Source organism: Chanos chanos, chromosome 2 (genome assembly GCF_902362185.1).
Source record: "Chanos chanos chromosome 2, fChaCha1.1, whole genome shotgun sequence".
Classification (NCBI taxonomy): domain Eukaryota; kingdom Metazoa; phylum Chordata; class Actinopteri; order Gonorynchiformes; family Chanidae; genus Chanos; species Chanos chanos.
In genome coordinates, this window is record NC_044496.1 from 21,296,550 (window position 1) to 21,418,771 (window position 122,222).

General features: G+C 40.3%; 11 protein-coding genes and 1 non-coding gene across 15 annotated transcripts; 7 read left to right on the forward strand and 5 right to left on the reverse strand.

The window, feature by feature from the left end:
• The first annotated feature begins 2,151 nt into the window (after positions 1-2,151).
• Positions 2,152-2,241, forward strand: trnai-uau (transfer RNA isoleucine (anticodon UAU)). Its single transcript is given in 2 exon segments — positions 2,152-2,189; positions 2,206-2,241. It is a non-coding gene; the product is annotated as a tRNA-Ile (tRNA).
• A 16,037-nt stretch (positions 2,242-18,278) lies between these two features.
• drd4b (dopamine receptor D4b) lies at positions 18,279-24,098 on the forward strand. The gene is made up of 4 exons (XM_030766380.1): positions 18,279-18,521; positions 19,919-20,031; positions 20,483-21,075; positions 23,896-24,098. Exons 1-4 carry the CDS (start codon positions 18,279-18,281, stop codon positions 24,096-24,098), a joined length of 1,152 nt encoding a protein of 383 aa, XP_030622240.1.
• Positions 24,099-25,971: 1,873 nt separating this feature from the next.
• On the reverse strand, positions 25,972-28,413 carry sirt3 (sirtuin 3). Its single transcript, XM_030766131.1, has 7 exons — positions 28,329-28,413; positions 28,056-28,229; positions 27,709-27,941; positions 27,525-27,625; positions 27,136-27,297; positions 26,551-26,763; positions 25,972-26,251 (listed from the first exon to the last, which is right to left on the reverse strand). The coding sequence occupies exons 2-7, from the start codon at positions 28,100-28,102 to the stop codon at positions 26,228-26,230; spliced, it is 780 nt and encodes a 259-aa protein (XP_030621991.1). The 5' UTR covers positions 28,103-28,229; positions 28,329-28,413; the 3' UTR covers positions 25,972-26,227.
• Positions 28,414-32,447: 4,034 nt separating this feature from the next.
• jph3a (junctophilin 3a) lies at positions 32,448-37,173 on the forward strand. 2 transcript variants are annotated; one of them, XM_030766297.1, is made up of 7 exons: positions 32,448-32,829; positions 34,044-34,806; positions 35,171-35,295; positions 35,541-35,946; positions 36,247-36,302; positions 36,447-36,859; positions 37,093-37,173. In XM_030766297.1, exons 1-7 carry the CDS (start codon positions 32,448-32,450, stop codon positions 37,171-37,173), a joined length of 2,226 nt encoding a protein of 741 aa, XP_030622157.1. The 2 variants fall into 2 exon arrangements, with proteins under 2 accessions (XP_030622157.1, XP_030622155.1); XM_030766295.1 differs by having other exon boundaries at positions 35,541-36,859.
• Positions 37,174-40,977: 3,804 nt separating this feature from the next.
• Positions 40,978-42,781, forward strand: znf319a (zinc finger protein 319a). Its single transcript, XM_030766624.1, has one exon. It carries the CDS (start codon positions 40,981-40,983, stop codon positions 42,730-42,732), a length of 1,752 nt encoding a protein of 583 aa, XP_030622484.1. The 5' UTR covers positions 40,978-40,980; the 3' UTR covers positions 42,733-42,781.
• Positions 42,782-47,980: 5,199 nt separating this feature from the next.
• csnk2a2a (casein kinase 2, alpha prime polypeptide a) lies at positions 47,981-52,558 on the forward strand. 2 transcript variants are annotated; one of them, XM_030766290.1, is made up of 12 exons: positions 47,981-48,352; positions 48,440-48,551; positions 48,641-48,742; positions 48,932-48,982; positions 49,721-49,780; positions 49,881-49,964; positions 50,527-50,637; positions 50,830-50,931; positions 51,028-51,128; positions 51,328-51,476; positions 51,889-51,973; positions 52,094-52,558. In XM_030766290.1, the coding sequence occupies exons 1-11, from the start codon at positions 48,249-48,251 to the stop codon at positions 51,960-51,962; spliced, it is 1,050 nt and encodes a 349-aa protein (XP_030622150.1). In that variant the 5' UTR covers positions 47,981-48,248; the 3' UTR covers positions 51,963-51,973; positions 52,094-52,558. The 2 variants fall into 2 exon arrangements, with proteins under 2 accessions (XP_030622150.1, XP_030622149.1); XM_030766289.1 differs by lacking the exon at positions 52,094-52,558 and having other exon boundaries at positions 48,170-48,352; positions 51,889-51,974.
• Positions 52,559-54,531: 1,973 nt separating this feature from the next.
• Positions 54,532-57,947, reverse strand: kiaa0895l. Its single transcript, XM_030765161.1, has 7 exons — positions 57,844-57,947; positions 56,434-57,215; positions 56,174-56,317; positions 55,956-56,088; positions 54,998-55,303; positions 54,808-54,905; positions 54,532-54,705 (listed from the first exon to the last, which is right to left on the reverse strand). The coding sequence occupies exons 2-7, from the start codon at positions 57,175-57,177 to the stop codon at positions 54,532-54,534; spliced, it is 1,599 nt and encodes a 532-aa protein (XP_030621021.1). The 5' UTR covers positions 57,178-57,215; positions 57,844-57,947.
• A 1,316-nt stretch (positions 57,948-59,263) lies between these two features.
• On the reverse strand, positions 59,264-62,064 carry nqo1 (NAD(P)H dehydrogenase, quinone 1). Its single transcript, XM_030766335.1, has 6 exons — positions 62,042-62,064; positions 60,535-60,702; positions 60,319-60,449; positions 60,106-60,219; positions 59,771-59,872; positions 59,264-59,587 (listed from the first exon to the last, which is right to left on the reverse strand). The coding sequence occupies exons 1-6, from the start codon at positions 62,043-62,045 to the stop codon at positions 59,273-59,275; spliced, it is 834 nt and encodes a 277-aa protein (XP_030622195.1). The 5' UTR covers positions 62,046-62,064; the 3' UTR covers positions 59,264-59,272.
• A 3,197-nt stretch (positions 62,065-65,261) lies between these two features.
• Positions 65,262-66,733, reverse strand: LOC115804653 (beta-1,3-galactosyltransferase 1). The gene is made up of 2 exons (XM_030765162.1): positions 66,696-66,733; positions 65,262-66,414 (listed from the first exon to the last, which is right to left on the reverse strand). Exons 1-2 carry the CDS (start codon positions 66,731-66,733, stop codon positions 65,262-65,264), a joined length of 1,191 nt encoding a protein of 396 aa, XP_030621022.1.
• A 1,828-nt stretch (positions 66,734-68,561) lies between these two features.
• On the reverse strand, positions 68,562-71,824 carry kcng4b (potassium voltage-gated channel, subfamily G, member 4b). The gene is made up of 2 exons (XM_030765163.1): positions 71,066-71,824; positions 68,562-69,419 (listed from the first exon to the last, which is right to left on the reverse strand). The coding sequence occupies exons 1-2, from the start codon at positions 71,822-71,824 to the stop codon at positions 68,562-68,564; spliced, it is 1,617 nt and encodes a 538-aa protein (XP_030621023.1).
• An 11,523-nt stretch (positions 71,825-83,347) lies between these two features.
• On the forward strand, positions 83,348-88,876 carry ist1 (IST1 factor associated with ESCRT-III). Of its 2 annotated transcripts, none has more exons than XM_030766342.1 (10): positions 83,348-83,412; positions 84,595-84,695; positions 84,823-85,003; positions 85,113-85,200; positions 85,393-85,476; positions 85,571-85,681; positions 85,779-85,955; positions 86,118-86,228; positions 86,953-87,013; positions 87,131-88,876. In XM_030766342.1, exons 2-10 carry the CDS (start codon positions 84,608-84,610, stop codon positions 87,295-87,297), a joined length of 1,068 nt encoding a protein of 355 aa, XP_030622202.1. In that variant the 5' UTR covers positions 83,348-83,412; positions 84,595-84,607; the 3' UTR covers positions 87,298-88,876. The 2 variants fall into 2 exon arrangements, with proteins under 2 accessions (XP_030622202.1, XP_030622203.1); XM_030766343.1 differs by having other exon boundaries at positions 86,992-87,013.
• Positions 88,877-107,496: 18,620 nt separating this feature from the next.
• dhodh (dihydroorotate dehydrogenase) lies at positions 107,497-114,239 on the forward strand. Its single transcript, XM_030766478.1, has 9 exons — positions 107,497-107,525; positions 108,291-108,503; positions 108,819-109,018; positions 110,489-110,571; positions 110,793-110,980; positions 112,235-112,345; positions 112,493-112,646; positions 113,072-113,231; positions 113,347-114,239. Exons 1-9 carry the CDS (start codon positions 107,508-107,510, stop codon positions 113,480-113,482), a joined length of 1,263 nt encoding a protein of 420 aa, XP_030622338.1. The 5' UTR covers positions 107,497-107,507; the 3' UTR covers positions 113,483-114,239.
• Positions 114,240-122,222: the final 7,983 nt, after the last annotated feature.

Genomic DNA, 122,222 nt, shown 5'->3' on the forward strand with positions numbered 1-122,222 from the left:
ACACACACACACATACACACACACACACACACACACATATTTTTTCAGTTTCATCCCAGAGGACAGCAATTATGAGATTTTTTAAACCACTGTTCGCTCCTGTATTTGGTGATTAAATAACCACTTACTGTAAATAATAAGCGCTTTAGCAACCAATTATTGCAAATTGTGGGAATTAATAACGTGTTGCTTGTTCATGCGCGCGCAGTAACACACACAGGAACAGTTTCGCATCCTCCAGTAGAATTCCAAACACACAGAACCTGCTACTCTAAAGATGACCTAAAGCCAAATTACGACTCCAAAAAGTTAAATAGTAATAACAATACATTCTTGTATATCACATTAAAGTACTAATTTGTGTGCAAGATATCCCAGTTTAACGTTTTACAAAGATTACAGGTGCATTATTTTCACATTACAGAGCAAGTTCACGACAACACTCGTCAAACTGCCAAAGTGTTACCACCACTGTCACAGGTACAGTGGGTGTGACGGCAGGGGAGGGGTGAAAACCCGTCATAATATTCCAGCAATTTCACATGGGCTCCCTCTCGCGACACCACGACAGGTTGTCTTTTCTTATCCGATATAGTGTATGTATGGCATGCAATATGCAGCATTGAGGGCCTAGTCAGACTTAAATGGGATTTTTTGTCATTCGGCAAGGCATGCGTTTTGTAGATGAGATAAAAAAAAAATCTAATATGCACGGCTGGCTATAAGCGGAATTAATGTTCAGTAATAATAAAACAATTTAGTAGCTACTTGCCGAGGGTAACACTAGGATCAGAGCCAGCAACCCTGTTATTGGGGCGTAAAGTACTGTGTATCTACCTAAAGAGATATGTGTTTGTTTGGAAAAGGCACCACCATACGTGTAATTTTTCGCTGATGACATTAAAAAATAATCATTATGATTTCGGGTGTAAGGGCCTTAGCTGTGCTTTCCAGCTGTTTCAATGCTGTAGCGCAAGCATTTGTTACAAAACTTCTCAAAATACTGTGCTTTGGTAGACAGCTGCTGCCATTAACTATAAGGAATGGGTGAAATCCATGTTCTCTGTCCAGTGGAAGTTCAGATGAGGCAAATTATGAACTCTCAGATAACAGGCCAGTATTCACGATTTTACGGAGTATTTTTATAGTACAGTAAACCTCTGCATTTAACCCATCCTATAGCCTACACCAGTGGGCACACACACACTGGGAGCTAGGAACAGTGATCAGCCCGGGACCAACTTCAGGTCTTTTTGCCAGTTCCTCGGTCAAGGTCACTGATAGAAGTATTAATCCTAGCATACATGTTTGATATTGGGAGGAAACACGCAGACACGGGGAGAACATGCAAAGTCCACACAGAGAGTAGCTACTTGCCGAGGCCTTCTCGCTGCGAGGCAACAGTGCTAACCACTGAGCACAATAAATAAGGATTTAACGTGAAAAAAGATGGCAGGTTTAAAGTGCAATAGAAAATATGAAAAGATTAGGCCTGCTTTCCAGCAGTATGCAGTGAAACGTAATATGCAAGCACCATATTATTACGTGAAATAAACAGCAAGTGCTGCATATCAAAACACTTGAAAGTTTATACGATTGTATCGGGGTAATTGTTTCAGCCATGATCTTTGCCAGCTCCAGCCATCGACTTTATACGTCATGTCGTATGACTATATTCCATAGACACATAGCTTGTGTCACTCCCTGTTGATGACTCAAGGGCAGAGGAAGCATTTCTCTCCAGATTTACCTACAGTCTCGATGACGCCTCCTCCACTCTAGTTCTCTTGTAATTCTGTTTGCCCCAGTTGACGCATTTGACGCTGGTTGTCAGGAACAGCCGCTGTCACAATAATGTAAAATGCAGCCAGCATGTTCAGTCTGAGGACAGTATTCTCTCTGGAATTCAACTGAAAGAACGGTGTTCCAGTGCATTCTCCTCTTGTGCGTTTTTCCATTCCCTTGGACGCGAATCAGAGAAAATGAAATTTCTGAAACCATATTTCCATTGGACACAATGAATCGCTGCGACGAAGGCTACTGGCAGTAGTTTGAGCTCACATATTTAAGATGTTTTGGAAATTAGAAATATACTGAGGCCATAAACTGTGACCTGTATCATTTTGTTGATGAAAAATCCAGCAGTAACAGGCTCCAGTGGCGCAATCGGTCAGCGCGCGGTACTTATACAGCAGTACTTAAGTGATGCCGAGGTTGTGAGTTCGAGCCTCACCTGGAGCAAAGCTTTTAAGGAATGTGAAGTATAATCTCAAAAACATTGATTAAATGCTGAGTTTCGACGCAATCCACCCCAAATTGTGGAACAGTCAGGTTCTATTGTCTGCTTTGAATGAAAAAGGTCGTCAGACCTAAGTGTTAATGCTTCTTTTATGGGGCAGTGCCTATACCTAATCATTAGTGAAAGGATGCTGAATACATCTGGACTTGACCTGGAACAGTGATAGAATAAAATCTCTCTGGATTAGACTATCACATACATAGCCTGACTTACAAAAACTAACATGTGGAGTCACAGCCTATTTGGCACCACTTGACAGTTTTATATGCTTCTCCTGAGTTGTTCAGAAGTCATGACGAAGTGTTAAAGAAATGGTGTATTTTAACAGATTTAGCGCATTAGGGAGAAGGACACTTGAATAGCTACTCATATAAAAACCTGAGTCATTGGGTTATAAATCAAAGTGTTTTCATCTTTACAAACGTTCAAATGCAACTGTGACTCAACGTGTAAAACAAGCAAAACAGTAACATATCAGCTACTATCATTATCACGTAGCTCATATTACATGCCAGGTCATTGCTGAGTTAGATTTGGTTGGAGATGGATGGAGGAGAAACAAACAGAAACACCCTGTACTCAGGTCTTCTCAGATGTTATGTCCTATGGACACAAGGCTTAAGTAGTGTTGGTTGAAGCACATGCTTTTGTGTACCTTCATCCATTTTGTAACAAAATGCGTTGTTTTGTTAGACATGCTTCAGTTACAGTGGCTTTATGCCCACTTCTTATGGGCATATACTCTTAACACCATCTGAGGTGTCAGACCCACTAGCCCTCTGGTTCAAAGTCAGACATATGTACCCTGCTTGGGATTCAAAAAACAAAAACTTTCTGCTTGCTAATGTGAAGCTCTAAGTTGCTGAGCAGATGCCACTTGTTACTTTGGCAAAGTCTTAGATTATAAATTTTGTAATAAGACATGAGAGGCTGGCACAGGTGAGAATACGCTTAACTTTTCCTTCTATCAGATTCTGTAGACGACAGAACTGGTTAGCTGATCTAACTGAGAACAACACATATTGTCTACAATCCCATCTATTTCATTACCATGCTTTTTGGCTCTTATTAGGTGAAAGAGGTGAAAATAATGTGTCTTGCCAATGCCCTCAGTTTGTACCATCAACCTCGCTTTGAGTTTCTGATTGTAAAAGATCAAGCAGTTAGACCAGCACAGGCAGGAAACCACATGGCTCACTTGAATCACAGAGCAGTTTATTGTTTCTCCTCAGGCAGTACCTGTCAGCTCCAAATCAGAGTTTTCCTTCAAGCAGAATATCACTTTCCTTTTGAATTTAGCTCACTTGACTTAAGTTAGCATTCACTTGGCTTTGATAAAGAAATTTAGGATTGTTACAAAGTCCACAATATTTCTGCTATGATTCCTGAATTATAAATCTAGCATTTTATACAAAGACTTCAGCGGCTCAGTCAAATATAGCTTTTTTTTTTCTCTCTTATCTTTTTTCCTGCTGAGTGTGTAACGTTAAACAGCATAGTAGGATTCAAAGCAGAAGACAAGCAGCAAAATGATGTGGTGGAACCCAGAGTAACATTATGCTTCCTGACCCATATAATACCTTGTAATCAAGCACAGTATTTTTCATAAACACTTGACTTTTCACCCAAAAGCTGTTGGCGTAAGGCAAACCAAAGCCAAAAGGCATACTTCGGCTGGCAACGAATGGGTTTGGGCCAACAGCTTCTTGGTTACAGGCTACGCATACTTTTAAAGAACCACTACATTTCATGTAACTTCTGAGTAAAGCTTCATTTAATGTAAAACAAATTGTACTATTTGTAAAAGGTAAGAACATCTTGCTGGTTTATGTCTAAGAAGTGGTGCTGATAACCCATTCTTAAGCTCAGCAAAAGTGTTGTCTCTGTACACTTCCACATGATGGAAAGGAGACATGAGCCAGGTAATCATGTCAGCCCTGGAACAGAAACTACAACCAAATGCGCCAAAAGGTGTTGGGGCAATGGGAACAGATGCCAGTGTGTGGGGGTTGCAAATATGGAGGTACTCCATGCAGGCGGTTTTTGCAACAGGCTGGGGAACTGAGACTTGTACCCAGAGCTGTCATCTGCACTCTCCCTCTTCTGGTCCTCTTGGCTGGTGGTGGCTCAGTAGAGTCTGGAGAACAGGGTGTAGATGTTTTCCCAGTACTGCCACATCAAACCTTCTGTTCCTCCACTCCTGCTTTTACAATGTGCCTGAGGGGCTTCTGTGAGCTGCAGGTGCCACTCGCCAATGTGCGGCCAGCCACATCTCCTTGGTGTTTCCATTGGAGGCTTCTCCTCATGCACCTTTAATCTTGGCACGGCGTTTATCTTCCAGGAGGCCAGGCTGTAACTACACATATATGTGAGTAAAGGCTCTGTAGGTTGCGCTTGCTTTAAATCAACATAATAAAATATGTTATAATAGTTTTGTTCAGAATGAACTGAAAGAGGAAAAGAGCACTATACAGAAAGACTACAGTAGGTATACTTTCTTCCTGTGCAGTGATCACGACATCATCTTTGCTCAGACATGATCTGAACTGATGACAGCATCTTTAGAAAAGTTGTGGAGCTCATAGAAAGTTCCGATTTTTTGTATTCCAGTGGAATGACAAAATTTTGTCATTGTCGATGTCAGAGTTTTGCTTTATTCCAATTTATGTTTTCTGAAAACATTCATTCATACATATGAAATATTCCTTGTTAAGCATAAACAAGACATATAAAACAGGGTTATTTTTCCTATTTTTAGATACATATAAAATATAAGAAAAAACACTGAAAGACAGTTAATATGTGTTTAGTTTTCTCCTTTTACATATCAGTGCCGTACTCTTAGAACAAAATAGATAAATTATGTCTTTTCATTAGTGTAATGTTTTAATATATACCATGATGGAATCATCATCTAGATGACTTGTTTGACGACCATGAAAAACAGTTATTCTAAGAAATACACATTTTATCACCAAGTATATTTGCTGTAGTGGGTCATAATTATGCTCTATTAAATAATTAGAACATCAGAAAATTGGAGCATAACAAAGTCTCTTTCAGGGCCACACTACAAGCATAAAGAATATGTCCTTAACTTTATGTCCTTGTCTCTCATAAGTTTATGTGTAGTCTCTTCAGGATGGTTTTCAGCTTGTATGTTGAGGGGGAGAGGTAATGACTGAGCCTTACAGGTCTGCATTATCTGTATTCAGTTCATCTTTGCCATTAGAGACAGTCTCTCCTTGTTCATTCAGGTCCAGGGTGTGCTCCGCTGAAATACTTCCCAACTGTCCATCACTGGGTTTTGGTGCAGAGGTCGTGGAATCCTCCTCCTCTTCCTCCATGTCCTCTTCAGGCTTAAGCCCAATGTTGTCAGGTATGATATCCACTTGGACTCCAGATGAATCTTCGTTCTCTTTAAACCAAACCGTTTTGTGTTTGTCATCTCTCTTCCTCTCTTTAGTGAGGATGGATTTCACTTGCCCTGTGCCAGTCCAGGTTTTTGGCCGCCAAGCAGGGCTGCTGTTGGGTACATGGTTAGCATGTACCCGTAGACCACATGATGCACAGTGTCTGGGCCTTTCACGGAGCATCACCCTCGCTCTTCCAGCTTGAACTGCATTAGGTCTTGTGTCTGCCACTTGAGGACGTCTAGACCCCAGTCTGCCCATGTCTCCTTCATTCTGGAAGCCATCATTGGTGAACTGCATACTATCCCTTGGTCTGTTAGAGGGCCGAGTGAACTGCAGACATGGGCCTAAACACTAATAGATAATGAGTGAGAAATTTCATCTGTCTTATACCGAGATGCAAAGAATTTTACTTCACACTGTCGATTTAGTATATGCTGAGTCTGAGCTGGCCATTTGTTAATATTTGTAACTGTAAAATTTTCATTTTTTAGAGACATTTTGGAGCTTAACTCACAGAGCTCTGGTGAGAAGATGCTGACCTCAGATAACTTGAATACATTGGCATTTCCCTTCTTCAAGCGGGCGATTAGATATCCTATCACAATGAGGCAGAGCACCAGTATAGCTGCCATAACAAAGCCAAGCAAGGCCATGTCTCCAGCACGGTATCCCTCAGAGGGCGACTGAACTCCCACAGCTTTAATTGACAGCAGACATAGATCAAACATGTAAAAAAAGGAAATAGCTGTCAGAAATAACAGGAACCCAATGTTATTTGAATTGTATGTTTACTAGGACATTACAAACGTCAACTCTCACCTGGTACAACAATAACAGAGAGTGCTGCTGTGCCTGACTCACCAGTGGACGCATCCACAGCACGGAGCTGTACACAAACAAGACTGATTCAGTTATCTGTCTCTAACACACACCTCAAAAACATCAAATTGTTGTTACATTTACACACCGTTTAAATTCAGAAAATGATTGTTTACATAATCAGGAATTAACAAGAATTTTGTTCTTCTTGTTCTACGAGTTATATTCTATGCTAGATTGGATTGTCAGTAAGTTTCATAATGAAATAGCGTCTACTTGCCTGTAAAGCAAAAGACTCTGTGCGCACGGCTTTTTTCAGAATTACAAAACCCTCTGCCGTTACGTTCACGTAGCTGCTGTACTGTACTTCATACCTTATGTCAGGATTTATACCCTGTCAACAAAAATGTTTCAAAATTTAAAATATTAGTTAATTCAACATTCCTTTGTTAGTACAACAGTGTTTTTTGATGGTAATGACACAGAGTGTCGCTGCAACTATACATCACTGGCAGCCCTGAAGAAATGATGGATGACTTACATTCGCAAAGTCTTCATCTCTTGCCCTGACTCTGAAAGGTCTGTTGGAGGTTCTGTCCCTCAGGACCATGTTGTCTGGGCCTGAGCTGCTATAGACGTACCCCTCATAGCGTTCCCTCTCAAAGCGCGGAGGGTTTCGACTCTTTTTCATCACCTCGATGGTAACTGAAGTGATGGAAAACTGGTCCCTGTTTGATACCTGCAAAGCCTAGACAGAATCAAAGTTTTATAATCATAACTGTGGTTTCGGATGCATCAGCACAAGCTTTCTGAAAACTCAATATCGCAACTTCATACAGTCCAAAGAGAAAAAATGTAAATGTTTGCTCAGATATTCCAAATTCATATCATCAGAGAATTCCAAAAAGCAAAGAGCTGTACAGGAAGCTCCTAAAGCTCAGCAATCCAATACTAAAGCTTCTTTTTTTTTCCTTTACCAGAACTGTGAGGGATATAGGGCCTGCAATATCCGCTGCCTTCAGCATGGTTATGTTTCCTGTGTTCTCATCTATCTGAAATATATTGTCTTCATTTCCTGGACAAAACAACCAAAAATGACATTATTGTTGCAGTTTTATTAGCAAGTGCACTGGCAGTCAGTTGAATTAAAAATCTAGTATTTGGAGCCCACTGTTTTACAACTACAGAGAAACTAGAAGAGGAGTCAGGGCTAAAAATATGCTTAGTTACCTTTGACAATTTTATAGCTGATATCTTCATTCCTGCTCTTATCACCATCTCTGGCATAGACTGGACCAGGCTGCAGTATTAAAGGCCCATCCTTGAAGTCAAGGTCAAACAGTAATGATTTCATTCAATACCAATTTAAGTCGCATGCTACTATGAATGATACAGGTGATTAATGTACCTGTCGCTCTGTCAAGGTGACCCTGCCTTTGTAGCCCACGCTGAAGCAGATTTTGGTGGTGCCGACAGTTGTTCTTGTACATGGCTGGAACCAAGGTGGACGGTTGTCAATGTCCTTTATGTTGATTCTTATGGTTGCTGTGGCTGTGAAGGACAGCTCACCAGGTTCTGTTGGCATTGGAGTGTCCTGTCAAAAATAGCTCATGTTAGGATAATGTAAACTTAAGTCTTGGCCCAAGTAATGCAGTAAATAAATAAATAAATAAAATTGCACTTACTTGAACATACAAAGTGAGCGTCACTTGTTGGACGACATCATAGTCTATAATCTTGTTCACAAGGATGTTTGGACTGTTTATTGTCTCCAATCTGAAAAACTTGTTCTGTAATTAAGTGCATAAATGTCATTACATTTTTGATTATTTCACATATTTGTTTAAGAACCTGAATTATTACATGGATAATTGGATTCCTACCGTTTCTGGACCTAGGGAATAATAAAGAATGTCCGAATCCTCATCTGTTGCTTGGATAAAGCCAATACTAGTATTAACTGGTGTCAGCTGTGAAATAAAGTTTGACGTAAAGTTTCAAGAAAACATTTAAAGGGAACACATCTTTTTTTTAAAGAATTTTAGCGTATTATGAAAGATAATACATAGTTTCTTACCTCATTCACATCTATAGTGTATTCACTTTGGGGGAATGATGGAGGATTGTCATTGATATTCTCAACTAGAACGACCACGGTCAATGTAACCTTTCAGAGAAAAGAGAAACTAATGTAAAACTAATTTAAATGAAAAAATCAAAGTTAATTTAATATTACACATGTGATATTAACATTAGTATTTACACAGATCTACATCAGTGCTGTTAGGATGTATGACTGTTGGGAACTCGATGAACAGGCCTAACACAGTATGGAAACCAGTCCAATATAGTGTACAGGCTATACAGACTACCAGTGTATCATATCTGAAGTTACCTTCTGTGATGTTTCAACTTACATTATCATAGCCATCTTTTTCACATTGAATCTGAACAGTGAGCTGATCAGGACTTGCTAGAGACTGAAAAGAGACATAGTTTTATAAACACTATGCATATTATTACATCTTTGAAATTATTAAAACATGTTTTTTTTCCCAAATAAATGGTTTTCTCATCAGAAAAAGACACAAGTAAGCACACCTCAAAGTCTAATCCTTTCTTCAACATAAGATCTAGACCCCGTAGATCAAATGCCTGCTCTGGGTTCACTGTAAGAGTCAGTGTGACGTCCTTTGTTGTGTTTATTTGGGCGACCAGAATGTCGACTGTGTTGTTCTCTTTTATTATGACAGGCTCTGAGGGAACTGTACAAACTAAAGAAAGGAGAAAACATGAAAGAAAGGAAGAGAGACAGATGTTCTGAGACTGTTACTGATGCTTAGGATTGCTTTTTACACATTGTCCAAAAGCATACCTTGTCCAAGAGCATAACAGTGTATTCACAGATGGATTATTGTAGGATGTTTGTCTAACCAGTCAAATGTCAAGATTTGGATTTTTTTTTTTTTTTTACCTGTGATAACATATTGTGTTATTAAACAGCAAATACTTCCCATGTTTACCAAGGAAACTGCAATGCCTCTTCAGAGGAGCGCATTATCTGTCTGACAAACTTTGAAAAAATATTTTAAGTGGTACTTACGACTCTCAGCATGGCTGTTTTTGAAAGGCAAAAATGTAAGCGAGAAGCAGATGATGATATTTAAATAATTCCATTTATTTTTCTTTTCCATGTCCTTATTTCTGATGCACACAGCTGAAGTATGGAGGACTAGGAGACCGTGGCACCAGCTGGTACTTCTCCACATAAAGCACTGACTGTGTTGCCCGATGAGTGGGAGTTGACTCCAGTCGCAATGTTTGTGACTTCATCTTACGCTCATATATTGCCTTAGAGCTTGCCAGCAGTGTACTGCTTCCTCCTACAAACATACTTGCATCTTTTTCTGAGGGGTCTCTCTGTATTTGTGCCCATGTTCCACTTACAAAGGAATATGAGAGGAATGTGCCTGCTGAGATTAAAGGACTCAGAGTTCCTTTGTGGTGTATAAAATGTGCACTTTTTCCACTGTGTTCTGACCAAATAACTTTGCAGCAAAATGGTGACATCCATCCAGTGTAAAGATACCGCTAATGTTCTTACCCGAGAACCAGTAATTACAGCGTGAATCACAAAGTACAGTCATTCTGTAATGGAAGCAGTGGAGTAAAAGTCTCCTGTTTTCAATCCTAGCTGTAGAGATTTTGTAATATTGAAGCTAATGAAAATGAACTGTGTCAGATACAATTTGCATGCTTTTTTGAACAAAGAACAAAATGCTCAGGGCAAATGTTCCTCAAAAATATATTTATAAGGGAAAAATGCTAAGTAATGTTGAACAAAATTACATTACATGGGGCTGATATGACGGTATTTACAGTGCCTCCATGTGTCACAAGGTGTTTTTTACACACTAGACTCTTTGTAATCTTCTCATGTTTGTGGTTGTTCTCTCACTCTCTGCCTGCCCATCAGAGCTCTCAAACACATAACTCTGACATCCACTGGTACTAAACATGTTTGGAGACAAGCACGGCTTCACGAGCCAATGCCCCCCCCCTTCTTTCTATGCGGCATCCCCCAACCCAACCCACCACCCCACTCTATTGCACTGTGTGGGAACAACAGGCACATAGTGTCACATGAAGCAGACACATTGTGCAGCCATGTAGATGTCTGTTAATGTCATGCATCTGGAGGAGCAGCGGAAGAGCCCTGAGCAGCTGGGTTGTCTTGTTTTCTGAGGTTACTGAGAGGAGGAGATTCTGTCCGTAATGACAGTCTTCATCTTCAGTAGAAGTCAACTGAGTAATAAATGTAATTGCAAAGTGCCAGGAAAGTATTGGAGGTATTCATTTTGGTCCTACAATGCTCATGTGTGGTTTTTCAATGCTGAGACCAAAATTTGTTATAATAAACAGCATATAAATGCCATTAAAACTGTTTGTCGCAGAACAAAGAGAGTATGACAAAGTTACTATGAAAAAGTGAATTGTCATGCTAAATAAAACTTATGACCTGTGGTCTGTATGTTGTGTTGCTGAAGGGAAAGGACCCGAGTTGCAATATGCTTTTTTAACAGCAGAGGGCAGTGTTGCATTATGGCAGAGGATATCATATAACTTCTGTCTCAGATGAGACTGAGCAAGTTAACCATTTTCCTCTTCTTCTTTATGTGTAAGTTCATTTTAGACTTTCAACACATTGTGTGCACCTTTCCTGTTAAATAAATTAATAAAAAAATAGATAGATAGATAGATAGATAGATAGATAGATAGATAGATAGATAGATAGATAGATAGATTTAGTAGTTTAATTAGATTTATTTTTGTCTAAATCATGCATTAATTATATGATATTATTCAACAGCTGCCAACGGATCTTTGATTGCGTGTCTAAGTCTGTGAGATTGAAGTTACCAGAGCTGCTGTCCTGAGTTAAACCATGTTTGGCTGAAATGACAGAGACCCTATTTACCCAGGAGCAGCTCTTCAAAGCAATGCAGGCCTATATAGTGTGATTTAATGTCGTGGTCTCATACTAAGAGGAATCAGATTCAATATGCCCTCTTATGAAATGTAGTAGTTTTTCTTTTAACTGATAGTCAGTTACACAGAACAGCTATACACAAACATTAGTTCACAGGCCTAACAGTCTATTAAGAATAGGACATAGAAAACAGCAGTTATGCCTGACGTCAAGAGCTATGAATGAGGTGGTACACCATATTTCAGTAAAGGAGCTGCTCTTTGGAGTCTTAATACTTCTTACTGTGCTTAATCCCAAGCTGCTTAAAGTTCACTTGAGTCCCGCCTATGTATTTGCACAATGACAAGCCTCAATGAGATATCTTTTACTGTTGTCTGACACCATGGCCTGATACTTACAGTTGCCTGATGAAGTCAGGAAGAGCTCATACAGAAATAGCAAATGGGCCAGTAAGTTTAATATCTATGGTCTTACATACACCCCCTTATAATGGACAATACATTATTGCCTTAGAGCTTGCTAAGAGGTTCTTGAAAACAGAGCAGGACGCCCCTGCGCTGATCGCAGTTGGTAGCTTGTTCCACCATCGAGGAACCATAAACGAAAACAGTCTGGACTGAGACTTTGTGTGTAGGGATGGCAATGCCAGACGACGTTCCTTGGAGGAGCGCAGCGGGCGAGAGAGACCATAAGCCTGTGTTAGCGAGTTGAGGTAGATTGGTGCAGGCCCAGAAGTCACTCTGTGAGCGAGCACTGGTGATTTGAATTTGATTCGGGCGGCCATGGGTAGCCAGCGGAGGCCAGTGAGTAGCGGTGGGGACATTATTACTCTGATTTGCAATCGACACAAAAGTGTGTTTTACACAAAGGTGACATGACTATCGCTAATTACTTGATGGGAAGGTCCATTAAGCTGCACGAACATAAAGAACATAATTCTCCACCTTCAGATCCTATGGTTTATCCTCCAAGAAATATGAAGTCACAGTCAACAAAGCTGCTTTCTGTACACTAGCTTAGTGATGTATTTTCCTCACGCTTCTCAATACATTTTCATCAGGGTCAAGGGGAATGTGAAAAGTCGGCCCAGTAGCATTTCCTATATTTAGGCAAAGCTGTGACTATTTCCAAAGGAATTTCTGAGAGATTAGAATAAAAAGAATGTGTGTAATTCAGTGTTGGCATTAAGATTAAAACTCAGATTTTATGATTAACCTTGTTAGGTTGCTTGTATTACCTACTCTAGCAGGAAATCTTCTTTTTTTTTTTTTTTGCTCAAGAGTTGGGAAAATGTTTGTATATTTACGAAATGAAATACAGTTATATGATTTGATGCAAAATAATATCTTGCAGCTGCTTATAGGAATTGTGTCACCCTCATGTAAGTTTGTTTTAAGCACATTTAACATTTTGGTGAATGTAGCCCAAGGTGGAATTAATGGAAAAGTCTTTTCTATACGTCCCATTCAATATCAGGTATGAAACTGGATGGAGGGGGAGGAGTCACGTTATCAAAGGTCATAGTCTTATGTTCTTACATTTGACTCGTTTGCAATTGCATTAGTTTGACAATAAGATTAAATGAAAAGGGAGTGATCCTTGCAAAACAAAAATCCATCTGCTGAAAGCAGCCTCATTCTGTCTTTTTCATTCCCACAATACTCTTTCAGATTAAACAAGTGAGTTTTACCATTCTGGTGAAAAAAAAGTGCCATTCACACCTGACAGGACATAAATATCTTAAAGGGTATTTGTCAAAGAACCTGTTTCAAAAGTCATAATTGGGGGTATATGAGAGGAGGTATCTAATTAGCACCCAGTTGCATGCAACAGTTTTGTTTTGCTTTAAACAAATTTCTGTGTTTTTATAGTTTGAAACTTAGATAGATGATGTCACCTCTTCACTTTTAAAAATATCACTGTACTGCACTTGAGTCTGTTGACTTGAGAGTTGTGTGAAGTGAAATTCATTCAGATGTGTTCCTGCTGGTGTGAGGCAGCAAAGATCGGTAATGACACCAAGGGGGCTGACGTAAGTGTAATTCACAGAGAACGGGGAGAGGTGTTGTTCTTCTCCTGAAGTCTGGTGATGATCTCAAGGAAGGTATCTGTATTGATTTTACCCACCTGAAATCTTAAATTGGTAAGTAACTTTCAATGCAGTCTGGAGATGTATTTGCTCTGTGTGTGCACAGAACATTATCAGGACTTCAGGATTTGAGATAACTACAGACATAAGAATGAACACTAGATACAATTCAAGCATCCAAGCACAAATTGCTTTGTGGGTATAGTATCACTGAAAGCAAAAGAAAACAGTACTCTTTCATTGTCCTGAAAGTCAACAACGCAATAGTGGATAACATTTCTTGAAGAAGGAATAGAAAGGGCGGCACGGTGGTGCAGTGGGTAGTGCTGTCGCCTCACAGCAAGAAGGTCTTGGGTTTGATTCCTGGCTGGGCGGCCGGGTTCCTTTCTGTGTGGAGTTTGTACATTGTCTGCGTGGGTTTCCTCTGGGGACATGCAGGTTAGGTGAATTGGAAGCACTAAATTGCCCCTAGGTATGAGTGTGTGTCTGCCCTGTGATAGACTGGTGACCTGTCCAGGGTGTTTCCCTGCCTTTTGCCCTATGAGCGCTGGTAGTGAGTGAGGAATAGAAAACTTTACCTTGTGAAAATTTAAAAAAAAAAAAAAAAAAGTGCGGATGGTCATACAAACAGAAATGTGAAAAAAGACGCCTGATGCTCTTGAATCTGTTGACATAATACAACTATAACTTTGGACAAGTAGTTAATTGTGTTGGAAATTTTCTATATATCAGTTACAGAACTCCAGGTTGGCTAATCTAGCGTCAGTGTCATGAAAACATGATCTGTCATTCTGTGTGAAATATAATCAGACAAGGCAGGAAATTTACCAGTCCACATGACGCTGTGCCTACATCGTTCAGAAAGCTCCTTTCTTGGAATAATGAAAGATGAGAGAGAAAATGATAGAGTGAGAAAGAGAGAGAGAGAGAGGACGTGGGAATGCCTTGAGGGTTGTCTGGCTTTTCAGTAAACACATGTAATATCCTTTGTGAAACATACCTGTGTAGCCTGGTGATTACAAAATTTAAATTACTCTAAAATGTCAATATCAAAATCAAGACACAACTGTAGAATTCTTGTTTCACCACTGTGTATAATGATAAAATATAGTAAGCAGAGAGAAGTCATATTTATCTTAATTAGTGGTCATTATCTTGAGGCCAACAGGAGAATTGTTTACACAATCTTACATATATTGCCTCAGTTTTTATAAAGGCATTCATATATGATTAAAAATAATGATTATTTTCTCACTACAGGGACATAACTCTGTGTTGCAGGCAGTTTAATGCTGTGGCAAGGTATGCAAGAGAGATTTTTTTCCCCAGTATTTATTGTGCGTTATTTATTGTTTTATGTGACACTGTGGTCCTTGTGTAATGCAATCTCGTTCCCCTGTATGTATGAGTCATGCATATGTGGAAATGACAATAAAAGCAGTCTAAGTCTAAGAAATGCGTCTTTTAGTTTAGTTCCAAAGTTCAAAAGTTCAATTGTTTTATTTATTTTTTGTATATATATATTTTCTTATATTGATAACTTGGGGTATTTTAAACTTTTACTGAAACCCTAGATCAGCAAGTTACTGAAAGACACAACTTTCTGAAAACCATTAAGCTGACACAACAGTATTTTATTAGTTTTTAAGACTTAAATCCGAAGACAAGCACAGTATAATCATACAATGACCATTCTCCAGGTATTGACAGTTATGATTTTAAATTCACAATTGAAGAAAACTTTAAATCTCTTTACTTTAATTCTCAGTGATGTCAAGACGTTAAAGGTTCTTCTCTAAGATAAGTTCAAAAGTTCATTAGTTTTTCCAGTTTATTGGTGAATCTCCTGGTGAACAAATACTTATCCATGCTAAAGCCCTGTTCAATAACAATACATCACCAATAAGAATAATACAAAGAAGAGTGCTGAAGATTCTCCAAACTGATGTGTAACATTAATGATTACTGTTGAAAGTAACTGGGGATGAACCTAGGACTGTCTTTATGTCCTTAAATGCACTCTGGTATCAAAAAGAACCCATTAAAGACAACTTTGAACTTGAAACAAAATTTCTTTAGATTGTTATCTTAACTTTAAAGAAAGCATATACATGGCAGTTCGCAATTCACATATGTGTTGACTTTGGAGGTTTGACCTCTCTGCAGTTTGCCTACTTTTGCAGAATAATCATACCACATCTAGACCAGTGATGTACTGGACTCACAAAGGAAACATTGAAAACAGAGAAATACAGTGCTGCTAATTCAGAGATTAAGTTTGAGATTAGTGCATAAACTAGTTTAAGAAAAATAAAGTACACTCATAAGCCTCCCTCCTTCTCTATTGTCAAGATGTTCATGCACTCTGTTTCTGCACCCCTGGCATGCATATGATTACAATAATATTAGCACCAATTAGCTTCTGACACATATCTGGCATGGGCCTGAGGCAGGACGGTTGGAGGGGAGCATCTGCTGGGTCCTGAAGCAGCTTGAAGACAACTACAAATGCAAATGAAAAATGACACAGATGTTCAGTCAGCAGTGTTCCCAGAAAGTAAAACAGACTTAAGATATAATGATTGGAATAAAACTGATAAAGGATTTTACGTTTCAGACTAGTATCAACTTCATACATCATTACTGAAGTATCATATGAAAATAATGAGGGGCGCCTCACAATCCAGGTGTTCCTTTAATATTTTCAGTATTGTATTATAGGTGTTTCTGTGATCATTTATCCTGTGTTCAGTTGCTTCAGTGCATTTATTCACAGGGTCAACCATGTCTGTTTTACCTAATTATCACGTAGTGCTTGTTGTTGTTGTTGTTGGTGTTGCTGTTGTTGTGCTAAACAGACTACCTGAACAACAATGAGTTTGAGCAACTCAAGCTAAAACGTTTTGTTTAATTTAATGTATTGAAAACTGAAGGGCATTATGATGGGGGGGGGGGGGGGGGGGGGGGGGGATTTACAACACTTTTGCAACACATCAACAAGCACACCTATCAAACTTCTGTAGCAACAACTTTGAGTTGAACAACTATGTATGGCATTTAAGTCTATCATAACCATCAGTATCTCAATAGCCTCGCAGCTAAGGCCAGATTTTGACCTAATTTCTCCTTGTTCTTTGTAAATGTAGACAGGGACTTAAACAAGGAAGCAAGCATGAATACCTTAGGTAAGCTTGTGAGAAGCATATAAAGCATCATCAATCACTGAACAATTATGAGAGAAAGAGAGAAAGAGAGAGAGAGACTTACAGACAGACAGGGAGAATGAATTGTAATTTTACAATCTGCTACTAGAACAAAAAGGAGAATCTTGTGACCAAGCAAAATTCTACTTGGATTCTTACGTTAATGCATCTTGCCATGTGAACACCCAAAATGTTTATAACTTTGTTCATCACTACACTGGTCACAGAGTATGTCGCAATTGTGGGATAGTGACTGCGACAATTCAGCAGTATGTTTGCATGATTTTAAATGGACATTGGTCCTGTGATAGTAAAGTAAATGTAGGTCCTCAGACATTTACAACAGTCAGCCTTTGATACATCTCCCCATAAGTAGAGAACCATGACTTTTCTGATCAGTCAGTAAACCCATTCTGAAGAATACCAACAGAAACATAAGATATTATAAGTAGCCTAATGTTAAGCATAAGATCGTGATAAATTTTAGTAGACTGTATGATGGCGCCAGTGCAGAGGATGACCAGGGGCATTTGGATGCTTTGTTGAACCGTGTACTAGAAAGACTGATTGAAATGGCCAATCATGTGAAAATAAACAGCTGGGATCGGTGCATACAGAAACTGTGGACTGAAATGTGTTTCCCACATTCTTTCAGATTGTTTGCATTATGTAGCATATTGTGCAAACAGTGGTGCACACTCTCACTAGTACCATATACAAATAAAAATATAATTAATGTAATCTCTGTAAAAATAAATAAATAAATAAAATAAAATGAAATAAAATCAAATGGTGACAAAGCAATTACTCTGAGAAGCTACTGGTCATTTTTATTCAAAGTACACAATAACTGAAAACAGCTTTAAATTAACTCTCCATCAGTTATTTGCTTTCTAATATGTATCTAACGACATCTTAGCAAGAAAAAAGCTTTGGTAGTCCTCCTACACCAAACAACCAAATCTTTCACTTAAGCAGGCTTCGTGCCTTCCAGATAAAAGGATGTCACGTAGTTTGTCTGACCACGGTGATCCTCCTGAGAAAATCAGCGCACCTCATGTATGCACACGCCATCCTCGCGCGCTTAGACGTGTAGACGTTTTGGGTTTTAAGTGTCAGAAATATACGTTTTGATACAAATTTTGTATTAAATGTGGCGACCTGCATTTAAGTTTTCATCCACAATGCGCGAGGAAAGGTAATCTTTCTGTGACGACACTGAAACTGTTCGAGTGGTTATTTTGGAGCTTTGCTGTACCCGTCGCCAGTGCGGGGAAACTAAGGGCAGCAGTTTGTTTTTCTTTTTATCGGGAAAGAATAATATGCTTTCGGCACTATGATAGACCACAGAGGGCATGCCAAAACAAAACATACTTAAAACTTTCGAAGAACCCACGCTTCCCAGGAGCGGGCGTTGTAAAGTTGTCGGTCTCTGGTCCAAGCGAGGAAGGCTGAAGGAACCATGTCAACTAACGTCAGTAACTTCAACAGTACCCTGCTGCCGTCGGTCACAGACTACTATTTTTCTGCGCTTGTATTCGGAATATTGTTGATTATTGTCATAATTTGTGGAAATGTACTTGTGTGCCTTAGTGTATACATGGAAAAGGCTTTAAAGACTACAACAAATTATTTCATCGTCAGTTTGGCAGTTGCGGATCTTTTGTTGGCTGTGTTGGTTTTGCCACTTTTTGTGTACACAGAGGTAAGACACAATTTGCGATTGCAAAATTAATATCGAACGATGTTTGCACCTTCAGGCGAAATAATTAAATCGTCATTAGTCAAAAGGGAAGAGCATTAATTCCTGGTTTAACACTTTTCTTTAACTTTTTTTTCTGCATGTTTGGTTTTGTTTAACGTGTCAGTCCAATTAAGATTACTGTGTTTTCCTGTAAAGGAAAGCAGTCTGAATATGAGCTCATTACACGAATGAACTGCGAGTCAGATGTCACTGATTTTAGAAAAAATATGAAAGCAACTGTGAAAAATGACTGCTGTGTTATTCTGCAATATGCAAATATTTTCTAGTTAGTTAAACTCATCTGAGTTAACGAAGTGGTAGGTCTGTATTTTCCAGTATACCTTTTTCATCGCTTAAGTTTTGTGAAGAGACATTTTTTTCAAATCCGCTTCCACACCGTAGCTCAGTTACATGAAAAGTAAAGCCTACTCAGAGAACACAACATTACCGTAAGCATAAGATTTGCGTGCATCAAATTGATTTTGGGGTTCATTTGTCCACTCAAAGTCCACTGTGACATGATTTAAAGTTTAAATTAAACATTTAATAAAAGTACAGTATATTTTCTATTTATGAATGGTTCAACAAAGGGGCCTCCTAATTACCCATAAAAGGAATGGTGCCTCCAGAGTATGCATGACTAACATGGTAAAATAAGCATGACTGAAAACCTAATTGAATCCCCTCTCAGTAATCAGGCTTCCTGATTTAGGCAACTTATCCAATCTTGTTAGCCTCAAGGTTCCATCACCAGTTTAATCTGTCAAGCTTGTTTCCTAACGGTTTATTCTTGTGAAGCTAGAACAGTTGTACAGTAGCCAGGAGGATCAAGGGTGATTTGAAAGTCAACATTGTTCAACTGTGTTAGAACATATATATAGATTCTAGGCCTACTGCTAATTGGCCCAGTCTGCTCTGTTCAGTGCTGTAAATATGTAGTCAGCAGTTTTATACAGGCAGTGTAACACTTATGTCATAGTGTAATCCAACTGAAAAAAATCACCATTATTTTTGTGAAACAAGACCTTCTGAGATCCTGTTGCATGATGACATGATTCAGTTGATAAATCTGTGCTGACAGTTTGTGCTGGGAGTCCAATCAATTACAATGGTGGTCCAAAATATGGAGATCAGGGCAAATGGTTCTTCCTGTTTTGCAAAGGAAAGACTCTCTTATTTGAACTTATATGGTCATTGCTGGAGGATGTTACTGTCGTTACTCATGCTTACAATTCTCAGAATATTCCTAATTTTTGTTTGCATGTTTTTACTTCTCTTTTGTTCACTTATATTTCACCAGTGAGTCCACTGAATGTCTGACCTAAACACGTCTCTAACCTCTCTTTGGCTCTGACCAGTTTCAGGGTGGCATCTGGTCCTTAAATATGGTCGTCTGTGATGGACTAATGACCATGGATGTAATGCTCTGTACGGCCTCCATATTCAACCTGTGTGCAATCAGCGTCGACAGGTTTGCCCTCCTTGGTCGTGTTTTGTCTTCATCGGTAGTAGTTGCATTTACATTAGTTGGTGACACAGAGTTCTTGATTGACAAAATGACCCTTTCAGGGCTAGAGGATAAATTGCATTTTTAGTACACTGCTTTCTAGGACACAACCTTTCCAGTTTGGTAAGAGCATATATTTACGATATGTAGTTGCTTTACGCATTAAATGAATATTTTATGGGACACAGATCATTCATGTTAACATTATTTGTATCTGAATGCTTTAGCATCCAGTATGATCATTGGATTATTTGTCAATAATGAGTTTCATTATTGCGCCAAAAACAAAAGGAAATTACATATCCCACTCAAAAACTGCAGCGCACACACACATATACGCACATGCACACAAACATTCTGTCGTTACTTGTATACCAGTATTGTTTTGCAATCCTGTGTATTTCTTTATCTGCAGATTCATTGCCGTTTCTATCCCTCTCAATTACAACCGGAAGTATGTTGACCAGCGGCAGATCATTCTGCTCTCCGCCACTTGGCTTCTGGCCTTGGCAGTGTCATCCCCCGTCATCTTTGGAATCAATAATGTCCCTCATAGAGACCCCAGTGAGTGTAAGCTTGAGGATGACAATTATGTGGTATACTCCTCTGTTTGTTCTTTCTTCATTCCCTGTCCCATCATGCTGCTGCTTTACTGTGGAATGTTCCGTGGCTTGCGTAAGTGGGAAGAAGCTCGCAAGGCTAAACTTCGGAATAGCATCCAGGCCTGCCGAAAGCTTCAGCACGCCACAGCTGCCGCTGCCCTGCCGCCCCTGTCGGGTCTCCCTCCCTCTTTGCCCCGGGTCATTGAACGAGACCTGGCCCAGACTAGTTTTGAGGAAATGGATGACTACCCCCCACCAGCCTGCCATTTTCCCTCAGAGTATAAGAACACTCCCATCCAGACTGTTGCCTATGCAGACATGCAGTATGTCCAGACGCCTCAGAGAAAGAGAGCCAAGATAAATGGTAGGGAGAGAAAGGCCATGAGGGTACTACCTGTTGTTGTTGGTGAGTATTAAAATTAAAACTGATATAATTCACTTTATTTCATTTGACTTAATCTGCTGTTGTGGATGGAAATACATTTACAAATTTACAATATTTACATTGTCAGTATTTTCACAACTCAAAAACTTTCAAATTAAAATAACAGGCTTTACAAAAGAGAATTCCATCTTGGGAGTTTTCACATTTGTGGAATTTACCTTGGGCCACAGCATAGCCTTCTATAAATAATTTGAGGTGGTTGAGTCATTTTCTCTGTGTCAGCCAGATACACTTCATTTTTTATGAACACTGTTCATCTGCTGCGTCTTTCCTCTTTTCAGTGTTTTTTCCATATACCCACATCAGAATGACAGCTTGGTCATTTTCTTTTTCACAGAACTAGAACATTCACCACATGTTAATGGCTTCTCAATAACAGGCAAATGGTAGCACACACTAGTGCAAAACAAATGGAAATGCTCATTCTTTTCAGTGAGGTGTTTGCTTTTTAAAATAACTGTGATTTTACATTTTTGAAATAACATATTACATTCATTACTTCTTGACTGCCTGGAATTGTCTTTATGATCAAAATTCAAAACTTTTCATGAAATAGAATGCTACTAATAGATACATATCTAACAATAAATACATGTATTGATAAATAAATTGCTATCAATGTTTTTAAAAAAACAGTGGTAGACATCTGGCAGATTAACAAAAAACCTAAAAGTCTTAGGCAGTACACCTGCTATGACATCTCACAGATGTCAAACAAATCTGGAAAAAAAAGGTAATGCCATAGATGGGAAGAACTTCATTCACTGTGCCAATTAGTCAGGACTGCCAATGTAGTGTTAAGTCTGTAAAGAAATAAGCCATTGTGTTCACACATATCCAGTATGATGTCATGTATTAGTGGTGAGACAGTGTTTTCTTTGTTTAATATCTGGCAAGTTTGTTTTGCTATCAAGTGCCAAAAGAAAAGTAAAATGTTCTATACATCAAAGCCTAAAATCCACTCATTACGTAATCTTTTGTTGTTTCTTACACTGTCCTCAGCCTCCAGTCATATGATGGTTCAGATAAGCAAAAGTTAAATTAGCCTTCACTTTTAAAGCAGCATTCAGTTTTAACAGTCATCACAAATGGACATGTGGAGTGAGAAAGGTCCGTCTTGTTACTTTTTGTAACAATTGTAGAGAATAAATTACAGTACATGGCCATTAAAACAGTGTTACACTTATCAAATATCAGTGCTGCTTAGTCAAACTGTCACTGTTGAAGGCCGTATAAGCAGTCAGTGGTGCTGACTTTTCTATCTAGGACCTGTTCGGTGCTGCTGTAATCCATTATTTCTAATTGTTAATAGGATTAACTGCACATTCTTATTTACTGTTTATTTATCGTTCAGGTGACTGCTGAAATATTTTTGTCTCATGTCTCCAGCAGTGGAGACGTATCATGCGTGGTTGTGTCAGAACAGAGAGTTGTATCCTTGTCATGCATTTTCATTCATTTGAATGATTCGTTCTATCCTTCTTGCATCAGTTTTGTTTCTGTGGGCACCACTTATGGTGGATACAATGCAGAACAAACCTTTGGCAGAATTCATTGGTTTATTGATTTGTTTATTAGTTTAGAACTTCTTTACGATTTTTTTCTTTTTTAGCGTTTGAGGTCAGCAAAAATCAAGTCAATTTTTAGAATGAGAGCAGATGGGGTAATTAAATGAAGTATCATCCAAACAGAATTATATCAACCTGTTACCAAGTACATACAATTTTTCCATATTTGTTTCATTCACTCAGGTATTCAGATGTGAAAAAAGTCATTTTGTGATAGTCATCTGTTCCATCAGAGTTTTTTGTGCAGAAGTGAAAGACAAACAGTCCACTCACAGTTCACATTATGTACTATTCAGGATCTTAACCACGTTTACAGAACTCTGGTGCCCGATTCATGAATTAAGCATTTCACCTAACACGGTACACAGCAGTTTTGTGAGTGCTTTAATTTCTCAAATTTTGCTCTATTGGCTCCAATATGCCACAGGGTACACATGTAGAAATGAGCCCCGATGAAGAGCTTAGTTTACAGATTCATGTCTCTCTTCACTGTAGTTTAAACAAGATATTGGCATGAGATTACATGGCTTTAGATAACTTTCCAATTTAAACTTAGTTTGTTTAACAACAGTGAGGATGTCTCTTTTAACTAAATACTTCAGTCTGAAAAATATGGAGACATGAAATATCAGATGTGATGCAGGCTATATACTTTTTGATGTATGTAGATAAACTGTGACTTGACAGATCAATTCATTTTAATAGAAACCTCATCATTGTTCAACAATGCACAACAGTAACTATGGAAAATGGAACATTGAAAAGGAACTTTATTAACTTTGTTACACTGTTATTTTATTTATTTATATGTTATTAGAATTACTAAATTAAGGTTGTGTTCACAATGCAGTCATGCGCTAATGTGCTTTGCATAATTCTTTGTTGCCACTGGGAGCAAAAGCTTGCTTTGCAATTGAATTTGCCATCCAATCATTCTGTCCCTTAACTTTCTTCTACCTTTGTTATTGGCGTTGTTTGGAGTTATTTGGGGTAAAAAAAAAAACTCTAGATATATTTTGTTTATAGTGCAAAAACACTGTCATGTAAAATCATTACTGTGTGACAGTTCACCATAGTGAAGCCTTAATACCAGAATATTCTTTCTCCTGTACTGAGTCTGTCTCACACTGACACTGTTATTGTAAGTTCCCATGGTTCTTAGAGATGTAATATATATATATTTTTTTTTCCTTCTGTCTTCCTTCAACTCCAGGTGCCTTCCTCTTCTGTTGGACTCCTTTCTTTGTTGTTCACATCACCAGAGCCCTGTGTGAGTCATGTGACATCTCACAGCACCTCATGAGCACTGTCACTTGGTTGGGATATGTCAACAGTGCGCTCAATCCCATCATCTACACGGTCTTCAATACAGAGTTCAGAAAGTTTTTCCGCAGATTTCTTCACAGCTGCTGCTGACAGCCGCTGGGTTAAAAAGACTCCAGTAAAGTGAACCAGACAAAATGCTGAGAAATTATCCTATATGTACACATGTAACTGATATATCCATCTATACATTATATGCATACAAATGTATATGTCATTTTATTGTTACACTTCAAATTGTGCAGTCATGTTTTTTTTCTACAGTCTGTTTCATTCTTGCCAATACTTTTTATGCCTGTGACAGCAATATGTATGTTTTGGCGATTTATTGTGCCAACCATTTAATCTGTCCACGTTTTATGTGGAGCCAGTCTCCCGTAAAGCTTATTATACCCATACATGTTTGAGATATACATTGTGATATACTGTAAAATGACAGGATTCAACTTATCCTTGAAACTTTACATATCTCTATATAATTTATAGACAATAATGTTTTTTTCCTGAGTTTCCTGAATGGAGCTACACTATGAAAGATTGCCTTGTCTTTTTTACAGAGTCACAGATAAATAAGAATGCCATCTCTGATGAAACAGTTTATCTATGTTGAAACTATGGAGGCTGGAGAGAGAAAGACGGTGTAAACATGTTAAACTCAAGGATGTCATATAATATAAATGTATGAATAAAGAAAGCAGAATTTTCTCTCAAGTGATCCTAAGCTTAAGTAGAATCTACATCTTTGACTGCACCCATAGCTGTTTCACAGTTCATTTTGCTGCAACACACCCCAAGAGGACGGGCTGACTGAGGCAAAAGAGAATATCTGGGTTGTCCTGGACAGATGATGAGCTCAAGATTGTGGTTGTGACTGTGGGATTCTCTTTAATCAGAGATCTTGGCCATCAAATGAAAAGACACTTTAATCTAATGAGGTTAGAAACCAGTCCTCAGTAGGGTCACAGAAGGCTAAACTTACCTTGTGGATGTGCCATAACATCATTAGAAAAAGTCTAATTAACTACACCCAAGGCTCTGGGGTTTAAAAAGTGAAATTCAGTTTCTGACACATTCTCTGAACCATTATCTATGCACTCTTATGTCTTCAGTAGGAACCAGACACCTGGGCATTGCCACCCCCTCCCTTCCCTTTTTTAATAATATATGAAATGTCTGCATGATCTAGTGTACCCCTGGAAACATATGATGAAGGAGCAGCAGTTAGTAAGACCTAGGCCATGCTGAACCTTACTTCCACAGTGTGAAATGCTGACAGACCTTCTTTTTATGGCTCACAAAGGAGAGATTTGATGACAAAAATGAGGTCCCCCTGACAATGCACACAACATTTTACACACTGTCGTGGAACTGAAGTTCTAAATGTTAAAGTCAAATGCCAGGTTTTTAGCCTACCAAGTCTCTCCGATGCATAATTCTTTATAGGTTAATTTCTTTGGGTGAATGACAAACCACAGAGTTCAAAGACAGAATATCAGAGGTCATATTGGCATATGTGGACTCATCTAGATCCAAAATACAAAACAAAAGGATTTTGATAAAATATCTGACTTCAAAAATGTCTGTACATTGATGAACTAAAGCGGGGTTTTTAGCCATGTCAGAGAGGAAGACGTGAGACTGTGGAGATAAACATGAAGGACCGTGAACTTCTTCCATCAATTAGTAGGGCAGACTTATGTGGGACAAAAAATTTGGTTTGGAGCAGTAATTGAGATAATAAATAATAGTTTCAGGTAACAGAGGTTTCCATTTATGTTGATACTTTATATTTTAAAATGAATAATTAAAAGACAGTTTAAGTGTCTAGAGATTGGAAATGAGTTTCACAGCAAAATGAGCATAGATTCAACATAATGCTCTGAGAATTCAGCTCATAGAGTCCATGTCTTTCATTTTTCAGAGAAAAAAAAATTCATCCACCAAAAAATATTTGCTGCTTAAAGACAGAAGGTTGAACCAAACTGACCCAGTCTGTTCACGATGATATAATGATTTTCAGCTTGTCTTGGGACACTAAGTCAGTCAGCAGAGTCTCTGGGCCTCACAAATACGAGGCCTACGGTTAGGCATACATGAGTCCAGAACCAAGCCCTCTCTCAACAAGCCCATTTCAGAGACAGGTGCAGTGACTGGGCACAGCTCTGTTCTGTGACTCCAAGACAAAATTACAAAACTCTAATACCAGACTGCAGTCAGAGACTTCATTCCTCATTCTTCTTCAAAGCCTGAAAAGACACAAAATTGAAAACAATATTGATTTAAAGTTGATTTTATCTACATCCAAATTTAGAATAACTAACATCAACAACCATAAATATACAACAATAAATAAACAACCACTTTGACCCATCCAATACACACCAGTAGTGAGCACACACACACCATATGATGAAACATCTATATATACACAGCAGGAGTAGTTGATTTGTTTAAGCCCTTGTCCATTTTTAAGATAATGAGCATCTGGGACACAATCTGGTGCAACCACATAAGTGACTGAGAGAAATAACAGGTCATAACCTACCCTGTCAGTGGTGCGAGCCATGAGATCCTCCAACTCTTGCATCCAACCAAGGGCATCAGCCAGTTTCTTCACTCCACTCACTACATCACCCAACTCAGCTATGTCATTGTGCCGCTGCAGCCCCCATGCAAAAGGTCCAACCAGGTCTCGGTTTATGAGGAGACGGGATACAGAACCACGAACGGCACCAGCCAGGCTGGCAAAGGGCTCCACCTGCAGGTCAAACAGAGTCACAAATCTTTGAGGCTTCTCAGGGAACCTATTAGTTTCCATTTAGCTAAGTGACAGCATTGTTTCCAATAGTACTTCACTGTTGAGCCACACTGCCTTGACAAAAAGCCACCAGGACCAGACTGGATAATAGAATATATATGAACGGTGTATAATAATGCTCAAAACTTGTGAAACAGTGGCATCTGCTGGTAAAAAAAACCCTAAAGGATGAAAATTAAATGGTCTCAAAAAGGAAAATGACTGACATTGCAATCTCTATATAACAAATTAAAGCCTGATCCTGAAATCCATGGATATAGATCTGACTAAAGACACATAACTCATAAATATGAAGACCCATTTTGGCCTTACCTCCAATGATGTGCCCATTATAATAAGCAGGTCTGCCACTGGAAAGTCTGTAAGGTATCTGAAGAAGTGTGGAGGGAGCTCTTCACCGAAGAACACAATGTCAGGCTTAATAACTCCCTTACAGGTTGGGCATTTGGGGACAGTTCCTTCCATTATATCAGGCTTTTAAAAAAGAAACACATAAACTGTTGTTCAATTGAACTATTTTACAACTCTCTTGTATGGCAGCGTAACTCCACTGAAACAGATTCCAAATCTAAATCATAAAAAAAATTGATAATTTATACTAACAACAATCTTGCACAGACTACAGCAGAATACTGTGACATTACTTATATTTTTATGTAAATATTGATCATGATACAGATTGTGAAATTGAGAACACCAACACGTAGTTCTTCTCCATTGTATTCCTTGCGACACATTGTACACGTGGCTGTGGCAAATGTCCCATGTGCCTCCACCAGCATCTTAGGTGGAATGCCTGCCACTGCAAAAACACAAACACAAGTGTCGATTAACTGAGCGGACATTAAGGAGGAGTGGACATTAAATAAAACAGGACTAACGTACTTCGCTCCAACCCATCAATGTTTTGAGTGTACATCCTGAGTAGCTGGCCCTTATCGTGAAGAAGGCGAATGAAGTAGTGACTTAGGTTTGGCTGATAGTTGCCAGGGTACAACTCCTTCGCCAAGGCAAAGAAGGGCTTGGGGTTGTGGTGGAAGTAGTTTATTTCAAATATGGCCTCAGCATAAGGTAGGTTGTACTGCTGGAGATTATCATACAGGCCACTGCCAGGAGATCTATTACAGAGTGGGGAGAGCAGATCAGTAGCATGTTACATACAGGTAATACACATATTACTTCCTAAACAAGGAATCAGGCAATTAAAGTGATTAACACTGTGTTAATTTTACCTAAAATCTGGTATACCACTGGGTGTGCTGATTCCTGCTCCCGCCATAACCACAATTCTTTTGTACTCTTTTTCTCTGATTCCTCTGGCAATGTCCTCAATAGTTTGCTGCTGGGCACTACCACTGCCTCCTCCAAATAATCCTCGAATCCCATGCCAGGTGACTATGACTCTCCTATGGGGTAAAAGTAGCACTGGCCGAGATAAATGAAGTTCCAAGGAAACGCTGGGCTAACGTGATGATGCACAGCAACTAACGAAAAGGAATACTTACTGATAACTCCTTCTTTCTGGAGGACAAATGGAGCCCGCCACGAACCTGCGTGAGAAATTCGCTGAGAATGTGTGCCTGCGATAGAATACCCTAGACAGATCTGGGATAAAACCGCATAACATCAGCGACTGTGCGCTCCAGCAGTATCACGTAATAGACACTTTGATGAACTGTAATAGGTGTTACAGTTTGCAGCAATAACATTCGTGTGGTTACTTTTTCTGCAATCAACAGTAAACACTTTCAACCATAACTTGCCTTACATTTGATATTGTGGTTTAAACATAGCCTGTACTGTAAAATCACCCGCGAGGTCATTAAGTACATTGTAATTTGTTGTTTGGCTAAACAGACAATGAAGGAATTAAGCCGTGTTCAACATATGATAAAATCGCATAAATGGTGCACATGCGTTATACTTAGAGCATAATAATTTCTGCACAAACTATCAAAACATAGAATGCTGAAATTGCGGCTGCAATTCATCTGACCTTATGACGACAGCGTCACACAACCGTAAACTGCATAAACTCTCGGATAGTGCAAAAGAAACTTGCTAAAAAAACACTCCCATGAGATTTGTACTTTGTTGACACTTTGTTAAGATTATTTTGATAGCATAGTAGTCAACAATACGTTGTTGCTGAGTTCTGACAACATTATCTGGTTTTGAAATTTTGTGTAGCTCAAAAATTTCGAGAAGTTAAGGTAATTATAGAGGTCAATCCACAGGCGGCGTTCGCATTATATAGCTAGCGCAGACTCTTCAATTTGCGCGTGACATACGACCTTTGAATACGTGAAGCAGGGAGCATGTGGAACCATGCTCCGGCGAAAGTAACATGACAGGACATCATAGCAATGTCCATGTCAGTATTAATCACCCGGATATCTATGCATTTGTTCACAATGAAGCAAAACAGTTGTCTCTGAGTCCAGTGACTGTAAATTGCAATCTAGGGCGTAAGCAGGCAGTTTGACCAAGAACAGGATTGGCCAAGAACAACGATTGCTATGGTCAGGTGCATAAACCTGTTAGTGCAAGGTAAGCACCAACAAATAAAAAGTCATTGTGATCACCATCCTGTTGTGAGACACTTCCGTCCTGAGGGGAAAGGTTTCCCTCAGGATGACAATGCCCCCACCCACAGGGCACGATTGGTCGCAACAGAAATGATTTAATGAGTATCTGCAAATAATCTCAAACCATTTAAAACGATCTAAAGCCAAGTGAACACATCATAGGCGATTCTGAAGCAACTCCTGAGGAAGCATTTCCCACCAATGTCAACAAAACACCAGATAGTAGAATTTCAGACAACTGAAGAATCAATGCTAAGATGTTCTGAAGCTGTTCTGGCCGCTCCTGATGGCCGAACGCTCTATTAATACACTGTGTGGTGATTTCCTCATTTTAGCAATTCATCGTACCGTATTGTTCGTTTTGGGGATGTCGCATTTATCACCACTAGGGGGCAGTAGTGCCCAGAATGGTAGGTCATGTGGCTTTTAATGGGGTGTATAAAAATCATTAGGTGACAAGAAACTGACACACTTGTCGCGGCAGCATCCGCTTCTAGCGCAACAACAGAAGAAGTAAAGCAATAGCGCAAAACAAACACAGCAGCAGATATATAATCAGAAACTGTATGTCGAACTTGGACACTACGCCACTGCACTGGATCAGGGCCTAATAATCTCGAAAATTATATTACAAATACATAGACTAGAACTGTAAATATTTCTAGCTCTGCAAACACCAGACTTGTCCAACTAAGTGAGTGGCTAAAGGATATTTATTTTGTTTGCAGAATAGTCACTATAGCCTGCTCAGTCTAAAGCTAAACTAAGTAATGTTTGGAACCAACACCTACCATTTAAAATATCAGGCGGGGTGGTGAAGGTTGTATTTCAGCTAAAGCGCAATGTCGCCTATGGATTACACAGGTATTTTCTCGAAAAGTCTGTCCAAGGTTCCCGTCCACTAACGAATAAATAATTGAAACTGTGGAGTCCATGAACCAGGTGTGTAAAATTGATAATGTACACATTTTACAAGGTGTACACTGTAGGCTAAATTCAACACAAGTTAGAACTACATGGCAAATCTAACTTTGTTACCGGTTTTATTACACGACCGCACGTACTTAACTCAAACACTCGCCAGACTAACTGTGCCCTCTCACGAGTGAATTCCAGTTGCCTAAATTTACAAAAGGAAAGGAAGACTTGTCCTGGTGATTTTGCTGCGTCGTTCCGGGAACACTAAAAGCAATTATTTTGCTGTTAACAAAGCTAATACACTAACACTGATATCGTTGTCAGGCTTAGGTTTCATCTAACCTAAAGAGACAGACTGCATAAAACTGATTCAGTGTTGATGGCTATAGCAGAATTTATTGAAAAATGTCCATTTGGGATGAAAGTATACATATTTGCTCTCAGTGTGTTTACATGGCCCACAACAATAGTACTGTCTGTAGGAACTTTGCCCCGATCAAAATTTGGACTAGAGTGGTCAAATTTAAAGTCCCCCTACATTTTAATTGATTTAAAATGGTAGGGCAGGACATCATCGCAGTATGGTGTATGCAGAGACAACGCAACAGCAGAAACCCCAATTTTGTTTTAAAGACGATTCAGTTTAATAGATGTTTTAATATATCTTGTTTTTTCAAAAAAGTAATTGACGCATTGACTCACCGGGATCACTCGATTAGCTACTTTGCTAATAATCTGTTTACACGTGTTGACTCGATCCATGTCAAGATTAGACGAATGCGTTGTGCAGTATTTAGGTTTTCTCCCCTGTCTTAAAGAATAAAAGATCTGCATCAGTTCATAACTGGGTCCGATGTCTGAGTAAACAACTTTTGCACCTTCTGCTCGATTCAGTGCCATAGGCCAAACTTCTATCTATCTATCTATCTATCTATGAAAGAAGCTCTCAACTCACAGAGAGTAGGCTTCAATGTGGTGCCGGTCATAACTCATAGAGCTGTTACGTTGCATTAGAGATGAGAAGGTGATTCTTAAGAATTTGCATATAATTAGCGATTATTATGATGTAGGCTGATGCATAAAAAACCTATACAGCGTTGTCATTTTTCCTAAAACAAAGTGTCTTGTCCCGTTCTTTTTAGCGGGAGAAATTAGGTTAGAAGAAGGATATATCCAGTATGTTTTTCTACAGTAAAAATAATACGACGTTGTCTCAGACTCTATCTCTTTAAGAACGACGAGAAGGAGAGCGTGTGTGGGGGAGGGGTATTGGCTGGGGTGGAACAGTCCTGTAATGAGCATATTCTGGAGGCACTGAGCATCATTTGGGTTTAGATAATATAGGTTAAATACCTCTATATGTGCCTATACACACCAAAGAAGATCAAATTAAAGGAGAAAGAGGATTTTTCTCATTTCATTTTCTTCTTTATAGTCTTCCTGGGAAGGAGATTCACCTCCACTTCACAGCAGGAGAGCAGAACGAGAACAGAGAGAAAAAGAGGAACAGAGAGAGAAATACTGTACCAGATAGGTCTTTTGCAGTGTGTGTGAAGCAAGATCATATTCTTCATTTTATAGCATGCATTAGAGGAGGTTTTTGTCCTCTTTTATATTTAAACGTGCTGGTGCTTTATATTCCTTTCTTATATATATTTTTTCATTTTTCTGTGCTTGTGCGGCACGTTTGGGGGTGGGGAGCGATGTGATGTCTGATTGAGCGTATCAATGCTGCTATGTGGATCTCGGAGGCTGTGGAAAAAAACTAGGCCTGGTTTGCATCCAGATCTCCAAGCAGGGAAGCGGTGCAGGGCTGTGTGTGTGTCGGACTGGAAGGGCCGTGCGGAGGGTGCAGGAAATGCTTATGATCTGCATGCCCAAGGGAAGAGGCATGTATAACAGAAGTATTCATTATCTCAAGCCCAGCACATAAAGAGAGGAGCAACGTCATTGGGACAGTAACCTGAGAAGTTTATCTGGTTCTTTTTTATCACATGGACATGCTGTAGAGGACTTTTTTCCTGACCACATCTCTATCATTTTAACCACAGTCTTCCTTCACTGATTATTACTTGTTTTCATTGACATTCTGAGAATTTGCCAAAACCTGTTTCATGCATGTCCACTGGCGGCAGGTTTGACTTTGATGATGGGGGGTCGTATTGTGGAGGATGGGAACAGGGCAAGGCACATGGTCGAGGTGTTTGCACAGGTCCCCAAGGCCAAGGGGAATATGCGGGAGCTTGGAGCCATGGGTTTGAGGTTCTGGGAGTGTACACCTGGCCAAGTGGTAACAGTTACAAAGGTACCTGGGCACAGGGAAAGAGGCATGGCATTGGTGTGGAGAGCAAAGGGAGATGGGAATACAAAGGCGAGTGGACGCAGGGATTCAAAGGCCGTTATGGAAAACTGGAGAGCACAAGCAGTGGTGCTCGATACGAGGGAACCTGGAGCAATGGTTTACAAGATGGATATGGCTCAGAGACGTACTCTGATGGAGGTGAGAGCAGACACACAGATCTTGCCACATTCTGATCACTCTATTGTTGTCAGCCAGTTTTTTTCAGTCTGTAATCGTCTCTAGCACCTTTGTAGCCTGTAGTCACTAAAACCTAAACTGGTTGTTCAATCTGTACAAAATAGTGAGCTAAGATGCAAGAAAGATAGAAAGTGTTCTTTGCAATTATGTAACACTGCAGTGTGACAGAGAGTTAGCTCAGTGTTTGAGTATTTTTGTTAATCCACATGGTATGTCTCTTCTCCTCTATATCCTCTTGTTCTTCAGCTAATAGCAATATATTGGCTTGTAATAAGCAGACGTGTCTAAAAACATAAATCGCCATTTCCTCAGCTAAGACGCCTCTGTACAGTAAATTGCCATGGAAACATACAGGCAGCAGGTCATTGTGTCAACCGAAACTGAAATGTTCTGGAGTCTGACTGGATACTCTTATTTTAGTATGTTTTGCTGCTTGCAAAATGGTCGTTTATTAATGATTGCAGACAGAGTTCCATAAATTGGGACACACAGAGGCTAACAGAAATATCTTTTAACGTCACGGGATAATATTAGCTTAATCCGTGTATAGAATAGCATTGTCCGATAAATGTGAGGATTTACTCCCATTTTGATGACATTTCAAAACTCGACTACTGACAAAATTGTGAGACTAACGGAGAGCATTTTTGTAGTTTGGTTTTACATCGTTGGGTTAATCACGAAAGACCTCAGTGTTTCGGAGCGGATTTACAAATAGCATTCGTATATTACAATACGTTGATGATGTCCACTTGTATGACATGTAACCTTTGTTTAAAAAGTTTATTTAAAGTTAATTGTCAGTCATATATTTCAGGACCCTGGACAGCTCCTGTTCTGTTCTTTACCAGTTTGTGACGCAAAGCACAGATGGTGGAGCTTCAACAAGAATTTTAAACTTGGCCATAATTTTCCTAAATAAAATTTGTGTGCAGCAGCGTTTTGTGTATTGCTATGTGACAAGTGAAAAATTCAAATAATCTGTACACTGCATCCAAAATATAGTGGCCCAGAACAGCTGTTTTGGTATTGGACTCACAAATGAGTTCCCAAATATTTTACAGATCAGAAAGACTCTACTGACATAATTAGAAATTTGTGATATGATACACTGAGTCATGTAATATCAGTTGTATGTTTCTTTTAATCTGTTCTTTTCTCTGTTACCTTCCCAGGCACATACCAAGGCCAGTGGTTGGGAGGAATGCGTCATGGCTATGGAGTTCGACAGAGTGTGCCTTACGGCATGGCAGCAGTTATTTTCTCGCCTCTGTGCACCTCCATAAACTCGCTGCGCTCAGAGCACAGTGAAGGGGCCCCCGTCATTGAAGATAACACAGGTGTGGGTGGGGTGGCAGGAAGTCCGGTGGGCCGAGGTGGTTTTGTACTCACAGCCCACAGTGATGCAGACAGGCAGAGGAAGAGAAAGGGACGTTTCCGTCAGTCCATCCTTAGTGGTCTAAAGTTGCGTAGGTCTGAATCCAAGAGCTCTCTGGCAAGTCAGCTTAGCAAGCAAAGCTCCTTCTGCAGTGAGGCTGGCATGAGCACAGTCAGTTCAGCTGCTTCAGACATCAACTCCAACGTCAGCCTGGGTGAGGTGGAGGCGGGTGGCAGCGTGGATGCCACGGTTACTGAGACGTATGCGGGCGAATGGAGGAGTGACATGCGAACAGGTTGGGGTGTCAGCCACCGCTCAGATGGGCTTCGTTATGAGGGTGAGTGGTTAGGGAATAAACGGCATGGATATGGCTGCACGACCTTCCCTGATGGAACCAAGGAGGAAGGGAAGTACAAGCAGAATACGCTGGTCAGTGGCAAGCGGAAAAACCTAATACCACTGCGTACCAGCAAAATCCGTGAGAAGGTGGACCGTGCAGTAGAGGCTGCAGAAAAGGCTGCAGAATTTGCAAAACAGAAGGCTGAGATTGCTTTGTCGAGGTAAACCTTTCAGAAAGCTCCACACCAACAGAACATCTGAAATTCTCCCACTTAAAACCCCCCATCCCTCCACCCTACACAGATATACACAAAATAAGGCAGAGGTGCTTATGCATGTATAAAACCAGTAATGGATAGCATGATTCTTAAAACAACATATGATCGTCCCATTTACCAACACACTATTTGGGATGAATCTTATGCTGTTGGGTCTTAGTGAAATTTTGGCTGTGTCAGCTTCATGAGTGAGAAACACAAGCCTAAGTGTCATTACCATAAAAAGCTTTCAACCTGTCAAGTGCAGTTAGGGTGTATCTTTCATAAGATTGTTGGTCAAAAAGCTGACCCCATCTCTCCCACTTAGGATGAGCCATGCCAGAGGGAAGGCAGAGGCTGCTGAAGGAGTTGCACAAAGAGCCCTTGAAGAATGTCGTTTGGCCAGGATTATTGCCAAAGAACTCTCCCCCTCCTTTCATCACTATGGAAATGGTCAGTAAACCTCAAACGAGCCATTTCCAAACTGTTTAGCCCAACATTCAACCAAAAAGATTAAATGCTCCTTAACTATGTTATTCTTTCTCTATGTGGTTTTGACCCAGGATAGTACAATGTTAGTCCCATTTGAATAAGTATTCTCGCTTAAATTTTTACTTGCAATTTGAACTTATTTATTGTAATTTTGAACACTATGCATACTTTAATTTCAGTAGCATCTTCCTTGTCCTCTTTGACAGGTCTGGAATGTCAGAGGCCTAAACGTCAGGCTAAGAAAGAGAAAGATGTTGAGGTGGTGTCTACTGGGACAGACAGCCCTGAACTTTGCACACCAGATACAACACCCCCTGCCCTGACACCTGATCTGAGTCCGGCATTGAGCAGTCCCTCCTCACCCCCATGCAGTCCACCCTCTCATCGCACCAGAAATGCCTGCTTCAAGCGCCAGAGTGCAGTGGATGAGCATGGGCCGGGTGAGATTCAGGTTCTGGTAGAGGGGAGAGGTGTGGAGCACCTGAGGAGTGGGGCCAATAACTGGACTACAGACATGTATCCTGCAAGAAGAGGAAGTAAGGGGGATAGCAGCCGTTCAACAACCCCTTCCTTGCTGGAGGAAGAGACTGGTCATATCAATGGTCATGAGCAAACCTCCTCTACTCACAAGTCATGGGAGAATGGCACTTCCAATCACAAGCCTATTGAGCATGTTTCTTCCGAAAAAATCTGGGAGCATGTGTCTTCCAGCCAGAAGCCCTGGAAACATGCATCCTCCAATCAAAAATCCAGGGAGTATATGATCTCCAACCACAGAGAATGGGAGCAAAAGTCATCCAATCACAGTGCTTGTGAGCATGACACCTCCAGTCTCAAACCACAGGTGCATATATATTCCAATCACAAGGCTATGGGCCATAATTTGTCTAATCACAAGGCCCATGAGCATGCCTCTTCCAACCACAAGCCAAAGGACCATATCTCCACACATATTAAACCACCAGATCGCGTGTCCTCCCATCACTATCCTCGAGAGCATGTATCCTCTTATCACAAACCACAGGAGCATGTCCATTCCAATCACAAACCAAGTCAAATCATTCCCAATCATTCAGCTGGTGAGCCTAGCTTTTCAGATTATCAACTGACAGATCGTGGAGCCAGCAATTCCACTCTGGGCTGGACCATTGAGAATACTCCCCAGTGGAGTCCCTCCCACTCAAAACTGCAAGAGAAAGAGGACAAGCTGAATGACTACCGGGTTGAAATGAGGTTTCAGCCCCTTGACTCCCATCAGCACTTTGGCTCAGGCATGGAGTGCTCAAGTCTCCAAGGGCACAACTCACAGAGACTGCGTCAAAGGAACCTGGAAAGCAAGGAGTGGGGCCTCGCAGACAGAGAGGGATCCATGGACTCTGTACAGATGTTGGACAGCCTGAATGTGGGGGTAGATTTGGAGGAATGGCCTTTGCACAGGGATGTCACTCTTTCCCCCCCTTTACCATCATCCCCAGTAACACTAGAGCATGATGCAGAGCATCTGAAGCGGATCAAAACAAACTCAGTAAGTGGAACCCATGTTTAAATGATAAATACTCGCACACTGGAAAACAGCAGATGAGCAGTAATGTATATATAGTATGTGATATGATTGTGCTTAATACGCCAAGTGATAGAGTAGCTGGAACAACTGAAAGCATGCTGAAGATATAAAAAAGAAACAAAGAGTAGCTGAAACATGTAAAGCATACAAAAGGTAAAACAAGCTAATCGAATTTTCTCTTCCTCTCTCCACAGGGCTCCAGCTCTGTTCTAGTGGTCATGGTGATTTTACTCAACATTGGTGTAGCCATTTTGTTCATTCATTTCTTTATTTAACTATATGGCCTATAGAATGTTATCAACCGCACTGTCATCAAAAGTAAGGTATGAACCCAATGCACACTTAGCTCCTCTTTAATGAAAATAGACAAGTCCTTGTAATTTGTGCTCCACATTCACTGAAATGGAGATTGAATGTTTCTTTTGTGGTTTCATTAGTTTGATCTTTTTCATTTATTACCTATTAATTATTAGTTAATTTTCCTTAAACCATAATAAAAAAAAATTTACAGTGTTATTTAGGACGTACAGTATTACAAAATATTAATTTTGAATGTAATGCTTGATTTATTTTACTTTATTTTTCAGGTATTTAATGAAATTATCATGTTTTCGAGAGGCACCAGGCCTGTGCTTTCATTGAGCAGTAAGATAGTGTAGTTTAGTAAGATGGTTTTATGTATAAAGATGTAGTGCATGTGCGATGGTCAAATGCAAGTGGCAATGACATGTCACTTGACAGCCCAAAAGTACACACTTTCACTATATCCCAGGGTACAGCCCTATACAAGCGCTGCAACCATACCCTTACTCACCTCACCCAAGACCTGACACAGCTCTTCTCATCTACATACCCAGATTTTATGCATTAAAGAGTCTGAGATAAGAGCTATCTTAAAGGGCTTCATCATGATATATTCATTATAAAACAAACATGCATGAATGTTGAACAAAGCATATGCACTACGTTCTCCCTACGTCCACAGCACTACTCGGTGTTATCCTTGAATTGCAGCACAATTCCATCCATCATTTACTTTATTTTATCTCATGCCAAATACAAATACACTGTAGATACACTACTATGCCAAACTCACAACTCAAAGGAAACTTTTTTTTTTTATTACGTAAACTCGCAGCATCACATCTGCCACATGATCATAACCCATAATGGAGGTGCATCTGTGGTTGAGTATTATGGCTCATGCTCTGTAAAGTTTAGACTGTTACCTTATGACCACTGCTTTAAATATATTATATATTACTGAAGAGTTAGCATCTTTTAACAGTTTGCAAGACATCATTGAAAATGCTGAGTGCCTTTCTTTAATTGAAAAATCATCCCAGCAAGCAGGCTCTATATAGGTAACAACACATTTTGAGGTTACATGCAAGAGCATGGAACAGTCTGTCTTCTAATGAAATTCAAAATGAAAGAGTTGGCTTAAGAACAATGAGCCTGAAGAGATTTTTACAGCATGTTTGTTAGCCTGTCTTATTCTGCTGTTATTATGTGTGAATTTCTGCCTGTCTCTCTGTCCAGCAACTTAGGTGACAATAGGGACTGAAAGCAGTGTAAAAATGCCAGCTTTTGTTTCTCAGTGGGACCTAACTGAAATCATCTAAATTTATGAATGATAAACTGCTACTGTATATTTTATACTACTCATCCAGTGACATTATCATGTTGTGAAATCATTGCATGCCCAAGCATGCTCTTTCTTACGCGATGATTTATGAGATTGTTTCCAAGTTATGTGAAAAATTAATAAAATGTTTCAGGTTATGATGTGGTTTGAAACTTCAATGGTAAAATATACACACTTTATTCAATGGGATTATGTTGTCACATTTTTCCACCTTTCAGCATTAATGAGATCAACCTCAACACTGTCCTGGCTAACTAAAATATAAAGTTTTCTGGATAGTATATATGTCTAATACAGATTTTTATTAAATTTGATCAGATTATATCTTCAGTGACAATTTTTGCTTTAAAGTGATTGTGCACATTGGATGGTTTCAATGCAGACTTATGTGATGTTCAAACTGTAGCATGTTCATTGTCAAGACATGCACCACAGAGCATATCTTTCAATCCTTTAGATATTCAAGTGGTCTTTGTCTTGGCTAGACGTGTTTGTGCTAAATTTAATCCAATACAGTGGCTGTACGTGTATTTCCTTGAGAACTGGCCAACACAATTTGAAGACCTCGATTCAAAATAAATAAATGAATAGAAGGGATTGTCATACACATCGCATTCGATTGTGTTTGATTGTCTACAAAAGAGAGGATGGGCACAAATGGTCGACAGCATGAAAAGACGTCAATACAACATTACAAAATATTACTGCTGATATTGTGTATCCATTTTGTTGCTTCGAGAACTTACTCGAAGTAAGAGGTCAGTTAATTGGCCCGCAGTATTAAAGGTCTGTTTGTAATTAGAATTGTGAGTTATTTATTTATTTATTTATTTTAGGGATTTATTTTCTGCAACGGCCAAAATAAAAAAATGTTGTGCCACAGCAATTTCTCATGCAACTAAATAGACAAGTAGCATAGCATATGCATTTTTTTCGGTGTAGCAATCATCACAAACTATGGCGAATTATAATAATTCTATCATAATTTCCCTCAAGTATTTTGGGTTTGGTATATTACGATGAAAATATTTTGTGTCTTCCTCACAGCCTTCATTTCTTTCAACAATAACAGGGACGTTCATCAATTGTAACATTTGCAGAACTCCTAGGTTTCTTTCTTTATATGATCCGAGATACAGTTTCCTCTTGCCTTAAATCCGCCCAATTGGGTGTCCGCTTTGGTCGGGGGCTGGTCAGGGAGGTCCGATGCGTCAGAGAACAATTTGGGCCTCTTCAGGCTACGATTCAGCTCCATTTTGCCCAAAGACATCTTCGTTTTCCAGCATAACAGAGATACTCGTGCGGAATAAAGGTACTCGATCGATGGGAACATTATCAAAGATGCTGCGATTTCTCTTTCAGCAACATTATTGTGTACAGTTTTGACTAACTAGCCAGCTAATGACATGATGCGTTTCGGGCTATGATGGATCTTGCCAAATTAGGATGCCGTTGTGCTGTCCTCTAACGAGGGATTCTTTATCTGTTTCACTATTGTCTGTGTCCAGTGTGGAGGAAAATCAATTTGCCCAGTTAAATTTTAACAGTTACAGAAGAGCAATTACATTAGTGGAGCTAATATGACGGCTAGCTGGCAGTGGTAGCCTGCCTCCACATTGCTAGTCAGCTAAAGTTGGTTTATTGCCTTTGTGAAACATTTTAAACCAAAATCAGATAAACAGAATTCATCTCTAAATTCATAACGTCGAGTAACGATTGTCTGAGAAGAATATGCCGTTATCAGCGCTGTTTTGTAAAGGACTGTGACTGGTATTTTCAAGTGAGAAATCACGGTCACGCTTTTTATCACAAATTTGGACATCCGTAGCAGCTACCTGTGTATAGCTTCTAATCGCAGTGTTCGTTCATTATCGGAGTTCAAAGAATTCAATGTCTAGAAATATGTTCGCCGGTTTTTGACGTCTAGAAGTAGCTACGATGGTGGTGCTTATTTACAAAGGGTCTTATCTTCCATTTTCTTCAAATCTTATATGGGGAAAATCAACATATGAGCGTTATGTCGAGAGAAAAAGTTTAAGATTGACGAAGAATGTATGACCAACGCTTTCTGAAGAATGTAACTTCAAATTAGCTTTTAAAGAGCGTCTCTGGGCTGTAAGAACAAAATGATGACGAAAAGTAGTTTAATTAAATCTTGTAAATTGGGAATAATCTTGATGAGAGAAGATGGATTTGTTTTTAGTAAATTTTCTGTCTTTTTGCAGGGATTCCTCCACTGATGTTTCAAGATACATCACATTTTCTTTCTCCTGTAGCAACCTTTTCTGAGAGAAAAAAAAAAGCAAACTGGTTTCAGATCCTCAACATACAGGACCTTATTTGTAACTAACTTAACCTCAAAATAAACCTTTACCATCTTAAATATCTTCAATGGTCCAGGGCCCACGCCACACCTGGAAAGCTGAATCCATTCATGTACAGTGCAAGGATGTCAGAGGCATGGCAGCAGCAGCATGCAGTGGCACCCCCACCTTTAGGTCACGCTCTTCCCCCTGGGGCAGAAAATCCTCTAGGTTCTGCTGTCTATGGCATTGTCCTGCAGTCAGACGCTACGCTGCAGCAGTCTCAACATAGCCAGCATGCCCAGCAACACCCTCTACCTGCTCAGCAGCCATCGTTGCAGGTAGGGGGTGAGGGTGGCCACAAGTGTGGAGCCTGTGGCCATGACATATCACACTTAGCGAATCCTCATGAACATCAGTGTATGGTAAACCAAGATCGCTCCTTTCAGTGCACACAGTGCATGAAGATCTTCAGTCAGGCCACAGATCTGCTGGAGCACCAGTGTGTCCAGGTAGAACAGAAACCATTTGTTTGCGGTGTGTGTAAAATGGGTTTCTCCCTGCTCACTTCATTAGCACATCATCACAATGAGCACACCAGTGGCAACAATCCCATGAAGTGCTCCATCTGTGAGAAGACCTACCGACCAGGCTCCTCATCTGCAGGAGAGGCATCCAGTGGAGGTGCAGCCATTGGCTCCTCCTCCTCCTCCTCAGCCTTTGACACGTCTCACAGACCATACAAGTGCTCTGTGTGCCAGAAGGGCTTCCGTCACCTGTCTGAGCTGTCTCGTCATGAGCGAGTGCATACAGGGGAAAAGCCCTACAAGTGCACCACCTGCGAGAAGAGCTTTAGCCAATCGTCTCATCTTGCGCATCATCAGCGCACTCACAGCGCAGAGCGCCCATATAAATGTGCTGTGTGTGAGAAGACATTTAAACACCGTTCACACTTGGTGCGTCACATGTATGCCCATTCTGGTGAGCATCTATTCAAGTGCAACTTGTGTGAACTACACTTTAAGGAATCATCTGAGCTTCTGCACCACCAGTGCCAGCCCGCGGGGGAACGTCCATTCCGGTGTGCCACATGCGGGAAAGGCTTTAAACGTCCGTCGGATCTGCGACAGCACGAGCGCACGCACTCGGAAGAGCGACCCTTCCAGTGTGAGGAGTGTCAAATGAGCTTCAAGCAGCAGTATGCCCTTGTTCGCCACAGACGCACTCACAAGAACCCTGCTGACCGACCCTTCAAATGTAACCAGTGTGATAAAGGTTTCCTGCAGCCGTCCCACCTGCTGTACCACCAGCACGTCCATGGTATCGAGAGCCTGTTTAAGTGTGCTTCCTGCCAGAAAGGTTTCAGACAGTCAGGGGAGCTACTGAGGCATAAGTGTGGTGAAGCTAGTTCTGGATCCGCGACTGAGAAGCCTTATAAATGTGACAAATGTGGGAAGGGTTACAAGAAGTCATCCACCCTGCAGAGACACCAAAATTCTCACTGTACCGAGAAGCCTCTGAAATGTTCGCTGTGCGACCGTCGCTTTAAATCATCCTCTGATTTTGTCCAGCACCGTTGTGATCCTGCCCGCGAGAAGCCGTTAAAATGCCCAGACTGCGAAAAGCGCTTTAAGTACTCATCAGAGCTACAGAGACATCGACGTGTCCATACCGGAGAAAAGCCCTTCAAGTGCCCCACCTGTGACAAAGGCTTCAAGCAGCGTGAACACCTGGCCAAACACAGCAGTGTCCATTCAAGGGAGGCCCAGTTCAAGTGTGTTTGGTGTGGAGAGTGCTTTGGTGACCTTGGGGCCCTTCAAGAGCACACCGTCCAGCACACTGCAGAGGGGGGTGGATACCCAGTAGCCCCTTGCATACAGTAGCAGTTCAGCCCACAATTTGGTCATAAAAGAATGGCTGTTCTCTTGTAACATTGCGTGGCCTTTTTTATGTTTAGCACTACTCCTCTTGAATACTTTTTTTTTTTCAAATATAGTGGAGCACTTTGAGTGCAAATGAGCGGCACAACAACTAGTGCACTATCAGCACTGTCAGACGCCAAAGAGTCTTACAAGAAAACTACAATACTCACTGAACCCACTATGAAGTTGACCTACAAGGCTAGATGTCTGGACAGTGACAGTCATGCTGACTACACGTAGGCTAAGCCTTGCACAGATCTTTGCCCTTAACATCCCTTGTGGTAATACAGTCCACGCTTGGTTATACATAGAGGTGCTTGTTTGTAACAGTAAATAAGTCAGTACGTAAACGGGCCCTCCCACCTCAGAAAAGTGAAAGGGATCATCCTGAGGCCCTTTACTCCTCTCCACTTGCTGCACAGTGATCTCTTGCAACGTCTTTTTACTCAGCAAGATGTCTATAAACATAGGATGACTATACATTTGAGCAATCAACAAAAAAAAAGAAAGAGTGTGGACACTGCATTGAGTTAACCCCCTGACAGGGTGGCATGATTTTTCTTTACTTGCTTTATTGACCCTGCGCTGAAATCAATACTATGGCTACGTTAAAACTGAAGAGTTCAAACCCAGGCCACTAGAGTGGATTTTATGGACTTGACTCTATAAGAGACAACCTGAAAAAAGTCCATTTGCTATTGGAATTGTGTTATGTTGGATTAAAAATAATTTGGACCAATCAAATAGATTGTCTTCTGATCTAGTGTGATCGGTCACGATTGTTATGTTTTCATTGTGTTTACTGGGGCTTGTATATTTCAAGACAGTGTGCCCAAAGTGTTGATTTGTATGTATTGGTAATGTAAAATGCCACCGCTTGATCAGTCTAACAGGGTATATGTCTGCATGAACATGTGTTAAAAAACATATTCTTGAATAAAATTGTTACTGGTGCTTACTGATATGTCAGCTTAAAGACAAAGAATCAAACATTGTGTTATAGTAAACTGTTGCTGTTGTAAGTGTTCATCATGAATAGTACATTAATACTATTTGCCTCAGTGTAGTACTCATGTAAGCTGCAAAAGTTATGGTCAATACCAAAAGTATTATAGTATTTGTTCTAGATATGTCTTGTTCTTAACTCAAGAACAGGACACCAGTCACAAATTCTAGGTATTTCCATTTGCCTAAATATTGATCATACCTTGATGTTTAGTTTCTTTAAATGTTCAGTGCAGTGGTAGATTTGGCAAAGTATGCGTTTGTGAATCTGTTTTCTCAGTAATCACGTTTCTTCATGTGTATAGACTGTTCCTGTGCCAGAACGTTTCTGCCACAACTCCTTCCCTGCTGCCAAAACTAACATACTCATGTCTTCATTGATTTATTTGCTTCCCTCTGACTGGCATGAGACATCCACTATATTTTACCAATACATAGAATTACTACACATTATTCTTGACAATGGCAGACAATAAATATTTCTCATGACTTTTAAAGTTAGTTAAGCTAAAGAGAAAGGGTTCTGCCAGAAAAGCTTATGTAAAAGTTTGGCTGTATAAATTTAAGTGGCAGTGTGACCATTTCACTGGGACATCGATTGCAACCTCAGACAGTTACATTTGCATTCTGATTTGATGGTGACAATTAGGAAAAAATAGTAGTAGTTCTAAACTACTTGTTAATGTATTGATTGGTAACTAAAACTACATTTCACTGCAAATGAAGCAAAGTAATCTGGTATGAAGAGTCTCCTTGCAGTGCACAGTATGGTTTCATCTTGGTTATCACTGTAAATAGTGCTGACTTAGAAACCGTCAAGCTCTGGCCATTAGGAAAGGGCCTGACGATCATTTATTGGTGGCTTTGTATGAATGTTAATTAACGCTTTGTTTATGCATCAATGTAAATTCATTCATTATGGTACATTTCATTAACAGCATCTAATGAATTAATTCTGACATTCATTGTTAAGCACTGATATATGCTTTGTAGGATTTTTATCTCATCAACAGAGAAAGCCTAAAAGAAACAGTATAATTGTTTGAGTTTTGCACCAAGCACGTAGTGCTGTGTGGTCTTTTGCCACTCTAAATATATGTCCATTCCACTTTCGTTTTTTGTTTTGCTGACCAGCTCTCACCATCTTTCTAATACCTTTGAAAGAATGTTAAGATCAAAAAGAATGCAAACAAGTGTACATTATTTAATGTATAGTTGTCATAAGAATACATGCGTTGAATGTGTACATTTGTGAACATGTTGTAGCCACATGCAGCATTAATAAAAACATGTTTTTCCATTGACAGATATTGGTCATTGAATTAATGCTTTCATTCTTCATAGTTATTTGTCTTGGTGCATGTTGGAGCTCTAATACATCTTTTATGAATTCATATCCAAGCTCAGTCTTCAAGATTTCTCAGTCACTATCTTAACCTGCAGTGATTCAGGAATCATTGTTTAAGCACCATGGCCTATAATTTCCTTCTACCTCTTAATCTGAAGCTCTTAGAAATGAACTCCCACTATTAAAAAAATGAACTGTGCTACTGAAAGCACTACACAGTAGTTTGAATGGGTCTAGTTTAAGTCACAATCTTTAATGTTGAAAAACCTGGTGTTTGTCCAGGACTTCTCCCTGCAGCCATTACTTCCTTCAAAATACAAAACACAAAGAACATGTCAAAGAATGCAGTGGTAAGGACATAATTATTCTGAATTAAGAAGTTTGTTGAATATCTTTGAGCATATACCAGTGCAGTGAGCTTTTCTTAGTGCTCTGTTTAAGAACAAGACTTTAAATTGAAACAAACAATTTGAATTCATAATTTTAGAAAATTTAAAAGCTATTCTGCATAAACTAACTGCCATTTCTATATGACTATTACAAAATAATAACTATGTGTGTATTATAAAAGGTTGTCCTGATCTGATACATTTTTAAATTGTGCGAGTGATAGCCCTGTAATTTTTGAATACTGTTACAATTATAATTTTGCTTACATAGTGATTAATCTTGAGCAATTTACACAAAGTACATTAAAATAGTCTTAAAGTACCAACATGTCACATTGCAGTATAGAACCTCTAGGAGGAATGTGCCAATAAGAATTAGCTTAACTGCAGTGCAGTATTTTTGTAATAGCATACTGAAATGTGAGGATAGAGGTGTTCATCATAAGGGGTTGGGTTGGAGATACTGAGGTGTGTCCTGATGTGTTTTCAGTCTGTGATAGAAGACACAGAGGATAGGTCTGGTGTGGAAAAAATGAGGAGTGTCAAGGCCCACAGGTGCAAGACCTGGGAACAGATGACAATGGATTGGAATAACAGAGACTGAGTATACATTTCATGTACAGAGCAATGATTGTTTATACACATATTTCATTTTTTTGTTTTGAAAAGTCAGTACGATCATTGAATACCCATGCCATAATTACTGAATGAATAAAAATGTAAGGAAGTTGTGATATTATGGAAAAATATCTGTTCACTGGTGCATCTGATTGAACCATATATATTTCTTCAGTTCTTTTGTGGATCTGAAATATCTTCCAATTCCGTATCTTCTGTTTATGAGAGTAGCTTTAGTTGTAGTATTGACACATTCAAATTTACTTAAACTTACCAGGTCGTTTCAAATCAGGGGAAGTGAGAAAACATGTTCAGTGTTGACTGGACAGACCAAGAGACTGACACACTTGATTAGCTTAAAAATGATCATGAGATTAAATATAATATAGAGTTGGAAAATCTGGAGAAATACCACATTAAATGCAGCAATCATAAACACTTATGTTGATGTTCTGAACAGCAAGATTTAAACAAACATTTTTCAGTTCTATTTGTTATCCTACAGATTTGTGGTTATGGAGCAACATTGTGATCATTCTAAATGTGACTGTGGTTATGGGTTGTGGTGGAAAATTGACAACTGAAAATTGAAAAATGTTGCTTTTGTGCTTTTGTCTTTGGAAATGACAGGTGCAGTTCTGAGGGTAAAGTTTTAAGAGCAGGCCTCTGAATACTATAGGGGGTGAATCTACAGAAATGTAGACTCTGGGTGGTAAATCATGCATTTTAATTGTTCATGGTTTCTGGTTAAGTAGATGATAAAAAATGTGCCGTTTTAAAATCCTGACATTTGGCGGGATTTAATGTAATTACATATCTGCACTCTCATTTAATGCTAACTATGGATTTTGAAGCTGTTTCAAAAGCTTCCACTCACCTCTTGTAAATCGACTTCTGTGCAGGTAATTCATGTATGCATGAGGCTGACACTATAAAATCTAATGTGAGCATGTTGTACCTACAAATCAGTGTGCTAAATATCATAGCCTTATCACTAAAACCTTTGGTACATTGCACATATTGAGGATGTACGTAACGGAAGTGTGGACTGCGTTGTCTAGCATACCATATTGAACACAGCTCATGACACGTATACAAAAGACAGGCCAGGACTTTTGTTTTGAAAGGCAAAGTGATCGGGAAGTTTACAGCATTGATTTCCGCTACCCCAACTAACGTTACGGGGGATTTTATTAGAATCCTTCCCTGCGCTAAGAACGAATGAGCCGAGGGGGGTTCCACTAAGGGGATCCCCTTATCCCCTTCGTCGAATTTGACCCGAGGGTGCACCTTGGGTAACTCTTGTAGTTCCTAGCATTATTTTACACAGGTATCCAGGGTGTATGTTGCATGTAATAATTTTTCGGAGCGGGTTCCTATCCAAGCACTGACCTAGCTTAGCTTTGGATTTCTGGATTGCTAACTTAACGAGCTTTAGCCCGATGGAAAGAGCTAGGTGGACTGAACTAGTCCGATTTACAAAAGATAAAGTCAGCTACATCTGAAAACAGCAATAGGTCAGCTTGGCTTGCTAATTTATTTGTCAGAGCTGCACAACTGTCTGTGTTTCCTAATCGTTACTAAGTCAACTTGCGTTGAGAGTTTGCAGCAAGGGCCTATCACCTCAGCGGGTCTTGCATCTTGCTAGCAAGCTGCTTTGCTACATGCTACCACTCTGGTGTCTAAATTCCCCCCTTCGCGTATACATTTCAGCAGTCAATTTAAATGTAGCTTTAGTGTGTAAATTATTGTTCTCAGTTTTGTCCTCTTCGCTAAACACGTAGGATATCTGGCTAACTGCTCTGCAGGCAGACAGCCCCCTTCTCCGCACTCCCTAATTTAAACTGGCGCTCCCTATCAAGACTAGCGGTCTGCTGGTCAGGTTTGGACACTCGTTTAGCGTTGTTCTGACAGTTCGAGCTGCGACCATCCATGAGAGGCAATGGTCTCCGCTGCACAGCTGCCGTCATCTACGGGGAAAATTAGTCGTTAGTGCAGATCCATATTTTGAACCTGCAAGTTATCGAATCTTTCAGAGTAGGTGCTCGGTGTTCCATTGTCGTGTTCAAAATCTTGTGGTCGGCGGGTCTCAGACCGATCGATTGTTTGTGCCCGCCATGCCCGGGCCGGCAGTCGGTAGCAAAGCACGGGTGTACGCTGATGTCAACACTTTGAAGAGTAAGGAATACTGGGATTATGAAGCACATGTGCCAAGTTGGAGGTAAGAAAACATTTTTATCGTCTAGTTATTTGGAGGTACTACCTATAATCCTTAAGCCGTAACTCCCGCTCTTAATTTCGTCCACAGTAACCAAGATGACTATCAGTTGGTGCGAAAGCTTGGAAGGGGGAAGTACAGCGAGGTCTTTGAAGCTATCAACATCAACAACAATGACAGAGTTGTGGTAAAGATTCTCAAGGTAAGGTCTTTAATCTTTTCTTTTTGATCTCTTTTGTGGACATGATGTAAAAGTACAAACCTCTTCAAACTTCTTCTGAACTACCACAGCCTGTTAAGAAGAAGAAAATCAAACGGGAGATTAAAATCCTGGAGAATCTAAGGGGTGGAACCAACATTATTCGCCTTGTGGACACAGTGAAAGATCCAGTGGTATGTTTTGTGCTCATAACATACTAGTGTACCAAGACTATCAATGAGCAACATAAGGAAGATACAGTGCACTTTAGGGTGATGATGTAATACAAGGTGTCCATGTTTGCCTTTGTAATGTCAATTGTTTGAGAAATGTATATGTTATTGATTTTGTGTTAATATTTTTCTGTCTTCCACTCGTTGCAGTCCAGGACACCTGCCCTTGTCTTTGAGTACATCAATAACACAGATTTTAAGGTACTAGTATAACTGACATGTTTTGGGGGTTTTCCCTACACAGAGGTAAAGTATTGGCACAAGTAATGAAAACCATGCTTCACTTTTTTTCCACCTAGTTTTGATGTAGTTGAGTTTTCACAGCACACAACAACTCAAGGGGTAATATTTTTGTTTCTAAAATGCAGCTTCTCTTAGTCTATCATTAGGTGAAAGGAAAGGCATCCAGGCCCCTTCCACATGTGCTGTGAATTTTTCCAGACTCCATGAAATTGAGATTGTTTTCAAAAAGGTGACAACCTACAGCTGCAGTATCTCTGCAAGGCCCAGCTTATGCTGAATACAGAATTTTTGAATATCTAAGAAACGGCTCCAATTAAAATGTACAACTTGCCTTGTTATCTTTCCATACATATCACTGTTATTACTATTCTGTCATGTTAAGTTTTAGTTTTCTTATGGTGTATGAATCAGGACTTCTGTTATTTTTTTCTTCACAAGAACATCTAGTACAGTTTTCAGTGCCTGGCTCATTGATTTTTTTTTTTTCCTGCTTCTATGATATATACCCTTTAGCTTGATCTGTTGCTCTCCTAAGTAGTGGTTTGGACACTCTGTGCCTAGGTTAAAGATGTACTAACTGAATATCTTTCTGCTAATACATTTATTGAACCCTGTCTATATAAAATAGGCATGAAAGTCATTTGGCTCATGACCCCTTTCAGAAAGGGTGATCTTATTTATTGTGCCATTTCACAGGACCTGTACCAGAGGTTAACAGATTTTGACATTCGTTTCTACTTGTATGAGCTGCTGAAGGTAAGACAATAAGACATTTGAACTGTTCTTTGAATGGTTTGTCCAGTTCTGGTTTGTGTGTTTTTGTTTCCTGTATTTGATGAGTTTTGTTCTTTCTCAGGCTTTAGACTACTCACACAGTATGGGGATCATGCACCGTGATGTGAAGCCACACAATGTTATGATAGACCACCAAATGAGAAAGGTAATCAGCAGATCAGCTGGAATCTGATTAAGGGATATACATTTACTTGAAATGGCATAAATGCCTGGTTTCTAGCAGCTTCTTGTCAGTAAAGACACTGCACAGCTGAAGTGGCACGCATGAAACGTCAATTCTGAGACAGCACTGAAATAGAAAGGACAGGAATGTTTAACAGCTCATTTAGAAAATTCATATTCATGTTTCAGCTCTTTGTATTTTTTTTTGTTGTATTTGGCCAATATTTACCTCAGTTTGGGTTAAACAGAAGTGGTCACACAGGAATGCAAACAAAATATGTGGGCTAGCATCTGCTCTGCAAAATACAAGTTCCTGTAAATTTACCTATTTCTGCAGGTTTATGCATAAATTACGTCTTTGATCTGTTAGGTAATTAAACAGTGACATCCTGCATTCTCCCAGAAGTGACAGCTGTTGAGTTACATCCTGCATGTGTTCTAGGACAGTAATTCTCACCTTGCTCCAAATTTTAGATCAACGTTTTACTTTTCAGTGAATTCATCTCGATTCTGTGTCTGTGTCTGTGTTTGGCTGACCTGCTTAGCTGCGTCTCATAGATTGGGGTCTGGCAGAGTTTTACCACCCTGGACAGGAATATAATGTCAGGGTGGCCTCAAGATCATATAAGGGACCAGAGTTGCTGGTTGACTATCAGGTACACTGTTCCTACAGCACTTATTCACAGATTCATTTACACATTATTACCAGCTTTACCCGTAAAGTACAACTGTCAGTAACCTTTTTAGCAAATTAAAGTATTATTGGTAGTTTTGTTGGTATTTAGAAAGCCAAAATTTGCCCTGACAGCATTTTGAATAATACTTCATAAAGGCAATATATCCCCCAGATGTATGACTACAGTTTGGACATGTGGAGCCTGGGATGTATGCTGGCCAGCATGATCTTCCAGAAGGAGCCTTTTTTCCATGGCCAGGATAATTATGACCAGGTAAAGTACTGATACTAAACCTTTAACAAAACACCTATAATTTAACTGTCTTTAAAATTGCTAAATTGTTTGATCATTTCATGGTACCTGTTTCAGCTTGTGCGTATTGCAAAGGTTCTTGGGACAGAGGAGCTCTATAGCTATCTGAGCAAGTATCACATTGAACTGGACTCACGCTTTAAGGACCTGCTTGGCCAGTGAGTGTTGCTTTTAAAGCACTGTAATTGCATTTTTTAAAAAGGATATTTAGTGACCCGTAGAGAGATTTTACTCTTGATCAAAGCACATATGTAACATGAAGCTGTTAATTCAGAAGTTGCATGCAATCGGTGCTTTTTTAAATGTGCTCAGTTGTCCACCGTGTAACTCTCAGTTTCTTGTTGTTCAACACTGTAGGCAGACAAGGAAACGATGGGAACAGTTTGTTCAAGCAGACAATCAGCACCTGGTTAGCCCCGAAGCTCTAGACCTGCTGGATAAGCTATTGCGCTATGACCATCAACAAAGACTGACTGCTGCAGAGGCTATGGAGCACCCCTATTTCTGTGAGTATACGCTTTCCTTAACCAATCTTTTCCTCTTTGACCCATTTTCTGTTTTTTCCCCTCCTTCAGTGTTTGCCGCAGTAGAATATGTATAAAAATCGAGAATATCACTCTCATTCAAGTGGACTGATGATTGCAGATGATGCGTTGGCATTACAGGTGGCACCCTACACTTTGTGTTTTGCCAGGAATGTTCTACCCTTGAAATTCTGTTTCTGACTGCTTTGTAACCCCTAGATGGCTTTACATTTTCTACTCCATCATAGCACAGGGGCAAGGCTAGGACAGGGTTGTATAAAAGTTGTTGTCAAAGGTCTGAAACCTGTTTTTTTTCCCCCGACTCTCCTCTGGTTAGGAGTTTCTCTTGATACACAGACATATGAGGCTGATATTGTTGCATATCCCTGTGTAGATCCTGTACTGAAGGGACAAACTCTCTCAAATGCAGATGGGACACTGGCAATAAGTAGCTCAGCCACAACATGAGCTGAAAGCAGGTAACAAGTTGACATTTTATGGTTGATATTCATAATTATAGGAAAATTCTGTTTTGTCTTTTACCACTATCTCCTTGATATGTTACAATATCTCTCCCTCTCTCTCTCTCTCTCTTTTAGGAAAACCTTTTTACCTCAACACTTCTCTGGCAGAACCTCTGCCTTCAGGTGTAAAGCTTCAGTGTACTGGAGCACAAAGTCATACAACAAAACACACACATGTACAGAACAGGCACACACTGGCAGATTATTTCCCTCCCCAACACACTATTTGTATTAGTGCTGCTCACCACATTCACCCAGGTTCCAGTCTGGTACTCTGGTGTTTCCTTGACCCCCCTGCCCCTGCCCCCGCCCACACCTACCCTTCCCCTTTTAAGTTGGTAATCATTTTTAAGAACACTGAATTAAGCTAGGATATTATGGTTGGGAAAGAATGCCTGCTCTTTCCCCCTGACTCTCAGGTTTGGTAAGACTGATGTGGGATCGGGATCCAGGCTTTTTTGTGCTGGATTGACTTGTTCGGTGGCCTGCCCTACTGATATAAGCTCAGATTCCAAGTTGTAGTATTATGGGGTATGAAGATTCTTCAGCTATCAATGGAACAAAATTATATAAATGAAAATAAATCATTTTTAAGAAGTTTGATGTGTTTTGTCTTTGTAATTCACATATCACGTCATGTTTTATTAATGATTTGTCTTGTATTCAAATGCAAACTATTGCTTAGATTTTGTAATAGAAACCTACAGCTGCCGTTTGTGAGAGAACCAGTCAGTATAGAGCGATTATTGTATAAATATAATAATAATAATAGGAATAATGTATCCATTCTTAGGGACAAAAACACTGCCATTACTACAACCGTAACACAATATCGTTTTTATTCTTGTTTTTCACCATTTAAACCAGGGGTGTAAAAATTCAGTCCGGGAGGGCCAGGGTCCTGCTGGTTTTTGTTTTCACCTCTTAATTACCTATTGGTTTTCACCTTGAAAACAGGTGTGCATGCTCTTCAGCCAATGAGAGATTGTATTTTATTAGTTGACAAGAAAAACAGCAGGACCATAGCCCCCCAGGACTGGATTTCGACACCCTTGGTTTAAACCAAAGTTTTTGCTATTTGATTTCAACTACTCAAAGAATTGGAGACACAGTGCTGAACTTAAGTGGGTTGTTTTAATAAAGAAACTGGACATACTACGAAATGTGCAATATTCATGCAATATAGATGATACCACAGATAAGTGAATAGATATTTCACATGCATTCAACACATAGCCACTTCAGATGAGCTGTGAACTCATCTAAGGCACATCCACAACACCTCCCCCTTTTTTTTCTTTTCATTTCTTTTTTTCGTTCCTGAGTCCACCACACTCCTGTTTAAAACAGTGGTGACAAAGCTGTGGTAATGGGCCAGCTTTGGCAGCTATATCCAGGTTTAAAAGGCAGAGGTTGCAGTGGCAGCTGCCCTACAGGAGCAATCACGTCACATAAGCATATGAATGATGAAGTACACCAAGGGTGCTCTCAGGAGATCACTTTAAAATGACTCGGTGTACAATATGTACAATTTTTCAATGCCGGTTCGAGTAGTGCCCCTTGTATTTCATAATGTTTTAAAGGACGGCTCTTGAGAAGAATCGCTTAGTATTCTCAGAGACTTATCCGAGTGGCACTTGTTGGCGTTTCAAACAATCTTGGTAGATCTTGCGTGATTTGACACCCTTTCGGGTGCTTTTTATTCTACGGAGACATCCTTGGTGTTCTTAAGCACAGCTTATGATTCTAAGGCGAAAAATGATAACTCTACTAGGAGTTATAAAGCTAATACCAGGAACATTCAGCTTTGTTCGTAAATACAAGTAAATAAATAGGAATAAATACTTGCATAAATAGGTGAGGTGCAAACAATTTAAAAAGGTTTACAAAGAACACTAGTGGTGCACTGAACTGGCATTGTAACAAATATATTAAAATACAATGCTCTTGTGTATATATGAAGAGAGATCATACAACAGCAATGTGGACCAGAAGCAAAGATGACTCTGGGAGTGAAGATGACTATGTATCATCCTGATTGGTGCTCTGAATTATCTATGGATAGATATGATGCTCCATTTATGTTTAGGTGGTGATATATTGGTGATATATTACCCTTTATAATGCTAGATATGCTTCTTATAATCATGTCTGCAAGGAACCAGCAGTAACTGATAATATTTACGATGGTTACAATTTGACCCAGGAAACATAATTCCGACAAGTAACAATGTATCACCACCAAAACATGTCTCTGACATTACCATTGTTTGTGATAAGTATATAAACAAGCTTGTGTTGAACATGAAGGAATTAAATATGCTCATGGCTCTGATATGATTCAGATGTTTCAGTGACCATTAGTTTTATGGTCCCTAGTTTTCTCACTGACTGTAGTTTTCTTCAAATATTGGTTTGTAAACAAACAGAAATGATCCAGGTTATTCTTTGACTTTCGATGCTGCTTTACACAGTTTGAGGTTTTTTATTCCCAGTATTGTGAGATGCAACAGTCATTGCAGGACTGCTGGAATGAGTTCTTGTAGCTGCGTGTCATCTAATTCATTCACTGAGACAATGTGGTCAAGATGCTGGAGGTAGCGATCTTGATCCTGCATGAAGTGAGGAATTCTGGTCCTCTGGAGTATTGCCAGATGTCGCAGTCTCTCCACATCTTCATAAGACACCTACAGAGGAGTGTGGTTTTTTTCAGCATTCTTCTTGAGCAACAATGACATAAAACACACTCATTTTGTTACAGTAAATCTGTGATTGTTAATGGGACTGACCTTGCCCAAAGAAGTTAGCATCTTGAAGTCAATGGTTCTCCGATGGCGCAAAATCCTAAGGATTCCGTCAAGATATACCTGATCTTTACTGAAGCAGCCTGATACAAACAAAGCATAGACATATCAGCCAGTATGAACAATTATGAAAGGCCACATAACTTTCTACAAATTAGATGCATTGTTTCTTTACCTGGCTTGGAGGTGTCCGTCTGGCCTCGTTTGGCACGAAGGCAATATTCCCAACGTACATCAGGGTCTTGTACAAACCGAGCTATATGGCTAAACAGCTGGCTGAAACTCATGTTGGCAGCATGGTAAACAGTATAGTACAACAGAGCAGCTCGCCACAGGTAGGGCTGTTTCCGTAGTAATACACTGTGAAGGCTGGCCAGTCCCTCCTCTGTGGGATTGGCAGGTTTTAATCCATACTGCTTCCTTCCCGCCGCAGTCGCCCATGGCTGCAGATTATTATTTACACCTCGCAAGTAGTGTGTCCCTGAAAATAGCAGATATTAACAGCTTTACAACACTTCATGCCAGTATGACAAAACATCGATGACCTTACTGTTTACTTTGGCTTGTTTAGCCTAAATGTTGCACTGAAAAACATTACAACGGTCATTATTCTTGGTTATTTACACCGTAACTGATCTATTGGTCATGTGCATATCCAATATAACAACATCACTCAACAGGATCCACCGATTTAAAAGTAATGAATTTACTGCAGATTGGCTTGAAGCTTCTTTAAAAAAAAAATCATTTCACTCAGGGTGATGGGCTGTTGATGTAAAAAAACATGAGTTTACATCAGTGATTTTTTTTCCAATTTGCCTGTCATTTAATATATCCCAACACATGCTCAGTATTCTTTCAGTAAAGTAACTAAGAATTTGTCAAAGGGAAATAGTAGCAAAGTTGTTTTTATAGAAAATAGCATGTGGGTATCTTGTGCTTATCAAGGCTTAGCAAAAAAAGAAAAAGAAAAAAAACCACTGAGAAATCTTTTGAAAATATCTCAGTAAAATAAATATTCAAATGAACACTACCTGAGGCAATCAACCAGGTGTGTTGAAACTCATAAAAAGCTACTGTCTCATTAAATTATTTTCACCATACATGAATATCAAATGCGGTTTGGATCATACCAATCTCATGTCTCAACATTCCCTCAAGCCAATGTTGCCGCGCTCCAGAAACGTTGATGGTTAAAGTTGGACGACAGCTCTCTACCATCATCACTGCTTGGGATAGCAACTCCTCAGAAAGACAAACCACCACCTGGCAAAATAACTTGCTTTCATTATCTCCAGGGCAGACACATGTTAAAAAAAAAAAACCAACAACCTATACATCATCAACATACCTCTCCAACACAGCCCTCTTTCTGCAAGTACTTGCGTACTGCCGCCCATACACGACTCTTTGGTAATAAACTGCCTCCTGTGACTTCTTCAAAGTTCTCATAGGTGCCAAACTTCCTCAGGACACAATCCATGATTCCCACTGCCTGGAAAGTGATATGAGAGACGGATCGGAAAAACAGATCTAGAGAGACTGAGCAACAGCTGAGATGTAAAGTAGATATAGATTTGTTGGTTTCACATGATTCCTTGAGGAGTGTACCTGCGACAGAAAGAGGTCGGAACCCTCTCTGTACTTCTCCAAGACTGAAACGGGCTCAGGAGAGGCGTACTGGAACTGGGGCTCATACTGATAGTCTGATTGGAAAAACGCTTGGCGCTCCTGCTCCAAGTTAATGGGTCGCAGAGCTACCAGCAGGCAGGGTACACGTGGAGTGATGGGCGAGGGAAGTGAAGTGGTTCCTAAACCTCGGGCGATGTGCGGCAAGGATGTCGCTGGACGCATCCGACCCCGGCTGGCTCGAGGAATTACTGCTGAATTCACGGTGCAAGTGCTTTCGCTCCGACGCATCCAGCCTGCTGGTCCAAGGCTAGGGCTCGTCAGGCTTCGAACGGGTGGAGAAGGGACACCGCTACGCCATGGTGGCTGTAAAACCCTGCTTTCTGCCAAAGTCCCCCTAAGTTTGAATTCTAAGCTGGAGGGTCTTCGGGTCTCTCCCTTCCTACCGAATCCTTCTGAGTTCCTTGACCCTCCCTGGGCCCCCCTCTTAGCACCATGGACTGTGCGGTCCATCTGTGTGCTGGCAGCTCTGGAACAAAACTCAGCCTGTGGCCCATTGTGAGACAGTCTGTCTCTCTGGATGATACTGGTGGTGCTGCCTCGTGCACTGAAAGGTTTTCGTTTGTCCGGCTGGGGCTCTGGCACTACTGTATCTACAGTGCCATTCCCCGCCAAACCCTCTGCATTTGCCTGCTCCATACAGTGCTCCCCAGTATCCAGCACCATGGCCACATCCACACAGGGTGTTCAGCAACACTGCACACCTGCCAAAAAAGGTATATGACACATGCGTGCAGCACAACACATTTTTGACTACTGTTCACCATAACGGTGTTGTTGCGACACTTGAATTTCCCACGGGATTGATAAAGTATTCCGTATTCGTATAAATTCAGCTCTAGACTGCAAACAAGACCTCTTGCTGAATTTGTAAAACTGATTTTTATTTCAGGAATAAGGTTCTTCGTGCATTTCTCTTTTCAAGGGCACTGTTTTAAAATTTTATGCCTATGCCAGCAGTTTACCATGTCACTGAAGATATTGACAATAGCATTACGAAACATTCAAATGCTACAATTTATGCTGGTAGTTTAAGGTTAAGACAGGTCAGGAGTCACGGAGGACAGGGTTGTCTTTGAGTCAAATAGTGGACTGGGGCGTTTAACTGAAAAACTGTCAAAATCCAAGTGTTATTCCAACGTAATCTGTGTTAACGAGAAAATGAAGCGAAATAAATCTGTGGTGAGGACTCCCCACTCCTAGTTAGGCTAAGAATTACACACCAGATTTACTCCCCGGTTTACAGAATAATCTGTTTTCAAATAAGAAAAATTATATTATATTGATCGTAAAAAAAAAATAATAATAATACAGGTAGGTCCCTTTACATACCATGCAGTGTTGTCTTTGTGAGGCGAGTGTGAGTATTCAGTCTTTGTTTAAATTCATAGCGCCATCCTTTCTGTGCTTTCAAAAACGACAGTCAAACTTCCGGTAGGAATGAAGCTCTATATAAGAAAAATATAACGGTACAGACATCTCCGGTTGCAGATGGCTGGGATTGCGTTGGAATTAATGACGCGCTGGCGCAGCTGAATGACCGCGTCCGCGTAAGGACGTTTGCGCCGTAAATTTGCGTAAGCACGCAGTAATTCCAGGCAATGTTACGTCTTGTATTTCAGGCATCAGAGAGATGCTGGATACCTGTTGGACCTATGAAATCATGTTTAAATTCTTTAATGCTTTAATGTGCAAGCGCGGAAGTATATTTATCTCAGAACACCATACAGGACATATTTACTGGACCATAGCAAAGAGAGCCTAATCTGAAACCTTCACTCAAGCAAAACATAAATGACCCACTTTTTAAAAGACTTTTTTGTCGGCTGTTTCAAAAATTACCAACTATGTAAATAAAGTGAAACACTGATTCAAACATTTTCCAGGATAAAAATGAAGACAGTAATACCCAGTCACATCACCTAACAAGGAACTTTCAGCTGCAGTCACACCACAAACTACAACATGTTTAAAAAAAACAGTGGTGTTCTGTGATCTGCATGATAAATACGGCAGGGTCGCTTGAAAACTTTAAAAATAAAGAGTGTGGTCCAGATTCTTTAAAAGAAGTACTTTAATTTCATGTAGAGGAGTACAATTTGTGCATAATCATTTATATCTTTACAAATTTCCAGAACAACACAAAGGAGAAACAAAACAAATATTCCAGCCAAGCTACCTCATTATAAAATACCTGCTTGAATAACTCAAATAATTTTGAAGAGTATCATTTAAATACTTTGAAGGGTGTGGAGGAGCAGTTACCGTCATTCAGTTCCCCAGAGGACTAACTTATGGTCTGTTTGCACATAGGCTGTATGCAAACATATTTGCTAGAGCAGAGTGTTCTCTGAAATGCATGGTAAATATACTAACAGAACATATTTGCAGTGTGTAGGCATTTTTGTTATTTTGGATTTGGTTTTATTTCACTAATTTTTCTTTGTTTCAAAACATAAACTGTCATTATTTTCTTGATTAGTCATGGGATTGTAATTCTATCCTGAGCAGGTTTTTCTCTCTCTGCTTGGGGGGAGAGGCCTGTGGCAGTGCCATGCTGTGGTAATGCCATCAAGACAATAACTGCAATCCACTTTCATTTCGGAGCGAAGACGTATTGCTTCTGAGAACTAAGATAATCTTTATAATGTGTGAGCATTTTTGTCGTTGCTGCTGTCATTATGTATTTTGGATTATGTTTTATTTAACTAATGTTTGCTCAGTAATTTCTTGATTAGTCTTAGCATTGAGATTCTGTGATTTATCTGCTATCCGAAACAGGTTTGGTCTGGTTGTTCGGAGGTAGAGGCCTGCCTATGTGGTGTGCTGTGGTAATGCCATAGCGACGATGACTGTATTCCTCTTTCACCTCAGGGCGAAGACGGAATTGCCCCTGAGGACTAAGGTCAAAGAGGTCTATGGGTGCGAAGTGCAGAGTATTTTCTGTCCAGATCTCTTGCAGTCTTTCTCGCCAGGCTTTCAGCATGGATGTTCGCACTTCTGGGGGAGAATGTGCTGGGGCCCAAAATGTCTGGGGAGCTAGGACCTGAAACCCACAGAAGTGCAGCACACAGTTCTGCAAGCACACAGACAAAAAAATGTTGATTTGTAAATGGTGTCGTCAGCAACTCACAAAGAATTCTCACAGTGAGAGACACGATGAATTCTCATGTCCAGGTTTGATAAAACATGTATAATAACAAGACATTATTGTTTAATAAACTACTAACATTAGATTTTACAAAACGATTAATCTCACCTGTAATGGCCACAGTATGACATTTAAGTCTCCATTGAGGCCGTCAGGGAGGAACATGGACTCCATACCTCCAGTACTGAATGACAACATCGCCTTTTTGTCCTAAATAACAATACATCACTACATCATTTATTCCATGAACATACGCAATTCATGATTTATGTTTCTAGCTAATTACCAGGTATGTGAGCATAATTGTTTTAGATGTAATTGATGAATCACAGATATCACACAAGTATGTCACAAACCCTATAAATGTGAAAACCTATACAATAACACACATACACACACCATCAACTCATAATCAGCCTGTTATTCTATGTTTGGGCTCAGACCTTAAATACGCCATTTCCATACAACTTCTCCAGTGAAAACGCAAATCCTGATGTAAAAACTCTGTCAATCCAGCCTTTCATGATGGCGGGGAAACTGAACCAGTAAAGAGGAAACTGCAAAAACAATTTCAGATATTTCATTTTAAATGCAAGAGAGAATGAGAGAGAGAGAGAGAGAAATAGAGGTGAAAGCAACACAGTGGAATTTCAAACCTGAAAAATTATGAGGTCAGCTTCCTCCACTTTGCGTTGCTCAGCTACAATGTCATCACTAAGTCGACCCTCCTTCCAAGCAAGCATTCCTTCCTCCCCGTACCGGAAAAGATCTGGATTCTTCAGATCACCTGGCATAAGCGCACCATCAAATGTCAGTTTGGGAGCTTGTGTATACAGCAAAATGCGGACGTCTTGATGTGCATTTGTATCTACCTTTGAAATCCTCTGCTGTTGCTGTTGCTTTAAAGTTCATGGCATAGAGATCAGACACCATGACCTTGCAGCCTTGCTTTTGTAGTGTCTCCACTGCTACATCCAGTGCAGCTGAGTTAAAGGAGCCAGGACTCTGATGAGCATATACAATTAGCACAGTCTTCTTTGCTGTAAAACATGGTGACACATAAAAGAGTCTTAAAGAAATTAAAGACTGAAATGCATTCACCATATGATATGAATTCTTTCACTGACACCAACAGCTATCAAATTTAAAGATTCATCACAAAGCATTATTATACATAAAAACCTAGACTGCTTAAGGGTTTATATGCATTCCATTCCACTGATTTTTACAAGAAAGTTTATTATTATTAATTTATTATTAAGATGTGTTGTTGTAGCCTTATCCTTTTACTGACATGATTTTTCACTACGCAATACTTGGCCCTTTTCTTGTCCACTAATGAATTTACACATACGTAGAACAGTTCAATAATTTTGTGATCATTCAGTTGATTGAAGCACAAGAAAATAAAATCTCTGGAAATCTCCAACATCAAGATATTTTTTAATCTGAACTTTTAGGTCATTTCTATTTTGAATGGTTTTGACTGAATTACAGCGAAGTATGCACACTATCCGGAGAAAGTCCACAGTTTCTCAATATTGTACCTGCACTGTGAGACGGACATGCCAGTCCGTAAAGATTTTTCCCATATCTTACATTTTTTACATATGACTGTCTACACTTTAAATAGTTTTTTTCCTGTTCGACAGTTCCATTCGTTTGCCTCTCCGCTGGCTTTTCACAGCTTTTTCCAAAAGTTTTTGAAAGCTTTGTTATCCATTGTTGAGTCTTGAAAAGTAAAACAAACAAACAAAACAGCTATTTCTGTCAGCCTGTCAGTTGCAAACAGCGTTTACAGCTCAGAATCCATCCAGAAAATGTAAACATCTGCGAATCATTTTGAAGGCAACTGGTGCTATTTTACGATTAGTAAACCAATAATCCTATTATACTGCTTTATTTGAAATGCATTGCTTTCATATTTTTCCTTTTGCCCCTTTCCACGTTATCGTGTGGGATACAGGTAAATAAACAAATTATTTGAATTCAGTCAGTGAATCTAACCGCAAGCACCCAAACAACGAGCATGTTAACCTGCAGACAGGTTTTCGGGGACCAATAGATACGCCCTTCCTTCCGTCATTTCTTGACTTCTCTGAGATTAGTTCTCCTTCTGAAAATCAATTATTTCAGTTTCAGACGAATAAAACTTTGTCACTTCTGTCACGAATTAAGTGCTCTTTGAGTAATTTAACAATAGGCTTACTGTAAAATATAAAACGGTTCACGGTTCAGTCTTCTTCGACTCTGTTTTAGGCATGTCAGTTAGGACCTACCAAAAATGCCGGCGCGAATGTTCGAGTTTACCAGAAAATAAAGCGCGATGGCTCCGGCAATGATTGCAGTGTACATTTGCACATTACCGTTGCGTCTTACCCATTTTGCGTGCTCCAGGTAACCCGCTGGCTTTGGGTAGGCTTCAAGAAGGTAACAGTTCGGGACCGTGCTGCAACACTCTTTATATTGGTTCTTGTGGTCACTCGCGTGAGAACAGCGCTCTTATCTAATCTAAGATGTTGCGCAATAGCTGTCAGGGAAAAGGTTCACTTTTGTGAGCGGATAGCCATGGGTACATCAAGACGGAACATCCCAGGTCAGAGAGTGAAAATGACACACAACAAGTCCCCAAGAATTCGCGTGGTGTTGACCTGAAAGTGGATCACGATGACTTTCATTTTTTAATATATTTAATAAACAATGGTTGACAAATCAGAGCAATATATATATTGTTCATGTGCGTATTAGAGGTATTTCAGTCAAACTTATCGCCATGTACTTGCAGAGTTTAATGCCGTGTACTTGCAGAAAAATTTCGTGTTGCGCGAATGAAACCGGAATGTCACCGGGGCACATTTTTAACCTTCATCGTACATGTGGCCGTCTACTGCAGAAAGTTGTCTAGCACAAAGTCAGGAAATCTCATGTCTGGATTCAGATTGGCCCAGGTCGCTTCTTGTTACTTATTCAGAATCTTGGGAAACAGGGATTCTTCCATTTAAAGTTAACGCCAACCTGGGAGCCGTTCAAGCACCATAATTCATTCTCGTTTCCTTTTGGACGCACATTTCCGAAAAAGGTCCATGTAAATTGTTAACCATTAATGGAAAGGGACACTGGTTCAGGATATGTTTCAGGGAGAAGTACAGAAAGGAATACATGTTTATGTTGTAACAGTAGGCCTACTGCATTCTCACGGGATGCTACCTATCTCTTTTGTCCCCGTATAGAGTAATTAGGAACGATCTCTACATGAAATTCACGTAGTACTTATAGTAAAACTGTTACAGTTTTATTTAAATAACGAACCGGTGTATTGGCTTTAAAATTTCTAATAATGATGCAATAATTATGCATTCTTTCAATGTGATATATGGCGTTACTGTTTTCTTTGTTAACATTTTCTTGGGAAGAAACTGTTTAGCCCTGATATGAAACATAGCTTTTGATTGTTTGAATAACTCGCCCTTTTGCTACGGCTAACCAACCCGTCCAGAAACAGCCTATCAAAGGATATAAGTAGGAGTTTTTGATTAGTAATGCTCGTGCACGAATTTGATTAGTAATGCTGGCTATGCATTCACATAAGGCTGTGTTTGCCATTGGTCTTTATTTTTCCTGCATTGTCATTATGTACTTAGCACTAAATATCTGTCCACGGGCAGTGTGAGATTAAACCTAAACATATTTATTCATGATTACAATGACTTGACACAAAACTCACCGCTCTAAAATGCACTGAATGAGTGCATTATGTACACTGGGCACGGTTAAGTTCAAAGATCAGTTTTAATGTTGTAGTTCTTGATGGGACAATGTGTTTTGTGATTCTGTATCTGTAGACATTTGTATTGCCAGCTTCACAGCTAAACCTGTAAAAGTTTCCTCTCTCGCTCTCTCATTTTCATCCAGCAGGGGGCAGACAAAACACACATGAAGTGTGTACTAGAAACAAGTAAAAAGGCGTAAAAGACGTAAATCCTCTTGTTTTCGTTCTAATGATAATAACGACGATGGCGTATTCTTCTTCTTCCTCTTCTTCGCTAAAATTGAAAGGGCAGTGTGTTAGGGGTGTAACAATTTAAAAAGATTCACATCGGTACACCGGGCTCAATGTTTGCGACTGCACCGATTCAAACAGTGTGTAACCTCTCGGCCAGAAATTGGGAGGGAGTCGCAACTGAATAGGTACGGATTTCCTTTACCGCCCCCACCTCCCTCCCTCCCTCTGTCTCTCTTTGTGTCAGTTGAAGGAGGCGTGTCTTTCCACAGCTCAAAGGAGGATCACCTTTTTTCTCCCTCCCTCCCTATTGTTAAACTAGTCGAGCTGAGACAGTGTTGCCAGATGTACGATGATATACAATAATTTTGCCCCCTGTCCTATGTCCGATCAGTAATGCCAAAAATCCTATAATGTACGATAAATTGATCATTTTGTGACACTAAGTATTAGTAGGTTTAATCAATCTAGGCTACCTCATTTTAATTAATTTCGCGACTCAGAATCAGAATTACAAGGCGGTGAAGGAGAGCAAATGAACAGTGCACCATCAGTTAGTACAGAAACATTGCATTAACTCACGAATAAAAGAAGGCTTGTTTGGACATAGTATCTGAAATGAACTAATTGTGGTCTGCGAAGAAACACACATTGTAAGAAATGTGACTCAAAACGGGATGGTCATCAAGATGAAAGAAGCCATTCACACCCCCGTTCTGTTGATTAAAGTCTACTAAAAAAATTCTTTTGTAACTATAGTGTAAAAATAAAATAGAATTATAACTGTACTGTTGAAACGCATTATCGCATTACACCGTATCGCTCCACATCGTATTTAATCGAAACAGACCTAAAACGTCGACTGCTTAAAACGTATCTTTCATGTATCGGATCGTTGATTACGTATCAGTCTCAGAGGGCGAGATATACACCCCAGTTGTCGTAGTCATAGAGCTCCTCCCTAAGTGTGTTGGAAGTATATCTGGCTACACGCCCTAACAGAACTTTGACATAATTTGTATGCGTTTATGCAAAGTATCCGATATCTTAACCATTTACACGGCCACTGCTAGAACAGAGAAAAAAACTATTGCTACAAATTTATTATGCTTACATGACTACTATAGTTAGCTAACTTTTTTTATGAAGTCAGAATCGAAAAAATGGGCAGTCTGTAAAAGCAACATTAACTAAATTTAACTCAACTGGATGAAAAACTTAACAACATTCATGATCTGTTACGTCTGGGAAACAGGGTTTATTCAAGAATTCAAATTACCAACGCCGTGTGCAAACAAAGGTATTAGGCTTCTTCAACACAAAATGTATGACTAAGGTATGTACACAGAAAAAGATGTAGATCCTCCCTCCTCACACTCAACACAAATTGAAAGCTGTGACTACATTTTCTTGATTGATACACTTGGTTACATTTGCTAAAATTTGAAACGTCCTTTGACGTAAACAAACATTAAACAAAAATTATATGATGACTTGGGCAAAATGATGGTGGAGTCAAGTTTTTTTTGTTCTTCTCTTTTTTGCACACTAAATGAGAAACATAGGAAGAGGTTGCATACACTTACAGTCTGTTCTGGGCTATGAGCATGGAGGACCAGGTTTCTTCAAGTCTTTCCAGAAGTTCACTTGGTCTGTAAGGCTATGTGTTGTGGTGGCAATCAGTTTTGCATAGCGACAACGGTTGTATGGAACAGGGAATACATTAAACAAGGAGGGATTTGGTGGATCAGTAGGGCTTACACGAAGATACCTCATACACAAGCCTATGTACACATCCTCAATGTAGACTGCTGTAACATGCTTGGCTGCTTCCGTAAGCTTACTGGGGAGATCTAAGGAGAGAACATAGCCTAGGCCCAAAGCATATGGTGGATAGACAGACTCAGGGAAAATGTCATGCGGAAGGTACCATTTTGATGCAGGATTTCGTAAGACAGCGCCACCCTTTGCCACAAGTCCAGTCAAATAGTTTTGCCTGGGTGCCCGAATGAGCATTTCCACCAGGTTGTGCACATTAAGGAATATATCAGAGTCAACTTTCATGGCATAAAATGCATTTGAGCAATTGGAACTCAGCCACTCCAGCATCACCATTGTCTTGATGGTAAGATTCTTGTAACAGTCCAGGAAGTCACTCTGCAGCAGGTCATGGTGTTCCTTGCTCTCCTGCAGCACCTCCTCCTGCACTTTGTGACGCCCTTCGGCAGGAGGCAAAGCCAGCACAAAGAACAGACTGACCATTTTACCCAGGACCTCCCTTTCAGAACCCCAAGTACTACGGACAGCATTCCGAGCAGCTCTGTTGTTTGGAGCCACCGGCACAAGCAGAACAAGGAAGGGTTTCTCCTTAAGACACCTCTCTGGCTCATTTATAATGAAATGATAGTCATTTGGATAAGCCACAGTATATGGGTTTGGAGGCTTTGGTGGAGCAGGGGTTAAACGCTTGGGAAGTTGTGTTGTAATTTTTACAGTTGACTGTGCTGATTCTGTGCTGGTTATTGGAACTGGAGCCATAACTGTAGTAGTTGTTTTATTTTGCACTGAATGAGTTATTTGTGCACTTGTGTTAATATTTCGGTTACTGTAAAATGTGCCCAGTGATAAGATCCAGTTTAGTGACACCTCATAATCCATATAATAGGAAAGTATTACAGAAAGTAGCAACATTACAAGGAAGCAGAGGCGAACACGAGAGCATTTGCATCTTCCTCTGTCCAACTGGTCTACACTAAAAAACAAAATGGTAGCAAAATGTTTTTTTAAAGTCCAAAAACAGGAAATAAACATAATCCTATCTAAGGTTTAAAGTGAACGTGTGATAGTGTACTGTATCACCAACACCCTATCTCAAATTCCTTTGACACATATTGTTATCTTTGTAATTATAGTGATTCGCTTTGCGACATTAAAAGAAAACATGGTTTAACTACTTCACAATACAATCTAATTTATTTATATGGAGAACATCAGAAAGGTTATGTTACAATTAAAGAACTGTGAGCACTGTACCTTTTCACATCGTGTTGGCTATCGTCCTGTACCGTCATTCTGCCGTCCCTACTCTTTTAGAGTGCAGAGTGTCATGTAGCTCTCCCATTGTTAGGATTGATAACGTTCGCTGGGACTTCTACGATATTTTTTTTGTGTGTGTGTCTGTGTATGGAGAAACTGGTAAAACTGGTTGCCTTTCCACTGCAATAAAATCTGGTCTTTCACTTTCCCTGTGCTAATGGACACCATATTGAATGAAAAAGTACATTCAGAGAAAACCATAACATATAAAGACTATTTGGCAGAGATAACCCAACATCATTTAATGCATAAGTACAAAGCAGATGCTTTGACCAGTTTCTATCTGAATATGCTAAATGCTTCAGTGTTGCTAAAATGGCCCCATAAACTAAATCAGCTATGGGCTTTTGAGTCCTAAAATGCAATGACTAACATGTAAGGATATGTCTTGTAACTCAGTGTAACTTACTTCTAAATGAAAAAAACAAACAAATTTGAATATGATAAATTTAAGATCATTACTTAGTTTTATTGCTTCAAGTGTTGATATATCTCTGAGTGTTATTTCCACTTCAGGTGATAGTATCTATGGCACAATCTCTCAAGAGATGTGTCATTAGAGAAATGAATTGTATTTAGGTCATAAGAGGAGGGTAAACAGGCATACCATAGCATAATCACAAATTTCCTGTTTTACTTGTTTGCTTCATTTCGTGTCCATTCATTACAGACTATTTAATGTAACGCCATTGAAAGAAAACCAGGAAGTCATTGGGGCTTGTGTGTGTTTGTGTGTGCATGTGAAAGAAACAGGGGGGCAGGAAGAGGAGGACAGAATTTGTAGGAAAATCCTAGGCAGTAGTAGGAGAATATATGATGTAGTCACTGTGGTTCAGTTTTTGGTTTATGTCAACACTAAACATCACATTTAATCAAGTAGCTAATTATAACATTAAACAGTGTTCACTCCTAATGCCTCACCCCTTTTTTTTTACAAATATAGCGTTTGACATTCAAGGTCATGATTTAACAATGAAGAAGTATATCAGTGTTCGCTCTCTCTCTCTCTCCCTCTCTCTCTCGTCCTCTGTGCAAATGCACACATGCACATTCAGATCTATGAAAATGGTGTGTGTACAAAAGAAGAGAGGCCCATCTTCCTGTCTCAGTATACACAAAGAAATGAAATATTTGAATACACCTTTGATCTTTGATTACTAATGTCTTACATATACGTATATGTGCTTGTGTTTTAAGATAGGGTAAAAAAAAATTAAGTTTGTAGGACCCTCCCCCCTTCGTTAAGAGGCTATGTCGAAGAGGAAGTGTATTCTTGCCACATGAGATGAGAACATTAGCAGACAATGCATGAGCATGTTACATACAGGGCAACTGCAGTTCAGTCTTGTATTGTGCATGATTTAACAATGAGTGTAAGTCTACACTGTAAAACATGTATTTCAAGATGGCAAAGACTATTTTACTGGTCTAACAGCTTGTAAACTCTGAAAGACAACTGAGACATTCAATATTTCTGTGTTGTTCAAAAAGATTTCATTTATAATGATAGTTAAAAGCTGCAAATATTAAATTCTCAATGCCAGCATTACATTTGCATCAGACCTAAAAATAATAGCTTTTTACTTTTTATTATCTTTTCTGGTATGTAAACTTGAATACAGTTTATTGACCATTTTACAATATCTTTCTATGCCCTTTCATTTAAAGCCAAAAAACATCAATGAGTTCAAGTGTACGTCTGTGTGTGGATGTGGTCAGAGGTGAGACGGGGACAGAAAGAAGAAAAAAGACATTGTTCAAAACTGCAAAAACAACAAACCAGGGTCAAAGAGAACATTTACTTTAGAACGTGCTAGTTAGAAAGAGTGGTTGATTTGTTTTGATCCCATTCTCTGCCTGGTACATGGGGTTAATGTCCGGATTAGGCCATGGTAAAGTACTCTTCTCCATTTCTCTTTGGACATCTCTAGCAGCAGTGGCAACCAGATTAGCCACTCGTTCTTCCTTGCACAGCATCTCATGTTCTTGTTTGAGCTCCTGGTAAGAGCGAGAAAACATGTGGAAGATGGAAGTGGCTGGGAAGGCCAGGATGAGAATCCCGCTCAGGATGCTGCTGAATGCTACCATCTGACCAGGGATACTGTGTGGAACCATATCACCATAGCCCACTGTCGTCATGGAGATAATGGCCCACCAATAAGAGGCAGGAATACTGCTGAAGCTGTGGGAGCCCACAGTGTTGACCACAGCAAATTCATTCTCAGCCAAGTGCACAAGTGGGGAGAACAGAGCTACAGCTACACAGAGAAAGAGGAGAAGCAGACCAAACTCCTGTGTGCTGCGCTGCATCGTCAGGCCTAGAGTCTGAAGACCCAGGGAGTGTCGTGCCAACCGCATTACGTACAGGATCCGGAGGGCACGCATAACCCGGAGAATCAGGCCTAGTTTGTCCAGGTAACCTCTGCCTATTGCTCCTCCACCACCAAAGTGCTCATTCTCCACAGATGGATCCCTTTCATCCACCATCAGGGACACATAGTATGGCAAAATCGCCACAGCATCTATTATGTTGAGTGGACCTCGCACAAACTCAAGCTTACTACGAGCCTGGAGGAACCTCAGCATAAACTCAAGGGAGAACCAGGCCACGCAAACCGTCTCCACGATGAACATTTGCTGACACTTCTCTGAGCACTCTCCCTGCAGATGAGGAATTGGAAGAAAAATTAAAAGGAGAAAATGAATGTTAGTCATTTAAGCTGAACTCACCAATCATATCACATAAAATAAAGAGATTACATGAAAACTAACATTTGATCAACACACCCTCTATGCTCGTATATATATATCCCTCTCTTGATTAGCATTAAACCAGCTTTAACTGTTGTTTATGTAATACAGCCAAACAACTGAAATGCTGCATGAAAGGATGAATCTGAGATAAATCCAAGGATGTTAACTCAAAAGAACATCCATCTACCCTTTGACATTCTAATCAAACAACTTAAACTACTATTGTTTGTCATGTAGTGCCAATTCAGTCAAAGAATTTGTTGATTAGAATATTTTTTATTTGATTATTGGTAAAACCTTACTTACTTACTTAAAAAACATAATTATTTATCCTACCTCAAAATAATTACAACTTAATTCACAGGGTTAATAGCAGATTCTGCAGACTCTTAAAGGCATTCATATCATGTTTGTTTGGTGCTGATCCAGCACAACCAGTACCAACTTCAGTATAAAAGGACAAAGGGTAAAGATGGCATGCAAGATTTATGGGATTACTTCCAGTCATTCAAATACTTTAAAAACTCATTTGACTCAAGTCTGTCACTGAAGAAAGCAGCACCTGACTTTGACATTTGTTTTGCAAAACCGTTCTCTCTGGGGATGAAAATCAGCAGAGCACTGGTCATAATGCCATACCCTCATTGCCACTCTTATCTGGTTCCACCAATCAGTGCTCATCTTGTCCCACCTACTGATTTTTGGTTGACTGTATTTGTCTGCTAATCATTGCACACACCTGCTCAGTGTAATCAGAATTCATAACCTCTGTGTATTTATTTTTCCTGTTTGACGCTCTGTACCTGTGAAATTTCCCGTTTCCCCTGAGTTTCTAATCTGTGTCATACTCATCTCTTTGTCTTCTCTTGTGTTGTGACTTCAGCCTTTTTTACCCTTTATATGTCTAGCCAAAGTTTTATCTTTGCCCTGTTTACTTTGGAGTCTTGGCTATGTTTGGATTATGTTTTTGCGTAGCCCATTGTACTCTGCTGGTGTTGGACTCAAGCCTATTTGACCTGAGTTTATTCATATAAACCAGCTGCTCTGCACATTCATCCAGCCTCATTCATCAATTCATGACACATAATCACCTTTGATAACAGTCAAGATTTTGACACAGGGTTTTACGATGGAACTACACTGGGTAAAATGGAGAAAACTGTCAGACCTAGCAAAAATCCACAAACCTAAATTTTACTGCTTCCTTACTTATGCATTGAACAATAATTAAAATTTCAGTGTATTACTGCACCACTCTGCTCTAATGCTGACTCTATGGATCTTATTCAGTTCAGCATGGGGTGAGAATTACTTAGAGTAATTTGGTAGTTATTTATAATATGGAATAAATTGGAAGTTATTTATGATACCTTTACTGAATCAACCCTGCAAAAGAAAGCAGAGTATAATCAAACACAATTAAAGTCAGTGACTTCTGCATTAAGCAAAATTATTTGCCTTTGAGTAATGCATATCATCATAACAGGGAGAGATTCCAGCTTGTGTACTTTAGACATGCCAGTGTAATGAATGAATTGCTGTTGATCACCTACCCTCCTCTCCTCCTCTCTAAGATCTGGCATTGTACTGATGCACAAGGTTACAACAGTTACAGCAATCATGATGACAGAGAAGCAGGCAAAAGCTTTGCCAAGCCAGCCAGAGTGAGGGTTATCCACCACGTCTCTCAGCTGACTCATCAAACCTCGGTAGCCTGTCTCCTCCTCTGGGCGTCGTCTCTGCATGGCCAGCCTCTTCTGCCTCCTCTCCTCCTCCTTACGCTGCTTCTCTGCTACTTCCTCCACACGTGTCATCATCCTGCGCCGGCAGCAGCGCTCCATGTGTCCAGGGTCGATGCCCCAGTAGTTGAGCTCATCTGACAGGGACACGGCACAAACCTGTCGCAGTAGCCTCAGTTTCCCCGCCGCAAGAAAGTTAAGGATGACACGAAAGGCCACAGAGCTGCGGTCGAAGAAGAACTCACGGTGGGCCTCGTCGTAGTCATCACACAGCTGAGCAATCTCCTCAGGGCTCCTGCAACGGCGGAGCTGGCCCAAACGCGAGAGTGGAAACTCATCCAGGGTACTCCACGGGAACGTGTAACGATCACCGCCTACATTGATGAGGGCAAGCTGACTATGATCGACCATTCGCAGGGACAAAGGTTCTCGCACCAGCTGAGCACGCTGAAAATATACACCTTTCACAGTTTCTGTCTCTGGGATCTCGGTGAAGAAGCGATCGAGACTGCTGTCATCTGTGCTTACTGAGTAAGTACTGAAATCATGATTGGCATTGCTGATGATGGGCATAATGACATCTGGGTACTTCTGTGGACTACGGTGAGAAGTTAATGTCTTTTTCTGTCCTGAAATGACGAGGGGAGAGAGAGAGAGAGAGAGAGAGAGATGTATCATCATAACTGCATGAAAAAGAAAAATTAGCACACAATTTAGGAGAGAGACATATCAAATACCTTGCCTGCCTCTCAGATTAAATTAAATTATACCTTGACGTAAAATGGCAAAAATCTGCTCTGCATCCCAGGCCAGGAGGGGGAAAACTACTCCTTGATACAATATATCATGTGAAGAAACAGATGGCTACAGCACATGTCACCAAAGATTTCAGCAACACCTGGTTTCTACAGTCCTTAGAAAAAACTGCTAGGCCCTGAGCCATCAATGACCACAGGCCATCCTGATTTATCTAGGGTTTATCCATAGTGGAACTTAGGTTCCAGAAGATATTTATTATAAGCTGGACACACATACCAATGAATAGGATTTGGCCACCCACCTGTGCAGCTGAAAGTTACATGTCACACTCTTAATAAAACACACAAAGACACGGGTTTGCTCTCTGCTCCAAAACAGGCCAAGTTAGCAGAGGTTCCAATAAGATTTCACTCTGTTGCAGGTGCCCTCTAATTGATTTTCATCGCAATTTCAGTATGGAGGCTAGAATTTCTTCAGAGTATAGTCTGAAGGACAATGAGTGACACTGCAATAAATGTAGATCCACCTAAAAATTTGACCGTTTTAAATTAACTCTACCTTTTCAGTCTTTACACGTCTGCATTAACCAGAGTGAAACCAACACTTCTCATTAAATTTAGAAATATTTCACCACCTCAGCTGAATAAATAGAGAATCCCAGAAGTGTCCATCAGCTCTGATAAGATGTAGACATTGGCTATTACAATGTGAAATAGTGCCACTTTGTTTTTTTTTTAACAATTATAGATGCGTGTGTCTGACAGTTATTATTTTTGAAGTCAGAGGCCACATACTTCTCCAGCAACTTTCAAGTTGTGCCTTGCTCTGGGACACACAAATAGCAAACATCATACTTCAGGCTCAAACTTAACCCCCCCCCCCCCCCCCCCCCCCCACAATAAGAAAGAAAAAAAAGAGAAAAGAAAACGTCAGAGCCAAACTCAAAAAATGTACCCAGTGCTTTCTTTAAAATCGAGACAAGTACGTTAAAACAACAAAACGCACTTGTATACAGTGAATACAACTCATACATTCACCATTTAAATATCAGAAAATGCCCTGGAATTTCTGAAAAAACTTTTTTTTGTTCTTCTCATTGAATATAGATGTGATTCTCCAGTTAACCAAATACACATAGAGAGGCTGGAAATTGAATCAACTCCCTGTTAGTTTTGTAATGGGAACCCGAGTACCACACTCTTTCGTAAACAATTGTCCACGTTTATAGTACTAAAAATTAACTTTGAAAAAAACTTTGCAACTCTAAGAAATACTACAGGGAATTTCTAGAAAATCGACACTAGCAAATTTGCTCAATAAATCCTGAAAAACTTCTAGAAAATGGGGTTTCGTTGTTCTGTCATCACCAAATTCTGCTGGTGTGTAAGTTATTAGAATCATTACGGTCAGATTGTTAATCAAACAAAAGCAATAATTACGTTTATGATTTTCCTTACAGTATTGCTATAGTTATTCTTCATCCATATGCTTTTGCAGCACGGTATTGTTATCACTGCAATGATATCACCGAAACAGTCATCAGAGAAGACGAGGAAACATCAGCATATTTAGAGTTATGTTGTTTACATCCTTGTGGAGAGGTAGTTTGTCAGATGAACACTTATAAAAATCGTTCGTATTTCAATAAGAAGAGTAACCATTCCAGAAATTGCAAGCTATGTGGAGTACTGGAAGCACAGCCTATGTACTGGTTTAGGGTAGAGCATCATATCAACACTGCATACCAGTAAGAGCTCAACAAACCGACATTGCACATAAATTGAACATTTTTATCGTAATCCATTATCGCCCAAAGTATAATGTCAGTGCTATTAACTTTCACCTCGCGTCTGGCAAAGGAGAAAATAATCAGATCATTCCTAGTTTATTCCAAGACCATAGACAGAATACATAATCCGTATACATAATTTAATTTAAATTTCATCACGTGCTATCTTACTAAAGTAAGCAAAGTATTTAAAATGTGGGAACAAAAGACTGACTCACGAGTTTTTGGCGAGATCTAACGACGTAAGTATCACTCTTCTGCAGTTAAGGTCTCAGTCCGAGCTCGGTGAAATCCTGTGTTTAAGGTCAATGTTCTTTGCTGTCCTCGGTGGTTTACATCCTTGTTTGGGTCAGTGGGAGACGGAGGAGGGAGCTGTAGTCGTCCCCTATCCTCGACTGAATTGATCGTAAAGTGCAAATACAATCAGTGATGCATTTATCTGAACATGTGGAGCAATATACTGTCAAATGAGAATGGCAAAGACTATATAAGCTGTTCCCCTTGGCGCGCTCTGGTAAGTATTCTTATTTTGTTATCAGAGATAATCTGCCTTTCTCATCTACATTGTCCTGAATCTATTGATGTTCCATGGGCGAGGAGGTGGGGAAACAATTGCTCTCTGAGAGCTTGGAATAAAACCGATTATCTAACCAATGTCCTCTGAAAATCTGCTCTTCAACCTGTACTATGTTGTGTGTGTGTGTGTGTATGTGTGTCTATGTGGGGATGGGTGGGTGTTTGGATGGATATGTGTTCATTTCAGCACTGAATAGGTAGGGTTTGTTCTGGTGAAAGTATTTTCTTTCACATGAATGCTGTTAAGTTAATGAGCTGGATAGCAGACCAATAAAAACACAAAACAGAGAGGAAGAATAACAATTTGTGAGATTTGAATCATCATACAGAAAAAGCATAAATAAATAATAATGTGCATTTTTATTAAATTTGGATCATGGATCAAGCTGCCAAATAGTTGTGGAACATTAAGTGTGTGTAGAAGAGACAACCTGCTGAAAATGTAGACTGTGATTTCTTGGTCCCTGATCTGTAGACTAATGAATATCAGGGATTAACAGTAATCTCTTGCAAACACATGATTATATCGGAGCATCAAGCTTGGCTACGTGACCGACCGAGGACTTACACAGTACAGCACTTTATCTGAAAGCCATGGACTGTCCAAATCCAGAGGTGGGCTCAGGATCTGAGAAAGAGTTAGTTGCTTTTCACTCAGGCTTTTTATGCTGAGCACTAATTTCCTGGTAACTACCTCTACGTCTAAGGTTACTCATAATGGTATGGACTAGGCAGGCAAAGGAAAACATGAGAACCTTCTCAAGTACCACATGGCTCAGAGGTTTGTTTACAAACCCTCCATCTAGGTTTACTCATTCCTCCAACTCCATCTCAAATATCCAAGCCCTGTCCCAGAGTATAAATATACAAGTATGCTTCTGTATAACTCTAATACGCCTGCCTGTCATAAACAGATCATCGTAGTTTACACCAGCACTCTGTATTCAGCTCATTAACCAACCAAGCCCTTGATGAACTCAATCAGCCAGGAGAGTGCAGAGTCTGAATATATTAGATTGGCTTTAGAAACAAAGTTAAACACACTGGTTCCCAATTCCAGTCCCATACAACAAAATGTGTTACAAATGCAGCATTCACAGAACTTGTATGAGAGGAATAAAAATTACTGTTGTGCCCAAAAAGGATTTAACTCGTTTTACATTCTTTTGATCATGATAATCAAACCCTGATTTACAAAACTTCTTGCATTTACATGAGACTTTGCCCAACTCCTAAGGGGCTGAGGTTAATTCCACACTACTTACACTGTTTAATGATTCAAAAATGTGCATGTCAAAAAGTTAATCGCATATATTTGTTATTGACTGACACAGGATGTAACCTTTAATTAAAAAAGATTGATTTAATTGATGGGTGAACAGCTTAAATGGAAGCAGTCAATGTCTTTAAAGAATCCAGTTAGTTATTAGTCAGATGCAGGACAATGACAGTTAGATATATCTTACCAAATCTGGACTGTACACCACATATCAGACATATCATTATATTTTCTCTCCTTGGTACATCTTGCTACCTTGGTTGGGCAAAAAGCCATTTTATGCATACGAGGCACAACTATTAAAAATTATCATGTCTGCAGGAAACTTCAAGCTTAGCAATATAGCTAAGTATTTAAGCAACCATGCTCATACTGAGTCTGTTACACTAGAGACCGGCCTGAGGCATGAGATGGATTAACCAGAACAGAATGTATTCAATTAGAATTGATGAGAGGAACTTTGGTAGGAATAAGGATCGATTAGAACAGAAAACAAACAGGATCCAAGAGTAATGCAGTAGGATTAGGATGAGAAGTGTAGTGACGTGAGGCTCTCAGCTTCTCTCAGGTTAAGATTAATGGCTTGAGAATGGAGGCTATGAATGCAATAGAAGGTCTTGTCAATACTGGGAAGTAACAAACTTGTCCAGTTGCATAGAAGCTATACTTTTTTTTGTCATCCAGGAAGAAACAGCATAGCACTCTTCAAAAGTGCTCATTACCCCTGGTGAGTAAAAAATAAAAACATACAAATGTGAACCACTGTAAATTTATAAGGTATATGTAAATAGTTATCTTGTTGTTTGGTAACATTTCTTCCCCCAAGGAAATGTCCAGACACTTAATTATAAAATCATTTTAACTAGGTTTTCAACAGGTTTAAGAAGGGATCCCCAGCTATGAGGGGTGGAAGTAACAAAAATTAATTGATAAAAATGGAGGTGATGAAAATGCATGTGACTTGAAAAACAGAGTGGTAAAAATGGATGTTAAATGAAAAATAGAGTGATAAATTATTAAGTGACTTGATTAATTTAAAGTCAATTTGATCAAAACAGTCGTGATATGATTAAAAAAGGGCCATGTTTCATCATTTTCATTCGTCACTCATCATTCACAACACAAAATTGCTGACAAACTGATCGAGTCATGGTTGTGGTGCCTGGGAGTAGGAGATATTATGGATGAGGCTGCGTCTTAGCCCACCAGAAGACATGGATATGTGGCAGAAGGGGTGAGATCTGCAAGAGGGGAAGAACTTGCCGCCTTAATTTCAGCCTCTGAGCAGAGGCACAATGCCCTCAGCTCCCTGCATGTTGAGAGCAAAAAACTCGATCAGTTTGTCAGTGGGCGTGGTTTTTGATTGACATTTTGGGCGGAAGTAATGAAAATTGCTTGCTCTAAACAATAAACGTCAGTCGAGTTGATTATCATAGCAACACTGTTTCAAATAAAGTGTCAATCAAGTTTATCAAATCAACTGACAATTTATCACTCTATTTTTCACTTCACACACATTTTTACCTCTCCAAAGTGCTCATTAATGTAGATACAGAAAAACAAAGTCTTAAGGTTCTATCTTAGGGAATAGTTTTGTATCAGACTGTGAGATAAAAATGAGTTTCACTGAACACATCAGACTCATTTTTCAAAGATCACTTTGGAAAAAGGGAGAGATATCTCAAAAGAGTTAGGACATATGGTTGTTGACCTTTACAACTGAGAAGATGGTTCCAAAACATTAAAATAACTAAGCTATCACATTCCACCTCTAGATGAGTAATTAAGAAGGTTGAAAACACCTGTGCTAGAGAACATGTGTGTCTTTCTCTTTCCAGTAAGGGTTTGCTTCATGATATTGGAAAATGTATTTGAGTGTCTAAATTTACACTCTCCTGAAAAATGTAACTTGATTGTAGAAAAAGGTTGCTGGGTCTAAAATATCCTCATTGCTTGTAATATACTTCTATTTATAACAAAAGTAAACAAAGAGAACTGAAAAGTTATGACATTAGATTATTATGACCCAACAAGATAGAAATCGAGCCTTTTGACTGTGAAAATGCTTATATAGAAAAACCTTAAAACCTAAAACCACATGAATACATGTGCTGAATCTTTAATGTTATGAGGTCGTTTTATACCAGCATCCAGAGACATTTTAGTCACAAACAACAAAAGACAATACCCAAAGTGTTCCACAAACCCAACCAAGACACAGTTAACAGAACACAAAATTACCATTTTACACGCTTAATTCCCAGGAAATTCTCAAGGCAAAAAGCAAAAGGACTTTAGTTGGACATTACCAGGTTATGCAAAGTCAAGGCCATTTAAAATGTTATAGAGTACAAAATTAAGTTTGGTATTTGTATCATGTAATGTAATGTGAAACCTGCATGGAAAAACCTGCTCTGGAGCTGAATCTTCTCCAAAAGTACATAAGTTTCAAGAAAAATACTGTATATGTATCCGTTGTACGCAGTTTGCAACCGCCATGTCACCGTTTCTTGAAAATCCTGCAGAACTAGTATGACTCACTCTCCCATGATGTGTCATCCTTACCATACAGGCATATTCAGAACAAAAAAAATGGTTAAAACAAAGCAACAGAAAGGCGGAGAAATAAAAAGTGGTCTTAGAAATGAATCGGGTCAAGCAAAAGCATGCTGTAAGTTGTCGTGTTGGGTCCTCCTAGTGATAATTAAGAATGCCACTACGAGGGTGGTATAGGTGGCTTTAATTGTAACTTCAAGTCACTCAGCAGTACATAAACATGCCCGACTCTGAACAGTTATAATCCCCACATACCTCCCCACATAATCCCCACATACCAGCGTCCCACCCCATAACGTCACACGCACAGATCACACCACGTCTCCCTGTCCTAGAAACTATTTACTCTAAACAAGTTTACTCTAACCCCATAGGCATACTCACATATAACCATTATGCATAGTCTCGTTCTTTTTAACACTTTCCTTACCAGACTAAGGCAGAATTAACAAACTCTTAAACTCTCAATGAACTCATTGTTGAGGCATCCTATTTATGCCAAAGAATTAAAAGTCATCTTCACATCTAGTATATCATCAGGCTATACCCCCCCAGACACATTTTTTTCCTTTTTTTTCCCACCGAGTCAGGAATGAGCATTTTGAGTTCTCACAGGTTAAGTTGATTTGGTTTTGTGATAGCTCTGCCAGACCTGGTTCTGACTGCGGGAGTGTCCTGAGGCATCCCGGGAGACACAGTATAAGTGTCCCTGGAAGTGTCTGGCAAGTCCACCTCAGCAGAGCGTTCAGAGCACTTTCAGACCAGGGGAACTTTTTCATAGTTCTTAGAACTTTTGCCGGTAGTACCCCCTTTTTTCTGTGTCCTCACTGCAGGAACTGAGGACGATCATAGTTCTTAGAACACCGTTTTGAGGGACTTTTTTTAGGTCCTACTCCATGGTAAGTACTCTCCCAGCACAAGCAGAACCATGAGTGACATACAGTAATATGACAGGGCTTCCGCTAGGATTTTTTCTTGCAGGTCCAGTGTCCTGAAGAAAATTATTTTACCAGATTGGAAACTTACCGGTCACGTTTCAATAACAGTTTATGTTACAAATGCAAATATAATGTACTCCTAGGTTGACGAAAGAATGACAGCGACCTCAAATCAGTTTGACTATTTAATGAACAGTAACAGTAATGATTGAGCAAAACCTCAACATTAGAAAATGTAGGCTAATACGAAACATCTGTAACCTGTAACATCTGTATCCTGTTAAAAAAAAAAGGCTAGGCCTACATGGCATCAAATGTAGCCTATAGGCTACCAGGTAACAATTTATTTTCTCCATTTTTTCATTGCGGCAAAGTCCTCTGCTGCTGACTTGAAATTGAATGTGTCTAATGTGTCTTTGCAGCTTGCAGTTCATATAAGCCACATCACTCTCTCCTCCTCCACGCTGTTTCGATGTCAGAACACAAATCTCCTGTTTAAGCATAGCCTTCATTATAGCTATGTTTTGTTTGAGTGTTATTACCGGTCATTTTGACTGGCAAGTTTTTAATTTATTGTTTTTTTATACATTTTTACTAGGCAGAAACTGGTATGCTAATGCCATCTTTAAAAATCTGTGTAAAATGTCACTTCAGTGTTCTTGCTGGCGGTGCGAATGCAAACAGAAAAAAGCCCTTGAAGGTATGTAGTTCTTGGTGGAGCTCCCCAGTGGGTAGTTCCTCTCAATGAGTCCCAAGAACTGTTTGGTCCGAAAGCGCCTCATATAAGATCGTGTGCATATAAGAGCATGTGCAGGAGTCACAGTACCTGGAGTTTTAGTATCTGTGATCCACACTGGGTCTCCTGGTGACAGGTCAATCAGATTTCTCACTCTGTGTCTGTGGTCATAGCTGCTTGCGTCCATCCACCTCCTCTCCATCCACCTCCTCTCCTTGTAAGGGTGGTGTGCAGACGCTAGCAGCACGCAGTAGGGGTCGGTTGCTTTTTTTTTAGCAAGGTTCTGATGGGCTGGAAGGCTTGCTCAGCCTCGCCTTTGCTTTGAGGTTGTCTTGGGCTGCTTGTCACATGCTCAAATTCATACTCTGTGGCAAAGGCTGTCGTGGAAGCACTGAAAAACTGTGGCCCATTGTCAGTGACTAGTGTCCCTGGTATGCTGTGTCTTGCAAACATAGACTTATTAATAAATAAATGTGAATAAATAAACTTTAAGCTTCTGCCACGGTCTGTCGGGCAGCTTGGAGGGAATGGAAGGCTCTTTCACATGGGCACGCTACTTTAGCAATTTAGCGCTAATTTCCCAGTTAGGCTGCTTAGTCCCGGCCACCACACTGTTTGCTTGGCTCTTTCTCTGCACTTGACTACCCCCTGATGGCCCTCGTGGATTTTCTCCAACGCTCTATTACTCCTGACAGGAGAGTAACAAGCCTACTACCCCTGCACTCAGCTGTTGCCACGGCTCGGAAAGGTAAGCGTCACTAGCTGGTAGATTCGCTATCACTGAGTCCACATACATGTTTGCTTCCTCCATCAATCCATCACTTTCTGTGATGGATTCATGAGTCTTCATGAGTCTCAGTTCTTTCTATGGGTCGTACAGCTGCAGGACAGTCATCGAGGTCATCTCTCTCAGCCCGCAGTACCACTGGTTCTTCTTTAACAGTAGGTCTCTCAGAACTTTATCCTTTTCGGCTAGGTTGGGTAAGAACTTTCCTAGACCTCTCTCAAATTGGAGAAAGTGTTGTGACTGGTGAAAGCGTGCACCAGGACATCTTCCAGGTAGAAGATGCAGTGAATTTGGGGCACATACTCCATCAGTCTCTCAAAGGCAAATGCGACATTGCAGAGACCAAGGGGCATTACCCTGAACTGCCACAGACCCTAGCCAGGGCTGAACCCTGTCTTCTCTTTGTGGTTGGCAGCATGTGCCACCTACCAGTAGTCACTGCGCATGCCAGCTGCTAGTGACTCAAGCACATTGTTCATTATTGGGTGTATCATTAACAGTGTATTTCCTATACACAGCCATAGTAATAAAAAATGTAATGCAACAACTTACAGTGTAATTGTTTCTTACAGTTACCTGCCCCAAGATGAGGCAAGTCCATATCCTTTAAGGTTTAAACAATGTGAGGCTGCCCCCAGCAGGGCAAATTGAGCACATGCTTAGCAATTATTGACCTTACTAAGAGGAACTATAGAAGTCAGTCTATTTATAGTGTGCTTCCTCATACAGGCTCAGTGTGCAAAATTAATATACATGCCAAGTATAACAATAATTAAAGGCCTGACATAAATTTCTTTGCTCAAGTTTTACAGCATTTGTTACTATTTGATCAAAATGAAAAATGATATTAATAAATAAGAATAATAAGTCCTTCTTTACAAAGAGATTATAATTAAGAAAAACTTAACATATGTTTATAAGTGCACAAGAGCAAAGATTATCCTGTTATTTCTCCCTCGTATCTCCCTTTTTAGAAGAATAGTCAGTCAGTTGCTAAACTCCCAGGCTGTCTCCATTTAATAAGTAATTTACACAGGTTGGAAATCAAGGCTTTCCTGTCTGTTCTTTAGTCCTTTAATTTTGTTCGTGTTCTTTAAAAAGAATGTACATTTCTTATAATGCCTGATGACTAATCAACAATCACTTATGGCTCATGACTCAGATTAGGTTTCTCAGATTAGGTGTGTCAGTAATACACCGCCGCCTCCTGGGGAGAGGATAAACAAATGTTTCAGTAAGCAGAGAATGGATCAAAAAGGACCCCTTAGCAGGCTGATTTGGTTAGCTGGGCGTGTGCCTAGATCGTCAATGATCTGGACATTCGAGGGGACTTGAATCTGGCCTTTTTTTTTCTAAGAATCTCGTGTTAAATGTTTGGCAGTCTGAAGTGGCGAGTCGGGATCCCGAAGCACGGAGACACGGCTGTTTAAACCGACAAGGCTTTCATTTAACAGTTGCATTGTGATGGTGAATGTTTGCCAGTCATGCGTTAAAGAAAGCACGTAATAATATGAGACCATATCGGTTTATGAATAAAACATTCAAAAAACACTGCATATTCTTGGATCAACGTCCTCATTTCTCCTGAAACAGCGCGTTCACCTGCACCAAACTATAGTTACCTCTTATTTAACAACGTTCAAAAATAATTTGTTTTGTTCTTACACACGAGCCCATCGTGCAACTGTAAAGGCTCAAAACACAGAGAGATGACAAAAAATGACCAAATGACGCGTTTCGAGAAAACATCTAATCAATGTGGCTAAGTAATTGAGAGCGGGTAGTACGTCTCTCCATGACTACGCCCCTCCTTAGATACTGTTGCTAATATGGTCAATTTTCGACCGAAACATTTTGAGACTGAAGGGCAAAACGAGCTTATTCCACCGTTCAGTTTGAAACAACCTGTTATAAATTTATACTCATTCCAGTTGCAACATCCTCAGGTGGGCTCATCAAAGCCATTGCCAAATCAGGACATTTTTCCCGCTGCTCAACATAATATTACTATAACAACTGGACCGGGGGGTATTCCAGACAGTGAGTTTAGTGAATACTGTTAGTTAACTCAAAGCAAGTAGTAAACTCCTAACGGAAGAGCCCTATGGCTTTGTTTTGCTAAGAGAACGAAGCCACAGGGCTCTTCTATTAGGAGGTTTACTACTTACTGAAGACTCTTAGTTAACTCAAAGCAAGTAATAAACCTCATAACAGAAGAGCCCTATGGCTTTGTTTTGCTAGGAGAATTAACTAACTCTGAGTTTTCACTAAACCTGCTTTCTGGAACACCCCCCAGTAGTCAACTCTTTATAAGTTAACGCTAATACTGCTTTGTTGGGGGGCACCAGGTTACAGGTGGTGCTGTAATTTATGTGTACACCACCCATCCAGAGCCGAAATATAAGATTACACACATTTATCCGTTGTACCTCCACAGCACAGAGTAATTTAAGTCTCTTACATTAACATTTTCTTATGATCAACATCTAAAACAGCAGTTAATATTAAGAATATGCCCTCTTTGATAGTCTTACTGTATGGTCCCAATTTAGTACTATACTGTCGCCAGTGAGGGAATTTCCCACATGCGCAACATTTTCCATGAGCTGTACCTTTTTACTTCACGTGACGTAAAACGTCACGGGTCGACCTGCGCCTAACGCGGAAGTCGATGTAAAGTAATCATAGCTTGTTCGAAACTGGGCTAGACTGTGTATCAACTCTAAAGGCGAAACTGTCATGTGAGTCTATATTTTATGTAATTTCAGTCGGTTATTCACACATTATCGTCGAGTGGCTAAGTGGTTCTAACGATTTTCACAAAAGCAGCAGTTTTGTTAGTTCTTTGTTTACTTGTAGGAATTACTGACAAGTCGGGTGGCTATTTTGATCTCTTCCTGGTATGATGAAGCAAACGGTAAATGAGAGCAGCGATGTTTCTCTTGTCAAACATTGTTTATTCCAGAACATGGGCAGTTATAATAACTTCAGTTTTGATATTTGTCTTCTTATGTTGCAAGGTGTATGTCATAAGTTATTAGAACATATTAGCTCATGATGTTAGCTATGCTAGTTAGCACAGTGTGGTGTAACGCTAGCTGTTTTTGTGGTTAGATCTTTCTGCCACCACATAGCTCTGTGTGAGTTGATTATAATGTAGTGTGTTAACGCAAGCTTCAAAGACTGGACAATGTAGACCAAACAAACAGTTCTGAGTCAGGCTTCAGCACATGTTAGTAAAGTACGTCGTTTATCTCTTATGTTTTCAGGAGAGTGGCGAACGAGCTAGCTGGTTTGTGAGCGACCAAAGCATGAAGAATAATTTTGTTTTTTGTTTTTTTGTTTGCTTAAAGTCTGTTTGGAGAAGAAATTAAGGAAAGGAATATCCTTAATCTTTAATTTGAAAATACGTCTCTTAACAGAGTTTGTGTTGTAACACCGTGTAACGTCTGGAGATCATTTGTTTTGGTATCAGTTAGGTTGTGAACCGAGTAACCGAGGTTGGGTACTTCTCTTTGTTTCGCTTTTCTGAGAGCCAGTGACATCATGTTCTTGTCTATGACTTGGCAACAATTGAAAGGAGTAGATGGGTGTTGATTACAGCGGGTGTTTTTTTGACTCATTAATTTGTTGAAGCTCAGGTGAGATGGTAGTGCAGCAACAAATATGTTACGTATTTGAAACTAGGTATCTTTTGGTGAACGTGTCTATATATGGCCTCCCTCTGATCACTTTGACGTTTTTGTTCTTAAACACCCTAGAGGATGACAGATTCTGAACTTTATCAATATTTTTTAGCTAATTACTAGCTAAGACAGCAGGATTCTTAAATGTTTCTCAATGATTTTTTTGCAGCTCTCATACTTTCTATAGTTTTCACATGCCAAATGTCGCTTCTGATTGCTCTTATTCTTTGTTTACAGTGAGCTGTCCATCATGCTTGGTGGTGGATTTAAAGCAGAAAGACTCCGTGTCAATCTAAGACTAGTTATAAACCGCCTCAAACTCCTGGAGAAGAAGAAAAGTGAGTTTATTATTTAAGGATTTAAGTTATTTGTAAATTTGAAAACTTGTCAACAAGATTTCACGTATCGTTTTATTGTCAATGACATTTCTTGTTGCTGTTTCTCTTTTTCCTTGATCAACTGTAGCTGAATTAGCCCAGAAGGCACGAAAGGAGATTGCAGACTACCTCTCGGCTGGTAAAGATGAGCGTGCACGGATTCGAGTGGAGCACATCATCAGAGAAGACTACCTGGTGGAGGCCATGGAGATCCTGGAGTTGTACTGTGATCTGCTGCTGACTCGATTTGGTCTCATTCAGTCTATGAAGTGAGTCAGGCAGACAGTCTGGCTTCTTTCAAGAGCTGCATTCTGTTTTCACATAAGTTATTTGCTCATTTAAATCCTGCATTTATGCTCATACCTCACTCTCCCTCAGAGAGCTGGACCCAGGTCTTCAGGAAGCTGTATCCACTTTGATCTGGGCTGCCCCTCGACTGCAGTCAGAAGTTTCAGAGCTCAAGATTGTAAGTAGATTATTTTGTTTCTAACTCAAGATAGTGCCTTATCTCCAAATGTCTCTCTATTCTAACGTAAATTCTAAAACGATAGAGCTGTAGATAGTGAGGAGACCTCCACACATTTCTGTATCCTAATACAAATTCCTTTGGTCTGTTTTGACATTTGGGCCCTGCTCTTTATTTCATCCTTTTTTATAGGTGTCTGATCAGCTTTGTGCCAAATACAGCAAGGAGTATGGGAAGCTTTGTAGGACTAACCAGATTGGAACAGTCAATGACAGGGTAAGATTTTCTCTTTGTTCAGTGTAGCTGTTTGTGCACATGTGTCAACCGTTGTGTCTTTGTGCATAACATGTGTTTCCCTTTTGCTCCATAGCTCATGCACAAACTGAGTGTGGAGGCCCCGCCAAAGATCTTGGTGGAGCGCTACCTCATTGAGATAGCCAAGAACTACAATGTTCCGTATGAGCCTGATGCCATGGTTCGGGTAAGGTGATGGTTTTGCCAACCCTCTGTGAGATTTCCTGTGTGGGGTCTGCCTTTGCCCTCCTGTCTTCTCACATGACATTTTGAACCTCCTACAGCCAGAAGTGTGTCCCGGCGAAGAGGCTGACCTCATAGACGTGGACAGTGACTTTAAGAAGCCAGGTGGTGGTGGTGGAGGAGGAGGTGGAGGCTTCACTGCTCCCCCTGCTGCCATGCCAATGCCTATGCCAATGCCCATGCCTACTGCCTTTAACTACCCACCTCCCAAAGGAGCTGTAAGATATCACACCTCTTTTACTTCTTTGGTTTTATATGACACCTCCATTGTCAGAGTCCCCTTTGCCCTCTGACATTAAGTATTTGTTGTGTTTATGTGATTTTAACCTGTGATATAACTGGTTGATTGATCTCTTTTTTTTTCTTTTAATCTCAACAAGGAACCGTTCAATGGTCCGGTTGGTACTTATGATGGCTTTAGCAACTTCCAGCCTCCAATGAGGGGAGGGCAGCCACCCCAGCTTCCCAGCTGCCCCCCAACATACGAGTCTGTAAGTGCAAGTACACTTTGCCCCACCCCATTCGTCCAGACAGAAGGGGGCAACCTGCTCACCGTTCAGGGAAGACCAGTTTACTATAGTATACCTGTGCTTTTGCTTGGCTCTTTGGCACTAAAACTGAGGGAGACCTTTGTCCCGACAGAGGGAATAGGCATGGGCCAAAGACTTTTAAAGCCTGAATTTTAGACCTACTACAACAGGCTTGGGTCAAATACAAATAGTATTTGAATGTTTGAGGAAAATACATTTAAACATTTATAGGTCTAATAAGCCGAATGTAGACAGTAAGTGACTCTGTGATCCTGTGCTCCTCAAACACATCAAATGCATATTTGATCTGAACCATTCATCACAATCTTCCTCATCCTAAAGAGGATGCTTTTCAGCCATTCTCAGGGCCTAACCAATGCACCAGTTGTGGGCTTCATTCTTTCTTCAGGCAATGTATCTTTGTTCAAATGAAGATAACCGCATGAGTTCACAACAGTTTTTTTTTTTGTCTAGTCAAGCACGCACCTATCCAGCCTAACAGGTCCTCTCTGGAATGTCATTTCCATTTTTACTCTTTCTCGCTATACACTAACACCTGCACTGCCTAGAAATGTCAAATTCATTTCTTTTTTGATGTGTGCATGAGCTGTGTTAGTTCATTGACAATAGCATGTTTAGCTAGGTAAAGACAGGCTAACATGTTCTTCTCATGTCCTTCCCAAAGATTGATGAGTTGTCTGTCAAACCTTCTGACCCGCCACAGGTTATTCCTGGACCAAACCCAGGTGAGCTATTGTGTTATAAAAATAGAGTGTTAGACCTCATATTTTCTTCCTTCCCTTTTGGCTGCGCCACTATGTGAATCATTCCTCAGAGATCTCTTTAAAATCCTGTCCTCACAGGCCCTGGTCCCTCCTCTCAGATCTATGATAATTCAGCTCTTCCAGAGCTCCCCTCTGTTCCCGACACACTCCCTGCTTCATCATTTGGAGGGAACACCAACGCCTCAGACGACATTGACTTTGATGACCTATCACGGCGCTTTGAAGAGCTGAAGAAGAAGACCTAATCTCCCAGTTTCTCAATTTACACATGCCACCACCCTGACAGAGAATGAAAAGAAAACCCTGGTCAAGTTTTGATACAAACCTTCTTCTGCAGCTCAGAATACTTTACCATATTCTCATTACTCTTATATAATCTAATTTTACCTCGTTCAGACACAGACTGGTGTCTTTCTTGCATCTTTCTGGTGGAGGTTGATTGACTGTTTTATTTCTAAGATGCAGAATGAAGGACCAGACTGAAAGCGATCAGTTGTGGAGTACAATTAATGAAGTTTATATACAGTTATAGACTTTACACAAAAAAATATTGATCATTGAAATGTAAGCATATGGGAGACTTTTTTCAATGAGCACTTTGCATACAAGGCCTTTTGGATCTAAACAAACTTTGTCATGTGTAATATAGTTTAGCCAATGCAGCACACTTAACCACCCTTTGATTTTATGGATGAGATGTTGGGTTTAAAAATAGAGTGAATTTTCACAGTAGGTGTACACAGAGCTGAAGTGGAAAAAAATAGTCACCAAAAATGTTAGCTGAAGATAACAACATGTTGAGTGAGGTGGCAGTCTCTCTCTCTCTTTTTTCCTCAATACAGAAGACCGGTAAAACCTGTTGTGTGTCAGCCTTTGAGCACAGTATAGTGATGAGAACTTGTCCAACCTCTTTTGTGGCCCGTACACCATGATAAACACTGTGGTTTTCAGTGTGTGTTGTCTCCAGGGTTAGGTCAATCCTTGATTATATGATTGTCTTAAGATGTGGTGATGGCTGATGGATATGGTAACATGACTGGTTAAAAAAGGTAGAATATGTATTTGACATCAGCAGGGGATTTATCATTATTTTCTTTTTCCTTTGACAAACTGACTGCTTTGGAAGTTAATTTGTACACCCCATTTGTAGTAGCCAGTGCACTGTATTATATGATGCTTCCTGAGCTTGGGAAGCGTGATCTAATAGGTCGTGAGACTTGGTTGCACAAAGCCTACCAAGTTACAAACATTCTGCTTTCTTAATTCAGCTCTATAGCAGAATTCTAATTTGAGCAGAAAAGATGGCTTGGTTGTCTTTTTCTGTGTAATTCACACTCCTTTGATATGTGTTGTGTGTGTGCACACGCGCATCTGCGTATGCCACGTGGGGTTTGCCTTAGCCGTTATTTCTCTTAAGTCATTGGCCTTCCTATTTTACTGCTCTGTCAGATTACCCTATCAGGTGGTGTGGGAAATGTGGCAAACTTAAAAATATTTAGACAAAAAATCTGTTGAAGCTTTCAAACAATTTTTATTTGTGTATTTATTTTTCTTCCAGTAGAGTTAAACAGTTGTTTTGGTGCATAAGTTGATGTAAACTGGATCTCCACCACTGTTCTGTATTTGTTATTTGTGACTGGTAAATAGTTGCCTCACTGTCTCTTTTTCAATCCATCTGTCCAAATGTCCCTCTAAAAACAAGAACACTATTGTACAGCAGACCTGCTTCACTGCTTCTGAAATTAGCTTATGGAACTCTAAATGCCATTTAGGAATGTTTGATACTGATTTTAATCTGCATAGGAAGCATATCTAATACATAAAATATGGTATATTTACTCAATACTTCTGTCCTCTATTGCTAAATAATGATTTAATAAAGGACTGATTTCTAGCAATGTGTTGGGACCATTCTTGGATTGTTGAAATTAGACATCACTTAAATAGATGTTTCACTTAAATAATTACATTTAATTTTAGAAGACTGCTCGGTAGTTCAATAATTAATATTATTGAGAAATTTATATTAAATCTGTATACGTAGAGGGTTTGTTTTCTATATGTTTTGGCTAATTACTAAGAAGAACCACTAGAGGGCTGTGTAACACAAAACAGTTGAGAAGTTGACATAGCCAACCATAACTGCAAACTGAGATAAGTTCTATTTTTTATGTTCCCTCCAGATTATGTATTTGTAGCAAATTACAACAGTATTTCAGGAAGCAACACAAACATGACAGGCAAACTATAAACACACGAAACAAACAGAGCCAGGAGTACAGTTACTCTAAAAGACCTTTACCAAATGTTCTGGAGAGCTGGAGAGCTTTTCTGTTGATAGCACAAATAGTAGTCTCAACACAGAATAAAGGCTCAGCATCGCTTTATGACATTTTATGAATATCAAATTTCGCACAAATTGTAATTAATAATACTACTTTACTTGAACCATGCCAATATTATTGAGCCCAACGAGAAGTCCATCCAAGTCACCATGAACAAAACGGACTGCCCAGACTCAGGTGCTTACTAATATACCCACGGTTTCACAGCATTTCTGTGCACATGCTGTGATCCCTGTAGCTCTGCTCCATGGATTTCACAGAACACAGCTAATGACCTTCCTGTTCTCTCAAAGAGGGACATGTGTGTGGTAGGAACTGCCCAAACCACACCTGTTATTTCAAAGAATCTGAAACTTGCCTTCCAATGAAAGCTAATCCTAAAACAAGCTCACCTGGTAAACAGGTTCAGAATATAGAAAACAGAGCAGAGTTTGCAAGGTCCTGAATGCTCCCAAACCTACAAATGTGTTTGCACCCCAAAGAACCATGTTATTATCCCCAGTGACCTTTGTTGGAATAGTGAAACATTGGATAGGTGTTCCAGACATACCTTATACAGAGTTGCTTTTCCATTATTTGTCTATCCCGACAGCAATTCTCAGGGACTGAAACAACACCTCTAGTGCATTTTTCCTCTGTCTCATGATAGTTTAATGACGGTTCAGGCTACATCAAAATCAATGAAAGCACCTCAAAAATATCTTCTCATCTCTGCTATCCAGCAGACCTTATGTGACAGGTACTCATAAGGGACTATTGATGCTGAGCATAAAAGACTGAGAAAGTCAAATGACTAAACCCTGTGTCTCCCATTCAAACCAGCTAAAACAACACACTAAGCCACTGCGACTACAGGGAAGGTTATGTTAGTGATGCCCATCTCTCAGGCAGGGTTTTCTGAGAAATCATTGCAGTTAAGTGCTCAGAAGTGATCTGACTGATGAAACTCTTACTTGTTGATGCTCTGAGCCCATCAGGTTTTTTAATATGACTGGGTTAAATAGTATGTATGCTGGTCAGTCTCACCTGACCAACTCATTTCTAATCTAATCTACACAACCCCCACCTCCTGGGGCAGGACCCACTTTGTCTCAAAGTAAGAGTTTATAGAGGAGTGATAGAAGCAGACAGAGCAGAAAGCTATGACTGCCTGGTGATACATCCAGTGCAAAGTAGTTCCCAGTAGGAGAGTTAGGGGTGGGGGTGGAGGTGGGGGTTGGGGGGTGGAAGTGAGAGCATGGGAGGCAGTGACACAGAAATCCAGTCTTTGTGCAGGAAGGTGGGGTCTGTACCCCCCGCTGTCAGGTTTTATTCTTTGAGTCTTCTTGAAAAGGTCCTCTACTGTCTCGCACGCTTAAATACGCTTTCACTGATGTGTAATTTACTGTTTTAAACTATTTCACGTCTCATTAGCTTTGAGTGATAAAAGACCTGAAGCTACAATGGGGGAGCACAAGAGTGGATCGATTTAAAGTTTTTTGATAAGGTTTTTTCCCTCCCAAGCGCCATACTCTCTTCTGCCATCTGTCTCTGTGTCATTAACCATGTGTCCTGGGCGCAGCTACATCAGTAGAGAAGGTGAAAATACACATATTTAAATCCTAGGTATTAGGATAGAAGGCCCAGAGTGTTACATAAATCACTTTGACTCATGTCTTGTGGAGTATTACATAATGTTTTAAACTTCACAACCAAATGCTAATATGAAGTAAAGCTAATATCAAAGTAAAAATGACTGATGTCTGCCTGTAAAATATACACCATATGTTGACATCCTGAGGGATTACTCCATATGCCTTTTGACTGAACTCTGCTAATAATCAGCTGGCAGGTCTTTTGCATACAGTCAAATCAAGTCTTTGTTGAGAGCTGTAGACTCCTTCACATCAGTACCAATTTTATAAAACCACACTTTTGAGTTAAAAAAAAGGTCCTGAACTGTAACTGTTCATATGAATCTGCACCAAGACTTCATACAATAAAAAAAGAATCATAACTAAAATCACCATAGTTCAAGCACATGGATACCAGTTGGATGCCAGTTCAATCTTCTTAGCTGTCTCTAAAGTCCTCAACAATTCATATTTTCCCGACAAATAAGGTTTGTCTCTATCACGCTGGTTGCTGGTTTTGTTAGATGTACCAAATGTGTTTGTTCTTGGCTGTTATGTTAAAAGTTTAAAAGTAAAAATATTGGGATAGTCAGAAACTCCTGTTCTCATGAGACTACCATTAAAATTAAACCCTGTATAGCTCTTAATCACAGAACATTTGACAATTACCTTTTAATAATACACCAGGCAAGGCATAACAGAAAAACTGCTAGTTATAACAGGGTTCAGAAATTTATATCTCACAGACTTCTAGCTTGTATTGTGCCCTGGGCAACCCCCCCACTTCAGCGCCCCTAGCCAACAACAACAAAAAAAGCACCACTCTGCACTAACTGTAATCTTTATTCAGACTTTTGGAACAACACAAATAAATAATCATAACATTTATATTTGTATAAATATGAATATATATTTATACAAAATTTTCTTAATTCTGGCAGCTAAATGCACCATTTCCCGCAGTTTGAGACAGAAACGGGAAGGCAGTGGTGTTACCAGGAGATCATAGCAGATGTTACATTACAACTTTGCAACTTCTAAGTTGACGCAATCAAAACTGTCAAAACACAGAGGCCACAGCTGGAAAGCTGGAGCCTTCAGCTGGACAGCACCATGGAGACAGGAACGTATTTTCAGTGTCTAGGGTAGCCTACTTCAGATGGAATTACAAAGAAATTGTGCTTTACAATCAAGTAATCTCAGCTGGTCATTCCGATTTCCCAAATCTACAAAATACTTTGCACAGCCAGTGTACATTTTGCCCTTCCTCTTAAAAATAATCACGTTACGTACCTTGCGATCGAGACATAAAATTGGCTGGCGGTACGGAATGACATCATAACCGGGAGTCAAACATTAATCCTAAAATAATATGGATTGGGCTGGCTATGGGCTGCCTTGCTTATGAGCAAGAACGTGTTTCTGCTCATTCTAGTCCAGAGTTTACATGGATCAGCTAAAGAAAGACAAGTGACCCCCCCCTCTTACCTTATACACCACATCTGAGATTTTCCTCAATACTTGGCATGGCTCCTCCTAGGCACTATCAAGCTTGGGACAGCGTCCTTTTTTGCAACTAGGGTTGAAGACCCACACCCTTTCACCCTCTTGGAACTCTCACCCCTTACCATATGCGTCGTATGCTTTCTTCTGATGAAATCCAGCACAGGCTTAGGCTGTCTCAGGCCACTACATGCACAGCGTCCACGCGATCCTGCAACCGATGGACGTAGTCCAGTCCTGGGGCTCCTAATGTTGTGGTCTCTGGTGGTCATCCAAAAACAAGATCTACAGGCATCCATAACTCCCTCCCCAATGTAAGCTCTGCTGGGGTGCACGCAGTGGACTCCTGCACTGCAGACCGATAGGCAAAGAGAACGAGAGGCAGGTGTTGGTCCCAGTCCTGCTGGTCATCAGAGGTTAAGATCGCCAGTTGGGTGGCTAGGGTCCAATTAAACCTCTCGACCAACCCATCACTTTGAGGTTGGAGAGGTGTGGTTCTGGTCTTCCTGATGCCCAGCTACTCACAGAGCTCAGTGAAGACGTAATGATTTCCCCCCTCTGACAGTGGACAGGGCCCCAGCACATCCACTCCAACTCTCTCCATAGGGGCACCAACCTGGTACCTCTGCAGAGGCACATGCAATTGTCCAGCTGATCCCTTCTTGGCCACACATTCGTCACATTGGCGGCAAAAGGTTTCTACATCTCTGTGGTGTCGCCCCTGATAGAACTTACCCTGTAGCCTCCGTAAGGTCTTCTAGACGCCAAAGTGGCCTGGTCCAGGGGCCCCATGCACTGACCTCATCACCCTCTCTTGCAGGGACTTAGGCACCACCAACTGCCAGATAACCCGCTCGCCGGGCGCATGCCAGGCCCGGTACAGCACTCCTTCATGGAGGTTAGGGAATCCCACTGCCCTAGCAGTGCTGTAGTGGCTGGGGACACTGGTGCACTCTCCTCCTATCCGGGCCTCACCCCTCCCCGTTTCCACCTCATCACTGGCCCCAGGTCTGGGTCTGTCTCCTGGAGCTCTCGCAGTTCATCCATTGACATTTCATCCAGTGGCCTTGGTGTGTGCTGGGCTTTCACCCAAGCCACCAGCCCTCTGTGTTCTTCCCTCTCCTCCAGCCTCGAGCACTGTCGGCAGGCCCCTTCTGCACAGGGTCAGTGTGAGAGCACATCTGCATTGCTATGTAGCAGTCCTGCTCTATGTTCAACATGGAAGTCATACCCCTGCAGAATCTCGATCCACCAGACTACTTGCCCCTCTGGTTCCTTGAAACTGAGTAGCCAGCGGAGGGCAGCATGGTCAGTCCTCAGTAGGAAGCGGCAGACATTCAGCTAAGGATGGAAATGTCAGACAGCCAGCACCACAGCCAGCAGCTCACGTCTGGGTACACAGTAGTTTCGTTCTGCTGAGCTCAGAGACTTACTGTAGGAAGCAATCCCATGTTCCCCATCCGTCTGCTGCAACAGGACTGCACCAACTCTGTTTTCACTGGCAGCTGTGTCCAAAATGAAAGGCCGGCTGGGCTTAGGTAGGGACAGAATGGGCACATTTATCAAGGCTTGTCGGAATGCGAAGAATGCCTGCTCACAGTCTGTGTCCGACTGAAACTCTTGCCCTCTCTCCATCAGACTATGGCCTGGCCACATCAGCAAAGGAACAGATGAATCAGCGGTAGTAGCAAGGCCAAGAAACCCCTGAACCTCCTTTTTGCGACTGGGAATGGGCCGCTCTTGCACTGCTCTGACTTTGTCAGGATCTGTCGAGACTCCTTGGGGCCCCACTACGTGTCCCAGGAAGCATATCTCTTTTCGCAGCAGAGGGCATTTCCTGGGATTAAGGCGGAGATTTGCCATCTTGAGGCACTCAAACACTCTACGGAGGTTGTCCAGTGCAGAAGTGAAGTCAGCAGCATGAACCAAAACATCATCCAGATAGATCACGCAGGCAGAGCGTGGTAGGGGGGCTCAAGACTTTCTCCATGAGGCGTTCAAATGGCATGACGGAATTGCCACAAGCCCAAGCCAATGGAAAATGCTGTTTTGGATAACACTCTAGGCCTCACCAAACTGATATCTGATCCAGTGTCCACTAGAGCCCTGCAGTGCACCCCTGGAAGACAGCACATCACTCGTAGGGTGCCTCCATGGCTCAGTCTTACTGGTTCTTCCAGGGACCCGTTGTCGTTTCCTGGTACTGACCCTGGAAGAGGGCGGTTGCCTATGCACTGTCATCACAGCTGTCCAAGCTCCCCACAGGCCCAGCACCGCTTTGGATCCCTTGTGTGTGCTGCACTCACTACAGGGTTGCCCTCTGGTATCTTGGCTGCTGCTCTCACCACAGGATGACACATGGTTGGCTCAGCCCCATCCATCAAGATGGCCTCTATCTCGGCTGCTTGGTGCAATGCTTCTTCTAGTGTTGCCAGATGGGTTAGGCGCACCTGCTGCCACGGTTGACCTGGCCTTAGACCTCTCATGAAGGCATCCAAGGCTAGGCTCTGGACCAATGCAGGAAATAACTCAGGGTAGGCCCGGCTGGCTAGGCACAAGACATCCAGCACACCTAATTTTTCTTTATCCTGTCAGCTGCGTCAGTGAAACTGGCCCCTAAAGCCAAGAACAGATACAGGTTTGCCAAACCGCCGTTATAGCACTGCCACCATCTCAGCATAAGAGACTTCTCCTGGGTGGCTAATGTCCAGCAAGGCTTGGTGAGCCAGCCCCTCCAGTGCTGTTGCTAAGCTAGCTGCTCTCTGAGAATCAGTCCATTTTGCAGCAGCTGCAAGATTAAACTGAAAAAGGTATGCCTCCCAGCTACTAGTACCATAATACCGCCCCAGTTTTGGAACTGTTGTTGTTGGCTGTTCAGGATACCTCTGGCTGGGCTTCACTGTGTGGTCTGGTGGCCGCATCAGGCATGAGTGAACGTGCTTCATGTTGTTAATCTGCTGCTGTAGGCGCTAAACATCTCCACTTGGTGCTAGAGTGCCGAGTCCCCCTGGCCACTAGCACGCGCTGCCTTCCTCCATCCCTCACTGCTTCCAGCGCCTCTGTCACCTCCACTTTCCTTGCCAGCTCCCTGCAGTGGCATAGTTTCAGCTTCTGGTGCTTTTTCAGCTTCTCGTACTTCTGAGTGGGAGACTTTCCCAGGCAGTGGGCTACCTATCTTACAAACTAGAATCAGGGCGCCCACTCTGACTAGGTTAACTGACCGACACAGTGACATGATATCATTGATGTGACATGCAAATGAGCGATAGAAAGCAGATCGCGCAAATGTCACCATTCCGAATTTTTTTGTGCGAGCACTCCGTGTCACCCCCGGCAAGATGCCACCCTTGTCGCCCATGCCTAAATCCACCTCTGCACAGACTGCAAATATTTCTCTGGAATAACTCATTTTAGACAGTATTCACTCTACTCATAATATTGCTATTTCATTCTCTCTCCCATGTACATATGCTGTAGTACCATTTGTGTTGTCTATGATTGGGCTGAAGTGCTGATAGGAACTTCAGCCCATTTTAAGGTGTTTTACTTAGTTTTGATTCTTGACATTATCCTTGACCTCTGCAGACTGAACAATTCATAACCATCTAAATGGTTCATAATCATCTGAATACCATTAATATTTAAAAGGGGTTTAAAAAGAACAAGTGACAAGTGAAATGTTATACAGATTCCTCTAGAAACATTAAAACCATTCAGATTACACAGCTAATTAGTTAAGACATGAAATACTCAAATATGACAGTCATGAATAAATCTATTCAAAGCAGGGTTCTAAAAAGTGATTGGGATGAAGATTTCCTGCAATAAAAATATGGTTAAAAATTGAAAAAAAATTGATTAAACTAACTGTTTTTTTAATGAGGAGGCCAGTAGCTTTTGCTGGATAAAAAAAGCAAAAGACAATAGAAAGAATGAGTAAACATGAAGATTTCCAATGCTGGCTATGCAGCAAACCTCCATGGCCCAGAAAACAATCTCCCTTGCCAGCTAACCCTGAAACACTTTTTGTACAAACAGCTAAAAAATTCATACACTACAGTGCTCAACCCAACCTGTAACACAATAAAGATAGAGAACTAAGCAATCCTCTTAGTTCTGCAATAAAGTTTTAAATAGAACTAAATAGGGCATTAAGTAATCCAAGTCAACATCATGCTTTTCTGTATTTCTGTGGAGTATCTTTTTCATTATTCCATGATTATTCCATTATTCCTGTTAGTCCATGGTAAATGTAATACTTCAAGCTGACTGAATTGAACTAACTCTCAGAGCAACAAACATCAAAGGAAAGTAACGTTTGCAGGAGAGCAGCTGACACATCTGTGAACAGTCTAACTCTGGCCAAACTCCCATTACAAGGTATTAAAAGATCATATTCCTCCAGCATCAAAAAGATTAAAATTCATGGATAATCAACATGATTAGCTATGAATGGTGTGTGGGGAACAGCTTTGCTTGTTAGAGCACTACAACACATATATGGTACCCTTTGTTGAAGATTTACCACCATTCTGTCAAAAGAAACTATTTAACCAGGTTTACCTCCTTAGCACACTACTCCAAACCATGGTGTTATTAAAATTGTTGGCCTGGGCAACCAACAACTGTACTGAGATTTCAGGGAGTGAGATCATAGCTTTAGTTAACACAGTCACATGACCAAAATTGACTTTCAGTACTCAAAGAATTTATTACTGTCATAAACAATGACACCTGTGATGTTTTATTAAAAGCATAAATAAGGCAAAAGCTCACACGTCTTAGCAAACTGAAAAACTATAATGTATTTACTCAGCAGAGGACATAAGCACATGTACAACCTTTATGAATTTTGCACAAAGGCTGAAATAGCAAGCATATTATTTCCTACATTATGAGTTTGTAAATTCATGAGACAGTTAGGAATGGAAATGAAGGTTAAGTAGACAGCATATCACAACGTAAAGCTATACACCACAGCCAGCATGTCTGTCTTGACTGCAGTCAGTATATGTCTTTCCCAGAGTACAGTTTACATTTCTCCCGTTGTCCTGCAAAACAATAAGAACAAAATGCTTTTAGCACTCTTACTCATGTGTTGGGGCAGTGTCCTCAGTAAAAGTATCTGAGAAAGTATCTGTTAATCATATTAGAATGTGAGTGGAAAAAAAGTGTTTGTAGAAGCTATGACAAAGTTTCTTACTAAGATGGCCCTGACCCTGAAATGCGGTATATCACAGATAGGACCCTTATGCCCCACAAAATATGCTAAACCAGTTTGTGGTTTTGTGGGGGCTGCTCAGCATACAATGGTTAGAACAGCTGGTCCTATATCCGTGAACCAGTGAACAGTGATTATAAAAATAATTTCAATCTGTAGCACATAGAGACTTTCTCATAGACAGTGTTGCTGGCTCAGAGTAAAAAAAAGTGATGAAAGGAAAAAATACAAAATTAGCCATGCTATTACCTGCCAGCAGTAGCTCCACCTCCTCACTCTCCTCGACTGCCACTGGTCTCAGGATGAGAGCAAAGAAGATGGCCACACCGATCACCTGTCAATCAAGCAAATGCCAACAGTTAAACTATGTCATATAACAATACAGTCCATAAGCTGTCATGATTGTATGTTATCATTCAGAGGACCACAGAGCCAGAACACAAAAAGGTGACCTCTGATTAAATTTTACAAGGACATGGCCAAGCACTGTACATAAAATATATTGCATGATGTTAAATTCAGGGTATGGAAGACTTTTACATAATTAACAACTGCATGATCTCACACCATTTTGCCACGCACCTTAAGGGGCTGAAGGACAAAGATACTCTGGAAGAGTGAGAGGATGAGGGATATCACCCACTGAGTAGAGGACTCTTTCCCATAGTAAAAGCCATAGAGCAGTGTGAAGAAGGTGGAGATTGCACTGATGGAGAGAAGTAGGAACCAGCCCACAAAAACAAACCACCAAGGTAACCAAAAGCGTGACTTCTTCTTCTTCTTCTCAGAAACGGGAGTGTAACTATGGCAACAAAACAGAGAGTAGGTTAATCAAATTTTTGCTGCCAGGAAGGCATTTATGAGAATGCGACATTACAATCATTTGTTTGTCTCAGTCTAATTCTATGCAAAAATATGTACTTGCAAATTGCCTGTCTGCTAATGTCAAGAATGCTAATGATGTGTACCAAATCCCACTGATTGTAAACTGGGAAAGAGAGTGAGGGATAGATCAAACAGCTCGAATAATAAACTGAAAAGAAAGATAAGAGGAAAGTGGAGATGACAGAGGGACAGAGCAGAAGTGTGATCAAATGAATACCTAATTTGAGAGACAGGCACAAAAGGTAAGAGGGGAGAAATACACACACACAAATCCAGACTTGTCATGATGAGACAGGAGAGGGGGGGGGGGGGGGGGGGGGGGGTCAGTTGTGTGAGGGCACGTGAGTGCCTTTAACATGCTTTAGATGAGAGACTATGGTTTAAAGCTTTAAACAATCTGCTTTTAAAGAACTGTCATTCGCAGAAGACCAGAGTGGATTGGCCTGACCTCTGAATGACGTGACTGGCGGACACCATCTCTGCTTGCTTCAGCAACAGAGCCACAGTGTTCTTGACATGGCAGAACTCCTCAAAACTGGGAAAATCCTTCTGCCCCACCTGCTCCAGTTGCAGAGACAGATGGCCGAGGCAGTAGAACACAAACCGGCTGCAGTAAACCCAGTGAGGGTCAATATCACTTTCCCCTGATGAATCAACAAAAACAGTAGGCTTGGACCGCATTCTTATAGCCAAGAAACAAAATTAATTTACACCCTTATTCCCACTGACACTGTACTGTCACAACTGTACCTCAATATTGTTAACAGATTCAGAAGAAGCATTAAATGCTCTTTTGTAATTTTCCATACTGACTTTAAAATGTCAAATTTTTACACTGACAACAAAGTGCAGAGGACTAATGCACTGATGGCTGATGAATATCAATAATTTATGCAAAATATCTTATTGAAACATCATCTGAAACACATTGCTTCTGTTGGTGACTGGGCTGCAGAACCTTGCATAAGATGAAGGAGTCCATGCACTCGTTCTAGAGCATAAGGCAGACCATAAATATCCAGATTATTCTCCAAAGGTATGACCTGGTTCTTTGGGTTTCTGGTTAGAAGGTTCACCATCTCTTGTGTGTCCTACGGGCAAAATACATCATTTTATTGCACGTCCTTAATAGAGTAATGGTTAGAAAAACAGGAATTAATAGCCACTTGTAGTGTTTCAGAAATATGCCAATTGTTTTCTTCAGGTCCAATCTACACCACATAGTTAAAGTTTGATCTTTTTTTGGAACAGCGTTACCTTAATAATTTTCTTCAAAATCGCTAAAACATTTTGTAGATGTTGCCACCCAGTCAAACTGCAGCAGCTGTTAAATATAGAGGAGAACCTGGAGTATTGTTTTCATGTTAGCAGCTGGAGGCTTGTAGTCTGAGATTTCATGTTGCTCTTTGAGTGGAGGGAGTTTGGGTTTGATGCTTCGGAATATTGTGATGATAAGGATGTTTATGGGGAACATGAGCAAACCACTCTCCACCCCAACCATGATCTCCTGCCAAGTCAGCTGGAAAGAACCTGTGGCACCATCAAGATCTGCATCACTACACATGCAACTTCCTGTGGCAGAACTGAAAACATGCATGATACTTTCTAAAACACTGACAGGGTTCACTTTGCATTTCCCACTGTGGATTCAAACCGCATAGAGGTATTCTGTGAAAGTGGTGATAAACAGATGCCTTACTCATTAAAGGCATTGGTAATGACTGCAGCTGAACCCTCTTACCTATCTTAAGGATGACAGGGGAGCTCTGATCAATTGGAAGATTCCAGAACATGATGTTTATGGCCATAGTGCACAGCAGAAGACACATGCAGCATGACACTCTCTGAACACGGGTGAAGGGGCTGCGGCGTGGCGGGTCAAACACAGAAACCCAAATATGTTCATCCCTGAACCCAGTAAATGTCCGAGTCTGAAAAATATCACTGTGGGAAAAGAGTGTGTAGATCAGGTCGAAACTCTTTACTGACAGAAACAACAAATGCTGCTGAGCAGTGGTGATCATAGAGTGATTAAAAATAGAGTGATTAAAAATAAATTCAGAATAAACCAGAATTGCAGTTTAATACAAGAGTGCAGACTTCATCATTATTATTTAACATTACTGAATGAGATTTGTTCCACTCATTCAAGTGAAGCAGTTACCTAAAACTGGCAATTTCATTTTTCTTGGCAGGGTTGAAGGTCCTTTTGATCATCTGGTTGCTATTGGTAGCACATAACCATGTAGAACACAAGAAGTGCCAAACCTTCCTTGTCTGTAGGTCCTGAATCGTTAGTCTGCTCAAGTACCTGGTGGAATGCATCAAGCTGTCACACAAGTCCGACTACAAGAAATTATTAATGAAACACAGCTGTGTCTAAAAACAAAACCAAAAAAAAATGTGTGCCTAACTCTCTCTGGTGTCTGACTTTGGACATTTCAGGTCAAGACATTTCACACTGAGCTACAGTGACTCATTGTGTTTGAAGGGGGTAGTGGAATATGAGGAGTGTTAAATGGCAGATCAAGAGAGTCTACAGATGATGCCATTTTGGAGTACCAGTGATGAGCTCATCAAGCTCCCCCAGAGTGCAAGCATAAATCCTTGATAATGTCATTTCCAAATTGCTTTAGCATGTCATCAGAGGACCCAATGTCCCTCTCAAGCAAAAAAAGCCTGCCATAGACCAAAACTATAAAGACAAAAAACAACATCTGTACCACGCTGGGCTCCCTCCTGAATTGTCATGAGACACCACGATGCTCTGCAGCTCCCCCAGAGAGAAGGGTGTGGTCAGAATAAACACATCCACTCCCCCTCTCTCAAACACTGGCTTATCAGGGTCGGTTAAGTGATGGCAGTCGCTCTGTCCCTCAGTGCCCTGTAGAATCACTCTAACCTACATAAAACACAAGTCAACCTGATTTCTAACGCTTACCAGAAAGAGCAGGTGAAAGAATTACTACAGTTTATCAAAAACACAAAAATAAAAAACTTCTTTTTCTGTAGAGAGATTCAAGCATTCACCTAAGAACTTACTCACGTATCCTCAAAACATACCTCATGTACATGAAATGTGGGTATTGTACACATAATAAAGCAGTCATTTAGAGGAAACAATATAAGGAGTGTGTATAGCGCTCTCTCTCTTCCCCAGTAAAATCCTTCTTCTTTACCTTGGCAGAGGTGCCCGCACCACTACGATGGCCAGTCTGCACTGTCAGCATATAGTTGTATTGGGCACATGGGTGGTTATCCTCCAGCAAAGTCATCTTCCTCTGAGGAAGAGGAAGACAATCCCACAAAAGTGAGGAATGTTGTATGTATGACTCTGAGTCTAAGCCAAATAAAATGTGAGATTGTGTTTGAGGGACAGAACATTTTTCACACCTTTCTGAGGGCTCTTCGGTCTGCATACCAAGCCCACATCAGCACAATGAAGTACAAGGCAAAAAAGGAGCTCAGCAACACCACCACCACGTAATTTTCGCTCACTGTGGCGAAGAGCTCAGCTGTTCGAGACAGATCCACGTGATTTGGCATCACAAAAAAGGAGCTTCCAAATATTGTTAAGTGATTGCACAGACACTGAGTCATATTTGGCGTTGTCCTGGGGCCCACCTAAGGTAGAACAAGACAGAAACCAACACATACATGTACACACACACACACACACACACACACACAGGCATGCACATAGACACATACGTTTAGAGAACAAGAACATTTCATGCCCTCAGGTCAAGTGGGATGAAATTTAAATTAATAGCAACGTATTCATGCCTACCACACAGCCATTTGTGCTCCATACATTCTCGTCCGTATCCCAATACATGCATTTGGCAGAGAAGATAGACACAAAGAGTTTCAGGCCCTCACTCCAATGTGAAGAGTTCAGAAGTGAGGTTTTCACATACCACAACTGGTTGCTTCCACCCAGCATCTCTGGAGTGACCATCCAGCGGTAGTCCTCTGTCCAAAGAGTATCACGGAGAAAGCAAAAGTTTAAAATACTCAATACCTGACAAGACTGTTCAAAAACTCAAGACAAGAGGATTTGACCTGGCTTTTAAAGCAGCCTTTAAAGAACAACAGAGGATAATAGCTGAATCACTGAACTGTAGACATGTACAATTACATTTGAACAAAAGCCATTTTAACAGCAATTACAAGCGTGCCCAAATGGTCTGACATGCTCTAGGGGATTATGTTTTACCAGAGCAAAGTTTATGAAAAAATGAACTACCATTGCATAAATCCACTGGGTTCTACTGGAATCCATAAGACATGAATATGTATGGAATATTGAAGGATTATAACAAATGTTACCCTCTGGTGTCAGGACAGTGCTGAAATTGGAAGTTGTGATGTTTGATGTAGGATTCTGGGTAAGCAGCAAAAGGAGCGACACATTTTGGTTCGGCTTCATTATGAGGATTACAGTTTGGTGAGGGTCTGTAATGTTAAAAGAGCTGATGACATCAGCCCCCCTCTCCATGGACACGTTCACATCTTTGGGCTCAACAGCATCAGACTGAGGCAGAAAGATCTGCAAGGGTGAAGAAATGGAGGTTACATTCTCTTATTCTTATGCTCCACGGTGAAATGGAAAAGTATGTTTGGAATAGAGCAAATACACTGCCCTGAGGTAAAAATGAAATGCTGAATGCTGAAAGGAGAGATAGTGAAGTCAGGGGTTGTTTGTGTCCGTACCTCAATGTTTTCTGTGAGATTTTTAAGGTGAATAGTTCCATTTTCATCTCTCAGAGAGAGACTGCAAACTGATCCTGAGATGCTCTCATTTGACTTGCTGTTCATAGGATTCATGTTGTAACTATACATCTGAACGAACAAGACCATTTACAAACACAGTTACCTCACAGACATCTTTTCAATTCAATGCAGTGCCAATGTGAGGCAGTATAAACAGCGGAGAAACCTACGCAGCTGAATACATCAGCTAGTCTAGACATTCAGTATAATACTTTTAGTAGCTGAAAGCTTATAACACAGTGACAACATGGCATAACACAGAGTTTTAAAGTTAACAAATTATCATCTAATATTAATTTAGAGGTTGTACAAGCTTCGTATACAATCACCTGGACATTGACATTCTCATAATTCCCTACTTGAGCCTGAAGAGCAGAGTAAGAGGGTAGAACAAAATATGGACCATCTGTCTTTGAGCCCACAACCAAGTGGCCTAGATTTTCAGGAGCTTTCCTGCATGAGACATTTTACAATCATCATTTATTAAGTCAAATGGCCATACAGATAGACACAGACACAGACAAAGGCACAGACAAAGGCACAGACACAGACACAAACACAGAAACACACACACACACGCACACACACACTAACCTGCTAGAGTAAACGGTGGCTGATGGGAGTTCAATAACAAATACATCATTTGCAAGACTATTACCACTCTCTGCTAGAGTTATCACTTGATATATGTTGAGGAAAATAGAAAACACCTCTTCAGTCTGTTTGAAAACAGCAAATAACAAAAATGTGTCATTAAAGGCAACTATATTGAGAGACATGTATCTATATGAATAATATCTATAAATAAATAATACCATAGGTACGGTTCAGCTTTCTATATTTATCAAACCACCATTTGAAAAAAGAGCTGGTCTCACTTGTTGAGCTGATGGAGACTGCTGCCCACAGTTGTCCATTAAGGCCATAAGAATACCACCAGTGGCGTTGATGACATGGTTTCTCTTGTCAGTGTTTTCCAGGTGTAATGTATTGTCTATACAGCCCTTAAACACAAGCCTAAGGAAGTCGATCTACCAGAGCAAAGGTCAAAACAAAGGGTTAAAATCAAAACAAAGCACATTTTGATCTGGAGTACGTAGCACTCAGACTACAGTGGACTTCTTGACATTGGAGGTACTAAACAGATCTTGTGCTTTTTGTGATTGCAGTAAGACAGAAATGACTCACCATGTCTTCATAGGAGAATGCATCAGGATTTAGCTCTAATATCTGTAACAGTTCATCAGTAACCTGGTGGCCAGACACACAGCAGTGAAAGACACAGAGAAGCTTGTAAACAAAGTGAGTAAGTGAGCATATGCATGTATGTATGTGTGAATTTGTGTGTGTATGTGTGTGTGTGTGTGTGTGTGTGTGTGTGTGGGTGTGTGTGTGGGTGTGTGTGTGTGTACTGCTTGCTGCTGTATTAGAGGCTGATTTTCTCAAGAGTTTAAATATATGTAACTCCTGTAACTTATATCCATCTTTATGTATCCAGTGTACTGAAAGTGAAACTGAAATAAAATGTGGTCGGGTACTGACCTCAACAAATCCTTCAAAATTATTTAGTTGCGCTATCATGTCTTCCAGCAGTAAAGCTATAGAGAGACAGAGATAGATAGATAGATAGATAGATAGATAGATAGATAGATAGATAGATAGATAGATAGATAGAGGAAGAGAGAGAGAGAGAGAGAGAGAGAGACTATATTAATGTCATTAAACACAGAAAAAGAGACACAGTGTATTCTAAATATTTGGCCTGGCAAACTCACAGACATCAGATGTTGGATTCCTTCTTTTCCTCATGGAATATTGCGTCTAGGAAAGAGAGCACTTGTTAAAACAGGTATGATTCAGCCACAAAAATTAAAATAAATTCCAAGGTGCTATGTGCTCATCTCTTACATTTGGTGTTGTTGACTCTTGGGTTGAGTTTAGATCTGCAAGAAAAAAACCAAAAATACTTAAACTTTGTAACTAAATTTCAAGAAGAAGAAAATAATCTTTCCTATTGTTTCAAATTACTCAGGATGAAAAAAAGGCCCTTTGGCTAACACAGGTTTGCACAGTGACAGCGAGAGCATTGTACCCAGTGTGCAGAGGTAATGTAGACTCATACTGCAGTTGGAAGTGGTCACCAGCTGGAATGGTTTCATGATCAAATAGGTGCAAATGATGGGCACATTGCTGTTGTTCTCAAGTGATGTTGCAGAATCACTCCCAGGATTCAGCAGTTCTGAGAGGACACCCATCAAAAATAAACAATGATGTCACATTATACGCAGACTGTCCTACAGGATGAAATATGCCATGAAATTTTATTTCTGGACTGAATCTCTATATAAATCACAATTTAGTCATGGACTAAGCTTAATAAGAGTTGTGTTTACTGATGAATCACTTCTCACTGTAACCTACAGAAATTTTTGCAGATACTACGGTTAAAGCTTTATATTGTACTTTAGGGTCTTAAGCATGGCAAAAAATGTCTTTTGCAAATACAAGAACAGCCGGAAGTGGTACGTACATTAACAGACGTTGTATGGCAAGCATGAGGGCATAACATTACCTGAGAGAGTCATACTTACAAGCAATGCACACCTAGACAGCACAGAATCTTATCAAAATTTATAAGACAAGGCATTGCAGAAAATGGAGACTACAATATGAAGCTTCATGAAACGCTTTCTCATGTTACAGAAATAACACGTATGCTAAAATAAACACATTCCATCAGCCATGGTGCAAACAAGGCAGAATTTTGAGCAGCAGTTTTGAAAAGCCTTTGTGCCCCTCTGTAACCTCTTGACATGCTAAAATTTCCTGAGTCTGTAACTATAGTGAGAGCAGAATACTATAGCCATATAAAGGGGAAAATTAAACCACTTTTACTCACCTTTTGAGGGATGTACCTTATAATGTCCCATTAAACTGTGACCCACCCACCACGAGTGATCCTCTGTTTTAGCCTCTTTTGACAAGTTTTTTAAAAATTCTTTGATCTCGCAGTTAAGTGCCCCCAGGAGTTGCCCTCCTCGATTCTGGCAGGCATATTGTGCCTGATTCCACGGCATGGGCTCATTTGAGAATTCGTAAAAATACCCCTTAAACACATTGTTTACCTGATTGTCATTAGATTGGTCATTTTCAGCATAACATTCCTCACAGGTAGCTGGTAGTACAGCAGCTCCTGAAATCCAAAGACAAATATATATGTGTTTTAAGAAAGCCATGAAAGATGGTACCTGAGACTAAACTAAACATTAAGTGCAGACAGAGACAGGTACAAGGGAGTTTCTGGGCATCTTATGCAAATTTAGAGAATCTCTCCGTGAAAACAGTGAATGTGAGCTTACTTCATTAGGGAAATGACAGTAGGCACCCAAAATACATGCAAAGTCAACTTTCAGTCTAAATTCTAGTCTAAATTCTAGATGCAGAACAACACAAAGTTTTAGTGTATGACAGAGCAGGTTTTACAGCTTTTCCTTGAAAAGGAACAACTACCTGAAGCAAGCAGAAAGCACTGGTTTATGACATCTTAATAGTAGTACTAATGGTACTAGAGAGAGAGAGAGAGAGAGAGAGAGAGAGAGAATTCCTCAGTGAATAAATGAAAAAACAATTTGCTCTGTGCTTAGTGGACTCAGCGGTGAGCTACGTTCAGTCAGCCGTAATACGTCTTTCGTTTTCGGCATTAAAAAGATTACATACACACAACGGTATTTCTGTTTCCATGTAGACGTTCACGCAACAAGAACGGCTCATTTACACCAACACCCATACAGCTGAAGAAGAGTGAAAGGAATGGAGATATTTTGACCAGCTTCTAAATTTCAAAGTGGCGATTCATAGTATTTCTGACAGCAGTGAGAAAAGGATGCAGAATGGCAGTATGTTAACATTATATTCATCACCGCACCACTTTCCCTGGTTTCACAGTCATTTTAAACACTGACTGCCTTCCAAAAACATACACCGTGCGCTTGTGAGTCCCCGAGAGAAGCAATGTTTCAGTATCGCGAGGTCACAACCAGGAAGTCAATGATGGCATTCTACAACGTGACTGCAGTGCTTCCTGTGTGTATCACCAACGTGATATAACATCCATGGCGGCACAACTGAAGGTAACTGACATAACCAGCATTTTCTGTGTCACATCTTGTGAATTCTTTTGTTTTAGACAAAACAAATGCCATGAATATGTTATAACACCGCGTCGCCTCTGATAACGAGCAGATAATGACTGATTTATTTGATAACCAGTTCATCTAGTGAGTCAGATTGCTGCAACTTTGGAAGTTTGACATGCCCTTTGCACAGCCCTTTATAGACTGTGATTTATCCATTTCTAAGAGCAGCACAAATTGTGCAAGGAACATCTACCAGTACCATTTTACTGCGTTTCTTTATTCTGCTAATTTCATTTACTAAAGATACAGACCGCTTATGTTCTCATACAGCCAGCTCAACAAACGCTGTTTCTCTCAGGTTAAAGGGTTAAAATATGAATGGGCTTGAGTAATGCTGCACTTCCTTTCAAAATCCCAAGCAAAACCGATCCTTTTCCTGATGAAAGAATCAAAACAAAACAATGATTTGCTTTTATATGTTGCTTGTAAAAGCAAAACTGTACTGAAGTGGGTGTAGCCTATTGTAAGTAGACTACGTCCACAACCAGACGCTTTAATTCGTTGACATCCATTCACAGTAAAATCACTCATCTCATGACATCTCATGTTGGTGCTGCTAATGGACAAGATTGTGGGTGTGCTGGTATTGCTTGGCCGACCAACTGATGTCCAATCCTTATACAAACACGATCTTCTCAAAAACACTCTCAGATTCCCTTAGGTATTTTGTCATGAATGTAATTTCTCTCCTGTTTGTAGCGGCGTGTGAAGGACGCGGTGAAGATCATTGGGTCTGGTAGTGCCCTGTTTGTGGGATACCTCACTGCTGTTGGTGATGAGCGCTACTATGCCAATGCTCTTATGCCACTGATGCAGAGGATTGTAGGAGCGGAGACAGCCCATGTTCTTGCTGTTCGACTCATTGGTTTGGGTCTTGTGCCACGAAATGGCTACCAGGACCCAGCCTCTCTGGTCAGTTTGTGGAGATATGTTTCAGAGTAGAATTCTGTACTATTTTATCACATACCCTAATGCAGCTATCAGTAAATTTGGAAACAGTGCCCACATTCAAAAACCTTTGTATCACCGTAACATTTACCTTACATTTTCAGTTCATTGGAAAGTAAACAGTATGCAGATTTGGAGTACTTAATAAGATTGAATATCTGGTTTCTAATCCCCACAGACATCATTTACAAATCTCTCTGTGTACCTGTCCTGTAATTATGGCTTGGGAGAGACCAATTTGTACAAGTCACTCATTGTCCTTTTTGCTCTTAACACTAGGAAGTGAACGTAATGGGCAGAAAGTTCCGGAACCCTATTGGCATTGCAGCAGGCTTTGATAAGAATGGAGAGGCCGTAGATGGACTTTATAAGCTGGGCTTTGGCTTTGTGGAGGTGGGGACAGTCACCCCTAAACCTCAAGACGGCAACCCTAAACCACGTGTGTTTAGACTAGAAACTGACAAAGCAGTCATCAACAGGTACTGTAAAACTACACCTGTACCAGAGTGAAACTACTTTACGATGACCCATCAAAAAGCATTGCTCTCCCCATTGAAAGTACTGAAGATTCGTGATGCCACAATGTATAACATTGTCACTTAACTACATGTATAATCACTTAAAATAAAATTCTGTCAGCGTAGCTTTTTGTGACCATAGAGTTTTACTTTTTCCTGTTTAACATCTCTGGAGGCTGGATGCAAATGTGGTGACCAGGCAGCGCACTCTCCTGAAAAAAAAAACCAAAAAACGTTTCATGTATTTTAACTTGAGAACACTATGTATCATTTAAAATGCCATATTAAACCATGTAAACACTGTATTTCACAAAACCCTACTTCATCTTTGTAGTGCAGCATCTGCTCACATAAATGACAGAAAAGTTCAGAGCACTTGAAATGTACCCTTTTCAATGTGCTCTCTACTCTCTGTATTATGGCACTGAACATTTTTTTATAGCAAAGTAATCTGAAGGAGAATCATTTTGTGTAAAATGTAATGATTGTATAAAAAGCATTGATGGAAAAACTGATATGAGAAATATTTTCAAACACATCAGATACATAACATGATCATACACCAATATTCACATATACGTCATGTTCAGTTGCATATACCAATATTCAGGCATATGAATCTATACTGATTATATGTCCTCTACAGTGATTACATACAGATATTTTCCACTGGTGCAGAGATATCTTTTCAGAAAACCACAAGTAAACGACACAGTGAAGTTCCACTTCATTCAAAGTTTGAACGCATCACATACAGTGAGAGTGCTGTCGTTGGTGGCATCAGAGGTTTTGAATGGCAAATTCTTGCCTGAATACCATTTGAAAGTTTAATTTTGGTCACTATTTTGTTTTTTTTTCTTTTCTCTTTCACTCTTTTGGCTGTCTGCCTCTTTATGTGTATAGTAGACTATATGAGGTTGTGGATATGTCTGTAAAGACAAGGAATGAGTGTTCCAAAATGTATTGCTGTCTTCTGTCATTTCAATACTGTGTATATTGTCTCATTTCAGTTCATTTTAGCTGATTTATTGAGAGCACTGGAGATGCTTGCTAATCCTAAATATTTACAGCTTTGAAACGAATGCAACTCATTCATTTTTAAAGGCATGGCTTCAGACAAGGAGCAGGAAGAACACTGATGAGAATAGTCAAGAGCAATGGTTCTCAACTCCAGTCCTGAGAACCCCTTGTCCTGCACATCTTTGTTTTAACTCAGTCTTTACCAAGCTGCCCTTGTCTGAATGAATATTTTCTTGAGATTTCCCAAAAGAGTACGGGGAAAAGAACTTTTGAAAATGGTTGAAGCAAGGCTGAGCAAGATGTTGTGTTTATCAAGCAATATTACTATAATTGCTGTTTTTATGAACAATGATAGGAACTTTGTTTTAGAGTTGAACATAATGTGTGTCTTTGTGTATGTGTGTGTTTCAGATATGGATTCAACAGCTGTGGTCTGTCAGTAGTGCAGGAAAGGTTAAAAGCAAGGCAGACTATGCAGGAAGAACTGACAAAAGGTATAGAACATTTGAACAGCCTTGCTAAAATACCTATTTGTCATTTTTACCATCAGAGCTCAATTAAAGGGACATTTTAGTTCATTTAATTACTCACCCTATTTGGAAATTATTTCACAGTGTGCTGTATGAGGAGCTGTTTATTGCCTAAAAAAACTGTCATTAAACATTTACAGTGACTATTATGCTGTATTTTTCTAACAGCCTTACTGCATTTTCAGCTGGGCTACCCTTGGGCATCAATCTTGGCAAGAACAAGCAGTCTTCAGATGCGGTGGCTGACTACCTTGAGGGCGTGAGGACACTTGGACCCCTGGCTGACTACCTGGTGGTCAATGTAAGCAGTCCTAACACACCTGGCCTAAGGGACCTTCAGGGTAAGGAAGAACTGCGCCATCTCCTGGCTAAGGTAAATCACTACACTTTGGAGCAGTGTCTGCTCCGAGAAAAAAAACAAAAAAAAAACTATCCCTGTGACTGAACAGAATCAGGTGATAAGTCTAAGGTTCTGGTCAGGTCTGAGCTTCCTTAAGGAATGGGGTTCTAGTCACATTTCTTGCTAGTGATGGTGAAAAACAATTATGAAAGTCCGTACTGTGTTCCAAGGATAGTTGAGAATAGTTACCAGCGTGAAGAACTGTCTGTTGGTACTAGAGCCCGACCGATATAGGATTTTTCAGACCGATACCGATTTCAATATTTGAGGATTTAAAAATCCGATAATGATATATTGGCTGATATTCTTTTTTTCCCCCCCAGAAACACTTAACATAAACAAAGATTTTCCCTAACATTTGTTATGTGTATTAAAGTTTTGATAAATAATGCATTAAACTAATACAGTGACCTAGAGTAAACGCTGCTGTTCAATGCAATACTACATGACTGTCTGCACACACTACACTTTTGAAAGAGAAGTTAGATAACTTTGTTGGGCTACCTAGCGATGTTAGATACTTGTTCAGCTCTGGTTTAATAACTTCCAATGCACCGACTGTAACTACAGACATGCGAGCCACAGACATATTTACCATTGCTTCATTTGGGCAGAATAAGTTAAATGCTATAGTTTTACCACTCATTAATGTTGGCAGCCTCCCACTGGTAAACATGGCATTAGCTACATTTGTGGGTAAGCTACTTTAGCAATGGACAGCGTTATGAGCTGCTGTAAGCGATGCTGCCAGAGAATTTTAAGAAGTGACGAGGGAGGAATGATAGGACCGTTGTTTGTTTACTCGCTAGAACTGCCACGCTGTTTCATAAATAAACCTACAATCAAGTTTGTCGACAGCTTAGCCTACACTACTCAACTACCGTAACGTTAAAGGTAATTTTGATGTATGACTGACTGTACTGGCTCTCATGTTACTGCATCAAAACCAGGCATGGCTGACATGAACGTCACAACATGGTTGAGGGATCCATCTTCCGTCTCTCCCTTTTTTTCAAATTGTCATTTATCGGCCGTTATAAACGCCAGTGTCAATTTGTCTGTAATTAGCTCATGTTGGCCGATGATATTGGCACGTTGATTTATCGGTCGGACTCTAGTCAGTACCTCATTGCTACTGATGTTCCTTGTTGGTAACTTACATTGGATGATTATAAATTTTGTTACACTTAATTGAACTGTTCACATTTTTTCTTCTTCTTTCACCAGGTGCTGAGAGAACGTGACTCTCTTGGAGAGAATCAGCCTCCGGTGGTGGTGAAAATTGCCCCTGACCTCACAGCCAAAGATAAACAGGACATCGCTGAGGTTATTACAGAGGTTAGTTGTATCTTATGCTCTTTATGTCTCCCCACTTCTCTTTCTCTTCTCCCTTCATTTGCTCCTCTTAGCTGTCTATTTAACAAGATCATTTTGTCCGTGGGTCTGTCTCTGTCTGTCTCTCTGTCTGTCTGTCCTGATGCACAGCTTGGTGTGGATGGGTTGATTGTTTCCAACACAACTGTGTCCAGGCCTGACACTCTACAGGACCCTAACAGTAAAGAGGGGGGCGGACTGAGCGGCAAGCCTCTTAAAGAGCTGTCCACACACACAGTGCGGGAGATGTACGCATTGACCCAAGGTAAACTAAACACCACATTTATTTAAAGCTGCATTCTCTGAAATAGATCAGTGATGACCGTTCTGAAATCTACTGCTGTTTTCTGTCGTTTTAATATTTTGTTTGTTGTCCCATTTTAGTTCATTTTATTTGAATTATTGAGAGCACTAGAAATGCTTGAAAACCCCAACTGTGAAATGAAGGCAATTCATTCATTTTTAAAGACGTGGCTTTAGACGGAGAGCAGGATCCGGAATTAATGAGAATATTCTAGAGGATACTCTCCCATCCTCAGTATATTGATTGGAAATAGAAAATAAACAATGCTCTGAGAGTAACCGTTCAAGCTGAATGAAAAATGAGAAAGACATGAGAATAAAGGTGCAAGTTTGCTTTGTGTGACCATCTGAAGTCTAGCCAATGAAGGGCGTTTTGGGTCCTCACAGGAAAAGTACCAATCGTTGGAGTCGGAGGGGTGGCGAGTGGACAGGATGCTCTGGATAAGATCCGTGCGGGAGCATCGTTGGTTCAGCTCTACACAGCGCTGGTGTATCAAGGCCCACCTGTTGTCAAGAAGATCAAAAGGGAACTAGATCATCTCTTAAAGTGAGTGTCATCAGTGCAAAAACTTCAAAGTGTTCTCCCTTCAAGATATTATATGATCGTGAATGACTAGGCTGTGTGTCTATATGAGGACTTTTTCTCTTTTTCCATGTCACAGAGAGCAAGGTTTCACGAGCGTATCAGAGGCAGTTGGGGCTGATCATAGAGCAACAGAGGAAAAACGACAGCTGGAGAGCACAGAGAGGGATAGCGGCCCCCAAAACTCAGAATGTGCAGTGGTGTCAGTTAGCTAGGCATTGGAGACTGACTGATGCTTAATTCAACATCCTGTCATTACTTGAAGCTGTTGGAAGTGTCTTTATCTGCATAGCAGACCTCAGACGTAATCCAGAGAGTCTATGACCATACTGCGAACCTGCATAATGACATGAATTAAAATTTGTGTAGGGTTTCAGTATTCCCCTCAGGGGCTAAAGAATGCATTCACAACAACTGGAAAGTGCTAAATAACAGCAGAGTGCTGAAACCAACCAGGCTATAGTGGTAACATCATTTGTACATCCTGTGTAAATGTGTTAAAATGATTTTAATTATATTAATATTATATACTCTACAAGATGTGTATCACGTGGATGTTCAAACTTAATTGGTGGCTATTTTGTATTTAATTTCACAGTGTGAAAGCTATTCAAATTGAGGTGAAAAACACATTTATTGTTCCAGCAGTATCTTAACAACACACACCAGCTACAAATGTTCTCTAAGAATTTTCACCACAACAAAAACCACATTTTTCTTCTCTGAATGTAGCACTGCATGTATAAGGAGTGTTTTGGAGGAACATGTCATAGATTTGGCACAAAACATGTTTGTTTATTGTGTAATTTAAACTCTTAAAACTGTACTACTCTTTGTGCCTCATCATGGATTACCACATGCAAGGGCTCTTACTTGGTCCTTGTTATTTTAATTTCATTGTTAATAACAGAGTTGAGAGTCAGACCTTACCATGTACAAAAGCAAACCTATTAAAACTGAGGTTTATCTTTATTGAACTTAAAATCACAGTATGTTCTCCATTGACTATTGTGCCCATTACTTAAATGTGAAACTGGTAGTAAAAGGTTTGGTCAAGTCACTGAATTTGTACACACAATTATAAGGGCTGACCAACCATGCTACTGGAGATAAAGTATCACAGTCAAACACTTATATTTTTTGTGTTTAGTTTAGGAATGGCGGAGGATGCATCTTGTGTAATTACCAGTAAGTCCTTTATGAGACAACCTCTGCAATATATATATACACACATATACATACATACATACATACATACGCACAGTATACATATATGATCTCCTCTTCACCTTCAGTAAACTTTGGAGGAAAACATACCATTTTAAATTATATTTTCTTGAGTTCTGTTCTTTTTATTTGCTGTGTAGTGCTGATGGTCCCATAGGTCAAGATAGTGGAGAGAACAGTGCCGGTAATTTCTCAGAATACTTTAGGACTCTGAAAGCCAACTGTGCGACACAGCACAGCAGTGGGTCAGATTCTCTCTAATTCAGAGATCAGAAATGATCTGTGTAGTTTGTGAAGTGGCTAAATGCAGCCAAAGAACTGCTGTGAGTCTCTTCTTTTTTTGTGTGTGGAAGAGCATGATGCCCTATATGTTAGATATGTGTAAACAGTTGCCATTGTTTCGCAAGACACTGGTTACCCAAGAAAAATGTTTGTTGTTCCCGTTTTCCTCCATAGTTGACTGATGCAGAATGAACCTTTTTTGTTTGTTTGTTTTGAACTGTGCAAAGTATTTTGATTTTCGATGTGTTTTTAAATTAAAAGGAAATAGAAAAAGATTTGTGATTTGTGGTGTGTAATAGCACAGCTCTGATCCTGTCTGATTCTTAAAGCACGCCCAATGAATTTCAATCCTGCTTGTGACTCCTTTAAGACTATAGGATTATAAAGAACTTGAATAAAGGGTCCCAGAGGACAGCCTAAGAGTATGTCCCATAAGGCTGAGGGCTAAAAACCTCTAAAATGTAACAGACGTAGGAACATCCCCAAAGGTTTTTGTTCTCTCTTCAGACGAACTGCCATTGCCTTCTCTCCAAAAGCAACCCCCACACTTTTTTTTTGATCTACAGCATATTGGCCACAGGCATCAGCCCAACCTTCCCATCTCATGATCAGTTATCAGCCACATGAGAGCTGACGTGCTATGACACTGTGTATAATTGAATGTGATGTCTGGTGTGCTTACATACTAACACATTTCCTGAAAGGGCTTCCCTGTTGCTCACTGGATGATGGTAAGACAGCTAGTGATGATCTGTAAATAGATCTTGTGTATATCAACTGTCAAGAGCCCCCTCTCTCCTAAGGCACTGCTGCTTTTTTCACATGCGGGAACCTCTGAGAATTCCTCTTTGAACAAAGACAGGCAAGGCACAGATCATATAAGATGCAATCTCAACCCCATCTTATCAAAGCTAATTATTGTTAGATACTATCACTATTTATTAATAATTAATATTTCATTTTCTTTTCAGTGGGCAAATTATGGTAATGTAAGTTCAGTTTTGTAGTAAAAGAGGTTTGAGACAACTTGTGAAATCCACCATCAGTGACAAGGTAGTTTAGTGAATGTCCAGGCAATGTAATAATAATAAAATGAGAAGGGGAGAGGAAAAGGTCTCTGGTGTGAAGCATGTAACTGCGCAGTAACAAACTATACTATTATTTAGTATGATTTGTCTAACTACTGCTAAAAGGCATACTTATCAGTGGAGCTGAATTATGTGAGATGGCAGGTTTAGCTGAAGTAGTGAATATTCTACTATAGTCCCTGCTTGTTTCTCACCAGAACACAAAGATGGGTTCAAAGTCTAGGATGGAGGAGAGTGCACGAAGGTAGCCTGCTGGATCCTTCCTGGTCTAACCCAGGTCGATATCACAGAGGGCGCTTCCACTGTGCCGCATCTCAGGCTGATAAGGAAGCGATCAGGCAAGAGTGGCAGAATTAAACTCCGATTGTAAACACACGTCAGACAGCTCTGAAATGGCCCGGTAAAGAAGGACACAGATGAGATCTATAAGTTCAGACTCTAAAGGTGCTCTACCTCAAGTAGAGCTATTAAAATTAAAATGATACCATCTCTGGCAGCTAATAAATTTTTGAAGTTACGAGGTATGTTTCGATTGTTTCATGTTTAAGTGTCAAGGGATTCATTTGGAAAGGCCATGGGAACTGTTTTGGCACAGGTTGGCAAAGAAGTGACACAAGGAAAGGGGCCTTACCTGCTATCACACTTTTGAGATATGACTGTGAAACTATGAATGTTTACTTACAAGTAAGTGTTTACATCACCCGTTTCGTGGTGTCATATATTTAGCTTTCCAACAACACCAAACATGCGGTTCTAATATTACTCTGAAGCTCAAAGTTCAGGCGATTGCTATAGGCTACTCGAGAGAGTACAAACAAATATAGTATTAAACAAGCGTTAAGGAAATCTGGAGTCTCCTCGCGGAGAGTTGCTAAGTTTCAGAGACAACAAACTTCAGATGTGATGAATCATTTATTCCAATAGCACGATCATGGGAGAGTGCACTCTTGTCAATTGTGAGTGCAGTCTCTCCGAACAGAGAGAATGACAGAATATTTATGCAGTGACTCAAACAACTTTAGAGGTGGCATGATGTGGGGGTGGGACTAGTCTGTCTAGCTATTGAACTCAACGTGTTCTTGAAGGAGAACTGCAGAGTGGACCCAAAATGCTTCTTCCCAGAATTATCCCTGACCTTCCTTATTCTGTAGGCACCTACGGTTGCAAGAGCAGATGTCGCACTTCCATACAATTTTCCCTCAGTAACTTCCCTTTGTCTGACATACGATTTTATTTTTAATACAGATGTAATTTTAGACAGTGACAGATGGTCACGGCTCAACATCTCTTTACCAGTTTTGCTTGTCTAATCTAAAATATTTTTTACCTGTGGTTGCTGACAGTTCAAGCAGTGTCAGATATTCTTGATTATGTAAAAGTACAGCAGATCTACATGTTACAACAGATCAATTTTTATTCCACATTCTCGCATATCTTCTTCTTTGTTATTTTTTCACTGTTCAGCCTAAAATGACGTTCAGACCTGATTAGGTAGAATATACGTTCAGGCAGTGTTGATGCTTAAGTAGTTTCCACACAACACATTAGTTTGTACAGTTTTTCCTCAGTTGTACAGTTTCACATCCAATGTGATAAAAAAAATCACTCTGACAGCATTTCCTGATATACTAATATTCAAATAAGTGAGCAATTTGATTAGTCTGCACTGCAATGTCAGTGCCACCAAATGCTATTAACTCCAACCAAGTATCTGTGCCCTGTAGCTGTTACTACCCTGGTTCCAGCGCTTTATTAGTGCAGACGTGAAGTGCAGTGCTGACTTTGATCATAGTGGAGTTCCTTGTAAGAGTTACAGACCTTATTGGAGCAACTGATATTTATGACATAAACCAATGTGGATTTCCACCCCACCTGTGATGCTTAGCAATGTTTTAGGTCTGAACCTTTCTACGTGCCTTTCAAGCAATAGACTCATCATTGCACACTCAAATCTATATTAACATTAGTACACCTGTCCTGCCCTTCTCAAAATGTGATTGAGTGTATTAATCTGTCTTCACGTGGCACTTCTGCTCTTTCTGTCTCTCTCCAACTTTTTAAATGAGCGCCCCCCCCCCCCCCCCCCGAAAATAGCATGAACACGGCGATCTGCATGCAAACCTTGTAAAGAAGACATATTGTACAAACAAGACTGCTGCCAGAGAAATAAAATACTAATTCCATCAACATGCACTGTATTGGACTTTATTTAATTTCCAGCTCTGACACTTTGACTTTCCCCTAAACAACTTTGCTGTGTCATCACTTCTCCCTGGCTCTATGTGCAGAATGGGCTCATGGCAAGACAGCTTTTGTGATTAGTTTTTGGGAATATTTTACACAGCTGGTACAGCTCAGGCCAGGTCCCTCCCTATGATATCATCTCCCACAGTCTAGTGAACAGGGGCATACGAAGCTGGCATTTAGGCACAGGCTTTGATCCTGAATCTACACTACTCCCTGTTATCTCCCCTGGATGACATTTACCCCAAAATAGTCTGGAATAGTCAATGAACATGCACAGATATGGTCAGTTCTTTTCAGAATACCCACGGCGTCTAGTTCTTTTCAGGAGGTTTGACAAGAACTTAAACACAATAGAATGGCCTTATCAATCCTTTTCAGTTTCTTTCACCATTAGTGATGGAATCCAAGTGGCCAGATATTTCCCACCGTGTAAGTCATTTCTGCTATTGACTATGAGAGTCACGCAGTTTGAACTACGTCTGAGGCAGTGTCTATGGACAGTACTCCTCAGTGGGGGGTATGAGGCAGAGGGCATTTGAAAGAAATGATAACAAAGGAAGCAGAAAACACAGTCCTGTCATTGGAACTGCTATCCTATACTATCGTACATGAAGATTATCATGGAGAGAATTGAGGACGATATCAGATAAATGTTAACCATTTTTCTTTCTTTTTCATGACGAAAAGCAAGTACTGTCGTATGAGTAGAAATGTACAGATGTGCTGTTGAAGGGAGTGCTTGAGACACGGGGCTGAGTTATTCATCGGGGCCCTTCACAGCCTGAGGCCCTGTCCAGGTCTGCTCTGTCATGGGTAAAATGTGCAGAACATGGAGGGTCTAGGCCGGCTTAGCAGGATGACATAATCTCTTGCACCCTTGGCAAGTTTTAAGGTGGTTGTGGCTCATGCTATGAGAAGTGACAGCTGTGACCATGTCACACTGTCCACCTGGATATAGCAGTCAGGCCGGCCCAGTCATGCGTGTTCCACGTCTTCACTCCATTAAGATGTAACATTCAAGGAGAAACACTGAGAAAACGTCGGAAAGTTTCCATTTGTAACAGATAATGTGTGAATAATGTTTTGTTTTACTTAGGATGATCTACAATTTTTGGTAATGGAATTTCCCAAAGGCTAAATGTGTTTGCCAGGCATTGGGTGGATATTTTCAGCACAGATTGCAAATTTAGTAAGGGGTTGTAAAACCAAGTGTTTACATTTTAGTTGCCAAGCTGGTGGAAGGATGGGAGGATAAAGTATGGCATTTTTAAAACATTTTCTCTCTCTTGGAAGTAATATATTCAGAACAAGAAGTGTGTTAGTAATGGATGAAATAAAAGCTGATACCTGCCTGGAGGCAAAGTGTGGCTGTATGGGTTGTATTTTGTGATATTTTGTGCAGAGGAGAATTACAGCTCTTAGCTCAGATGGCAGTGTTTGCCTGAGGAGCTGTCGCAGGTGTGAGTGACACTGGCTTCATCATACGCATCCCCTCCTGCCAAACACATTATCTTCCAGACTGCTGATGAACACACACACACACACACACACACACACACACACACGCATACGCATACTTCTATCTTTGTGAGGACACTCATTGACATAATGTATTACCTAGCCCCTTACTCTAACCTCAAGCATCACAACTAAATGCCTAACCCCAACCCTCACCCTAACCCTAACCTGAACCTAATTCTAACCTGAACCCTAAAAACCAAGTCTTAACCCTCAAACAGCCCTTTGAAGAAGTGAGGACCAGCCAAAATGTCCTCACTTTCCTTAAATGTCCTCACTCCCAAGATCTAAAACGCAGACTGGTCCTCACAAGGATAGCTGTAGAAGTACACACACACACACACACACACACACACACACACACACACACACACACACACAAACAAACATAGAAAGAGGAAAGAGAAGAGAATGAATGTAGACAGGGCAAGGGACTGTCTGTGGTTGCATAAGAAAACTTGTGTAATTTTTAACCTTTTTGGGCCCTTTAAGAAGTAGCTGACTCCAAGGCTTATTCCTGTGACCCAACAAAACAGAACAAGGCAACTGATAAAGTAGCTGTGTTTTGCTGCTGACCAGTCGTTAATATGGCCAAGATTATTTACTCAGTTTCCTAGGAGACCAAGTTGAACATTTAAACAGTGTTGTTTTATATCTCTTAGTAGATCATACAAACCTGGTCATTAATGGATTAGGTGAGCACCAAAAGTGGTGCTTTCTATTCACAGCCCCTTGTATGTAGGTGCTCAGAATCTTGGACATAGCCTATTTAAGGATTAAAATAAATAGAATCACAGCATGTAAAGAGCATGTATAATTGAAAAGCTTTTAACATTGTTTCTTTATCTACTTCAGAGTATGCGCTTCACAGCCTTTTCACCAACAGACCAAAAGCTTAATGATACTCAGTGTCTGAGATGAGCCAACAATAAAATGGTCAGTTGGACTTTGCCACTCTATAGTATGTATCTACTCAACAATGTCTGATCATGACCAAACAGGGAGTGAAAAAAAGAACTCACTTGAAAACGTAGACGTGATAACTCCATTTATAGGCCTAACCTAAACATAACTGCTAAATATAGATCCATTACAGAACATTAAGAAATTCTTCCCTGTCCTGAAGATATTTGGATGTTGCATAAGCTTAGCTCTTTGCACAGCAGATGCACTCATAGCACCCTCCTTTAAAGCCACATGGGACCTCAGAACTCATTAGTTTGTTATAGCGTGAAATATCCAATCTCAAAAAAAAAAAAAAAACCCAACAACAAAAAAAAAAAAAACAAGAAAAGAAATATTAAATGTCTAAGGCCAGACCCCAGCTTTTAATATGACTGATTTCATCTGTGTTTGATGTTGGATGGTGAAGATGTTTTTTGTTTGTTTGTTTGTTTTTTTATTGCTAGGATCCCACCCTGCTTTACGTGAGAGAGCTCTGTTTCTGAAACTGAGTGTGAGAGAGAGCAGAACTGAGACAGGCGCTGGCGGTTTGGATGAGATTGAGAGTGACTCAGAGTACAGGGACACACATGTTCAGGTATAGGTCCTGGACATGTTGCAGTGTGACACAGTCATACTGTCAGGGGTACCTCTATTCCTCTATTCAAAAACACACTGCTGTTAGTATGTTCCTTTGCTGTTTCTATGGTGTAAAAATATCCAAAAGCTAAAAGCAAAACAACAACAAAAAAGCAGGCAAAACAACAACAAAAAAGCAGGCAAAAAAACTGTATTGATGTTTTCTTTTAAATAGGTGACTGGTGCGTACCCAGTTTAATGTTGAACATGGACATTTAACTTTCTTGTGTTTTTGTGAGGGCTCCTAGCTCCATCCTGGCTCTGACCTCTGATTGGGTCATTAAGTCTACCTGAAACCCCCTGCGATTAGTTATGCTAGACGATAGCAATTCCCATACTAATTTCAGTCTGTGAGTATAAGCTGAAAGCCTTGGGAATAATCAATGTGACAGTTGTATGCAGGGGGAGTGGAGGAGAGTGTGGGAGTGAGTACTCTTTCAGAGGATAGCTAGTCCTCGCTCAGGCAAGGCCAAATGCTGCAGTCTTTCCGTGAAGCAAAATATTCACCACATGCAACCTAAATGTAACTGCTCAGCACTGTTCAATGGCTTTTTATTTTTCATTTCTCTCTGCATTTTTATATTACGTTTTTCTCTTCATTTTTTTACACAGATTGTCGAGTCAAATGATGTGTCATGGAGAGTGCAAGGAAAACTGAAGTGTACATTCCCCTCAAGTGAAGCTGTCCATCACTAACAAGGTAGATAATGTGAAATGACTTTGATAAATGTATGAATAGATGATAATTGGCCAAATTTTCTTGTCAAAATTGTAGGATTTTCTTTCCTTAGAATCTAGGTCAGCAATGATATTGAATGTCAGACTAATTTGACTGAAATATCTCTTTCAGTAGAGAGAATGGAAAATTGAACTCATTTTCTTACATCATCACTTTAAATTTGGCTCATACTAAAGTACACAATTGTGAGTGAATTAACAGAGTACTTCAATGAAACTTTAACCAGCCGTACAGTCTTTTTAAAATGAAGTATCCCAATGGAATCCACTTTTC

Excerpts from the sequence above, each read along its gene's own strand:
- drd4b (XM_030766380.1), top strand. The coding sequence starts at position 18,279 with ATGTCAACTAACGTCAGTAACTTCAACAGTACCCTGCTGCCGTCGGTC. Across the intron at positions 18,522-19,918 it reads CACTTTTTGTGTACACAGAG|TTTCAGGGTGGCATCTGGTC; the intron begins GTAAGACACAAT and ends GGCTCTGACCAG. Across the intron at positions 20,032-20,482 it reads TGTGCAATCAGCGTCGACAG|ATTCATTGCCGTTTCTATCC; the intron begins GTTTGCCCTCCT and ends CTTTATCTGCAG.
- sirt3 (XM_030766131.1), bottom strand. The coding sequence starts at position 28,102 with ATGGCGGGAGCAGGAATCAGCACACCCAGTGGTATACCAGATTTTAG. Across the intron at positions 27,626-27,708 it reads CATTGATGGGTTGGAGCGAA|TGGCAGGCATTCCACCTAAG; the intron begins GTACGTTAGTCC and ends GTGTTTTTGCAG. Across the intron at positions 27,298-27,524 it reads ACAATGGAGAAGAACTACGT|CCTGATATAATGGAAGGAAC; the intron begins GTTGGTGTTCTC and ends CTTTTTTAAAAG.
- jph3a (XM_030766295.1), top strand. The coding sequence starts at position 32,448 with ATGTCCACTGGCGGCAGGTTTGACTTTGATGATGGGGGGTCGTATTGT. Across the intron at positions 32,830-34,043 it reads AGAGACGTACTCTGATGGAG|GCACATACCAAGGCCAGTGG; the intron begins GTGAGAGCAGAC and ends TTACCTTCCCAG. Across the intron at positions 36,860-37,092 it reads AGCGGATCAAAACAAACTCA|GGCTCCAGCTCTGTTCTAGT; the intron begins GTAAGTGGAACC and ends CTCTCTCCACAG.
- znf319a (XM_030766624.1), top strand. The coding sequence starts at position 40,981 with ATGTACAGTGCAAGGATGTCAGAGGCATGGCAGCAGCAGCATGCAGTG.
- csnk2a2a (XM_030766290.1), top strand. The coding sequence starts at position 48,249 with ATGCCCGGGCCGGCAGTCGGTAGCAAAGCACGGGTGTACGCTGATGTC. Across the intron at positions 48,552-48,640 it reads TTGTGGTAAAGATTCTCAAG|CCTGTTAAGAAGAAGAAAAT; the intron begins GTAAGGTCTTTA and ends GAACTACCACAG. Across the intron at positions 50,638-50,829 it reads AGTTGCTGGTTGACTATCAG|ATGTATGACTACAGTTTGGA; the intron begins GTACACTGTTCC and ends TATATCCCCCAG.
- kiaa0895l (XM_030765161.1), bottom strand. The coding sequence starts at position 57,177 with ATGGTGCTGGATACTGGGGAGCACTGTATGGAGCAGGCAAATGCAGAG. Across the intron at positions 56,089-56,173 it reads AAGAGGGCTGTGTTGGAGAG|GTGGTGGTTTGTCTTTCTGA; the intron begins GTATGTTGATGA and ends TTATTTTGCCAG. Across the intron at positions 55,304-55,955 it reads AATGTTGAGACATGAGATTG|GGACACACTACTTGCGAGGT; the intron begins GTATGATCCAAA and ends TGCTATTTTCAG.
- nqo1 (XM_030766335.1), bottom strand. Across the intron at positions 60,220-60,318 it reads CTGACCTCATAATTTTTCAG|TTTCCTCTTTACTGGTTCAG; the intron begins GTTTGAAATTCC and ends TTGTTTTTGCAG. Across the intron at positions 59,873-60,105 it reads ATGGAAATGGCGTATTTAAG|GACAAAAAGGCGATGTTGTC; the intron begins GTCTGAGCCCAA and ends ATTGTTATTTAG.
- LOC115804653 (XM_030765162.1), bottom strand. The coding sequence starts at position 66,733 with ATGACGGTACAGGACGATAGCCAACACGATGTGAAAAG. Across the intron at positions 66,415-66,695 it reads AGCCAACACGATGTGAAAAG|TGTAGACCAGTTGGACAGAG; the intron begins GTACAGTGCTCA and ends TTTGTTTTTTAG.
- kcng4b (XM_030765163.1), bottom strand. The coding sequence starts at position 71,824 with ATGCCCATCATCAGCAATGCCAATCATGATTTCAGTACTTACTCAGTA. Across the intron at positions 69,420-71,065 it reads TTAGAGAGGAGGAGAGGAGG|GGAGAGTGCTCAGAGAAGTG; the intron begins GTAGGTGATCAA and ends CCTCATCTGCAG.
- ist1 (XM_030766342.1), top strand. The coding sequence starts at position 84,608 with ATGCTTGGTGGTGGATTTAAAGCAGAAAGACTCCGTGTCAATCTAAGA. Across the intron at positions 85,477-85,570 it reads TTGGAACAGTCAATGACAGG|CTCATGCACAAACTGAGTGT; the intron begins GTAAGATTTTCT and ends TTTGCTCCATAG. Across the intron at positions 85,956-86,117 it reads ACCCACCTCCCAAAGGAGCT|GAACCGTTCAATGGTCCGGT; the intron begins GTAAGATATCAC and ends AATCTCAACAAG.
- dhodh (XM_030766478.1), top strand. Across the intron at positions 109,019-110,488 it reads GACAAAGCAGTCATCAACAG|ATATGGATTCAACAGCTGTG; the intron begins GTACTGTAAAAC and ends TGTGTGTTTCAG. Across the intron at positions 112,647-113,071 it reads GATGTACGCATTGACCCAAG|GAAAAGTACCAATCGTTGGA; the intron begins GTAAACTAAACA and ends GGGTCCTCACAG.